The sequence below is a fragment of the Artemia sp. Qi Xiang Cuo genome, chromosome 17 (genome assembly GCF_049724085.1).
Source record: "Artemia sp. Qi Xiang Cuo chromosome 17, ASM4972408v1, whole genome shotgun sequence".
Taxonomy (NCBI): domain Eukaryota; kingdom Metazoa; phylum Arthropoda; class Branchiopoda; order Anostraca; family Artemiidae; genus Artemia; species Artemia sp. Qi Xiang Cuo.
The window spans coordinates 18,976,203-19,120,381 of record NC_142810.1 but is presented as its reverse complement, the minus strand read 5'-3'; the positions used below and the strand labels follow the sequence as shown (position 1 = coordinate 19,120,381).

The following is a 144,179-nucleotide window of genomic DNA, read 5'->3' as shown; positions in this document are numbered from 1 at the left end:
CCAATGTCGCATAATATTCCTGACTAGTGGCACCCTCTGGTACCCCTCATTATCACTTGATCGTTTTCTGACGTTTGAATATTCCCATACATACTTTTTTTTGAACTTTGGGAACACACCATTTCATTGTTAGAACGTGATCCCCATATAGTAAACCACGACACCGTGGCGCACTAAGGCTGGCACTAGGCGCTCTTTGGCACCTCTCATCATTCCTAAGGAATTTTTCAGATATTTTAAATAAAATACTTGGCACACACACAGAGAGAACACACACACACAGAGACGACACAAACACAGAGACAACACACACACAAAGACGATTCAAACAAAGACACGAAACACACAAAGAGGTGACACACACATAAAGATGGCGAACTTTAAATTTTATTGGCTCGTGTTTTCGGAAGCCACCCCTAACGTGATGCCCCTCTTGGCAATTCCCGACCTGTGTCGCTCTATGACTGGCCTATGGCATCCCTCTGGAGCGTATTATCATATGTAAAACATTCTCAGATATTTTCACGATAAAAATAAATAGCGGAATTGCTTTGTTTCCGCCACACGCACACACGGACACAAAAAACAAACACTCACACATACACACACACAAACACGCAAACACAAAAGAAACGCACGCACAGAGACACACACAAACGAAACACAAACACACACACAAAAACATACACACACACTCATTTTTTTCTTGAAATGTAACACTTGGAATATTTTCATGGCGTTGTGGCTTGTCACTGCTACACTTTGTTGATCTTTTAAGGTTCAGTTAAGGATTTTTTCGTTGAAATGTAACGCTTGGAATATTCTTGTAGCGTCTTGGCTTGTCACTGTGCATTCTGTTGATCTTATAAGGTTCACTTTTGATTTTTTTCATGAAATGAAAGACTTGGAATATTTTCGTATTGTTGTGGCTTGTCACTGCGACACTATGTTGATCTTTTAAGGTTCACTTTGGAAATTTTTTTCACTGAAGTGTAAGACTTGGAATATTTTCGTAGTAGAACACCATATCACTAAATCACTCTGTTGATCTTTCAAGGCTCATTTTGAAATTTTTTCGTTGGAATGAGAGACTTGGAATATTTTCATAGTTTTATGTCATGATTTACTTTGTCACTACTACACTCTGTTGACGTTTAAATGCTTACATTGGAATTTTTCATTGAAGTGTAAGACTTAGAATATTCTTGTAGTAGTTTACCATATCACTGCTACACTCAGTTGATGTTTCAAAGTTCATTTTGGATTCTTTTTTTTCATTGAAATGTAAGACTTGGAATATTTTTTGTAGTGTTATGTTGTGATTTACATTATCACTGTTACACTCTGTTGATGTTTGAAAGTTCATTTTGGAATTTTTTCCTTGAAATGTAACACGTGGAATATTTTCATGGTGTCGTGGCTTGTCACTGCCACACTTTGTTGATGTTTTAAGATTCAATTCAGGATTTTTTCGTTGAGATGTAAATCTTGGAATATCCTTTTAGTGTTGTTGCTTGTCACTGCTATCATCTATCGATCTTTTCAGGTCCAGTTTGGAAATTTTTTCAATGAAATTTAAGACTTGGAATATTTTAGTAGTAGCTTACCCTATTACCACTTCACTCTGTTGACGTTTCAATATATTTTGGGAATTTTTTGTTCAAATGAGAGACTTGGAATATTTTCATAGTGTTATGTTATAATTTACCTTGTCACTACTATACTCTGTTGACGTTTAAATGTTCACTTTGGAATATTTTTATTGAAGTGTAAGACTTGGAATATTCTTCTAGTAGTTGATAATATCACTGACGTTTCAAAGTTCATTTTGGATTTTTTTTTTCATTGAAATGTAAGACTTAGAATATTTTTGTAGTGTTATGTTGTGATCTACATTATCACTGTTACACTCTGTTGATGTTTCAAAGTTCATTTTGGAATTTTTTCTTTGAAATGAGAGACTTGGAGTATTTTCATAGTGTTATGTTATGATTTACCTTGGTACTGCTACACTCGGTTGATCTTTTAAGGTTCACTTTGGAATTTTTTCATTGAAGTGTAAGACTTGGAATATTTTTGTAGTAAGGTTTCTTTACGTTAGGTTTCTCTACGTTTAGGTTTCTCTACGTTTAAGTTAGGTTCATTTAACTTAGGTTGTCATGAGCGTTCATGATAACCTAAGTTAAATGAACCTAACCTAACTCTTCGACTATTAAATAACTCTCTTTTGACTATTAAAACTGAGCTCGAACTTTCAATATCCAATCAAATGAGCCCTCTCTGAAGTTTATACGACCATCCTTTTTATATGAACAACAAATACCCCAGGGCATAATTTACAACGCCTGCCCCCGGGCCCTGCGGGGTTGTGACGACACCTGAGTATTTGTTATCTGACTTTTGAGCAATTTTTAACTTAATGGCTATTTAAAAATTTTTATTGGATGCATTTGGGGAAAAGGAGCCGTGGGGAATATTTTCCCTCCATATTCTTTTGACTCTAAGAAACTGAACTAGAATTTTCAATTTCCAATCAAATGAGCCATCTCTGAGTTTTTTACAAGCATCCCTTCAATAAGAACCATATATTCCCCCAGGGCAAAATTTAAATCACCTGCCTTCGGGCCCTGGGGGGCTCTGTTGACCCCTGAGTTTTTGTTTTATGGTCTTTTAACTATATAAAAGAAACTATCTGAACGTTCTTATCGGATGGGTATGAGGCTTTGTCAACATCGGAGTTTGTTGTTATCAGAACTTTGAACTATTTTTAACAAAATGTCTATCTCAAAATTGTAATCTGATGCATTTAGGGCGTGGAGGAGGGGGGGGGGGGGGCTAGGTGTCCTCCAATCTCTTTTAGCTCTTATAAAGTGAACTAGAACTTTCAATTTCCAATCAAATGATCCCTCTTTGAAGTTAATGCGAGCATCCCTTCCATAAGCCCCATATATGCCCCAGCGCACAACTTACGACGCCTGCTCCCGAGCCCTGGTGGGTTGTGTCGACAGCGGAATTTTTGTTATATGATCTTTGAACTATTTTTAACTAAATAGAAATCTTAAAACCTTTATTGGATGCATTTGGGAAAAAAGGGTTTGGGGGGAAGCTGGACTCCCTCCAATATCTTTTGACGCTAAAAAAGTGAACTAGAACTTTCAATTTCAAATCAAAAGAGCCCTTACTGAAGTTTATACGAGCATTCCTTCCATAAGAACCATATGTGCCCCCAGGGCATAGCTTATAACCCTTGCCCCTGAAGACTTAGGGGGGAGTGTCCTGCTCAAACATATAATTTCCAGAACTTTCAACTACGTTGAACAAAATTGCTACATCAAAATTTTGATTGGATGTGTTTGGGGAGACGGTTGTCGTGGAAAGGGTATTAGTTGCCTTAGAATTACTTTCGACTATTAAAAAGGGAAGTAGCCATTTAAATTCTCAATCGAATGAGCCCTTTCTGAAGTTTCTACGACAACGTTGTCTATAAAAAACCTTATATGCCCCCAGGGTATAACTTACAACCTTTGCCCTGAGGGCTGTAGGGTAGTTGTCATCCTCAAAGACCTAATTTCCAGAACTTAAAACTACGTTTAATTAAATGGATATTTCCAAATTTTGATTGGATGTGTTTGGGGAAAAGGTGGGCGTGAGAGGGGGCTTAGTTGCCCTCCAATCACATTCGACTACTAAAAAGGGCACTAGCCTTTGAGTTTTCTATCGAATGAGCCTTTTTTAAAGTTTCTACGACAACACCTTCTATAAAAACCTTATATGCCCCCAGGGCTTAACTTAAAACCCTTGCCCTGAGGGTTGTGGGGGAGTGTCCTCCACAAAAACATATTTTCTACCTGGAAATCAATTACGCTGAACAAAATGGCTATCTCAATATTTTTATTGGATGTATTTGGGGGACTGATGGGCGTGGGGGGGGGAGGCTAGTTGCCCTCCAATCACTTTCGACTATTAAAAAGGACACTAGCCCTTTAATCGAATGATCGTTTTTTGAAGTTTCTACGACAACGCCTTCTATAAAAACTTTGTATGCCCCCAGGGCATAAGTTAAAACCCTTGCTCTGAGGGTTGTGAAAACATGTTTTCTATCTGGAAATCAACTGCGCTGAACAAAATGACTATCTCAAAATTTTGTGGGGATGTGTTTGGGGGAATGATGGGCGGGGGGGGGGGGGCTAGTTGCCCTCCAATCGCTTTCGACTATTAAAAAGGGCACTAGAACTCTCGATTTCCAATCGAATGAGCCCCCTTTGAAGTTTCTACGACGACCCCTTCCATAAGAAGTGCCTCTGGGAAAAAATAATTTGCAAATAAATAATAATACAAAATTGGAGCCGAATGTCCTTTACTATAGGCAACGCTATAGCGTTGCCTCTGATATGCAGCGTGTGCAGCAGTTTGCATATCAATGAATAAAGAATAGTGGAAGTCTAGTGACAGGCTGTATCCAGATATAAGCGTAATTTCCCGTCTGCGGACAGGTTTGAGACTACTTTTTGTTTAGATGCCAAATAATTGCGATTTCAAAGGTCAAATTTTTTCAAGAGTTATACCGTTACTTCTAGGTACTTTGAGGTCCTCTTGAAGGGACATAAATACTACTTTAAGTAGTTCTTTCTTATAAAGAGTAACATAGAAGCCAGATAGACAGTTAACTAACTTCAGAAGACGTTGCTGCTTTCGTCTTTTCCTTTTGTGTGTGGCCGCATGTATGACTTTTGGCTTCTTAATTAACGTCGGTATGTATATGTGTAGTTAGAATCAAAAGTAGCGCAATAGCGCTGCCTAAGTAAAAAGCGATGTGGGCAGAATGTATTGTTGTTTTTTTTCTTTTTTTTTTTAGACCAGACCACTTTGTACAGAAGGAGTTGTCGAAGAAACTTTGAAAGAGGCTCATTCTATTGGAAACTGAATGGGCCAGTGCTTTTTTTAACAGTCAAAAGTGATTGGAGGGAACCAGCCCCCTCCCACCCCCAAACCTGCAATTTCTTCAAACGCAACCAATCAATATTTTGAGATAGCCATTTTGTTTAGCGTAGTTGAAATCTACAGAAATTATGTCCCCCCCCCAGAGTTCTCACAGCAACGAATATAAGCTATGCCCTGGGGGCATTTAAGGTTTTTTAGAGAGGTGGTTTTAAAGGTTCTTATAGATGGTTTTTATATTAAGGTGGTCTTATAGACATCGGAGGTGGTTAATAGGACTGGTAATCAGAAGTTCTAGTGCTCTTTTTTAAATTCAAATTGATCAGAGGGCAGCTACCCCCCCCCCTCCAGTGTTTTTTTCAGACCAGGGCACTTCGTATAGAAGGACTTGCCGTAGAAACATCGAAAGGGGCTTATTCGATTGGAAATTGCAACGTCTAGTGCCTGTTTTAACAGTTAAAAGTGATTGGAGGGCAACCATATCTCTCCGCCCCCCCACCGTACGCCCATCATTTCTCCAAATATATCCAGTTAAAATTTTGAGATAGTCATTTTGCTCACTGTAGTTGAATGGCCCAGTAATTATATCTTTGAAAATGACAACCACCCCCCACCCCCACCCCCAGCCCTTCAGGGCAAGGGACGAAAGTTAAGCCCCCGGGATAGTAAGGCTTATATGGAGAGGCTGGTCGTATAAACTTCAAAGGAGGCTCATTGGATCGAATATCACAAGTTCTATTGTCCTTTTTAAGAGTCACTGATGAACGAATGGACGTCTTGATTTGACTACCGTTTAGGGTCAAAAGGGTTTCTTTCATCTCAGCCGTTTGCATGTTGCTTTTTTTTCGCTAGACTTATTTTAATGCCAGTCGAGAGTGCCTAGTCTGCCACGTCACTGATCATAGCCTGGACTTTCACAACAAACTCAGCAAGCATGTCCACGTCGTTGCCATAGTCAAGATCCGTGACGGACAAGGCAGAGCTCACTGGAACACCCTTGCACTTGTCCAGAACCTTGAGGATCCAATCAATGACAAAGTTGAACAAAGTTGCTCAGAGGGTGCAGTCCTAACGTACACCCTTCTCAGCCTTCTAACCTAACTCTTTGACTATTAAATAACTCTCTTTTGACTATTAAAAACTGAGCTCGAACTTTCAATATCCAATCAAATGAGACCTCTCTGAATTTTATACGAGCATCCCTTTCATACAAACAACAAATACCCCAGGGCATAACTTACAATGACTGCCCCTGGGCCCTGGGGGGTTGTGACGACACCTGAGTATTTGTTATCTGACTTTTGAGCAAATTTTAACTTAATGGCTATTTCAAAATTTTTATTGGATGCATTTGGGTAAAAGGTGCCGTGGGGGATATTTGCCCTCAATACTCTTTTGACTCTAAAAAACTAAACTAGAACTTTCAATTTCCAATCAAGTGAGCCATCTCTGAGTTTTTTACGAGCATCCCTTCAATAAGAACCATATAATCCCCCAGGGCATAACTTAAAACACCCCCCACTCTCAGCCCTCAGGGCAAGGGACGTAAGTTAAGCCCCCGGGGCAGTAAGGTTTATATGGAGAGGCTGATCGTACAAACTTCAAAGGAGGCTCATTGGATCGAATATCACCTGTTCTATTGTCCTTTTTGAGAGTAACTGATGAACGAATGGACGTCTTGATTTGACTACCGTTTAGGGTCAAAAGGGTTTCTTCCATCTCTGCCGTTTGCGTGTTTTTTTTTCGCTAGACATATTTTAATGCCAGTCGAGAGTGCCTAGTCTGCCACGTCACTGATTTTAGCCTGGACTTTCACAACAAACTCAGTAAGCATGTCCACGTCGTCGCCATAGTCAAGATCCGTGACGGAGAAGGCAGAACTCACTGCAACACCTTTGCACTTGTTCAGAACCTTGAGGATCCAATCAATGACATAGTTGAACAAAGTTGCTCAGAGGGTGCAGTCTTAACGTACACCCTTCTCAGCCGAGAGCAAGTCTGAAAGCCCACCATGAACTCTGACTCGAGTCTTTGTTCCAGCATAGCAAACTCTGAGTAGACTGATGATCTTCTCAGGTACACCATGCTCTCTTATTGCTTCTCATAGTGCATCATGGTGGACCAAATCAAAAGCAGTGAAGAAGTCTAATAAGATTTGGATTGATTCCTTCTGGTGATTAAACCAGTGTTCAAGGATCTGTCGAAGGCTAAAGATCCGGTCACATCAGCCTATGCCCGGTCTGAATCATTACTAGGTTGGGTCGTGTTCAGCGGCTTCTGACCTCTCTAAATCTTTTTAAAAAGTATTATTGCGAGCAGCTTGGCTGCAATAGTGATAAATAATATCCCTCGGTAATTTTTAAAATCCATTGGGACATCTTTTTTAAAGATAAGGATAATTATAGAGGTCTTTCACTCATCGGAGATGTAATCATTATCCTAAAATTTCATTATCAAACTATGAAGCTCGTCCACCATCGGCTTGGAAAGAGCTTTCAGCATCTTGGCAGAAATATCATCTATTCTTGGGCTTTTATGGGTTTTCAGTACTTTGATAATCTTGGTTGCTTCATACTTGGAGGGTGGGTCCGTACATACATTTTTTTACGTATTTGTCTGGTGGGTTCTGGGGGGCTGTAGGTGGTTGATTTTGGTTATTAGTACCTCCTTATCTCAGTAGCTCCTGGAAATGTATTTGCCGTCTTCCAATACGGCGAGTACCCGCTATTTCACTATCATTCATTCAGTGAACATTTAGCTTGAAAACGGATAATAAGGAACTGGTTTCTTCAACTAAACGGATTTTTTTTTTAAAATAAATAAAGGGTTTATTCATAAACCAAAACTAACAAAATCCAGAAGCTAAGCTTGTAAAGGAGATCACTACCCCAACTAGGCCTAAAAAAAAAAAAAAAAAATTAAAATACAGGTCAGGGATAATATTTGAGAATAGCCATCAAGCAGTGCAAATATAAATAAATAGGACATCCGATATTTAGGGGCGATTAAGCTGCAATTGAGGTGGGGAAAGAAAAGTAAGCAGAATAGGGGTGGAGAGTTGTTAGCAAGAGCCATGGTACCCGCTGGGCTTGCCTCTTAAATTGCGAAGACAGGGTAGACAGCCTTCAACGCTTCACTTACTTCTCTCACAAGGAAACCACCAAAAAATATTGAATGAATTAAAACGATTACTGGCACTTTTACTTAATTTCTAAAGTGTTTACCATTCTTTTTGGATTAGGAAGCTGTTTATTTTGCCCGGAGGGGATGAAGAAAATTTGCGTTACTGTCCGGTCCTGATTTTTGTCCAGCAGAACGTTGAGAAAGAAATTGATGATGAGATGATTAAGAAGTTTGGTGTGGAGTTTTTTGACTTTGATGATATCGTAAAGTTGAACAAATGGCTTGGATCCAAGCTATATACAGAATCCTTATTTCAGAAGCAAACTGGATCGAAACTGTCACTGGGCCATCTAGGTGATATTCTGGACTTTATCAAAAATGGCAATACAGACGATTTCGATGTCCAAGTATTTGTTATTCTAAGCCCCAATGAAGTGCCATCGACACCACCCAAAGCTTATTCTGCTCTTTTTTCGAGAGTTTATGCGCTGCTTGCCTAGTTAAAGGAAATTTCCAACCAGTTCGAGGTTATTCCAACCATTCCCCGCCACTACCACAGTCTGGATCCAATCCATCGAAACTAGTCGATAGCCACACTACTATGTTTGTCTCTAAATTGTCATCGTCTATTAGTCATCCGACAAGCCGTAAGGACTTTATCGACCAACTAAGTGGTCATGATTTGATTGCTTGTGTTCGGCCGCTGGGAGATAAATTTTTTGTCAATACTGAGAAATTTGTAGCCTCTGATTTCTGTGATTTTATTAAGTCTGCTGTTTTGGTTGCTGGCACGAAGATTTTGCAGATTTTCGGAATAGTAAAAGGAGTCCGGCTGTCATTTAGTACTAGTGAATTCAAAATGCACCCAGGAGTTGAGGACGCAAGTCGATTTGGGTCGATATTTTCAGCGTTTATGACTTTATAGGTGTACCACGTTGTTGCTTTAAGTGCAAGTCTCAACACCACGCTCTAAACGAAAGCAACAGTCAAGTGGAAAAATTTGCACGCTGTGCTGGCAATCACTCTTCTTCGAAAGATGCACCCTGTACTAACAGCCCTAATTTTGTAAACTGCGGCGGGTCACACACTTCATATAGTCTATTGTGTTCAGTGCTCAAGTCTTGTATTGCGGCCGGTGTGAAAAAATGATGTTGAAAAAGTTCTAGATTATTTCGTACAATATAAACGGAACGCGTAGGAAAGAGCACATCATTGACGAACTTTCGTACAAAATACGATATCGTCTGTCTTCAAGAGCATCTTTTATCAACAGCTAATACTAATCTGATGAAACGGAGTTGGAATCACGTTGCGTTTGTGAATGATGCACGGTCTACGTTTGGAAGACCTTCCGGTCTTCCGGTCTAACATCAGCAGGGCTTAAAACCCCTATGCCTTCCCAAGGCCAAAACATAATTTGCACTTTACTGAAAAAATATAGATGTTTTTATTTTTATAACTTTAATAAATCCAATAGTATTAACAATTTGATAACTAAATATCAGTATATGTATATTAAATTGACAATGCACATTCATTTGTACTTTTTTCGGTATAGTGCAAATTATCAGAATCAGAATCATTAATTACATAAAAGCTTTCGTAGTCAGGGTTTAAATCCCGACTAAATCGCGCTATTATTTACAAAGTGAACAAAGACACAAAAAAAATTATTACACATGTCACTTATTGTAGACAGAAACATAAAAAGGCACAAACGAATGGCTGAAGCGATTAGTGCGACACTTGGGCTGGGCTAGCTTTGTTGCTTTTGATCTTGTAGTTACTTTTTTTGTCAGCATTGAGGGTAATACATTTCTGTGTTTATCACTTGTCAGAAGAAACTGGCCAAATTTACAGATAAGTTGAAAACGGCGGTCGTGGAGTAACGGCAAATTTAGTTGAGACAGTGCTGATTCGTAATCGGTGTACTGATCAGACAGTATGGCCTTCACCACTCTTTTCTGGACTGATTCGAGTACTTCGCTCATATAGGCAGTGCTCTGAACTTGTGGACCCCATACAGGGCACGCATACTCTAATATCGGGCGAATATATGTCAGGTAGGCTGTTTTCAATTGCAGCACTGAAAAACCAAATCTTCGCATCAGCAATAGGGTACGCATGGCACAGTTTGCCTTTTTCATTACCCCTTGGACGTGGAAGCTTAACAAACAGTCAATGTTGAACGTAACACCGAGAATATCCACCGACTATACACTTTGGCATGGTGGAGGGGGGAACTGGAAATTCCTGTAGAGAGGGTTAAATTGAAGACTGTTGGTCTTCGTTTCATTGATTTGGAGGCTGTTTTCAGAACACTGGTCTCTAAAGTTGTCAATAAATGATTCACTGAACTGGGGAACGGTTTGAGACTTCACAATGAGGTATTTTAAGAGGGTGGAAAGGTCATATACGAATTTGAACCGTTCGTCAAAATCGGCAAGGACGAAGTTGATCACTGCCAAGAACAACAATGCAGCGAGTTTAGTGCCTTGTAGGGCACCACACGTAAGCTCAGACCATTCTGAATCAGTATCACCCGGGTAGAAACCATATACACTCTGTAGTCGGTCGCGTAAGAAATCTATTATTAATAAGAGAATATGTCTAAGCTCCCATAACCTTCAGATTGTTCACTGCAGTATAATGGCGTATCAAGTCGAAGGCTTTTCTTAGTCGGCTAGGAGGATATCTACAATTGTGCCTCCTTGGTCAAGCCATTCAACAATAAGGTGATACAGACGCACAAGATAAACAGTTGTACTACTACCTTTCAAGCACCCGTATTGGTATGGATCAAGAGAGCCCTGGACTTGTGACATAAGTTCACGATATATAAATGATTCCGCTACCTTAGAGAGGTTCGGAATTATCGAAATTGGGCGGAATCGATCGCAAGATTTCGGGTTTTTCACTTTTGGAATGACGCGCACATAAGCTCTCTTCCAAACACTGGGGAACACTTGTTTACGAAAACACTGGTTAATAATAGAGCTGAGTGGCTTTGCAAGAAAGATGGAAAATTCGCGTAACAACTTGACAGGGAGTTCACCAGGGTAAGACGCACAGTTTACTTTCAGTTTCTGAAGTTCCTTAAAGACGGCATATTCAGATACTTCACATATCTCATCAGTCCCGGTGTCAGCAATGATACTCTCAATTTCTGAGTTTGTGATTGATGGGTATGTGGTGCATATGCCGGTGAAAAAATTGTTCACTTCAGTAGCTGATGTCAGTGTGCCGTCATCTTTGAGTAGTCTCAGGTCCTTTGGCGTTGATTTCCCTGCAAGGGTTTTGACCGATGTACCATGAGTAAGATGTGATGTATTTGAAATACCAAAATAAAGTTCCTTTCTAAAGATAATTCCGATTCCTTATAATTAAGCTAAATCTAGTCGCAAAAATGAAAAGTCCTTAATCAGCAAAAATAGAAATTGCATTTCTAGCTTCAGTCAGACAATGGCGCTAGTCATTCAAATTTCGCTAAGATAATTGTAGCAAAAAAAATGCAATGCATAACACTTCCAAGGAAGTTTAAAAGGCAAAAAACTGTGTGAACTCCTGAATCATCTGAAAAATCTTTAAGAGATTATTGGACGAGGATTCGCGTCCTTGGGGCACGTGAGCCAATGGCAGGCAGTCCCTAGACCGCAGGACGAAAGAACTGCGTGTGGGAGTGGGGTAAATGTGTTTTTTAATTTTAATATGAATTCAGACCTGAAACGATGAGTACCGCAAATAATCTCGGTCACCATTATTGTCATTGAAGTGACCCGTTGCTGTACAACTAAGCATTGCTGAAGGATTTGCTCAAACAATAGCCTTCTAAAAAGATATTGATGTCAGTTCTTCATTATGCTTATATTCTTTGCCAAGCATTAACTGAAATCTACGGAGGCAAGCTTGGAAATCCTGCACCTAATGACCTTATTCGAAAAGTGAATATGAGGCACCAATGTTGACTTGCAATTACGGAAAAATCCTGAGACTAAGAACCTCTGCATTTCAGCCGTTAAACCCGGAGCCACATGAGAACGTCTAAGCCAAGAAATAGGGAAGACATCAGAAAACTAGTAGGTATAGAGGTCTCCACTAGTCCTTGTTATGTCTTATTCCCTCATCGTAGTATCGTTTGCGTAAAACCGTGTGGTTATGACGCTGCAACATGCGTTTCTTATACAGCACGGACTTGCGTGAACAATGCAGGCATGAAAAATATTGTAAAAGTAGACCTCAAACTTAATAATGTAGGGTAAATTATGTTTATTTAATATCGATATTTTCGTTATCAAAACAAATTTGAAGAAATTTCTGTTTTAGATTTTCATTGTGAGTGCTAATATTAATGTATTTATTTAATTCTGTCTCATAGCTAAGAAATTATAACCCAATTAATTCGTGAATTATTGTATGTGTATTTACTTCAAAGAACATGTGATTCTGCCGCGTTGTTTTTATTACAGGAAAGTAAATGGACACTTTGGTCATTGAGTATTACAATAAGCTGCCCAGTACAGATACGACCCAGTAACATCTATTTTATCATATCTCAACCAACGAAGAGTACTCACCATAACTCCAGGCAAGTTTCATCCCAACTTCGTCTACGAAAACAACAGTTACCTTCGATCGTCGTTTCTTCGACTATGAACCATATTATGTATCAGGTAACACTATATTTGAACCTCAGTATCAAGTGCTTTAACGAACTATATAATCACATAAACGCTAAGAAACCCATCGGTCAGTACAAGATATAATTACGTAGATATCGCCTTTGATACTCACTATGGACCCCATAATAATTTGACAGTATAGTGATGATATTTGAAGCTAAACGATATTTAACGATATTTAAAGTTAAACGACACTTAAAGACATTTGAAGATATTTGAAGACGAAATTAAAGACAATTTGAAGTTTAATTCTGAGAACTCCATCGATCAGCACACGATAGACGATATTTGAAGTTAAATGATACTTAAAGACATTTGAAGATAGTTGAAGCAGAAATTAACGACAATTTGAACTTTGACTCTGAGAACACCATCGAGCAGTACAAGATAAACAATACTTAACGATATTTGAAGTTAAATGATAGTTGAAGAGGTTCGAAGTTGAATTTAAAGACAATATATTAAGAGAGTCACTATAGTAGGACGACAACCCGTTTCAAAAGGCACAAATGAACAATTTTACGCGAGAATACATTCTCTATGTGCCTCTAAAATCCTAAAAATTATATGCTGAGAAGAAAAACGCCAACACCTGTAGTGGGAAGAATCATTTCCCAGTTGACTATTAGAACGATATTTAACGGTCATTTCCCAGTTGACTATTAAGGAAAACTTACCGTGTAAAGACAACTAGACTCAAACTGTTCCATGAAGAAACCATAACGTAAGTGCTTCAAAACTTTTGCCAGGACAAAAGGAGTGAAGGACAGTAATTTACAACAGAAGGGTGTAGTACACTAAGGACACGAAAGGTGATGAATAGATGTGAAGCTACATGTGTTACTTCCTAATAACTTTGACAATTCAAAAATCTCAATAGTGAAAGTGTTTTAATGTCATCAGTGAATATGTTGAACCAAATATTGCATGTTATAAATCATTCATGTATGTACCACAAGTAGAATTAGGTTTAATATTATAATTTTATTAAATTAACGTTTTTTATATTTTATTTGTTACTTCATATAGACAAAAAAAAAAAAACAAATTTAAAATTATAATTTTCCCAACCTTATTGTAAAATTAAAATTAAAAAGTGTTAGATATAGAAAAAAAAAAAAAAAAAAAAAAATCTTTAGTAAAGTAGCTAACCTATAACCAAAAAAAATATAAGTCCGGTAGACTAATTTTGGATAGGGATTTAGAATAAAACAATAAAAATAATTGAAAATTTTAAAAACTCCTAATGGGCAGTAACTAATGACGGGGCGTCATTATTTCATGGGAAGGGTGATATGTACCATGAGTAAGATGTGATGTATTTGAAATACCGAAATAAAGTTCCTTTCTAAAGATAATTCCGATTCCTTATAATTAAGCTAAATCTAGTCGCAAAAATGAAAAGTCCTTAATCAGCAAAAAGAGAAATTGCATTTCTAGCTTCAGTCAGACAACGGCGCTAGTCGTTCGAATTTCGCTAAGATAATTGTAGCCAAAAAAATGCAATGCATAAAATTTCCAAGGAAGTTTAAAAGGCAAAAAACTGTGTGAACTCCTGAATTATCTGAAAAATCTTTAAGAGATTATTGGACGAGGATTCACGTCCTGGGGGCACGTGAGCCAATGGCAGGCAGTCCCTAGACCGCAGGACGAAAGAACTGCGTTTGGGAGTGGGGTAAATGTGTTTTTTAATTTTAATATGAATTCAGACCTGAAACGATGAGTACCGCAAATAATTTCGGTCACCATTATTGTCATTGAAGTGACCCGTTGCTGTACAACTAAGCATGTAAGTTAAATAAATCTATTGTCTTTTTATATGTGTTTGTTTCTCTTATATGTCTGAGTCTAGTCCGATAATAGATAATTAGTTCGCCAGTCTCCAAGGTAAATGCTCCCAAAGGAATCTGATCTCCAGATAGCTCAAGAGAGAAGAAGCCACATTGGTATGTCTACATATTCAATTTTCTCTCATTAATTGAGAGCGGCGCCAGCCTAGTTGACACAATCTCCAGCGCTATAAGTGGCGCTATAGGAGAAATTTCTATCGCCACGAGCAAACCTTTTCTATTACCACAAATATTTCTTCAATGGTACACCGAGGAGTGCCATTTGTGAGGGTCAGTGTGCAGTAATGGCGTTATTTTCTCTTTTACATACTGTCTTTGGGCTAGTCTGTTTAAATTCACAATTCTGTTACGCAAACTGGCTGCAGCCGCTTGATATCCAGCTTTGTGGAGACTACAGCGAGTTTTTATCATCTGCTTGAGTTCGCGGGTGATCCATGGTTTGTCAGTGTCACAAACCGTAATAACTTTTATTGGAAAAAAATCATGGAACTTTTCCAACAGAAGGCTGTTCAGTTTGCTGACTTTGACATTAATGTCGGCCTCTGCACAAATGTCGTCAAAATCGTAAGTACCAATCCAGCGACCGAATTGAGCTATTGAAGACATTGTGATGGGCCGAATTGTGCTTTTTGTTCGTTTCGGTCGTGGGATACTTGCTTGTGCTTCCCAGAAAATTATAAAATGGTCAGAATTCTGAAGGGGACCTATAGATCGGGGAGCGTTATAAAGATCTGCCAAGTTCGTAAAGATCATGTCAAGAGTACTGCCACTTTGGTGAGTCGGAATGTTCACTACTTGTTGCATATCCAAAACGCTTGAGACCCACTGACGACTGGTCTGATTGAAATCGCCAGCAATCACAAACGCAGGGGAAGTGTACTTGTGGCGCATTCTGTCGACGAACACTTGTATGTGCTCAATAAGTTCTTTTCTGTTCCCAGTGCTTTCTGGATAGTACACTGACGCAACTATTAAGCAGGAGAATCTTCGTGACAGATACGCCGGTCTGCACTCCACCCACACAATCTCATGGCTCGAATCATTGGGGCTACTTAACAGTTTTGATGGTAGGTCGTCACGTAGATAAAGTCCTACGCCACCTCCGCGACGGTCAATGCCTCGGTCACGTCGAGTGTTGAGGTAGTTTCTGTAACCTTTAATCCGTGCAGTTTCCTCAGTAATGTCCCAACACTCGTTGATAATTGCAATGGGTACGTTATTCTGCTTAATTAACACCTTCAGCTCGTCCATTTTATTGTTCAAAGATCGAGCGTTACACATTAGCATATTCGGAAGTTTGTATTTTGCTGAGAATCACTCCGGACGCAAATTTGGAGGAGTCGGTTCCGAAGCACTGCAGTTAACATTCTCTATAAACCAGGGAACAAGTAGGGGTGGAGTATCGTGAGGAGGAGCGCAACGGATTACGACTAGGTTACTCGTCCTCGTCGGCCGGTCCTTTGTCTTTCTCCTGCGGGAGATATGCACCGGGATTCTCATTTGGCGTTTCTTTTTTCCTCCTCGTTTGCCACGGTGGGTTCACTTATTCAAGCAGTCCGATAAGCGAGAGCACTCTGGTGGCTCTAAGTAGCGAGCTATCTCAGTGCGCACTGGTGGTTTCTTTTAGAGTCCAAATAGCCACAAGTTACAAAAGGTAGATGGTGCCACTGATAAATCCGGTGATTGAATCTTCAATAGGGCCGGTTTTTCGTATTTAATTTGCATGATGATTGCACTAAGCAAAGTCAGGAACAGCAAGTCTTTGGTTACTTTCACTATCACAGCAGGAATCCGGATAAAAATAGCACTGGACTAGCTAAACTAAGAAGTCGGAGGCAGCTTTTTCAAAGCGCTCTCACCGCCATCTACATCAAGGAAACATTAGGGAAACCTCAGGAGTAAGAGATCACCAGGAGCAAGGGAAGCATCGAGACTTACTCGCCTGGTCCCAGCAATTTAAGGTTAATTAACTGGCAGGTACAAATACGGCGCTTTCGGCAGATTTTCTCTTCTCTTCTGCTTGATCCCAAGCAATCCATGCAGTCCCCGGGACTTCACTAATTCAGAAGAAACAGAAACATATACACACGCCGATTTTAACCTTTTTTTTCGCCCGAAAACCAAACTCACAAACAAGAATGGCAACGCTGCGCGGCCAAAAATCACGCAATCAGCGCGTGCGCATCCAAAAGACACACCTGGTTCCTAGTATATGGCTCCTCTTAACTGGAAAAAAAATATTCACTTACTTGGAAAGTCACAATTATAAATCTGGTTTCAAAAAATATCCCAAAAAAATATCCAAATCTTATTCAAAACTAGTGAAATGACAGAATATATTTTCCTTAGTTATTACACCCATGGTTGCCAGTCAATACTATGTTCTGGGCTTGGGAAGGCATGGGGGTTTTGAGCCCTACTCATGTTAATATCTGCTCGTTTTGAGTTTGACTCGGCTCTTTATTGTAATTTCTGTTCGTTTTGGGTTTCATTTATTTATCGATGCTGATTTGTGGTAGTTTCACGCTTGGTAGATTATTTGATATATTTTTGCTCATTTTTGGTTTAATGGAGTTCTTTAGTTTTCTCTGAAAAACTTATTTTGTGGAAAATTTTTTTTAATTAATTTCTGTTCGTTTTATGTTAACACAGTCTTTTCAGGGAAAAAGAAAATAATTCTTTCAATCTTTTCGTTTGTATAAGACTTTATAGTATGGCCTGCTATTTGTATGCTGGAGTAAAATTTTCAGCAATTTTTAACAGCATACGCCCTTTTAAAAATCTGGACACAAAAAGTAGTGTTTAATTTAGTTTCATACCTACTCTAGTTGACCTGAAAAAGAAAACTTGATACCATTCGCAAAAAAAAAAATCTGTTTACTTTCTTTGATAGCCTGGATACACTTACGCTATTTTGATTTGGTTGAATTTTAAGAGAAGAAGCAGCCCCGAAAGCTTGAAGATAATACCCTCAGTCGTTCTTGGGATAATGCTGAGATGCCTTATTGGGAATTAGCATTAACACAGTGCATTTTGATTTAATATTAAGGCAACATTTAGTTTTTAAACATAATGGGAAAATGGAAGGGTGGGCGTGGGAGGAGGACTAGTTGCCCCCCAATCACTTTCGACTCTTAAAAAGCGCATTAGCCCTCTCTATTTTCAATCGAATGAGCCCTTTTCGAAGTTCCTATGAAAACTCCTTCGATACGAAATGCCCTGGTAAAAAAAAAAAAAAAAAAAAAAAAAAAAAAAATCAGAATAATAATAAGACATTGTACCCCCATCGATCTTTACTATGAAAATGTCAAGCCTTCCAATTATTTTCGACTATTAAAAAGGGGAACTAGACCTTTCAATTTCCAATCGAATGAGCCCTCTTTGAGTTTCTACAACAACGCTTTCTATAAACACCTTATATGCCCCCACGGCATAAATTGCAACGAACAAATAAACTTTCAAAAATATCCCCATTTAAAATTTTATTTGTTCGTCTTAGAAGGGCAGTGGGGTCTAAGAAAACAACACCTAATTTAAAGGTGTTATGTCGAAAATACGTCTTATATATGGGGAAATGAGACCAACCCAGTAAACATCTATAAACTCAACATTGGTTTGCAATTAGAAGACACGGGAGGCTTTACCACTTTCACTGAAAATTTTTTTTTTACATTTGGGCAAGATTAAAGAAGAAATTTTACATCAAGAAAAATTCCCGTTTGAAAGTTTATTTGTTCGTCTTAGAACGGCAGTGTGGTCTAAGAAAACAACACCTAATTTAAAGGTGTTATGTCGAAAATAAATTACAACCCTTGCCCTGAGGGCTGTGAGGGGGTTGTCATCCTCAAAGACCTAATTTCGAGAACTTTCAGCTACGTTAAACAAAATGGATATCTCAAAATTTGATTCTTTGCACCGGGGCTGTGAGGAGGGGGAACGTCCTCGGGAGGTATAGTTACTTGATGTTTTGAATAATCTGAACAAAATTGTTATTTTTAAAATTTTTATTAGTGTTGAGGTGAAGTAGCATATAAATTTGAAAGGAGGAACCTGGTTGCCCTCTAATCACTCTCCAACACCCCTCTCAAAATTTAAGAGAGAAATTCATTTTTAATTAAGACCAATATTCACAAAAAATTATATCATACAGACCTACCACGTGAAAATCTATACAGATTTGTTTGTGGCAGGACTCAATATTTTACTCACTTACTACATATATATTGAAAGAAAAAAAAGAAAAAAGAAATGAAAAATGCAATCATATAAATAAATAAGAAATAAACCTCATGGGAACCGTGAACCAATATTTACACAAGATAGAATTTCTAATTAATACCGTTAGCCGTTCATAGATGCCGCTGATGTGCTCTTTTGACAACCAACATTCATCTAGTGTGTTTTGATTTTGTTTTGATTTTAATTTGACCACTGCAGGGGTCTGTCAGCCCCATAGGCATAGTTATTTAACCTTTAGACTATTTTGAACATGATAGTTATTCCAAAACTTGATCAAATATTGCAAGAGAGGACAGTTAGAAACAGTATGGGAGGATAGCCGGCAGCACTTCAATTACTTTTCAACATGTCCTGAAAGTTTCAAGTACATTTTTAATTTTCAAATTCAGCTGTTATTAAGATACTGTAAATCCCTAATTTTCTATAAACTGGATGCACATAGTGCCTTATGAGTTAGTCTAATATACCCCTTAACTGTCCCCAAATTTTTACCTTTCGGATACACCCAGAATCAAACACTTTTCTTTTTCCTAAAAATTAATTTAAAAAAAAAACTCCAAAAAAAAATTTTTTGAAAAGAAAAGTAAAGGCCATATTAAACTTAAAATCAGCGGATTTTTTTTTTCTGTACTTGAATCAATTGACTTGTGAATGTTGAATATATGTTAATCAAATCCTGACAAGAATTCCGATACCTGGCTTTAAATAGGTCAATGGTCCAAATTGGATTCCCAATCTTTAGTGCCCAAATAAGGGTGTTCCGTCTGTATCGCAGAATAAATTATGTATCCTCAGCAGTTATATATGCTTTACTGTAGAATAAATTGTGTATATTCAGTAGTTATATATAGCACATTACTAATAATTTTCGTTCCTTCTAAGTTTTAATGTTGCTTCTTACTTTCAGTTGAAAAAAAAACTTTCTTTTAGTTAATTTCTGCTCCCCCTCCATGGAAAATTACTCAATAGAAAGAACCTCCCATGTAAGCACCAAGGCCGTACCCAGGATTTTTTTTTCGGAGGGGGTTTAAATAAAAAATGTTTTTTTTTTTTTTTTGGGGGGGGGGGGGTACACAAAAAAACTAAAAAAACGCATACAAAATTTGTTTTTGTCCATTTTTATTACGTTTCTACGAGTCAGACAAACATTTCGGGGGGGGGGGGGTCAAACCGCTTACTCCCCTGGATACGGCCTTGGTAAGCATCCTGGCCAGATCCCCCCCCTCCCCCCCCCCAAAAAAAAATATTAATATTTTACAGTAGCCAATATTATATGTCAGCAATGGACAAAGTTCATAGCTTGCAGCCCTTCCCCCGGGAGCTGTGGGGGGTCAAGTCATCCTCAAAGGCACTAGAAAATTTCAAATGAGCCTTCTCCCGATCTTCTAGGATCACTGGTTTGATTCAATCACCCCTGGAAGGAAATAAAACAACATATAAACACGCATCCGTGATCTTGCTTCTGGCAAACAATTCAAAATTCCACATTTTTGTATATAGGAGCTTGAAACCTCTACACAGAGTTTTCTGATATGCTGAATTTCATGGTGTGATTTTCATTAAGATTACTTGATTTTTTTAGGGGCGTTTCTCCGTTTTTAAAATTAGGATGATTTTCTTAGACTCGTAACTTTTGATGGGTAACACTAAACTTCATGAATTTTATATATTGTGAATAAGCATCAAAATTCGATTCTTTTGATGTATCTATTATTATCAAGACTCTGTTTCTTTCAGTTTCGGTTAGCATTGAGCCGCATCGCTTTTTACTTATAGTTCGTTCCCGTGAACTGTTTGAGCAAACTGTAAAGAATCGCGTTCGTTATTCATTTACCGATGACACAGACCTTTAGTCCAGAGTCCATTTCTTTTCCTTTCATGAAAAAAGGTTAGGAAATTTGGGGCAAAGTAGTTGATCCCAACCTTTTCTTTTCTTTCCTACTACTAGAAGCAAGGATATTACTGGAGATCAAATTAAATAGCCTCTTAATTCGAAAAAAGCAGTTTTTTATTCGACATCCAATCCCCTCTCGGTAAACTAATTATCCAGGTCCTTGAACTTCTTTCGCCAATAAGAACAGTAAAAGAGATCTTCAGTATTTGAACGAGTCATCAGTTTTAAAGATTTTGAACTCTTGATTTGAGTATCGGTGTCAGCTGATTTTTACAAAAAGTAAAGATAAAAGAGAACGGAAAAAAAGATCTTTTTAACAAATCTTGTCACAATTCTTGAAGTTTGGCCGCTATATTCCAAGGGCCGTTGGATTAGACTGAGAAATATCTTTTAAGAACTTAAAACCTTAGCAAAAAGACCAAAGGATGAGATAGGGACCCCGTTAAACGGAATAGTTCCTGTTCGTATCAAGTTTCAATGTTAACCCTTACTTTCAGTTTGAGAAACTTTTTTTTTATCTAATTACTAAAAAAAAAATACTCCAAGCTTTTACGTCTCTGGCCGCTAACGGTCCTGCTGAATAGGGCTCACCACTCGTGCTTCGTGTTTTTTTTTCTGTATTTCAGTAGTTAACTGTATTTGCTTCTTTTTGCTTGTGTCATTTTTTCTTTCTTTTGTACTCTGTCAAAGGGTTTTAATCCTCGTTGTTTTTGTTGGGTAAAAATAAAAAAAAAAACTATTTTTTTTTAAACTGAAAGTAAGGAGCGACATTAAAACTTAAAACGAACAGAAATTATTCCGTATATGAAAGGGGCTGTCCCCTCCTCAACGCCTCGCTCTTTACGCTAAAGTTTGACTCTGTCTCACAACTTTATTTTTTAAAACAATATCAAACTTTAGCGTAAAGAGCGAGGCGTTGAGGAGGCGACAGCCCCTTTCATATACGGAATAATTTCTGTTCGTTTTAAGTTTTAGTGTCGCTCCTTACTTTTATTTAAAAAAACAGTTTTTTTTATTTAACTTCTGATCGTTTTTGAATTAATGCAGCTTTGATTTTAGCTCACCGTACATGAATAATTAAAACGAAATTTGTTTATTAATTTCACTTTTTTTTGGCTGAATGGCTTTCTCGAAATTTTGTTCTGACTAATATTACGAATTAACTTACGTAACGAACTTCTATATTCGTATATTTGTATTATGTATATTAGGGAGTTCGCCCCCTAGTCAATACCTCACTCTTTCCACCAAAGCTGAAATTTTGTTCCGATTATTTAAGAATAACCCTTAATCACAAAGGCCGTTAATTAGAATAAATAGCTCTGATGAAAGCACAGACAAAACTTTAGCGTAAAGAGCAAGTTAATGACTAGGGGTAAAGACAATCATATGCGTAATAATTTCTGTTCGTTTTAAGTTTTGATGTTGTTCCTTACTTTCAGAAATCTGGAAATCTGAATCTGGCGCCCCCTTCATAGCGATTTACCTTCTCCTATGAAAACTTCCTCCATGGAAAGATCCACCCACATAACACCCGGCCCCCCCCCCCCTAAACACTAGAAAAAATCCCCCTGAAAACTTCTGTATACTACCCAAAAACCAATACTATATGTAAACATTGGGCAGAGTTCAAAACATGCAGACCTCCCCCGAGGACTGTGGGGTATTAAGTCATCCTCAAAGACATAGTTATTGTATTTTTCCACCATGCTGAACAAAATGACTATCTCAAAATTTTTATCGGGTGACTTTGGGAAAAAACTTGGCGTGGGAGGAGGCCTAGTCGCCCTCCATTTTTTTGGTCACTTAAAAAGAGTACTAGAACTTTTAATTTTCGTTCGAATGAGCCCTCTCGCGATATTCTAGGACCACTAGGTCGATACGATCACCCCTGGAAAAAAATAGCAAAAACAAATAAACACGGATCCGTGGTCTTCCTTATGGGAGCTTGAAACTTCTATAATAGGGTTCTCTGATACTCTGAATCTGATGGTGTGATTTTCATTAAAGTTCTACGATTTTTAGGGGGTGTTTCCCCCTTTTTTCGAAAATAAGGCAAATTTTCTCAGGCTCGTAACTTTTGATGGGTGAGACTAAACTTGATGAAACTTATATGTTTGAAATCAGCATAAAAATCTGATTCTTTTGATGTAGCTATTGGTTCAATGTATCGAGTGGTTAGAGTTTCGGTTACTATTGAGCCGAGTCACTCCTTACTTACAGTCCGTTACCACGAACTGTCTGACAAACAAATTGATCAACTAAGTTAAAACGATTCTTAGATTCACTCTGCGTTCCATATTGCTTGTTGCAATTGATTTTGACTGACAGCCAATGAAAACTAGTCTATGTAAAGGAGGATGGTTATGATTGGCTATCAGTGAAAAAAATCAATTGCAGGATGGAATCAGTTATGTTGGATGTGAGGCTAGTAAATTAGCCTACTTTGTGGATAATAAGTTCTATTCAGGGACGTCGTTTCGGGGGGCAGTTTAGGGAAAAAATTATTATATAGCACATGCCCCTTGACTATCCGGATATGAACCCCTCGTGCCCCCCCCCTAATAAAATTCTGGAGCTAAGCCCCTGTTTTTTTTAGATACATCAATGCACTGGTGACAAGCCACCCCAGTGGTGACCTTAAAGAAACCACCCATGGGAGCTGCGACCATGGGATTGAGCAGCGCTTGTATTAGACGATGTAACACTTGTCAAAACTCTTGTTTCTCGTTTTCAAAAATAGAATTTTTTATAACACTGAATCAAAACTAAAGTTCAAACCTAGTGTATTCAAGTACCTCTAATCTAAGAGAACCCTACAAAAAATAAAAGAAAAAAAAAGCTGTAAATCTTTTACATCATTTAAACAGTTTGAACGGCTTTGGTGGAAAATAAATATAAGCAAGACGTGCACCCCCCCCCCCCCAAAAAAAAGTACTACGGTATGTATCATTTGATAGAAATATCCATGCAGCACATTAAATATGTCCAGGTTTCTATATATACCAACCTTATGCTGAGGAAATTTCCCCCACCCCTCATTTTTTTACAGATATAGAAATGACTATAAAATTGTATGGGGTGCTTTGGAATTTCGAAACTAAGAGCAAAAAACGGGGGGGGGGGGAGTTGTTCAATTTTTCCAGGGGATTTATTTTAACGCTTCATTTAAATAAACGGATATGCTTCACGTTGCATTTCATGCAACGTGAACTATGAACTATATCCATCAACATTCATGAAGGAGGAGCAATGGGCTTTTTTCTAGGCAGGAGATTGAGGGGGGAGGGGAAGATGCTGCAAAGAGTGTGCTTTAATGTACAAATATCCTAGCTTATGCGCAATTACAGAATTACTTTTGGGGAGTGGACGGAGGCAGAAACCGATATTTCTCCTCTCTTGATTCCCGGGAATTGTGTTAATTTATAGCTTCATTACTGGTATGATGGGGAATGGGTAGCACTGCCCCTCCGATTGCGACAGTCTTTTCTATACAACATAGACTATCAAAATCACATGACTACTGACACAGAAGTGGAAAAGGTGAGGTAGGGTAACATCACCCATGCCAGGAAATGACTGGGGTGGGGGTTACAATTACCATTGCCTCTCTAATACATGCATCAAAATCACAGAGCACTATTGTAGAAGTCCCAATGACCTCAGCTGCGTAGAATATCAAAGTGAAGCAGAATTCCTGTCTATGTGAACAGTAATATCCTTCTCCGTCTAACTAAAATTATTTTTAGTAAAAAAATTTATTAAGAACTTATTCAACAAAACTACTGATCATCACATTATTAACTAAATATTCAAATATTTTCCAAAATCCTAATTACAATCCAACATTTTCATTCTTACACAGAAAAAAGTTTAAAGAGGGGCGCCAGCAATTACTTTAAAATTACTGTAAAATTTAACAACAAAAAATCAGAGGTTTGCGGGGCTGATAGCCCATATCATATCTTTGTTAGGCCTTGGAATGATTTGAAAACCGATCAGGTCTTAAAAAATGTATAAAAATACTTTTAGCCAAAAGTAAGGAGAAATATTAAAATTTAAAACGGACAGAAATTATTCTGTACATGGGAAGAATTTCCTCTCCTCAACCCCTTGCTCTTTAAGCTAAAGTTTAACTTTTTGTCCCAATACTTTAAGAGCGACTGCTGAAGTTGATTTGGAATAAAAACAATTTTAAAGCACTAAAAACTTTAGCGTAACGAGCAAAGGAGCAACCCCTGATATACCGAATAGTTTATGCTCATTTTAAGTTTTAACGTTGCCTCTTAATTTCAGTGAAAAAAAAACTTGTTTCTTTGAACTTACAATCAACGGAAAGCGATCACCTTGTACGATGTGTCATGGCTGCTGCATATGCAGTAACCGTGACACATGGTTGTCTACTACTCACAACTCATTCTAGTGCCAAGCCGTCTGAGGCCACCACAGCTACCCACGCTCCTCTTTCATCCCAATATATTCAAAGCCTCCCTCTTTGCACCCTCTCAAGAAGTCTTCATTTTCATAAAATCTTTCCTTACAACTTCTCCCCAGCCCAATCGGGGACGACCTGCTGTTCATTTGGCCCTATACAGTTGGCCGACAAGAGCAATCTGTGGCAATCTATCATCCTTCATCCGCAGATTGCCCTTGCCATTTCAACCATTTTCTCATTATAGGCCTACAAAGCGGGATTGAACCACACTTTTCGTAGAGCCTACTGTTTGAAATACGGTCAGTCAGCCGGGTACCCAAAACTACAAGTAGGCAATTTCGCTGGAAAATAACTAACAAATCTTCCTCTGTTTTTCGGAACGCCCACGCTTCAAAACCATAGTTGAGCGCTGACATCCCCTCAGCTTCCAAAAATCTAATCTTGGTTCGCAGACTTTCCTTCCTATTTGTTTAAACTTTTTTTCGACTGGGAAAAAATACCCTTGACCATTCTACTTTTAACATCTTCACTGCACCAACCGTCTTTAACAATTATTAAATTAAAAAACAAGTTTTTTCAACTGAAAATATGGAGCAACATTAAAATTTAAAGCAAACAGAAATAATTACGTATATGAGGGAGGTTGCTCATCCTCAACACCTCGCTGTTAACGCTTAAGTTCTTAGTACTGTTAAAAAAAAGCTTCTTATTGTTCTAATTGAACGAACATAGTGTTTGAGGAGTCGCTCTTGAAGATTTGGGACATAATTCAAACATTAACGTAAAGAGCAATATGTTCAGGAGGAACAACCCCTCTCATATATGTAATAATTTTTGCTCGCTTTACGTTTTAATGTTGCTCCTTACTTTCAGTTGAAAAAATTGTTCTTTTAATTCAATTTTTGATCGTTTTTCAAATAATGCCGTGAAATCTGAATAAACTTACACGAAAAATGTCTCCTCCTCACGTTTTTATTCTCTAGACAATTCAATCTTGGTGAAAATTTACGCTGGACAATTAACCTTGAAATCTCCACGCGTAAAATTGAGTCGTCAAAGAGAAAGCATAATTTCCCTCCCCATGGCAAATTATCCCCGTTGAAAGTCCCACCAGCAGAAAATTCCCCCTTCCCTAACCGAATAGTGTATGCATACTTTCCAATAACGAATACTATACGTAGACAACGGGCAAATTTTTTAACTTAACAGCCTTTTCCCAGGGGTTGTGGGAGGTCATGATATCAGTAGTATCTATATACACAGTCCTAATTACACATGGAATTACACAAGCCTGAGGCAAGAATATACAGTGCAGTTTCACGACTACAAGAATATACAGTGCAGTTTGACGTGCACATTGCAAAAAGCGACCAATCCTTTTATATTACATACCTATAAAGTGATCAAACAGGTTTTGAAACTATAATTGAGATTGTATAACGCAACCAGACTGGTTTTTGAGGCAATACCCGTTTTTTAGGGCCAATCAGAGAGAGCGGAGGTTACTCCATATACGATAACTTGATTGGTAATTGGATTCGAATAAAATGAGTTATTTTCGTTGTAATTCATATTAGTAATAGAACTGAATTCAGAGAGAATAGTTTATTTGAGAAGATATTACTAGTGAAAACGAGTGGAGCATTTACACTATTGGAGGTTGATGGTGGAGCCGGCAACAGCAAAGATATACCAGTACAACACAGGGCTGTGGAAATAACAGGAGGCTGTAGACTATGACTTGAATGGGATGATATTTATGATAGATCTGTAACATCATTGAGCAAATTTGAAATAGAGGAGCAATTATTTTTTGCTGAGAAACTGAATATTTTGCATATAAATAGGCTTCAGGCAGCATTAGATGCACTAGTGAAATATATTGATGAAAACAAATTGAATCAGTGATTATTATTGTTGTAATTATGCTCAATAAAACTGTTTCTAAATCAAAGATATTTTTCTTTCTATAGTAGGCTAGCGTGTATTTTAAGAGTAGAAAAAAAATTCTGGTTAGTCTGAAGTTGGTTGTGAGAGTGTTAGGACTCTAAAAAATGGATAGATTTGAGAAAGAGCGAATCATGGGGAATCTTGTGTTTATGGAAAAACGTTTGATTCTAGATGATGATTTTCTAGAGCTGTCTATTCAAAGGAAGATGTTTTCTCAGGGAATGCTTGTTGATATAATGAAAACTGATTCTCCGTCATTAGACTATGGCATGAAGCTTTTACATCGTGGACCAACGGCTTTTACACAATTTATTGACATATTAATCACGACATAGCAAAATGATATTGTGGATATGCTTTTAAACACTAGTTTATAAATTTAGGACTTTTTTCTCATGAGAAAGATGGGGTTCAAGGATGATTTACTCCTCTCTCTCTCTATCTCACTCAATTTGTTGTTGCTTGCATATATTTATTGCAGTGGTAGGAGCGCCAAACTATGAAAAAATGTTTTCTGCACGCGCGTTCTTCATATACAAATTGGGCAGCCGACTATAGTTCGAGACCCGCACAATGATTCGCGAGTTTGATAAAAAGTGTAGATCATGCAACCCGGGTAAATTGCATAGAGAATATGCTGTACAAATTAAAGGTTGTAATTCCTGTCTTGAAGAGGTGTGTGACTCTCATCCTAGAGGGCACCTATGCTCCATTTGCCACTATGATAAATGTAATCAGTGAGAGAATACATATCCTGGTATGACTGGAAAGAATCCTAAGCGTGATTTTAGTTTACTGCTACGAGATTGGTATCGTCGTGGTTTTAGATTTTTCTGGGAGGAGGAACCGGGTCAGCGATTCAACTGTTGGAACAACAAAAGAGTTTCTACGTCATCGTTGTGAAGACAATGGCTACTGTGATTATAAGCCCACTGTTTTTTATTTGGCTATGATGGAATGTGATTCGCCACTTGAGGACACTGTTTGTGACATTGCTTCAAATAGGCAAATTGAAACATGTGAATTCTATAAAATGAATGAAAATAGTGTCATTGAATATACAAAGAGAAATGACAAGAGTGAAGTTACACTCTACTGTAGAAACGGCGACCCTGACATTGCAGCACATCAGGATCAGTATACTGTGAATTCAGATAATCTACCCGAATTCGTTGTTCTCGATAAATCCCTATGAATAGTAGACTATGAAATCTAAAGAGTAGAAAAGTTGTTTTTATAATTTACATACATTATTTTTATCAATAAACAATTTAACATACATTTTTAGAAAATTTTATTATTAGGGCACTAAAATAAATATTAAAAAAACTTGTAATTATATTTTACACTAGAAGGTCGTTCAATCGAGGTAAGTCAAGATAGATGTCGAAAAACTGCTTGTAGATATTGCCACGACATCGGAACATGAAAAAGAATAAAGTATGAAAGCCACATGTCTTATTCGTTAAATTCTGTACTCTCCTCTGATTTTGAATAATAGTTTCCCCACTGCTCTTAATAAAGTTGCTGATGTATGGAGTGTAGAATTTATATGAAAGGCCAAGAGGATCAAAAAATTCAACATTCTTCGCTGTTTGAAAGATGCATAACCAATGACATGTCTTCAAAGTCAATGGACTTCTATTAACAATGATTAGGGTATTGTTAACACTTGGAACTTTTTCAAAGGAGCCCGATGATATATAATAAAACTTTTCTTGGGACATGTATGGATCCCTATTAAATATGTTGATTATTTGGTTTGTGTTCATGGTGCTAGGTCTAGTAGAACACTGCCGTCGGTTGTGATTTCCCAATAGGTTTCAAATTGACTCAATGATATTAGCGTGATACTCTCAGTCAAAGCATCGGAAAATGTGCACTCTAAACGTACATTCCCTGTTCGTACTATGCTCATATCTCGGGCCCCCAACAGGTACAAAACAAATACACCCTGAGTTTTTGAAAACATTAAAACGGTTAGTCTATTTTCAAATAATTGGGAGTCATCACCTACGGATTGCATGGTAAACTCATACCGAGTTCTATAGGATTTTTTTGTCAAATCATAGAGTGTACAGTGAAATACCATTCACTTTGCACACAATGCTAGATAGACCAAAAAAATTAAAATCATATGGGGATTCAGTCCAGGATCCAACGGCACTGCCACTCTTCACAAAGGTCAAAGCCAATTTTGATGGGATTTATCCATTGATAAATGATGAATCAGTATAACTACGAGAGCCAGTGGTAATGTGACGTTGATTGGTGATCGTAGGGGGGACAAGAAGTTTAATGCTGTTACCATTGGCTCTGAGCTCTTTCCACTGCCAATGCAACAGAGCTCATAACCTGTTGTTTTCGGACGTCGGACGTGGAGAATTGCCGATGTGATAATGACATTTGCATCGGGTGCTGCGGGAAGTGTTTTTCTCAAATTGAAATTTGGCGGGGCCAGTTGCAACTTTATGTCAATCTTGACATTGGGGGGTAACCATTGGGATATATTGAATAACTCATGATTTAATTTTCCAACTAAATGATACTCCTGGGTCACTGCAGTAGTCAACTCGCCGTCAGTATCAACACCTCATCGATATTCATAACCCAGTGACTGTCCTCTCAACTCCTTATATGCCTTTGGTTTCATCATCATAAATTGTATGTAGCTTGCATAGTTGGATAAATTATTGCTAGTGCTCACCAATGTTCCATTAATAAACACATTAATTTGTTTGAACAGGTTTTGTAGAATACAGTTTTCGTAGGAGAGTCCATCGGCAGCAGTTGGAGTTGTATGATCTGACTTTTTCTTCACTGCTACATTTAAATCAATAAGTTTTGATGACAAATCAATGAAATAGTCTTCATTGGAAAATATTTGAAAGTATATATTTTACGAGAGGGGTAGCTGAGGGTGGAAATGTTCATTGAAGTCATACTTGACACTGGCTTCAAAATTTTCCACATTGAATAGATTCAATGAAGAACTGATTGATGGATGTAATTCCTTGTGGGGGTAATTCGTCATCTTAAGAGAAGAAATCCTTCTTTGATCAAGCAATCCTTTTCTTCTTCCTCTTGTTTCTCTCCCTTGTTTTATTCCTCAAAGTCCTTGTTGATGTCCGTCGCTTCCCACCTGGTTAGAGACTGATGAGTGAATGACGCGCATGCATCCTTTTCAATCCCTTCCCATTTTTCTGAGATTTTAATTGCTCACCAACGGCTCTTACTGAAGATCTAATATTTTCCTTAACACTCTCCTTGAAATTCTTACCCGACCCCCCGTCTTGTAGAGTTGAGGCAGCAAAATTTGATGCCGTAGGTAAAAAATATTTTCTGGCGAGGGGTAGTGCAAAACGATATAACCTAGCCAACCAGATACCAAAAACATAGTCATTCATTTTAATAAGCCCTTCGTAATAGTTCAACCCATGACCTATTTGACGTGGACTCAGAGAACCAACATAGCAATTGATATCGGGACAGGCAAATGGAATTCTTCTATTGTTCATTTTAGGAGGTGGGGTTGTTGATGACGGGTCGAAAATGACAGGTAATCACTGCTAAACCTTTTGTTATTGCTAGATGTTCAACCAATTCGCTTCTTAGTGTTAAGTGACGGAGTTTCAAATTCGAAGTTTTTACAGGAACCTACTGAAGATGCTTTATATTATAGTGGTTAACAAGTTCATGAGTTGTTTTTCGTTCAAGAACACGTAGGAGGGGGATATTTGAACACCCAAATCTCAATGTTTCCACAAAGGATCCATACAGAAATATGCAAGAGTCTGAGGCGACACCGGGTTGATAATCAGCAAAAATAACTTAATCCATCCCGTAAACAGCGCCAGCGTTTTTCCCATTGATCATATTCTGTTTAAAGCCAAGAACGTCTCTCAGATTATCATTGAGATGAATTATTTCAGTGTCAACAGATGAGGTAATGTAAATCCTATCGTGTTCCATTGAATAATGAAAATTAAATGTACCATTCCTACGATATGAGATTTTTCTATTGATTGTACGACACGAATCTGTCATACTATCACATTCAATATATTTCAATTTGACATGTGGATATTCGCTAGATTTAAGTGCTTCAACCCATTCTTACTCGAAAAAGAGTGACCAATCGAATGGTATAACTTTTATATCATACATACGATCCTTTCTCAGGAAGTCATAGGTATTTTTGAGAATACAGTCGACAAAAGCCACTTTATACTTTCCATCATCGAATTTGATGGCGGGGGAGAGTTTCGTCCAAAAATCACTCGTTTTATTCAAGTCATTGTAGAGAGGATCGGAAACGTAGGACATAAATGTTACATAGAAATCATTGGGCATTGTCAATATCTTCAACACCGATCCAAGAATCCAAGTCAGAGTTATGTTCTAACCAACGAACAAGTAACTTTTTCTTCCCCTTGCGAATACGAGTACTTAATATCTTTTCAATTTGATAGATTTCACTATTATTTTTAACTTTTTGTAGTTCATAGTTATAAAAGCCGCCAAGAACCTCTTCATCTTTGGTATCGCGCAAACGATAAGTTATGGGTTTAGTGTCTAGGATTTTTGTCACTTTAAAAACTTCTGTGGACCACAAGTAATTCCCCTTTTCAAAAACATTAGTTGTTTTATTAACTCGAAAAGTATCACCAACACTGAATTTTTTATTGACAATCGTTTCATTGGAATATTGTTTAAGAAAGGTGTCAATTGTATCATGATCAGAATGATGAACTTTCTTTGGGGTTGAGTTTGACAATGATCGATCAGGTCGTTGATTATAAATCAAAATGAATTTATCTAAATCATGAATAAAAGCAGATGTATTTTTCAATGTGCAATATCTTGAAATTAGAAATCGAATAGTTCTTATCAATCGTTCGGCCAATGCAGCCTTTATAGGACTATGACTATGATCGAACAGTGTATTATATTTCACTATTACTTTTGCAACATGGGGATTAACAAATTCACTACCGCGATCCGTTTCAATTTTTGTATACGAATCCTGTTCGAGAATACTTTCTATAGCCTGAGCAACTTCAACACCTCTCTTTGACCGCAATGGAATTGCATATGCATAACGACTATAAACACTGATTGCAAGTAGAATGTACTTGTACGGTGTATTGTGACGTCTTTGAATCTCATCTATAGTTAAGAGATCTGCTTGCATTATATGCAATTGGAAAAGGCTTTAGTTTTTCGATAATGATTAGCACGAAGCCTACGATTTCTATGCAGAGTGTAACTTGACTCATTTTGTAGATAGACTTGTACAATTTTAATTTGAACCCGAGTGACTTTGGAAAGACTGGTGGGGGGACTTAAACTTACCGCTTCACCAATATTTTCATAAGCACTTTTCAGAACTTCAACCATTTTGAATGTAAACACTTAGTGTAACGTCCGCTACCCTTTTGTATACTAGACTAGCATCAGGCACTAAGTGCCTGATGGGGATGATGGCGACATTGACTTGATACGTTTTCGCTTTTGTCTAGCTATCAATGGTGTGCTCCTCATTGTCAAAACAATGTTTCCACTAGGTGTGCTAGTATTTTCCAAGATCGATTTAAAATATTCTTCTTCTTCTTCTTCATGAGCATATTTTAATGGTGTTGAGGCTGCATGTTCATTTCATTTTTTAAAAAATTTTCTATTGCTAATAAGGCTTTTGGGGAAGTTTAATGTATTTAGAAAGTTGTATAGATGAGCGTCAAATGATAATAGTCCTTTACGATTTGTAACCATATCATAGATTAAATCAAATAGATTATAACTCTTGCCCTGAATTATAATCCCCTTCCCAGTGCTATCAACTTGAATATGATCTTGACCACTTTCCATGAGATATGTTATGAGTCGTTTAATTTGTTCAAGATATGAGTGCGGCATTAGATTTCCAATTTTAAACACAATTGAATCCAATTCCTCCATCTTCAATTGTGTTCCAGCAGCAGCAGCAGCAGCAGCAGCAGCAGAATCCTGAGGAGATGGTTCTTTTTTTTTATCAATACCACTGGCCTTCGCACGATAGGGCTTATGTTTGTCCACTCGGCGAAGTGCATCTTGAAGTAAAAGCAGTTTTTTATCATCCTCAATATTCTTGTTGTCAATGAATTTACTCAGATTGTTCTCAAAGTTTTCCACGGGTGAGAGAGCGAGTTCTATTGGAGTCAATTTATAGGGTTTTGCCATTCTGTAGAGAAAACTGTTTACAAGTCCTGCAATTATTGGCAGCAAAAGTGTGAAAAAGCTACCGCCCGCCTGAAGAAGACGTTTCCTTTTAAATTCTTTCCTTTGTTTTTAGAGGCCAATGTACGTACAATGGAACTATTTTGCTTTGCCTGTTGCTTAACTACTTCTGGCAGTTGAACATTGCCCTCGGTCAAATTTAAACAAAGTTCGGATGTTAGATTAAGTAAATCATTGTCAACACCATGTTTGAGTATAGCTTTCCTAAGGGGGGGTTTTGAAGTGCTTAGAATGGAAAATAGATGTCTATTTTCATGTAGTTTCCTCAGTGTCATGATGGCAACTAATAGCCTTTTTTACTGTTCACGGGAAGATATACTGTAATTTTGTTGTCAAAAATATCTGTGGCTACACGCAGATCCTCGGGTGTATTTTGATTAAGATCCAATAGGATATACCCATAGGGTTTATTAGTTGCCTGATTGCATGCTGAGAGCAGAAATTTAGAGGCGCCGGGGTATATTTGTTTATTGAAAGTTACTAGCGAGCTAGAATAACGAACAACTCTTTAGATGATATAAGTAGAATGTATCTATGCAATTTGCTTCGTTTATGTTCCTTCCTGTGCTATTTGGGGAGATTACGTTCCTTGGCACCCTTCCAGAGCATATATCTATGGAATTTGGGGAGATTATGTTCCTTCCTGTGCTATTTGGGGAGATTACGTTCCTTGGCACCTTTCCAGAGCATGTATCTATGGAATTTGGGGAGATTATGTTACTTCCTGTGCTATTTGGGGAGATTACGTTCCTTGGCACCTTTCCAGAGCATGTATCTATGGAATTTGGGGAGATTATGTTACTTCCTGTGCTATTTGGGTGGATTACATTCCTTGGCACCTTTCCAGAGCATGTATCTATGTAATTTGGGGAGATTATGTTCCTTCCTGTGCTATTTGGGGACGCTAAGTTCCTTTCAATGCTATTTGGGGACACTATGTTCCTTCCAATGCTATTTGGGGACACTATGTTGCTTCCTGTGCTATTTGCTTACTTTACGTTCCTTGACGCCTTTCCAGAGCAGTACGAGCGGGGATTCCCCACTGGTTCCTGAAATATGGCTTGTTACACAAGTTTGCTTCAACTCCACGTTTTCAACCAGACTGGTTTTTGAGATAACACCCATAAAGTGAGCAGTACGAGCGGGGATTCCCCACTGGTTCCTGCACATTGCAAAAAGCGAGATGTTTATTATAAATTTGGAACAATATCAATCTATTGAAATGGTTAACGATAACAAACATGTTTTCAACCAGATGGGTCTTTTTGAGACAACACCCATTTTTTAGGACCAATCAGAGACAGTGGAGATTACTCCATATACGATAACTCGACTGGTGGTTGGTTACAAATAAAAGGAGTGATTTTTTATTTGTCCTTGAGATTTTGTATAAAAGGCTCATACCTTACGATTAAATTTTCATAATGATTTAACGTACCATGGATAATACATTAAATATTATTGACATTGAAGTTATGGATACATCTATTTACAATGTAAGTTCAGTTTACTAAATTTCTTAATTTATTACCAAATAAAATCATTTTACCACTCCACTAGTAAATTCAAATTCAGGGGCATAGCCCCCTCCCCCCAACAATACAAACCCAACAATATGATGATTATAGTCGCTAGAAGACGTAAAATACGCTCCTAATCCTCTAAAACATAATCCCCCTCCCCTCCTCTGTTTACGAGTTTAATTAATTAGATTTAGTTCTTTTCGTTAGAAATGTCCTTTTTTCCCATTGTCAAAAATCTTTTTTCGGTCTAAAACCACCTGTGTTTATAATTACAAAAAGGGTCTTTTTTGGAATCAGACTTCAAACGCGTCTTATCTGAATTATGAAAACAAAAGGTTGGTGATTAAGACGGGCTTTGTGTAATTCTAGCCAGAAACTCAGAATTGATATACAGTCAAATCGTATTCAAAATATTTTCTTGGAAAGAAATTTAAGTTTTGGATATCTATGGATATTCATTGAGTTATATCATTAGGGAAGTTGCTAATTAAAGAATAGTAGATTAAACTCAGAATTGATATACAGCCAAATCGTATTCAAAATATTTTCTTGGGAAGAAATTAAAGTTTTGTGTTATTTTGGATTTTAGCTCGCATTTAACAAACTTAGTCGTACTTAATTGAAACTGTGCATAAATATCTTAATTTTTAGTCTAATTGCGTGGCTACTAAAGGAACAATGAGCATTTTTTTCTGTTTTTTTTTGTGCTTTCGCAAGAAAATATATCGCCTTTAACGAACTTGGCCGTAGTTAGTTGAAAGTGTCCATAAATATCTTAATTTTTAGTCTAATTGTGTGGCTACTAAAGGAACAATGAGCATTTCTTGTGCTTTCGCAAGAAAATAGTTCGCCTTTAACGAGCTTACCCGTAGTTAGTTGAAGGTGAGCATACATATCTTCATTTTTTTTTCTGTAGAAAGGGGACACCTTTTTTTCTTACTAAATTTTTCTTCTTTTTTTAAGGAGGAGGATTCCTACAATTACTCTCCCCCTGAAAAGAGAACAAAGGCTAATGGCGTTAATTCAATGCAACAAGTGGGGACAGCTGGCCCATCGGGAGCCACCCACATCCCTCACAGACCGGCGCTGCCTGCCCAAGACCGACCCATGCCAGCCTCTATGCAGCCGGGTAGAAAGCTAAAAAGAGAGTGGATGATTGCTCATAACGTTACTGCTACACAAGATTGTGAGGTCACCCCCTATCAAACATTGCCGGGGCCGTCACGACCAATGCAAGGTGAGAATGATGTGGTCCCTACAGCCCTCAACATGCAAGCTGCAAATCTAAATGTGAGTTTTCAAATATTATTTCTTGATAATGTTTCTTTTCCCCAAGTCAATTTGAAGGACTGAGAATTGTACCACTAGACACAATTCTAGGTTCTAATTTGCATAATAAAGGCTTCGATAAGAGATGCGAGACTGAACGGTTTCAATTTTATCATTTGCTCCGGAAAATCTTGAAAATAACAGACTACACATTGAAAATAGGCTATTTTTAGGAGATGTCATGATTTTCACTATTTTATTGTGTGTGTGTGTGTGTGAGCGGTGCATGCGCTGCTTATTTTTCGGTCTACTCGATAATTCATTGAGATAGTATAATGAATATTGCAAATTCAATAACGACGTAATGATTTTCACTATTTTGTTATGTGTTTGTGTGTGTGTGAGCGTTGCATGCGCTGCTTATTTTTCTTTCTACTCGATAGTTCATTGGGATAGTATAATGAATATTGCAAACTCAATAACGACGTAATGATTTTCACTATTTTGTTGTGTGTTTGTGTGTGAGTGCGTGTGTGTGTGTGTGTGTTTGTGTGTGTGTGTGTGTGTGTGTGTGTGTGTGTGTGTGTGTATGTGTGTATGTGTGTGTGTATGTGTGTGTGTGTGTGTATTTTTGTTTCTTTCTGTGTTTGTGTATGTGTGTTTGTTTTTTTGTGTGTGTGTGTTTTTGTGTTTGTTTGTGTGTTTTATTTTTTTTTTTTTTTTTTTTGTTTTTTTGTGTTTTTTTGTGTTTGTTTGTGTGTGTGCGTGTGTGTATGTGTGTGTGTGTTTGTGTGTGTGTGTATGTGTGGGTTTATATCTATTTGTTTATGTGTGTGTGTGTGTGTGTGTGTGTGTGTGTGTGTGTGTGTGTGTGTGTGTGTGTGTGTGTGTGTGTGTGTGTGTGTGTGTGTGTGTGTGTGTGTGTGTGTGTGTGTGTGTGTGTGTGTGTGTGTGTGTGTGTGTGTGTGTGTGTGTGTGTGTGTGTGTGTGTGTGTGTGTGTGTGTGTGTGTGTGTGTGTGTGTGTGTGTGTGTGTGTGTGTGTGTGTGTGTGTGTGTGTGTGTGTGTGTGTGTGTGTGTGTGTGTGTGTGTGTGTGTGTGTGTGTGTGTGTGTGTGTGTGTGTGTGTGTGTGTGTGTGTGTGTGTGTGTGTGTGTGTGTGTGTGTGTGTGTGTGTGTGTGTGTGTGTGTGTGTGTGTGTGCGGTGCATGCGCTGCTTATTTTTCTGTCTACTCGATAATTCATTGAGATAGTATATTGAACAATGCAAATTCAATAACAACGCAATGATTTTCAATATTTTGTTGTGTATTTGTGTGTGTCTGTGTATTTTTGTTTGTGAGTGGTGCATGCGATGCTTATTTTTCTGTCTACTAAATAATTATTATTATAGAATAATAATCAATGCAAGTTCAATAATCACGTCATGGTTTTCACTCCTTTGTTGTGTGTTTGTGTGTGACTGTGTGTGTGTGTGTGTGTGTGTGTTTTTGTGTGTGAATAATGCAAATTCAATAACGACGTAATGATTTTCACTATTTTGTTGTGTGTGTGTGTGTGACTGTGTGTGTGTGTGTGTGTGTTTGTGTGTGTGTGTGTTTGTGTGTGCGTGTGTGTGAGCAGTGCATGCGCTGCTTATTTTTCTGTCTACTTTATAATTCATTGAGATAGAATAATAAATATTGCAAATTCAATAACGACGTAATGATTTTCACTATTTTGTTGTGTGTTTGTGTGTGACTGTTTGTGTGTGTGAACGTATGTGCGTGTCTGTGTGTGTATGTGTCCGTGTGTGTGTATGTGCGTGTGTGTGTGTGTGTGTGTGTGTGTGTATGTGTTTGTGTGTGTGTTTGTGTGTTTGTTTTTGTGTGTGTGTTTATATGTGTGTGTGTGTGTGTGTGTGTGTGTGTGTGTGTGTGTGTGTGTGTGTGTGTGTGTGTGTGTGTGTGTGTGTGTGTGTGTGTGTGTGTGTGTGTGTGTGTGTGTGTGTGAGTGTGTGTGTGTTTGTGTGTGTGTGTGAACGTGTTTGCTTGTGTGCGTGTGCGCGTGTGCGCATGTGTGTGTATGTATGTGTGTGTGTGTGTGCTATTAACAAAATCTGTAATTTATTATGCACCTGTTTTATAAATAATACTATAAGAAAAAATTTGTAATTTATTATGCATTTGTTTGATAAATACGAATCCAATTAAGAAAAAAAAATTGGTTGATAAATCCAACTAAGAAAAAAATAAATAGTGTGCTATAATTGTGGTAAAACTTTCCTCAAAGAAAAAAAACTCAATCCATTCATTTTAGTTTCAGGGGGAAGCTAGAAAACAACTGCCATCCCCTGGCCCAGGACTTCAGAATATCATTGGTAATTGTCCCCTCTCGCCGGATCATGTTAGTGAAGGTACGTCATTTAGTATCCCCCTGGATTTTCAATTTACAACTGAAGAAATGGAAAGCCTTATGCAAATTGTTGGACCTCATGTTTCCGGGGACATTTTTGACGATGACTTTACTATTAGTAATTTGGATCCTGTGCAAATAGGTGCCGGACATGAAAATAGCGTCGCGTCCCCGGAACTACCTGACTTTTATTTGTTAGGGTCTGCTCTAGGTCACTTGCAAACACATAGGGTAGATTTTAATCCTCCCGAGGAAAACCTGGTTGACGGGGGTGTCATTTTAACAGACCCTGTAAATGTTCTTCATACCTACATCGACCAAATTCGAGCACTTATTGAGATTCAAATTCAGAATTAGGGGGGAGGGGCCAAGGGGGGATTAAAGCATCAGTCAAACAAAAAGTTTATTTACAAAAAGGGAAATCTGGGGACAGTTTTTATTTTCATTTTTCCACTGGCAATCAAACTTTTTACCCTGGTCTAAATGAATTTGAGGGTAACTTTTTCAATTGGGTTAATAAATTAATATCAACTTTGGACATATTTAACAAGAGGGGAAGTCGGTCCACAATTTTATACATTGAACACATGGATCTGAATCTCAGTAGATTTAAAAAAGCTTTATTTTAAGAGGAGGGCAGGGTAGAAAAATAAGATGCCACCCAGATTTGTCGGCTACAGGGGGGGTTCAGGGTTTCGGTTTTGACAAGGGGCTGCAATGCTTTAAATATTCATTTTTAGCAGCAGCCCATTAAACATTAAAAAAAGAGTCACTAGTGAAATATCCCGACGGCCTTGCACGTAACGGTGGAGAGAATTTCCCTAAAGTAATTTTTATTGTTTAGAGGGAAAATATCCGGTGTCCTTAAAAGAAATAACCATATTTTAAAAAGCAAACGAAAATCCTGGATTGGGAGTGGTTGTTCTCCAGTATGACACAGAATTTGTAAATGGGGGAAAGAAACCAAATAAAAAAGGAATTTTATATTCAGTTAGGACACCATCGGTAGATAATGTTAAAAATTGGGTTTGGGTTATTTATGAGCCTCCCAAAGACGTAAATTCCTATGGTCATTTTTTCCCCGTTACGGCAATAAGTCAATTCTTATCCCAAGGCACGAAGAAAGGGGAACGTCACTATTGCCCCATGTGCCTTTCCTCATTTAAATCTAAACGAACATTCACGGATCACATGAGATACTGCAAAACTCATGGCAATCAAAGAATAGAAATGCCGGCAGAAGGCAAAGATACTTTACAATTTAAAAACTTCCAAAAATTCCCTGCTACAGGTTGATAAAGTATGTTTGGATTGTGAATCAAGACTGGTGAAGGTATCAGACCCATCAAGGTCAAATATAGTCAAGGAACACAAACTAGATGCGTGTTCCTATGCGTATGCCCGTCGCGATTCCAACAATAAAATGCGACTGGAAGAGTTTTTTTTACTATGGATGAGGAGCGTAGCATGGAGAAGTTATTGGTGTCTTTAATAAAAACAGCGAACGGTGCTTTTTCACGATTGCGTCACACCAACTACTCAATGTCATTATCAAATCAGGAGCAACCGGCATTAGAAAAGGGGACAATTTGTTGGGTTTGTTGGGGTGCTCTTGCCCCAAAAGACGCGGTCCAGGATCACAATCATTTTATTGACCCCAATTCAACGTGGAAAAGTAACTTTCGAGGGTGGGCTCACAATTCATGTAATTTAGAAATTAAACAGCAGCTCTTTCTTCCGGTTTTTATGCATAATTATAACTGAGATCTGAATTATGTGCTATCACCAATGGCAATTCTTCAAAGAAATGGAACAGTGGATGATGCATGGGTGATAGACAGCTTTTCTTACAAAATCATTCCTAAATAGTCAGAAAATTTGCTTGTTTTGGAATTTATGTGGAGATATGTCGAAGACGACATTGATACACGAATAAAATTCGCTTTTTAGATTCCTACAGTTTTTTCCCTAAATCATTGAGCGAATTAATTCAAGTGCAGAAAAACGATGACGGCTGCAACGCTTTCCCCCTTCTCAAGCAACATTTTCAAATGATTTATATGATTTGTTGAGGGTCAAGGGCATCTATCCTTATGTTTATTATTGTTCCATGTCGAGATTTGCCGAGGAAACTATTCCATCGATCGAATCGTTTTACGACAGTCTACACGACCGTAGGTGCACCCCAGATGAATACAGTTTTGCTAAAAAAGTGTGGGCAGATAGAGGGTGTAAAAATTGGTTTGACTACTGCAAGCTGTATTTGTCGAGTGATGTGTTAACTTTGTTAGACATTATGTGTAAAAATACGGACAAAATATATGGGGAATTTAATCTTGATTAAGGATACTATTTTTCATCCCCTCATCTGGTAATGGACCTCATCCTAAAAATTAGCGGGGAAAAAATCGGGCTGATCACCGACATTGATCAGCACCTGTTCATCGAGAGGTCAATGAGGGGTGGATACGTTTTTCACGGGGATCGTATCTTTGAAACTGATCCAACTGGAGAGAAGACGGGGACAAAATCAGATGCAGTTTTCCTTGATATGAATTCTCTCTACCCCTCGGCCATGTCCCATTATGAGACAACTTGCGATGACTATAAATGGCTCAATGACCCTCAAGCTCCCCATTTCCCCAACATTGACAGTGTTGAGGAGAATGGGCCGGTTGGATGTTTTTTTAAAATTGATGGGGAGATACCAGTTGAGCTTCACGATTCAGTAGGATTTTGTTTTTCCATGCATCAATAGACCTGTGACTAGGGACTCTTTGCGCTCCGCAATAGACGTTTAGTCGAGGTGGACGGATTGCATTGGTCACCTTCAAAACAAAAACTTATTGCTGACCTTCTGCCAAAAAAAAATATTGTTGTACATCATGTGGCTTTAAAATGGATGTGCAACAACGGTTTCAACGTCACAAAGGTTCATAAAGCCCTCCAGTTTAGTCAAAAACCTTATCTGAAAACGTTTGTTGACAATTTTGTCAAGAAACGTTCTGAAGCGCAGACGAAAGCCGAAAAAGAAATTTATAAGCTCATTTGTAATTTGAATTTTGGTAAAATTTGCGAGAGTGTTCGCAATAGGAATCGTTGTGACGCCGTGACCGAGCCCAAACAATGTGCTCGAATTATTGCCGATCCAAATTACACTTCCTATACAATCATTGCCCCGGACATGGTACTATTGAATAGAAAAAAAGAAGCATTGTATTAAATAAAACATTGCTGCAGGCAGTGCGATCTTGGAGATCTCTAAAAAGCTCATGTTGGAATTCTACTACAATGTGGCTAGGATACAATGGCCGGAGAAGGGGCAAGTAGAGGTCTGCTACGGGGACACAGATTCTCTACTGCTAAAAGTAAAATCCCCAAACCTACTTGATGATTTGCCGCACGGTGAAATCATCAGCTCGTGGATGGACTATACAAATTGGAGTGGGCTTTAACCAGAGCTAGTGAAACGTCGGGCGCAAAATCAACTTTTATTTTGAAAATCAGAAACGGGAAGCGACATGATTTCCCGTGGTATGTTTGCAAGTCCGAAGGTTTACTTTATACAGACACACGACGAGGAAATCAAAAAACGTTGCAAAGGAGTACCCACGCGCTATGTGGATAAGAATTTCGACATGGACATCTACAGGAATTGTATCGTTGAAAATACAATTCCACGAGCGAAATTGCTGGCAATTCGTTCACTCAACTACGGGAACTTCACTGTAAATATAGAAAAAATTACCATGAGTACCATTTCCGACAAGGTCTATGTTTGTCAAGACGGTGTGACTACCCTCTCCCTGCGACACTATTTAACTTCCGACCGAGCCGAATGTGTTAGCCATAGGGAAAGTCTCGGTTTGAGTAAAGTCCAATAAATTTCCCAAAACCTTGAGGGGGGGGGGGGGTTCACGAGGGAGGGGGGGGGCTCGCGGCCCGGGGGGGCGCCCAACCGGCCGCCAGTGGGGCGCGCCGCCACTACCAAAGTTATCTTTTTTTACTTACAGCAGATTTTTTTTGCTTTTGTAAATATACATGTTGCATTCAAATTAAAAAAAGTGATATTATTCAAAGTGTATTTATCACTAAATGTTGTATTTATAAATAAAGTATATTTATTAAAGTGCTTTTTTAAATAAATGTTTTTTTATTATAAATTAAAAAAAAGTGTATTTTTCTTTGTTTTCTGTAAAGTGCTGTTTATAATACAAGAAATTTGATTCTTTATTGATTATGTTCTCATTATTATTCTTGACCGCACTAGTAGTAATAGGGAAGTTATTTAGTCATTAGACAACTATAGTCTACAGTTAGTTGTCCAGGTGAACTGTTGAAGGGAACATGTGTCAATTTAAAACACCATTCAGATCGTTTCTGTGTGGCCCGTCAATGTCAGGCAAAACAACACTCTTAACTAAAATAATTTAAAATTGTGATAAAGTGTTTGTGGAAAAGCCGAAAAAAATCTACTATTGTTACAGTATTTGGCAGGAGTCATACGGTAAACTAAAAGAAATTGGCACAGCGGTATTGGTGCAGCTACAAATTATACAGGGACTTGATGTCTCAGCATTATTGAACAAAACTCTTGGCTGATTTTCGACGAACTGGCTGAATATATTGAACAATGGTCCCAGGAAATGCTGCAATTGTTCACCGTTCGCTCTCATCATGAACAGATTTCCATTACTCCGTTTCTACACAATCTCTTTGATCAGAGCAAATGTATGCGAACACTTGCATTTAACTGCACCTACTATATCATCTACAGGGTTGTTCGTGATTCTAGCTCGCTAATAACTCTCAATAAACAAATATATCCAGGCGCCCCCAAATTTTTGCTCTCAGCGGAAAATCAGGCAACTACTAACCACTAAGGCTACATCCTTTTGGAGCTTAATCAAAATAAACCCAAGGATCTGCGTGCAATCACATATATTTTCGACAGCGAAATTACAGTATATTTTCACGTGAACACTAAAAAAGGGTATTAGTTGCTATCATGGCACTGAAGAAACTACATGAAAATAGACATTTATTTTCAGTTCTAAGCACGTCAAAACCGCCACTTAGGAAAGCCATACTCAAACATTGTATTGACAATGATTTCATTAATCTAATATCCGAACTTTGTTTAAATTTGACTGAGGGCAATGTTCAACTGCCAGAAGTAGTTAAGCAACAGGCAAAGCAACATCGTTCCATTGTACGTGCATTGGCCTTTAAAAACAAAGGAAAGAATTTTAAAAGGAAACTACTTCTTCAGGCAGGCGGTAGCTTTTTCACACTTTTACTGCCAATAATTGCAGGACTTGTAAACAGTTTTCTCTAGAGAGAATGGCAAAACCCTATAAATTGACTCCAATAGAACTCTCTCTCTCACCCATGGGACACTTTGAGGACAATCTGAGTAAATTCATTGACAACGAGAATATTGAGGATGATAAAAAACTGCTTTTACTTCAAGATACACTTCGCCGAGTGGACAAACATAAGCCCTATCATGCGAAGGCCAGTGGTATTGATCACAAAAAAGAATCATCTCCTCAGGATTCTGCTGCTGCTGGAACACAATTAAAGAAGGAGAAATTGTATTCAATTGTGTCTAAATTTGGAAATCTAATGCCCCACTCATATCGTGAACAAATTAAACGACTCCTAACTTATCTCATGGAAAGTGGTCAAGATCATATTCAAGTTGATAGCAATGGGAAAGGGATTATAATTCAGGGCAAGAGCTATAATCTACTTGATTTAATCTATGATATGTTTACAAATCGTAAAGGACTATTATCATTTGACTCTCATCTATAGAACTTTCTAAAAAAATTCTAAAAAATTCTAAAAAAATTATATGAACATGCATCAACAACACAATTAAAATATGAACATGAAGAAGAAGAAGAAGATTTTAAATCAATTTTGGAAAATACTAGCACACCTAGTGGAAACTTGACAATAAGGAGGAGCAGTACACCACTGATAGCTAGACAAACGCGAAGACCTATCAAGTAAATATCACCACCATCACCAACCAGTGTTATCTACCATGGTAATAAACGCTTCATAGTGTATTTGCACTTAAAATTAATCAATTTCAGAATCAGGCTTATTAATATAAGGATGCAGGAAGAAGTTTAAGTTCCTCCGCCACTCTGTCCCAAGCCACTGATGTTCGTACTTAAGGTATACAAGACTATCTACAAAATGAATCAAGTTACACTCCGCATAGAAATCAATAATTTGATTCAAGTGACATCTATGTAAACTATATTTAATGGCAATCTCGCTCGCATCACTCTACATTTAATGGTAACCTCACGTCACTTATGTGCTAGGCTGTGGCATCATTTGCTTATCCAAGATAAAGTTCACATATCATTACAAAGTAACATCACAACAAATTCCCGGCTAATGCCTGATATACAAGATCAGTCCTAAAACCACCTTATTTAGGTAAATCTTCGGTTTTCTTGATTAGTTTGTTAACTGAAAAATGAACATACAACTCAGTGCATCTTTTACCGCTCTTTCAAAACATACTAACTGCTACTATCACAAATATACCCAAATCCCCACTTCTTTATAGGGCTAGATATTGCCCTCGGAAAACTTCGCTGACTTTTTTAAGCATTCTTTTAAAAAATTACATTATTTGGCATTATGAATTAATTGTTGATGAGAGATTATTGGAAATAAAAACCTTGCAAACCAACAAAAAAGCAAAGCTTCGCATGTACTTTTAGTGTACATTAAGCTCTAATAGAGGGAGGTGGTGGCTGAAAACATATTAGGGCCGTTTTTTCACTAATAAATGTGCTACGATACTGAATATTTATTAAGAAAAAGCTTAAAAGTGAAATATTTGAAAAAAGATATTACATCTTTTTTCGTTTTTTTGCAAAAGTCTTTCATCATTCTGCTCTGATCAGTGGTCTGAGAACAATGATGAGTAGATCATCAAAGTTCTCTCATCATTGTTCTATACTTTAGAACAGTGGCGGTCTTCACACTTTTTGCTAACATCAGTGAGTTGTAAGGTCTTAGAACAAAGATGAGTTAAAAAGCGATAATCTTTGCAGAAAGATGTAAGCTCTTAGATGTAAGATCTTAGTGCTAAAAAGCGGGCCTATTTAATGCTACCAATTAGAATACTCGACAGAGTGTTAAATATGTGTCAAATTGTATAGTGTCTTTTGGATAGTAAATTATTGAAGATTGGCACAAATTTATTCTTTTTGGGCGTATCTATATTTATTGCCCATTCAATGGTGTAGACAGGTTTCCAGTACCCAGGGACAATATTAGTGTTTTCTCCTCTTTCTTAAAGTTCTAAGTTGGTATATATTTTTTTAAGACAACCTAATACCATAATTAAACATGAATCATAGAGACTTAAAACAATGAATGTTACAATATTATGTGTTAACCTCCTATATCTGCTAAATTCATTTCTTAACACAGACCTTAGACATTCACTTCCATATATTTTTCCTGTTGTTTATCGGATCATAACATAAGTGACTTGAGGTTACCATTAAATGTAGAGTGATGCGAGCGAAATTGCCATTAATTATAGTTTACATAGATGTCACTTGAATCAAATTATTGAGTGTTATTTTTAAATTCCTAACAAAACTGAAAAATGAGTAGAATAAACTCAGGGGAACCTGTAATTTTGACTGGGAATTCTCACAAGGAGCTAGCAGAAAAAGTTGTCACGTAGGTCCACTGAAGATTGGAAATTTTTCAACATTGTTTCCACCAATTTTGCTTCTAACAAGAGTGACAGACTAGGATATCACCTCCATCAGTCCCCATAGCCTGGCATTGGCTAGTTGCAGACTATGCTATAGACTTAGTGGATAGTAGTTCTAAATTCGGATTGTAGATTAGATAGTAAAAATTTTATTATATTTTCCATGCAATTATCTTTTCGATTGTAATATTCCCAGCACTTAGCTAGGCTATAATTGTAGGCTATCTTAGATTCCCCTCTCCAAGGGATATGATTTAGCTTTAGGCTTTAAACAAAATTTGGTAAAATTCTACTTTAGCTACTTTTGACTATCTTGGAAAGGGGTTAGGTTAAGAAAATGAAACTTTCAGGGATGGGCCTACAGGCTAAAGTATGTCCTGGGAAGGTATTTTGAAGTATCCACCTCCACTCCTTCTCCCTCTAGAGGGTCCTGACCTTTGATGTAGGCTACTTTAAAAATCTATGAGTTATTAAAATAAAACTTTGCAAAATAGATTTACTGCTTAAAGGAAGTACAGCGAAATTGTTTTTAACTGAAAAATTTTGTTCAATCCCAATTTATAGCGTTTCAAAGATATGCAAATACATTTACTAAATTTTGGAAATAAACTAGGACTATTTATATGTCTTAAAATTCTGCTCAAATAACTGAAATTGCATTTTCACAGCTAAAGCCAGAGAAAAAGAAACTGATAACTGAAAATTAAGGTAAAATGTTGTTTTGTCAAAATTTCAATGGGTATAGACCTGTCATGTAGGCAAATTTCATGACCCTCTAGAGGGAGAAGGAGTGGAAGTAGGTACTTCAAAATACCTTCCCGGGACATACTTTAGCCTGTAGACCCATCCCTGAAAGTTTCATTTTCCTAACCTAACCCCTTTCCAAGATAGCCAAAAGTAGCTAAAGTAGAATTTTACCCAAAATTTTGTTAATTTTCTTTGTTGTTTTTCTTATTTAAGTTATGAACCAAGTGCTGATTTTAATATCCTAGATGAGATTTTTTATAGGCCTATTATCTTTGAAAAAAGCCTAGGGCAGTTAAGGTAGCATTGGTTAATGGAATTTCCAGGAATGTTTTCAGAGCATGGGTACCCATAAGCTGAATTCTAAGGGGGAGGGGCTTACCTGATCTAATCAGCACTTACAATATTGTATAATAAAAATGACAAAACAAAAATAGCCTATAATTATTCAGCCAGTGGGGGGGGGGGGGTATAGGAGCCATGAGCCTAAATTATGTCCAAGGCAGGGCTTTGAAGCATCTACCTAGAATCTACACCCCTCCAAAGGACTGTGACCTTTGATGACCATGGGCAAACTTTGTGTTAAACAATGAAACTAGTAGGGTCTAGCCTAATTTGCAAAAGTATACCTTTTATTGGTACCCTGCTAGTCTGCAATTAGGGCATAGAAGCATGACAAGGAAGCATGTTAAGAAAAGAATTCTTAGTTCATAATAGCCTCTGCATAAAAATTGTATTTAATACTATTTGAGGATACTTTCACTATGCTTACCCCCTAATTTGCAACATGGATTTTGCCATAATTCACTCTGTGTAACTGTTTTGACCTGTGTACCAATAAATTCAATCAATTCTGATGAAAACAAGAAGCACATGGAAAATAAATAATTTGCAAAGTACATTAGAACTGCCTTCAAAATCAGAAAGAGACCATGGAGTCATTATTGACTCTCAGATTAAGTTTCATAACCACACAAATAAAATAGCTTTGAAGGCCTCTTAACTCACTGGTCTCATTAGGCAGAGCTTCAAGCATCTTGACCAGCATACCTTTGTAAAGCTGTACAAAGGGTTAGTAAGATCTAATATTGAGTATGGAAATGTCATATGGGGGCCTCACTATAAAACAGACTCAGCCGAGATAGAAAAAGTTCAAAGATGAGCCACAAAGCTTCTTCCAGGCTTCAAAGAGATGAGTTATGAAGAGAGGTTACAGAAACTGCAACTCACAACACTCAAGTACAGAAGAAAAAGAGGAGACCAAATCGAGATATACAAAATGAAAAACAAGCTGGAAAAACTCAGCTTTGAAAATTACTTTCAGCTCCCCAAAACCCAGACTACACAAGGTCACTGGGTAAAAGTGTTCAAATCCCATGCCCTAAATAAATCAAGAACCAATTTCTGGAGTGTAAGAACTGTAGACGACTGGAACAGTCTCCAAGAAAGTTTTGTGAAAGCAGACACCCTAAATGCATTCAAAAATGGACTCAACCAATTCTGGAAAGAATACATTTTATGTATCTTTTGACAGTACTGGGTTGTCTAGTGGAGTCAACTATTAATGTTTCCCTGTAATGATATTTATTTTTTTTTTTTTTATTCACTGATTAATCAATTATTATATGCAATATGTTATTTTATATATTTATTTGATTTGTGTATCATAATAATTTTTAGCCATGGATAAATGGCTCAACTTATATAAGAATGATACTGATGCAGATAGTAATGCCACAAACTCTGCTCAGGCAGGAAAAAGTATTGAAAAAAAGCATCTAATGTATGTAAAAGAATTGCTAAAAATAAAATGCTGTTCACCATTAGAGAAGATCTTGTATTGCCAGCTGCTATTTTTAGAAAAATGGTAGAAATACTAGATGAAAGTAAATATGTCAATGATGTTCAAGAAATTTCTTTGTCAAATGAAATTGTCTCAAATAGAATTTTTGATATTAATAAGAACCAACTAGTGTAACTTTTTACAAGAAATAAAGAAAGCCCAAAATTTTCAATTCAGTTGAACAAAACAACTGATATTACTAAATTGGCTCAGTTGTTAGTATATGTCAGGTACATTTATAAAGATTCATGGAAGAAGAATTGTCATTTAATTATCCTATGAAAGACCATATTACAGGGAAATACATAATTATATTGTAAAGTTGACAAAATTTTAATACTGAAGTTTTTGAAAGAAAAATTGCTTTTAGATATGCACAGATGGTGTAAGAGCAATGACAGGCAGAAATATTGGTTTAAATTCATTTTTTCAAGCTGCTCATTATGATCATATAACTTTTACTCACTGCCTTATTCTCCAAGAACCCTTGCAGCAAGAAGCTTTTGCTGCAATTTAACAATGTGCTTCAGGATGCTGTTAAGATTATAAATTCTATTAAGAGCCATGCCCTTAAAAGCCATTTATTTTCAAATCTCTGTAAGGATACAGATTCCAGCTACATAACTTTACTTTTACATTGAAAAGTAAAATGACTGTGAAGAGGTTGAAATTTAAGAATATTATTGTTATGAAACAACAGAATTGAAATATTTTTAACCAAGCGAAAATGTTTCAAACTGACTTATGACTATCCAAGTTGGGTTATTTGTCAGATATCTTTGCAAAATTAAAGAATCTCAACTTGTCTCTCCAAAAAGAATGCAATATTTTTACTCCAAATGATAAAATTGAAAGTTTTATAAAAGAAAACATCAATATTTGGTAAATTATGATAGAAAAAAAAATCATTTGAAATGTTTTCCAGTGTTCCATTTTATTGCAAAAATTATTGTAGATTACATAAATGCACTAGAAACACAATTCTGTACATATTTTATATTAAATATTGATTTTAAAAAGGTAGCTTGGATTCAAAAGCTGTTTTAGATTGACTTAAGTGAGATTCTTAACTCTTTTAAATGTTTTCACTTTTATAACTTTAAGAAATAAAAAATCTATTACGATTTTAAGGAATAAATATCAACATATGTATAATAAACAGACAATGCACATTCATTGGAATTTTTTCAGTAAAGTACAAATTATATTCTTGCTTTTAGAAAGCATATGGATTTTGAACCCTACTCATATTAATTTCTGTTTTTTTTGGGTTTCATTTATTTATTGATACTGATTTGTGGTAGTTGTATGCTTGGTAGACTATTTGATTCTATTTTGTTCATTTTTGGTTTAATGGAGTTCTTTACTTTTTTTTGAAAAACTTATTTTGAGGAAAGAGATTTTTTAATTCTGAAATTTTTAATTCTGAAAAATGGAGGAAGATTTGCTAGATGGTTTCCAGAGAAATTACCTATAGATTGTTTGGGTATCTTAATTACCGATTGTATTTCAAACAGTAGACTATACGAAAAGTTTGGTTTGATCCCGCTTTCTAGGGCTATAATTTGGGAAAGGTTGAGATGGCTAGGGCACGTTTTGTGGATGAAAGATGACAGATCGTCCTTTTTGGCCAATCGTCTAGAGCTAAACGGAAAGCAGGTCATCCGCGGTTGTGGCGGGAGGATGTTGTAAAAAAAAATTTAGAGGAAATTGGAACTTCTTGGGAGGGTGTAAGGAGGAAGTTTTTGAATAGATTGGAACTGAGGAAGAGCATAAGTAGCTATGTTTGCCTCATGTGGCTTGATGCTGCAGTGAGTTGTTGGTAGCAGCAGTATCAGGTAACAAACTGATGTTTATAGAATGGTTACTTCACAACCCATTGCTTGAATACTTGTATATTAGGCAATCCTGCTGCTTCTGATTGGAGACTATTCCACTTTTCAGTAAGTACCATATGTTATATTGGAAAAATGTCAAGTAGAGTGTAATCCACTTAGTTTTTGTGGATTTATGTTTATACTTTTCCTTGTATGTCTTTTATAAAACCTTTCCATAAGAGATTATTATAGTTACTGTTATTATAATAGTAACAGTATCTATCTTGTGCAATACTTTCTGCACTTTAATGCTAATGGATTTTAAATTTGATAGAGCTTTTTCTTATATATTTTTTTTTTTATTATTATTATTATTTCTGACCTATCAATCTGGTAAAAGTTAGCTAGACTAATTTTTAAGTACTTTAAATCATTTAAGTGAAATTGATTCCAGGCGTCTTGGTTTGAAGCTTGGTGCAGCCTCTGTGTATCACAAAACAAATAGAGAAACCATGGTTGATATAGCTGATTCAGTAAGAGGAAAAGATGTCTACATTATACAAACGGGAACAAAGTAAGTTGCACATTTATACAAAAAAAAAAAGAAATCGTATGCACTTTTGGAATAAAAAAGGGTATGCATTGGTATACTGATGTGCCTCCTATACCCAACTCAGGTATATTTATGTCTGAAAACCATGATTCTCAAAGATTATTCCTCTGGTTGTTTCAAAATTATGAAGCTTTTAGGGCAGTATTACATCTTTGTCAATGTTGTCACATTGAATCATGAAAAAAAAAAAATCAGAAAAACTTAATTAGTTACATTTGATAACACTCTTTGTCAAACATCAAAGGTCTGTTGTTTGATCTCAGCTTGGTAATATGGAATCCAGAGTTCAAACTTAGCTGTAGCAATACACTGCAGGGCAGACACAAGGGCCTTAGTAGTCAAGAAGCATTGTTAATCCAATACATACTCGTACATACCAAATGAGAACTATATCATCAAAGGAAATCTATATATTCTTAAACTATTTGGTGCCATATGGTTTGAGCTTATTATTAAGTAAGTAGTAAGTAATCAGATTAACAACGCTTCTCGACTACTAAGGTCCCTGTGTTGGCCCTGGAGTGTGTTGCTACAGCAAGGTTCGGTCTCTGTGTCCCGTATTACCATGCTAACGTCAAATCTACTGCGCCACCACAGGATTAAGAATTCTCTCCGACTGGGAATTGAACCCCAGTCTCCCACGTGACAGGAAGGTATTCTAACTATTGTAGCATTAGAGACTTACATCTTCTGCTTTAGATTTGGCACCCACTACTCCCGAAATATTCATACAAAGTTTTTTTTTTTCATAAAAAAACTGAATTTCAGATTTGTTCTAATTTCAAAAAACATATGTTGCAAACTTCCACTTACTCAATTTAAATATGGTAATCAGAATTTATTTTCACTGTCTCCGGTAATTTAAAAAAGCCGCAATGAAGGAAAAAAACTTTCAACTCACAATGGTTCGATTAGCTTCATCCTCTTCTTGTATTCCGTGACATTAGTGTCATTGTTAATTAATAAAGACACATGAAAAACTATAAGGAGTGAATATGTGTTTAATTACACACTACCCTTTTAAACAGGGCTCTAAGGTAAAAAACTAGCAATTTCAGAGACATGCCTTTGAAGGTTGAAGGAGTTGGATACAAACATGCTAAAATTATGAAAGTTATAGGCATCCGAATTTACCAACTTCATGGATTTACCAAGCAAAACCAGAAACTTAGCAAAATCCACTAACCAAGGACACGCATGCTCTAGCCTTTGGGTATGAATGTTTATGCCTAGAGTTTTCTAAACTAAAGAGAAAAACAAAGGTATGACCTGTGGGCTTGAATGACCATACAAATATTTTCGTTGGCTTGAAATATGTTTCAGCTATTTTATTGTATAAATTTTAAAGGGTAGAGTAAAAAAGAGTTAGTAAGTATATTGAGTCATTATAGGATTACCAAGATTTGACCTGTTGATAACTAGTGAACATGTCCTATAGAATCTGGATGCGTCTATCTGATCACTTTGTAGATTGTATTTTGGGCAAGTCCCAAATAGACATTTTTAATACCTTTTTCTTTTTTTTTCTTTTTAGAAGTACTAGTATTTCCATTGTAAATCACACTTTTTGAATTTGTTATAGTTTTGTCACATAAACGGGAGATATTTTGTTTCATTATTATTGTTTTGGGACACAAATTAGCTCATATAGCCAAAAAATTATTTTAAAAACTTTAAACAATAAATCTAAGGCTTATAGTCCAGGAAGGGAACGGTTTGACCAGGAACAAATTGCAAGAGAAAAGTTTCTTTGACTACCTGACTCAAAAAAAGGTGCTGATTCCAAATATGCAAAGTTTTCTCATCTATCTGTTTCACAAGTTTTTTGAGGTTGAGGTTGATTTTGTACGCCTATATATGTTTCATATATAGGCGTACAAAAACAAAATTGATATCTAGAATAGTGTAACAGGTCACAGTGCTTACGAAAATCACTTTTATTGGAACGTAAAATTAAAACTTAGGTTTTTTGAGGTTGAGGTTGATTTTAAGAGGGTGAAATTTGTGCTTCCATATAAAGGAGTACTACAACAAATCTTATGTCTAGAAGAGGTTATTAGATCACGGTGATTATGAAAATCACCTCTAGCCTATATGAACGTAAAACTAAAAATTAGGTTTTTTGAGGTTGAGGTTGATTTTGAGGAGGTGAATTCGGTTTTACATATAAAGGCGTAGAGCAACAAAATTGATGTCTAAAATAGGGTAGTAAATCACGATGATTATGAAAATCACCTTTATTTGACTGTAAAGTTAAAACTTTCATTTAAATATTCCATTAGTGTTAAACCACACTTAATCTGAAAGAAACCAGTCTTAAAATGTAGAATGACAACCTTGACCCAGTTTGATGTTTTAACTAACGATTAAAACATTCTTGACTTTTTCAGTTATATAATATACAAATGTGATAAAAAAAATCGACATATCAATCTTCACATATCTTCGTTATCTTCCAGATCATCAGCTCTGAGAAACTCAGTTGGAACACAGTTAGCACAACTTGTTCCCTTGGAAGGTCCATAGGCCCAGGTGCATTTCATGCCATTTGTTTTGTAAGTGGATCACATATTTGAGCAGTCGGTTTTGCAGTTACAGTGAAAACTGCAAGGAGAGAGTTGAGGACAGCAGGGAGTTCACCAAAATAGGGCAATGTAGTCCATTCTGAATTACCCAACCGAACTGGGTATCCGTTGATTTTGAATTAAAGTTATCAAGTATTTTGCAGTAGGTTGCATCAAGACATGGCTAATTGTAGACAGAGAAAAGCCAAGACAGATAGTCCAAGTATTTGAGAGAATTAAAGTTATCAAGTATTTTGCAGTAGGTTGCATAGGTTGCGTCAAGACATGGCTAATTGTAGACAGAGAAAAGCAAAGACAGATAGTCTAAGTATTTGAGAGGCAAATGCTTTCCATGATCTAAGTTGCAAATAAACTCGAAATGAGTGGAAGCTGCAAGCATCACTGGTGGAGGGAGAACTTTAGACTAAACATACGAAGCAGTTACTGTAACTTTCTCCATGAATTTGAGATGACGTAACTGACTGAGGGTTGAAATTGACCTTGGCACTTATATAAAAGCATCATTGCTTTCTCCCCAGCTGCTGAAATCTTGTGCTTGGTGGATAGTGGGTCCATAAAAACTTTAGCGGATTCGTTAAACCCATTATTTTCTATCAGAAGCTGTAGTCCCGCTGACTTCCCAATGCCATAGATATGAGAAGTTGAATCGCACCCAAGGAAGGCGTGGCCATACAGGATTGTGCTGCATATACGAGATCCAAGTTTGAGTTTTACTGCATTTATATCCCAAATTCTATTCTTTGATATTCCAGTCCGATCTCAGATTAAAAGTAGATCGCTTGGCTACCTGTCTGTACGTTGTAATACAAGAGTATGAGCAGATCTGTTATGTCTCCAACCTGAAGAGTAGGCTTAAAAGAATCAGATGGAACTGCAGTTAGAAAAATGAGAAGCTCAGCGTCACCTTCTGCCAGGTATACCTGACACCCAGCTTTGGTCAGGTTCTCACTGGTCATGGCTATGATTGCCTGCTTATTCTTGAAGTTGCTTAAGAACACTTCTTTCTTTGTAGAACAGACCATATTCCTGTTAAAATTGATCTGTGGTTACGATCGTGACCCTTTCCGTCTCGAATGGGTGATGTCTTTGATTAAAGGTGCTTGGTTGTATCCGTCGAAACCCACCGACGTCCTTTGCAACCCGTATTTCCGTGCAACGTAGTCAACGTACTTCTGGCAGATACTATCATAAGTTGAGCTACTGTTCCAAGGAATTCGCTGAAGCAATGCCCCACTATCGAGAACTATATGCTTGTCACTGAAATCTTTGACAAAGTCTTCAGTTTGTGGCTGTTGCTCTAAAACTAGCCGCCACATCGCATCAGTAAGGACAGGCTTATCGGTAAATCGTGGAAGTCCGTTTACTTCAAAAAATGACGGAGGTGGCGAGCACAATTCATACTCAAAGTATGACTCCAAATTATCGTCGCTACTTCCAGCAATTGTCATCAACTGCTGAAACAGCAGTGCTGGATCAACGGGAACTGACTGTTCATTAATAACTGGTGCAGCTTTATGAACAAGCGTAACGGCCACCGACTTTTTCTTGAATATGTACGTTTTGACGTTTTCCCCTGTTTTCATCAGACGTAACTTTCATCAGGCGTAATTTTCACAAGACGTACGTCTTGACGTTTTCCCCTGTTTTCATCAGACATATCAGGGGTATTCTCAGCAAGAAAGCAAACAAGCTTGCTAGTGCCATGGTTGTCGCGTTCAATCCTCCACTCTGTAACTTCTTTGTGCTGTTCGCTTGTCTCGTATTGGACCTTAGCAAAATTTTGTATCGACAAATTAATTGCATAGCTTTAGAAATTAATTATCATCAAGCATTTTCAAAAGTGCCGTTTTACCAACTTCGACGAACGAGAATTAAAAGTCACCGCCGCGCAAGGGCCTTGCCCACTCGGACTACAAGGTCCCTAAAATAGAATCCATTACACCGGGTGTCCAAAGCGCTTTATCAGATTTTTTTTATACCAAAATGTTTTATTGCATATCAGCAAAAATTCCTGCAGTTTTTACTCTGACCTTACTACGCTGTAATCTGCCATCACAAATAAAAACCCCGACTTCTTACCTTTTTTGAAAATAATGAAACAGCAGAACTTTACCGTCAGCCAAACAACTCTCACTGACTGAACGTAACTTTGACCTGTTACCCATCAATCGACTGGCCAGATAAGGCGAAACATGCGGGAACAGGTTTTACCACTGTAGTGATCGATTTAGAATCGCCCGAAGGATTTTTACATGCTGGGATTGTGAGGTCCCGTCAGTCGCGAAAGGGTTATGAAACTCATGGAATATTTAGATGAAAGTTCTTATTTTAAATTCAAATAAAGTTGATTTTCATAATCACGATGGTCTAGTATCCTATTTTAGACATTAATTTTGTTGTTGACCGCCTTTATATGAAAACACGAATTTTACATCCACACAATCAATCTCAACTCAAGAAAAAACATAAATTTTAGTTTTATATTAAAATAAAAGTGATTTTCATAATCACCATGATCTAGTACCCAATTCTAGACATCATTTTTGTTGTTGTACGCCTCTGTATGGAAAAACGAGTGGATGATAGTTGTCATTCTACATTTTAAGATTAAGCGTGTTATCTTAAAATGTAATCTTAAATTACATTTTAAGATTAAGTTTCCTCCAGATTAAGCGTGGTTTATGACTTGTGGACTATTTAAGTGGAAGCTTTAATTTTACGTTCAAATAAAGGTGGTTTTCATAAGAACCGTGATCTAGTACACTATTCTAGACATAAATTTTGTTGCTGTGCGCCTTTATATGTAAAAACGAATTCACCTCCTCAAAATCAACCTCAATCTTAAAAAACCTAATTTTTAGCTTTACGTTTATATAGGCTAAAGGTCATCTTCTTCATCATCGCGGTCTAATACCCTATTCCAAACAAAAAATACCTTGAGGTACTTCTTTATATGGAAACACAAATTACAACTTCTTAAAATCAACATCTACCTCATAAAACCTAAGTTTTAATTTTACGTTCAAATAAAAGTGATTTTCGTAAGCACTGTGACCTGTTACGATATTCTTGACATCAATTTTGTTGTTGTATGCCTATATATGAAACACGAAATTCACCCCCACAAAATCAACCTCAAAAAATATATTTGTGAAACAGGTAGATGAGCAAACTTAGCATATTTGGAATCAGCACATTTTTTTCAGTCGGGTAGTAAAAGAATCATTTCTCTCGCAATTTTTTCCCGGTTAGGCCCTTTTTTCATACACTTCCTCGACTATTATAGTGATATACAGAAGCGTTACTAGTTAAAATAACTGTAGAAAATGGCGGGGAAGGAATTTTACAGACCGATTGGAAATTTTTAGGCACTTGCTCAAAAGAGAGAATAAACATTGTGTCGTATTAATTCAAGTCGGTAAAGCCACTGTGCTAATCGACAAATATTGAAATCTGGCTTGATCTCGCAAGTATTTCCTCTGCTTTGACTAACGTTACGTGCTTTCATCAGTTTACCTTTTTAGCTCACAAATTTAGTTTCTAAAATCATTGATCTTGGTGCCAGGCCAAGAAAAATAAAACTTATATATATATATATATATATATATATATATATATATATATATATATATATATATATATATATATATATATATATATATATATATATATATATATATATATATATATATATATATATATATATATATATATATATATATATATATATATATATATATATATATATATATATATATATATATATATATATATATATATATATATATATATATATATATATATATATATATATATAAATTGTTGCATTTTTAAGGTCTTTTGGGAATCCCTCTCCCCAAAAAATCCTGGATACGGCTCTACATATCCCAGATTTGTGAAATACATACTGAAAGTGTTTTGGTTTGGAAGTCTGCATTACAATATCAGTTCATATTTTAATAAGCTAGGTCAGAAATGTTTAAAAGCACTGTTAGTGTTAAGATTTGAATTAACCAAACTGTTAATAAAACCGCTTGTATCGTCCGATATGTAATAATGTATGTTTTGAAAAATACTTTCTGTTTGGTAATTCCATTTAAGCCTTAAATATCATTTAAGCATCTCAAATGCTCAAAATCTTTTTTTTATGGATTTCTAATCGAAAAATATGGAATTAGATTGGAAAGGTTTTTCAGAATATATTGACGAACTTTGGCTTTTAATTGGAATACAACCAGGTTTTCTTTAGTAAATACGTTCTTTTTATCTTTTATGGCGCGAAGCTTCCTACCGACCCCTAAGGACGAATTAAAAAATGTTATGTTTAAAATTCTTTGTTCCTTTAAGGAAAATTTAAAACGAAAATCCGTTCGTACACTATGGATTTTATCTTTTTACCTAATGTCTGAATGAACCATAACTGGGTCCCCCAGGCAACACGATGGCTGTTTTTAAGCGTAGTGAGCAAAGCAGGCGCAGGCTGGCGACCTAAGAGAGAAGCTGGCTTCGCTTTCCATCGATCTTTGCGACTATTCGAAAGCTGCCACAGCAATATCCAAGGGCTGGTGAGAATTAGCTAGACTTGGGAAGCAAATTGACGTTAATAGTAAAAAGTGCTTCAGACTTATAACTGAGACACAGTTACTAAGGACACTTAATTGAGATAAGTTGATTATGGCGATGGAAGCGTGGCCAATTTTCAAATAATTTGCAGTCGATATTGACGATAGTTTTAGACAGTCTTCTAAGCCAGCTTTGCTTTCCATTGGATAATCGGAACTGGTATTTTTTCGCCGTTAGGGCAAAATTTATCGCAAATACTGCTCTTTAGACAAATACATCATTTTCTTCATTAAAACAAGTTGTCAATTTTATGGCATGTAATGAAAATTATCCGTCCCAGTGGAAATCAGGAGAAACTCTTATAAGCTGACCAGGATGGACAACAATAAGTCTTAAAGCCTCTTATCAAGAAAGCTAACTCCTTTATTAATCCTTTTCGTCATAACTAATTAATACTCATGGGACGTCCTCCTGATTATGTGACAAGAAATATTAAAACATGTTTTAAAAGTATTTAAATTTTGTTGAAAGCTTTTACTAATTTGGATCCTTATTGGGAGGGTATGGAATAGAAAGAAGATGATTTAGACTCTTACACAGTGGTAAGGCCGAACATGTTTTCAGTTAATCTTTAATCCAAATTGTGAGGTTATGGAATAGACAGAAGATGAATCAGATTTTTATACAGTTTAAGGGCGAACATGCTTTCAGTTAGCGCTTAATCCTAGTTGTGGGGGTATGGAATAGAAAGAAGATCAATCAGATTTTTATACAGTGGCTAGGCCGAACATGTTTTCAGTTAATCTTTAATCCAAATTGTGAGGTTATGGAATAGACAGAAGATGAATCAGATTTTTATACAGTTTAAGGGCGAACATGCTTTCAGTTAGCGCTTAATCCTAGTTGTGGGGGTATGGAATAGAAAGAAGATCAATCAGATTTTTATACAGTGGCTAGGCCGAACATGTTTTCAGTTAATCTTTAATCCAAATTGTGAGGTTATGGAATAGACAGAAGATGAATCAGATTTTTATACAGTTTAAGGGCGAACATGCTTTCAGTTAGCGCTTAATCCTAGTTGTGGGGGTATGGAATAGAAAGAAGATCAATCAGATTTTTATACAGTGGCTAGGCCGAACATGTTTTCAGTTAATCTTTAATCCAAATTGTGAGGTTATGGAATAGACAGAAGATGAATCAGATTTTTATACAGTTTAAGGGCGAACATGCTTTCAGTTAGCGCTTAATCCTAGTTGTGGGGGTATGGAATAGAAAGAAGATCAATCAGATTTTTATACAGTGGCTAGGCCGAACATGTTTTCAGTTAATCTTTAATCCAAATTGTGAGGTTATGGAATGGACAGAAGATGAATCAGATTTTTATACAGTTTAAGGGCGAACATGCTTTCAGTTAGCGCTTAATGCATATCAAATAAAAAAAAACAAGTGTTTTTAACTGAAAGTAAGGAGCGACATTAAAACTTAAAACGAACAGAAATTATTCCGTATATGAAAGGGGCTGTCCCCTCCTCAACCCCTTGCTGTTTGCGCTACAGTTTGACTCTTTCTAACAACTTTAGTTTTTAAAACAGTAAAATACTTTAGTGTAAAGAGCGAGACCTTGAGGAGGGGACAGCCCCTTTCATATACGGAATAATTTCTGTTCGTTTTAAGTTTTAATGTCGCTCCTCAATTTCAGTTAAAAACTCTTTTTTTTAATTTCTGAATGTTGTTGAATTAGCGCAGCTTTAATTTTGGCTCACCATACAGGAATAATTAAAACGAAATTTGTATATTAATTTTACTTTTTTTTTTTTTGGCTAAATGGCTTACTCGAAATTTTGTTCTGACGTAACTTAGGAATTAACTTACGTAACGAACTTCTATATTCGTATGTTTTTACTACGTATATTAGGGAGTTCACCCTCCTAGTCAGTGCCTCGCTCTTAACGCTAAAGTTCGAATTTTGTTCGAATCACAAACTCCTGAATCACAAAGACCGGTTAATTAGAATAGATAGCTCTTTTGAAAGTAATAAAAAAAACTTTAGCGCAAGAGGGAGGTATTGACTAGGGGGTGAACCCCTCACATATGTAATACTTTCTGTTCGTTTTAAGATTAAATGTTGCTTCTTACTTTCAGTTGAAAAAAACTTGTTTTTTTATAGAATTTCTGATCGTTCTTTAAGTAATGATGGGAAATCCGGTGCCCCTTCATAGAAAAAACCCCTCCCCCGAGAAAACATCCTCCATGGAAATATCCCCCCCCCGTAACCCCCTACTCCGACCCTCCCTCACCAGAAAAAATCCCTCCTGAAAATGTCTGCATACTTCCCAATAACCAATACTATATGTAAACAATGGGCAAAGTTCATAACTTGTAGCCCTTCCCCCGGAACTCTGGGGGATTAAGTCATTCTCAAAGACATAATTATTAGATTTTCGACTATGCTGAACAAAATGGCTAACTCAAAATTTTGATTGGGTGACTTTGGGGAAAAATGAGCGTGGGAGGGGGCCAAGTTGCCCTCCAATTTTTTTGGTCACTTAAAAAGGGCACTAGAACTTTTAATTTCCGTTCGAATGAACCCCCTTAAGATATTTTAGAACTACTGGATCGATACAATCACCCCTGGGAAAAAACAAATAAACACGCATCCGTGATCTTTCTTCGGACAAAAAATACAAAATTCCACATTTTCAAACAGTTCGTGGTAACGAACTGTAAGTAAGGAGTGACCCGGCTCAATGGTAACCGAAACTCTAGAAAACGGGTTATTGATACCAATAGATACATCAAAAGAATCAGTTTTCAATGCTGAATTCAAATATATAATTTTCATCAAGTTTAGTTCTACCCATCAAAAGCTAAGCGCCTCAGAAAATTTGGCTGATTTTCAAAAAAAGGGGGAAAGACCCCCTAAGATTTATAGAATGTTAATGAAAATCACACCATCATATTCAGTGTATCAGAGAACCCAACTGTAGAGGTTTCAAGCTCCTATCTACAAAAATGTGTATTTTTGCATTTTTTGCCAGAAGAAAGATCACGGATGCGTGTTTATTTGTTTGTTTGTTTGTTTGTTTGTTTGTTTGTTTGTTTTTTGTTTTTTTTTCCCAGGGGTGATCGTATCGACCCAGTGGTCCTAGAATATCGTGGGACGGCTCATTGAATGTAAATTAAGAGTTCTATTGCCATTTTTAAGTGACCAAAAAAAAATAGAGGGCAACAAGGCCCCCTCCCGCACTTATTGTTTTACCAAAGTCACCCGATTAAAATTTTGAGATAGCCATTTTGTTCAACATGGTCGAAAATATGATAAATATGTCTTTTAGGATGACTTAATCACCCGAAGTTCCCAGAAGGAGGGCTAAAAGTTATGAACTTTACCCAATGTTAACATATAGTATTTGTTATTCAGAAGTATACAGAAGTTTTCAGGAGGTTTTTTTTCTGGTAGTGGGAGGGAAGGGTGGGTCGGTGGGTATGTTGGAGGATCTGTTAATCAAGGAAGTTTTCATGGGGTAAGGTAAATTGCCATGAAGGGGGCGCCGGAATTGCAATCATTATTTTTTTGTTATTGGGAATTATAACAAAATTTTAACTAAGTATGTTTTCTGGAGGGGGGGGGGGCTAGATGAGGGGGTTACTATGGAGAATATTTTCGTGGAGGATGTTTCTTTGGGGTAAGGGACATTTCTATGAAGGGGGCGCCGGATTTCCAAGCATTATTTAAGAAACGATCAGAAATTAAATAAAAAAAAACAAGTTTTTTCAACTGAAATGTAAGAAGGAATATTAGAACTTAAAACGAACAGAAATTATAACGCATGTGAGGGGTTCTCCCCCAAGTCAGTACCTCGCTCTTTACGCTACAGTTTTTTTTTAGTGCTTTCAAAAGAGCTATCTATTCTAATTAAACGGCCTTTGTGATTCAAGGGTTTCTTAATCAAATTTTTTTTTAACTTTTAACTTAAAGTACGTGGTATTGACTAAGGGGAGAACCCCTTCATATAAGTAATAACATATACGTAATAAAAAAAACAATAAAAAAACAAGCGATACGGCTCAATAGTAATCGAAACTTTTAAAAACGAAATTTTGATGTCAATAAATGTATCAAAAGAATGTGTTTATAATGCTGATCCTAAATATATAAATTTTATTAAGTTTAGTATTACTCATCAAAGGCTACGAGCCTGAGAAAATTTACTCGATTTTTTAAAGAGGGGGAAACATCCCCTACAAGTGAAAGAATTTTAATGAAAATCACACCGTCAGATTCAGCGTATCAGAAAACCCTATTACATAGGTTTCAAGCTCATATCTGCAAAAATCTGCAACTTTGTATTTTTTGCCAGAAGAAAAATATACGAATATAGAAGTTAGTTACGTAAGTTAATTTGTAAAGACATCCATTTAGCAAAAGAAAAGTAAAATTTTTATACAAATAAAAGCTGCATTAACTAAAAAACGATCAGAAATTAAATAAAAAAAACAGGTTTTTTAAACTGAAAGTAAGGAGCGACATTAAAACTTAAAATGAACAGAAATTATTCCTTATATGAAAGGGGCTGTCCCTTCGTCAACACCTCGCTCTTTACGCTAAATTTTGACTCTGTCACACAACTGTATGTTTTAAAACAAAAAAAAAATTTTAGCGTAAAGAGCAAAGCGTTGAGGAGGGGACAGCCCCTTTCATATACGGAATAATTTCTGTTCGTTTTAAGTTTTAATGTCGCTCCTTACTTTCAGTTTAAAAAACTTGTTTTTTTTATTTAATTGCAGATAGAAGCTTGAAACTTCTATAGCATGGTTCTATGACTTTTAGGGGTTGTTTACCCCTTTTCTCGAAAATAAGGTAAATTTTCTCAGGCGCGTAACTTTTGATGGGTAAGACTAAACTTGGTAAAAGTTATATATTTGAAATCAGCATAAAAATATAATTCTTTTGATGTATCTATTGGTATCAACATTCTATTTTTTAGAGTGTCTGTTATTATGGAGCCGGGTCGCTCTTTACTTGCACTTCGTCACCACATACTAGTTGATAGTGAAGGTATGTAATAGAAAGAAGAGGAATCAGATTTTGTGTGTGTGTGTACTATGTCACCAATGAAATATTATTACTTGGAATTTTTCTCTTGAAAATTATTCTACATATTAAAATTTAAATAAAAATATTAATGATAGTAAAATAATTAAACAAATACATTCTTTAGAGAAATAAAATAACTATATTCAGATATCTACAATGAGTTTGTTGACCGTTGGCGCTAAATGCAATTCTTGTCCTATGCAGTGACAGGTCTAGATCCACCCCGGGGAGCCTTGAATGGGGGTTTGGTTTTTTTTCGAACCAGGTTGATTTAAGCATTGTATTGAAGTTATTCATAAAAAAGTATCGAATCGAACAAACACACGGAAATACCCGTCGTAAAAAAAAAAAAAAATCTAAGACCACATTGGCTAAACATAATGTAACTCAAGTGTGGAACAAGTAAATGAGGAGCAATTCCATCCAATTCAAACCCGGAAATGATGCAAATGTTTTGACCAAGGTCTCCTGTTAGCCATCCTCAGTGCGAACAGAAGAAAAACATAAAATATAATCACATAACCGGTAACACTTTTTATCATCTATTTTACGTTAATATCTTTCGTGAGGGCTAGTGTCCAGTTAAAAAGGTGGTACTTTGGTGTAAAATAATAATTAAAGTAGCACAATGCGTCAAAAAAAAAAAAAAATAATAATGCAACATATTAATAAAAAGAAAATTATAAACTATACATTAAGCCAAGAGAATGACAGAAAAGTTCAGTTGTCGTTCAAAGGAGAGTTGAACTTTTTAGCAATGGTAAAAAAATATCTCTACAAGTTTAAATATCGTAATTGAAGATGTGAAATGTAAAAAATAGAATGAAAATAAGAAAATAAACTACATGGTTACCGAAGCGCATCCAGGATTTTCGTTCGGGGGGGGGGGGTTACTAATTTTTTTTAGGGAGGGGGGTTACATACAAAACCTCAAAAGACGCATACAAAATGTGTTTATGTTCATTTTTATTACGTTTTTACGAGTCAAACAAACATTTCAGGGGGGGGGGTTCAAACCGGGTACCCCCCTCCCTGGATACGGCCTTGCATGGTTACTTAAGTAAAGACGACTTGTCATAGATTTAGATAAAAATAAAGATTCTGTTGCTTCTGCATTGTAAACGAATTTCCAACTATAGTCGGTCAAATAAGATGACTAATCAACTAACATCAAATGATCTAAGGATATTCGTCTTGGTTTTCTGCTTAATGACTTACCAGGGATTTCTCAATCGTTGGAATTGTTGATTCTACCCTTGTAATCATTTTTGTAAATTTTGTCCCCTTACAATGTCCCTTACAAAATCCCCTTACAGTTGTCTTTGTAATGGCTATCTCCTAAGATTTATACTTGCGTGAAATTCATTCTGAAAAGGATATAAGAGACTGTGAAATATAACAATAAGAAAATTTAGTGTTTCTCTTTTTACTTTGTGTGTAGATTTTTTTTTTGCTGAAAACTTGAAATTGTTTGTAAACGTGCTGATCACCCATGCTTCAGCTCTTTTTTTAATCGAACAGAATTCACTTATCCCAAAATAGTCTCCAATATCAACTGTTTTCCTTAATTCGTGAATCAGTAACTTGTAATACGTTGAACAGTCTTAGCACTTTGTTTTATTCTGTAAAAACCTGATCAGCCTAAGATAACCTGTGCTGCAGTTTGGGTAAGTTGGCCATTCTCGCTGATTTACTTACGGTCCCGATGAGTATAAACTTGTTCGTGACCAAAGGACTATTTTAATTGACCATTTATAGACCATTTTGTATTCTTATGTGAAATAGATTAAATTACGGAATGACAACATGGACCGGCTTTAATAGCTTATCTGATGCCATAATTCATGCTTAAAAATTAATTAATATTCATGGGACATCTTTTTAATTGTGTGAGAAAAATATTATGACGTACAAATTAAATGCCCTGGTCTTTTGGCAATATCTTGAAAGTCGATTATTTTGTTCTTTATAACAAAACTAACAACAGAATCTATTATCAAGGGTGGATCTAGAGCAATTTTTTTTTTTGGGGGGGGGGATGTGACAAGGGTGCCAATGAACAAAATCTTGGGGGGAGGGGCAATGTGACAAAGGTGCCAATCATTGACCAATTGACAACTTAATTCTAAAAAAAAAAGAGTGAAAAAAGAAGAAGAAAATCAGGGAAAGAGGGTGCTAGAATTTTTTTTGGGGGGGGAGGGGACTGGGGTCCCCCCGGCACCCTGGATCTGCCAGTGTCTCTATCACACAACTAGCATAGAAAACTATAGCGTATACTATTTTGTGAGGACTGCAGAAAAAAAAATATTTTGCTTCTTTCCGCTAAACCCAGCATATATTTTATAAGTAAATAAAAGGATTCCAAAGTCTTAAATTCTTGTTAGTCAAGTTAGTTATGTGTATGTTAATTAGTTCCTCAATCGACTACATTAGCATGTCCCTAAATCCCTTTGAATTTTGACGTTTGCGATTAATATAATGATTTGGAACTTCTAAACTTCAATGCCTTTATTTGTCAAGAGCCTAACCATGAGTTTTTTAAACGGGGAGGGGGGCAAAATAGGTTGATCTGATAAATTTGCCTTAGGAGCAAGTTTAATTAACGCAAACTTGCGTTAATTACGTAAATTAAACTACTTTAGACTACGTTAGTAGAGATGACCCTAAAGGTCCGATCAGGGCTCCTTATATGGGCATAGAGTCATTAGGGAGAATGATTGCGTAATGGGGTCAATGACCTCTTTCTCCAGGTGTGTTTTTGGCACGCCCTCAGCGAAGGTCAATGTTGTTATTGTTTCCGAGGCCAAATGCCAAGGTCAATGTTGTTGTTGTTTTGAACAGAGTAATTAGAGAGAACACGTGGTTAATGGGGTCAATGTTGTTGTCGTTCGAGGCAAAGTTAATGACATTTCCTTCCTGTTCGAGGCAGATGTTATGATCCGGAAATAGTATTTGTTGTTGTTATTCGAGCCAGATGTTATGAGGTTCCGGGAAACAGTTAATTAATGTCTGACAGATGACGTCAAGTTAATTAATGTCCTTGCATTTCCAAAGAGAATTGTCACCGAGAAACACTTAGATCACACATGATGTCATGATTGATTGATTGACACGAAAGGGGAATTAATTTATTGTTCTATAGAGAATTGATTCACGAAAGGGGAATTAATTTGGAGTTCTAACAAGAGAATCGTTTCCGAGGCAGATGTTTTGATCTTAGCGCGCGAAAAGGTTTCCAAATAATTTGAAATGCATTAGAGCAGAGATGCCAAACAAAAGGATCATGCTGAAATTCCGTTTGGGGGGTAATTTTGGCGAAACCGTTTTAGCTATTTTATGGAATTATTTCGGCGAAACACTTAGAGACATTATAAAATATGATTTTTGAAGAGATTTTGGAGGAGGTTTTGAGTGTGGTCGTTATAATACACAAGTTTCAATTGAACAGTGTTGTGAGGTCCTCTACCCCAACCCCAAAGGGCCCCGAGTGCTCTACCCCACCCCCAAAGGCTTCCGATCCCCCTACCCCAACCCCCAAGGAAGCCCCCGGGCCGCAAAGGGTCTCCGGGCTTCCAAAGGACCCCCCGAACCCCCCAAGGCCCTCCGCCGGCCTCCACATTCCGCCCCGGCGCCCAACGGGCCCCCCGGACCCCCAAGGGCCCCTCCCCGCCCCCCAAGGCCCTCCCCCGGGCCGCAAAGGTCCCCCCGACCCCCCAAGGCCCGCACCGGACTCCCAGGGCTCCCAAAGGACCAATCGGCACTCAAGGGCCCCCCCGACCCCCAAAGGCCCTTCCCGAGCCCCCAAAGGCCCTCTCCCTCCATCTCCTCCCTCCTCCTCTTCCCCCTCCCCCTCCCCTCCTCCTCCTCCCCTCCTCCTCCTCCCTCCCTCCTCGTCCTCCTCCCCTCCTCCCCTCCCCTTCCCTCCCCTATTTCTTATACTTTTTTTTGCGCACTGAGACACATAACGACCCCTCCCCCCGACCCCTCCCCCTCCAAAGGTCTGATTTTTCAAAGTTCATTTTGAATTTCTTTCGTTGAAATGCGAGAGTTGGAATATTTCAGTAGTGTTTCGTTGTGGTTTACATTGTCACAGTTACATTTTTCTTAATTTTTCAAAGTTCATTTTGAATTTCTTTCGTTGAAATGCAAGAGTTGGAATATTTCAGTAGTGTTTCGTTGTGGTTTACCTTGTCACAGTTACATTTTCTTAATTTTTCAAAGTTCATTTTGAATTTCTTCCATTGAAATGTAAGAGTTGGAATATTTCAGTAGTGTTTGGTTGTGGTTTACCTTGTCACATTTACATTTTCTTGATTTTTCAAAGTTCTTTTGAATTTCTTTCGTTTAAATGCAAGAGTTGGAATATTTCAGCAGTGTTTGGTTGTGGTTTACCTTGTCACACTTAGATTTTCTTTATTTTTCTATGTTCATTTTGAATTTTTTTCTTTGAAATGAAAGAGTTGGAATATTTCAGTAGTGTTTGGTTGTGGTTTACCGTGTCACAGTTACATTTTCTTGATTTTTCAAAGTTCATTTTGAATTTCTTTCATTGAAATGTAAGAGTTGGAATATTTCAGGAGTGTTTGGTTGTGGTTTACCTAGTCACATTTACATTTTCTTTATTTTTCAAAGTTAATTTGAATTTCTTTCGTTGAAATGCAAGATTTGGATTATTTCAGTAGTGTTTGGTTGTGGTTTACCTTATCACACTTACATTTTCTTGATTTATCAAAGTTCATTTTGAATTTCTTTCGTTGAAATGCATGAGTTGGAATATTTCAGTAGTGTTTGGTTGTGGTTTACCTTGTCAGAGTTACATTTTCTTAATTTTGCAAAGTTCATTTTGGATTTATTTCTTTGAAATGAAAGAGTTGGATTATTTCAGTAGTATTTCGTTGTGGTTTACCTTGTCAAAGTTACATTTTCTTGATTTTTCAAAGTTGATTTTGAATTTCTTTCTTTGAAATGCAAGAGTTGGAATATTTCAGTAGTGTTTGGTTGTGGTTCACCTTGTCACAGTTACATTTTCCTGATTTTTCAAAGTTCATTTTGAATTTCTTTCGTTGAAATGCAAGAGTTGGAATATTTCAGTAGTGTTTGGATGTGGTTCACCTTGTCACATTTACATTTTCTTGAATTTTCAAAGTTCATTTAGAATTTCTTTAGTTGAAATGCAAGAGTTGGAATATTTCAGTAGTGTTTGGTTGTGGTTTACCTTGTCACACTTACATGTTCTTGATATTTCAAAGTTCATTTTGAATTTCTTTCGTTGATATGCAAGAGTTGGAATATTTTAGTAGTGTTTGGTTGTGGTTTACCATGTCACAGTTACATTTTCTTAATTTTTCAAAGTTCATTTTGAATTTCCTTCGTTGAAATGCAAGAGTTGGAATATTCCACTAGTGTTTGGTAGTTGTTTACCTTGTCACAGTTACATTTTCTTGATTTTTCAAAGTTCATTTTGAATTTCTTTCGTTGAAATGCAAGAGTTGGAATATTTGAGTAGTGTTTGGTTGTGGCTTACCTTGTCACAGTTACATTTTCTTGATTTTTCAATGTTAATATTGAATTTATTTCGTTGAAATGCAAGAGTTGGAATATTTCAGTAGTGTTTGGTTGTGGTTTAACTAGTCAGAGTTACATTTTCTTGATTTTTCAAAGTTCATTTTGAACTTCTTTCGTTGAAATGCAAGAGTTGGAATATTTCAGTAGTGTTTGGTTTTGGTTTACCTTGTCACACTTACATTTTCTTGATTTTTCAAAGTTCATTTTGAATTTCTTTCGTTGAAATGCAAGAGTTGGAATATTTTAGTAGTGTTTGGTTGTGGTTTACCTTGTCACAGTTACATTTTCTTGATTTGTCAAAGTTCATTTTGAATTTCTTTCATTGAAATGTAAGAGTTGGAATATTTAAGTAGTGTTTGGTTGTGGTTTACCTAGTCACATTTACATTTTCTTGATTTTTCAAAGTTCATTTTAATTTATTTAGTTGAAATGCAAGAGTTGGAATATTTCAGTAGTGTTTGGTTGTGGTTTACCTTGTCAAACTTACATTTTATTGATTTTTCAAAGTTCATTTTGAATTTCTTTTGTTGAAATGCAAGAGTTGGAATATTTTAGTAGTATTTGGTTGTGGTTTACATTGTCACAGTTACATTTTCTTAATTTTTCAAAGTTGATTTTGAATTTCTTTCGTTGAAATGCAAGAGTTGGAATATTTCAGGAGTGTTTCGTTGTGGTTTACCTTGTAAGAGTTACATTTTCTTGATTTTTCAATGTTTATTTTGAATTTCCTTCGTTGAAATGCAAGAGTTGGAATATTTCAGTAGTGTTTGGTTGTGGTTCACCTTGTCACAGTTACATTTTCCTGATTTTTCAATGTTCATTTTGAGTTTCTTTCGTTGAAATGCAAGAGTTGGAATATTTCAGTAGTGTTTGGTTGTGGTTTACCTAGTAACAGATACATTATCTTGAAAATTCAAAGTTCATATTGAATTTCTTTCGTTGAAATGCAAGAGTTGGAATATTTCATTAGTGTTTGGTTGGGGTTTACCTTGTCACACTTACATTTTCTTGATTTTTCAAAGTTCATTTTGAATTTCTATTGTTGAAATGCAAGTTGGAATATTTTAGTAGTGTTTGGTTGTGGTTTACCATGTCACAGTTACATTTTCTTTATTTTTCAAAGTTCATTTTGAATTTCTTTCGTTGAAATGCAAGAGTTGGAATATTACACTAGTGTTTGGTAGTGGTTTACCTTGTCACAGTTACATTTTCTTGATTTTTCAAAGTTCATTTTGAATTTCTTTCGTTGAAAGGCAAGAGTTGGAATATTTCAGTAGTGTTTGGTTGTGGTTTACCTTGTCAGAGTTACATTTTCTTGATTTTTCAAAGTTCATTTTGAATTTCCTTCGTTGAAATGTAAGAGTTGGAATATTTCAGTAGTGTTTGGTTGTGGTTTACCTAGTCAGAGTTACATTTTCATGATTTTTCAAAGATCATTTTGAATTTATTTCGTTTAAATGCAAGATCTGGAATATTTCAGTAGTGTTTGGTTGTGGTTTACCTAGTCACAGTTACATTTTCATGATTTTTCAAAGTTCATTTTGAATTTCTTTCATTGAAATGCAAGAGCTGGAATATTTCAGTAGTGTGTGGTTGTGGTTTACCGTGTCACAGTCACATTTTCTTGATTTTTCAAAGTTCATTTTGAATTTCTTTCATTGAAATGCAAGAGCTGGAATATTTCAGTAGTGTTTGGTTGTGGTTTACCGTGTCACAGTAACATTTTCTTGATTTTTCAAAGTTCATTTAGAATTTCTTTCTTTGAAATGCAAGAGATGGAATATTTCAGTAGTGTTTGGTTGTGGTTTACCTTGTCACAGTTACATTTTCCTGATTTTTCAAAGTTCTTTTTGATTTTCTTTCATTGAAATGCAAGAGTTGGAATATTTTAGTAGTGTTTGGTTGTGGTTTACCTTGTCACACTTACATTCTCATGAAAGTTCATTTGAATTTCTTTCATTGTAATGCAAGAGTTGGAATATTTCAGTTGTGTTTCGTTGTGGTTTACCTTGTCACAGTTACATTTTCTTAATTTTTCAAAGTTCATTTTGAATTTCTTTCGTTGAAATGCAAGAGTTGGAATATTTCAGTAGTGTTTGGTTATGGTTTACCTTGTCACAGTTACATTTCCTGATTTTTCAAAGTTCATTTTGAATTTTTTTTCGTTGAAATGCAAGAGTTGGAATATTTCACTAGTGTTTCGTTGTGGTTTACCTTGTCAAAGTTACATTTTCCTGATTTTTCAAAGTTCATTTGAATTTCTTTCGTTGAAATTCAAGAGTTGGAATATTTCAGTAGTGTTTCGTTATGGTTTATCTTGTCACAGTTACATTTTCTTGATTTTTCAAAGTTCATTTTGAATTAATTTAGTTGAAATCCAAGAGTTGGAATATTTCAGTAGTGTTTGGTTGTGGTTTACCTTGTCACAGTTACATTTTCTTGATTTTTTAAAGTTCATTTTGAATTTCTTTCGTTGAAATGCAAGAGTTGGAATATTTCAGTAGTGTTTCGTTGTAGTTTACCTTGTCACAGTTACATTTTCTTGATCTTTCAAAGTTCATTTGAATTTCTTTCATTTAAATGTAAGAGTTGGAATATTTCAGTAGTGTTTGGTTGTGGTTTACCTTGTCACAGTTACATTTTCTTGATTTTTCAAAGTTCATCTGAATTTCTTTCATGGAAATGTAAGAGTTGGAATATTTCAGGAGTGTTTGGTTGTGGTTTACCTTGTCACAGTTACATTTTCTTGATTTTTCAAAGATCATTTTGAATTTCTTTCGTTGAAATGAAAGAGTTGGAATATTTTAGTAGTGTTTGGTTGTGGTTTACCTTGTCACACTTACATTTTCTTGATTTTTCAAAGTTCATTTTGAATTTCCTTCTTTGAAATGCAAGAGTTGGAATATTTTAGTAGTGTTTGGTTGTGGTTTACCTTGTCAGAGTTACATTTTCTTGATTTTTCAAAGTTCATTTTGAATTTTTTCGTTGAAATGTAAGAGTTGGAATATTTCAGTAGTGTTTGGTTGTGGTTTACCTTGTCAGAGTTACATTTTCTTGATTTTTCAAAGTTCATTTTGAATTTTTTAGTTGAAATGCAAGAGTTGGAATATTTCAGTAGTGTGGTTGTGGTTTACCGTGTCAGAGTTACATTTTCTTGATTTTTCAAAGTTCATTTTGAATTTCTTTCATTGAAATGTAAGAGTTGGAATATTTCAGTAGTGTTTGGTTGTGGTTTACCTTGTCACAGTTACATTTTCTTAATTTTTCAAAGTTCATTTGAATTTATTTCGTTTAAATTCAAGAGTTGGAATATTTAAGTAGTGTTTGCTTGTGGTTTACCTAGTCACAGTTACATTTTCTTGATTTTTCAAAGTTCATTTTGAATTTCTTTTGTTGAAATGCAAGAGTTGGAATATTTTAGTAGTGTTTGGTTGTGGTTTACCTTGTCACACTTACATTTTCTTAATTTTTCAAAGTTCATTTTGAATTTCATTCTTTGAAATGCAAGAGTTGGAATATTTCACTAATGTTTGGTAGTGGTTTACCTTGTCACAGTTACATTTTCTTAATTTTTCAAAGTTCATTTTGAATTTCTTTAGTTGAAATGCAAGAGTTGGAATATTTCACTAGTGTTTGGTTGTGGTTTACCTTGTCAGAGTTACATTTTCTTGATTTTTCAATGTTCATTTTGAATTTCCTTCGTTGAAATGCAAGAGTTGGAATATTTCAGTAGTGTTTCGTTGTGGTTTACCTTGTCACAGTTACATTTTCTCGATTTTTCAAAGTTCATTTTGAATTTCTTTCGTTGAAATGCAAGAGTTGGAATATTTCGGTTGTGTTTGGTTGTGGTTTACCTTGTCACAGTTACATTTTCTTGATTTTTCAAAGTTCATTTTGAATTTCTTTCGTTGAAATGCAAGAGCTGGAATATTTCAGTAGTGTTTGGTTGTGGTTTACCGTGTCACAGTCACATTTTCTTTATTTTTCAAAGTTCATTTTGAATTTTTTCGTTGAAATGCAAGAGTTGGAATATTTCAGTAGAGTTTGGTTGTGGTTTACCTTGTCACAGTTACATTTTCCTGATTTTTCAAAGTTCATTTTGAATTTCTTTCTTTGAAATGCAAGAGTTGGAATATTTCAGTAGTGTTTTGCCGTGGTTTACCTTGTCACAGTTACATTTTCTTGATTTTTCAAAGTTTATTTTGAATTTCTTTCATTGAAATGCAAGATTCGGAATATTTCAGTAGTGTTTTGTTGTGGTTTACCTTGTCAGAGTTACATTCTCTCGATTTTTCAAAGTTCATTTTGAATTTATTTTGTTGAAATGCAAGAGTTGGAATATTTCAGTAGTGTTTGGTTGTGGTTCACCTTGTCACAGTTACATTTTCTTGATTTTTCAAAGTTCATTTTGAACTTCTTTCGTTGAAATGCAAGAGTTGGAATATTTCAGTAGAGTTTGGTTGTGGTTTACCTTTGTCATGGTTACATTTTCTAAATTTTTCAAAGTTCATTTCGAATTTCTTTTGTTGAAATGCAAGAGTTGGAATATTTCAGTAGTGTTTGCTTGTGGTTTACCTTGTCACAGTTACACTTTCTTGATTTTTCAAAGTTCATCTGAATTTCTTTCCTTGAAATGTAAGAGTTGGAATATTTCAGTAGTGTTTGGCTGTGGTTTACCTTATCACAGTTACATTTTCTTGATTTCTCAAAGTTTATTTTGAATTTCTTTCATTGAAATGCAAGAGTTGGAATATTTCATTAGTGTTTGGTTGTGGTTTACCTTGTCACAGTTACATTTTATTTATTTTTCAAAGTTCATTTTGAATTTCTTTCATTGAAATGCAAGAGTTGGAATATTTAAGTAGTATTTGTTTGTGGTTTACCTTGTCACAGTTACATTTTCTTAATTTTTCAAAGTTCATTTTGAATTTTTTTTCGTTGAAATGCAAGAGTTGGAATATTTCACTAGTGTTTCGTTGTGGTTTACCTTGTCAAAGTTACATTTTCCTGATTTTTCAAAGTTCATTTGAATTTCTTTCGTTGAAATGCAAGAGTTGGAATATTTCAGTAGTGTTTCGTTATGGTTTACCTTGTCACAGTTACACACAGTTACACAGCACGCGCGCGTACGTAGGCTAACCTAGTCTAACCTAAATTAACCTAACCTAACATAATCTAACCTAACCTAACCATACACCTAACTTTTTGTCCGTCTCTAATCTAATCTAACCTAAGTGATGCTTACGTAGTTAAATATTTAAATATGATGAAAATACGTTCCTAGAAATTTTGAGTTTGGAGGGGTGGGAGGATTTCAAGGAAAGAAATTCAGATGAACTTTGAAAAATCAAGAAAATGTAACTGTGACAAGGTAAACCACTAGCAAACACTACTGAAATATTCCAACTCTTGCATTTCAACAAAAGAAATTCAAAATGAACTTTGAAAAATCAAGAAAGTGTAACTGTGACAAGGTAAGCCACAACCAAACACTACTGGAATATTCCAACTCTTGCTTTTCAACGAAAGAAATTCAATATGAACTTTGAAAAATCAAGAAAATGTAAGTGTGACATGGTAAACCACATCCAAACACTACTGAAATATTCCAACTCTTGCATTTCAACGAAAGAAATTCAATATGAACTTTGAAAAATCAAGAAAATGTAACTGTGACAATGTAAACCACAACCAAACACTACTGAAATATTCCAACTCTTGCATTTCAACGAAAGAAATTCAAAAAGATCTTTGAAAAATCAAGAAAATGTAACTGTCAAAAGTTCAACCACAACCAAACACTTCTGAAATATTCCAACTCTTGCATTTCAACGAAAGAAATTCAAAATGAACTTTGAAAAATCATGAAAATGTAACTGTGACAAGGTAAACCACAACGAAACACTAATGAAATATTCCAACTCTTGCATTTCAATGAAAGAAATTCAAAATGAACTTTGAAAAATCAAGAAAATGTAACTGTGACAAGGTAAACCACAACCAAACACTACTGAAATATTCCAACTCTTGCATTTCAACGAAAGAAATTCAAAATAAACTTTGATAAATCAAGAAAATGTAACTGTGATAAGGTAAACCACAGCCAAACACTACTGAAATATTCCAACTCTTACATTTCAAGGAAAGAAATTCAGATGAACTTTGAAAAATCAAGAAATTGTAACTGTGACAAGGTAAACCACAAGCAAACACTACTGAAATATTCCAACTCTTGCATTTCAACAAAAGAAATTCAAAATGAACTTTGAAAAATTTAGAAAATGTAACCATGACAAAGGTAAACCACAACCAAACTCTACTGAAATATTCCAACTCTTGCATTTCAACGAAAGAAGTTCAACATGAACTTTGAAAAATCAAGAAAATGTAACTGTGACAAGGTGAACCACAACCAAACAGTACTGAAATATTCCAACTCTTGCATTTCAACGAAAGAAATTCAAAATGAACTTTGAAAAATCAAGAGAATGTAACTCTGACAAGGTAAACCATAACCAAACACTACTGAAATATTCCTACTCTTGCATTTCAACGAAAAAAATTCAAAATAAATATTGAAAAATCAAGAAAATGTAACTGTGACAAGGTAAACCACAGCCAAACACTACTGAAATCTTCCAACTCTTGCATTTCAATGAAATAAATTCTAAATTAACTTTGAAAAATCAGGAAAATGTAACTGTGACAAGGTAAACCACAACCAAACTCTACTGAAATATTCCAACTCTTGCATTTCAACGAAAAAAATTCAAAATGAACTTTGAAAAATCAAGAAAATGTGACTGTGACACGGTAAACCACAACCAAACACTACTGAAATATTCCAGCTCTTGCATGTCAACGAAAGAAATTCAAAATGAACTTTGAAAAATCAAGAAAATGTAACTGTGACAAGGTAAACCACAACCAAGCACTACCAAAATATTCCAACTCTTGCATTTCAACGAAAGAAATTCAAAATGAACTTTGAAAAATCGAGAAAATGTAACTGTGACAAGGTAAACCACAACGAAACACAACTGAAATATTCCAACTCTTGCATTTCAACGAAGGAAATTCAAAATGAACTTTGAAAAATCAAGAAAATGTAACTCTGACAAGGTAAACCACTACCAAACACTACTGAAATATTCCAACTCTTGCATTTCAACGAAATAAATTCAAAATGAACTTTGAAAAATTAAGAAAATGTAACTGTGACAAGGTAAACCACTACCAAACACTAGTGAAATATTCCAACTCTTGCATTTCAAAGAAGGAAATTCAAAATGAACTTTGAAAAATTAAGAAAATGTAACTGTGACAAGGTAAACCACAACCAAACACTACTAAAATGGTCAAACTCTTGCATTTCAACAATATAAATTCAAAATGAACTTTTAAAAATCAATAAAATGTAACTGTGACAAGTTAAACCAGAACAAAACCCTACTAAAATATTCAAACTCTTTAATTACAACGACATAATTACAAATGAACTTTGAAATATCAAGAAAATGTACCTGTGACAAGGTAAACCACAACCAAGCACTACTGAAATATTCCAACTCTTGCATTTCAATGAATGAAATTCAAAATGAAATTTGAAAAATAAAGAAAATGTAACTGTGACACGGTAAACCACAACCAAACACTACTGAAATATTCCAACTCTTGCATTTCAACGAAAAAATTCAAAATGAACTTTGAAAAATCAAGAAAATGTAACTCTGTCAAGGTAAACCACAACCAAACACTACTGAAATATTCCAACTCTTACATTTCAACGAAAAAATTCAAAATGAACTTTGAAAAATCAAGAAAATGTAACTGTGACAAGGTAAACCACAACCAAACACTACTAAAATATTCCAACTCTTGCATTTCAACGAAGGAAATTCAAAATGAACTTTGAAAAATTAAGAAAATGTAACTGTGACAAGGTAAACCACAACCAAACACTACTAAAATATTCCAACTCTTTCATTTAAACGAAATAAATTCAAAATGATCTTTGAAAAATCAAGAAAATGTAACTGTGACAAGGTAAACCACAACCAAACACTACTGAAATATTCCAACTCTTACATTTCAAGGAAAGAAATTCAAATGAACTTTGAAAAATCAAGAAAATGTAACTGTGACTAGGTAAACCACGACCAAACACTACTGAAATATTCCAACTCTTACATTTCAATGAAATAAATTCAAATGAACTTTGAAAGATCAAGAAAATGTAACTGTGACAAGGTAAACTATAACCAAACACTACTGAAATATTCCAACTCTTGCATTTCAACGAAAGAAATTAAAAATGAACTTTAAAAAATCAGGAAAATGTAACTGTGACAAGGTAAACCACAACCAAACACTACTGAAATATTCCAACTCTTACATTTCAATGAAAGAAATTCAAATGAACTTTGAAAGATCAAGAAAATGTAACTGTGACAAGGTAAACCACAACGAAACACTACTGAAATATTCCAACTCTTGCATTTCAACGAAAGAAATTCAAATGAACTTTGAAAAATTAAGAAAATGTAACTGTGACAAGGTAAACCACAACCAAACACTACTGAAATATTCCAACTCTTTGATTTAAACTAAAGTAATTCAAAATTAACTTTGAAAAATCAAGAAAATGTAACTGTGACAAGATAAACCACAACGAAACACTACTGAAATATTCCAACTCTTGCATTTCAACGAAAGAAATTCAAATGAACTTTGAAAAATCATGAAAATGTAACTTTGACAAGGTAAACCACAACGAAACACTAGTGAAATATTCCAACTCTTGCATTTCAAAGAAAAAAAATTCAAAATGAACTTTGTAAAATCAGGAAAATGTAACTGTGACAAGGTAAACCGTAACCAAACACTACTGAAATATTCCAACTCTTGCATTTCAACTAAAGAAATTCAAAATGAACTTTGAAAAATTAAGAAAATGTAACTGTGACAAGGTAAACCACAACGAAACACAACTGAAATATTCCAACTCTTGCATTTCAATGAAAGAAATTCAAATGAACTTTCATGAGAATGTAAGTGTGACAAGGTAAACCACAACCAAACACTACTAAAATATTCCAACTCTTGCATTTCAATGAAAGAAAATCAAAAAGAACTTTGAAAAATAAGGAAAATGTAACTGTGACAAGGTAAACCACAACCAAACACTACTGAAATATTCCAACTCTTGCATTTCAACGAAAGAAATTCGAAATGAACTTTGAAAAATCAAGAAAATGTGACTGTGACCCGGTAAACCACAACCAAACACTACTGAAATATTCCAGCTCTTGCATTTCAATGAAAGAAATTCAAAATGAACTTTGAAAAATCAAGAAAATGTGACTGTGACACGGTAAACCACAACCACACACTACTGAAATATTCCAGCTCTTGCATTTCAATGAAAGAAATTCAAAATGAACTTTGAAAAATCAAGAAAATGTAACTGTGACTAGGTAAACCACAACCAAACACTACTGAAATATTCCAACTCTTGCATTTCAACGAAAGAAATTCAAAATGATCTTTGAAAAATGAAGAAAATGTAACTGTGACAAGGTAAACCACAACCAAACACTACTGAAATATTCCAATTCTTGCATTTCAACGAAGGAAATTCAAAATGAACTTTGAAAAATCAAGAAAATGTAACTCTGACAAGGTAAACCACAACCAAAAACTACTGAAATATTCCAACTCTTGCATTTCAACGAAAGAAATTCAAAATGAACTTTGAAAAATCAAGAAAATGTAACTGTGACAAGGTAAACCACTACCAAACACTAGTGTAATATTCCAACTCTTGCATTTCAACGAAGGAAATTCAAAATTAACTTTGAAAAATTAAGAAAATGTAACTGTGACATGGTAAACCACAACCAAACACTACTAAAATATTCCAACTCTTGCATTTCAACGAAAGAAATTCAAAATGAACTTTGAAAAATCAAGAAAATGTAACTGTGACAAGGTAAACCACAACCAACCACTACTGAAAGATTCCAACTCAAGCATTACAAAGAAATATATTCATTTAGAAAATTGAAATTTTATGTTTATGGAACTGTGACTAGGTAATTCATAACCAAACACTACTGAAATATTCCAACTCTTACATTTCAGCGAAAGAAATTCAAAATGAACTTTGAAAAATCAAGAAAATGTAACTGTGACAAGGTAAACCACAACCAAACACTGCTGAAATATTCCAACTCTTGCATTTCAACGAAGGAAATTCAAAATAAAGTTTGAAAAATCTAGAAAATGTAACTCTGACAAGGTAAACCACAACAAAACACTACTGAAATATTCCAACTCTTGCATTTCAACGAAGGAAATTCAAAATGAACTTTGAAAAATTATGAAAATGTAACTGTGACAAGGTAAACAACAACCAAATACTACTAAAATATTCCAACTCTTTCATTTCAACGAAAGAAATTCAAAATGAACTTAGAAAAATCAAGAAAATGTAAATGTGACAAGGTAAACCACAACCAAACACTACTGAAATATTCCAACTCTTGCATTTCAACCAAAGAAATTCAAATGAACTTTGAAAAATCAAGAAAATGTAAATGTGACTAGGTAAACCACAACCAAACACTATTGAAATATTCCAACTCTTACATTTCAATGAAAGAAATTCAAAATGAACTTTGAAAAATCAAGAAAATGTAACTGTGACAAGGTAAACCACAACCAAACACTACTAAAATATTCCAACTCTTGCATTTCAACGAAAGAAATTCAAAATGAATTTTCTTAATTTTTCAAAGTTCATTTTGAATTTCTTTCGTTGAAATGCAAGAGTTGGAATATTTCAGTAGTGTTTCGTTGTGGTTTACCTTGTCACAGTTACATTTTCTTGATTTTTCAAAGTTCATTTGAATTTCTTTCATTGAAATGTAAGAGTTGGAATATTTCAGTAGTGTTTGGTTGTGGTTTACCTTGTCACAGTTACATTTTCTTGATTTTTCAAAGTTCATCTGAATTTCTTTCATGGAAATGTAAGAGTTGGAATATTTCAGTAGTGTTTGGTTGTGGTTTACCTTGTCACAGTTACATTTTCTTGATTTTTCAAAGATAATTTTGAATTTCTTTCGTTGAAATGCAAGAGTTGGAATATTTTAGTAGTGTTTGGTTGTGGTTTACCTTGTCACACTTACATTTTCTTAATTTTTCAAAGTTCATTTTGAATTTCCTTCGTTGAAATGCAAGAGTTGGAATATTTTAGTAGTGTTTGGTTGTGGTTTACCTTGTCAGAGTTACATTTTCTTGATTTTTCAAAGTTTATTTTTAATTTTTTCGTTGAAATGCAAGAGTTGGAATATTTCAGTAGTGTTTGGTTGTGGTTTACCTTGTCAAAGTTACATTTTCTTGATTTTTCAAAGTTAATTTTGAATTTTTTCGTTGAAATGCAAGAGTTGGAATATTTCAGTAGTGTTTGGTTTTGGTTTACCTTGTCAGAGTTACATTTTCTTGATTTTTCAAAGTTCATTTTGAATTTCTTTCATTGAAATGTAAGAGTTGGAATATTTCAGTAGTGTTTGGTTGTGGTTTACCTAGTCACAGTTACATTTTCTTGATTTTTCAAAGTTCATTTGAATTTCTTTCGTTGAAATGCAAGAGTTGGAATATTTCAGTAGTGTTTGCTTGTGGTTTACCTAGTCACAGTTACATTTTCTTGATTTTTCAAAGTTCATTTTGAATTTCTTTAGTTGAAATGCAAGAGTTGGAATATTTCAGTAGTGTTTGGTTGTGGTTTACCTTGTCACACTTACATTTTCTTAATTTTTCAAACTTCATTTTGAATTTCCTTCTTTGAAATGCAAGAGTTGGAATATTTCACTAGTGTTTGGTAGTGGTTTACCTTGTCACAGTTACATTTTCTTGATTTTTCAAAGTTCATTTTGAATTTCTTTCGTTGAAATGTAAGAGTTGGAATATTTCAGTAGTGTTTGGTTGTGGTTAACCTTGTCAGAGTTACATTTTCTTGATTTTTCAAAGTTCATTTTGAATTTTTTAGTTGAAATGCAAGAGTTGGAATATTTCAGTAGTGTTTGGTTGTGGTTTACCTAGTCAGAGTTACATTTTCTTGATTTTTCAAAGTTCATTTTGAATTTCTTTCATTGAAATGTAAGAGTTGGAATATTTCAGTAGTGTTTGGTTGTGGTTTACCTAGTCACAGTTACATTTTCTTGATTTTTCAAAGTTCATTTGAATTTCTTTCGTTGAAATTCAAGAGTTGGAATATTTCAGTAGTGTTTGCTTGTGGTTTACCTAGTCACAGTTACATTTTCTTGATTTTTCAAAGTTCATTTTGAATTTCTTTCGTTGAAATGCAAGAGTTGGAATATTTTAGTAGTGTTTGGTTGTGGTTTACCTTGTCACACTTACATTTTCTTCATTTTTCAAAGTTCATTTTGAATTTCATTCTTTGAAATGCAAGAGTTGGAATATTTCACTAGTGTTTGGTAGTGGTTTACCTTGTCACAGTTACATTTTCTTAATTTTTCAAAGTTCATTTTGAATTTCTTTCGTTGAAATGAAAGAGTTGGAATATTTCAGTAGTGTTTGGTTGTGGCTTACCTTGTCAGAGTTACATTTTCTTGATTTTTCAAAGTTTATTTTTAATTTCTGTCATTGAAATGTAAGAGTTGGAATATTTCAGTAGTGTTTGGTTGTGGTTTACCTAGTCACAGTTACATTTTCTTGATTTTTCAAAGTTCATTTGAATTTCTTTCGTTGAAATGCAAGAGTTGGAATATTTCAGTAGTGTTTGGTTGTGGTTTACCTAGTCACAGTTACATTTTCTTGATTTTTCAAAGTTCATTTGAATTTCTTTCGTTGAAATGCAAGAGTTGGAATATTTTAGTAGTGTTTGGTTGTGGTTTACCTTGTCACAGTTACATTTTCTTAATTTTTCAAAGTTCATTTTGAATTTCCTTCTTGAAATGCAAGAGTTGGAATATTTCACTAGTGTTTGGTAGTGGTTTACCTTGTCACAGTTACATTTTCTTAATTTTTCAAAGTTCATTTTGAATTTCTTTCGTTGAAATGCAAGAGTTTGAATATTTCAGTTGTTTTTCGTTGTGGTTTACCTTGTCACAGTTGCATTTTCTTGATTTTTCAAAGTTCATTTTGAACTTCTTTCGTTGAAATGCAAGAGTTGGAATATTTCAGTAGTGTTTGGTTGCGGTTTACCTTGTCACACTTACATTTTCTTAATTTTTCAAACTTCATTTTGAATTTCCTTCTTTGAAATGCAAGAGTTGGAATATTTCACTAGTGTTTGGTAGTGGTTTACCATGTCACACTTACATTTTCTTGATTTTTCAAAGTTCATTTGAATTTCATTCCTTGCAATGTAATAGTTGGAATTTTTCAGTTGTGTTTGCTTGTGGTTTACCTTGTCATATTTAAATTTTCTTTATTTTCCAAATTTCATATGAGTTTATTTAGTTGTAATGTAAGAGTTGGAATATTTCAGAAGTGTTTGGTCGTGGTTTACCTTGTCACAGTTACATTTTCTTGATTTTTCAAAGTTCATTTTAATTTATTTCATTGAAATGTAAGAGTTGGAATATTTCAGTAGTGTTTGGTTGTGGTTTACCTTGTCACACTTACATTTTCTTGATTTTTCAAAGTTCATTTTGAATTTCTTTCGTTGAAATGCAAGAGACCAAACACTACCAAACACTACTGAAATATTCCAACTCTTGCATTTCAACGAAAGAAATTCAAAATGAACTTTGAAAAATTAAGAAAATGTAACTGTGACAAGGTAAACCACTACCAAACACTAGTGAAATATTCCAACTCTTGCATTTCAAAGAAGGAAATTCAAAATGAAGTTTGAAAAATTAAGAAAATGTAAGTGTGACAAGGTAAACCGCAACCAAACACTACTGAAATATTCCAACTCTTGCATTTCAACGAAAGAAATTCAAATGAACTTTGAAAAATCAAGAAAATGTAACTGTGACTAGGTAAACCACAACCAAACACTACTGAAATATTCCAACTCTTGAATTTCAACGAAATAAATTCAAATGAACTTTGAAAAATCAAGAAAATGTAACTGTGACTAGGTAAACCACAACCAAACACTACTGAAATATTCCAACTCTTACATTTCAACGACAGAAATTCAAAATGAACTTTGAAAAATCAAGAAAATGTAACTCTGACAAGGTAAACCACAACCAAACACTACTGAAATATTCCAACTCTTGCATTTCAACGAAAAAATTCAAAATGAACTTTGAAAAATCAAGAAAATGTAACTCTGACAAGGTTAACCACAACCAAACACTACTGAAATATTCCAACTCTTACATTTCAACGAAAAAATTCAAAATGAACTTTGAAAAATCAAGAAAATGTAACTGTGACAAGGTAAACCACAACCAAACACTACTAAAATATTCCAACTCTTGCATTTCAAAGAAGGAAATTCAAAATGAACTTTGAAAAATTAAGAAAATGTAAGTGTGACAAGGTAAACCACAACCAAACACTACTAAAATATTCCAACTCTTGCATTTCAACGAAAGAAATTCAAAATGATCTTTGAAAAATCAGGAAAATGTAACTGTGACAAGGTAAACCACAACCAAACACTACTGAAATATTCCAACTCTTACATTTCCATGAAAGAAATTCAGATGAACTTTGAAAAATCAAGAAAATGTAACTGTGACTAGGTAAACCACAACCAAACACTACTGAAATATTCCAACTCTTACATTTCAATGAAAGAAACTCAAATGAACTTTGAAAAATCAAGAAAATGTAACTGTGACAAGGTAAACCACAACGAAACACAACTGAAATATTCCAACTCTTGCATTTCAACGAAATAAATTCAAAATCAACTTTGAAAAATTATGAAATTTTAGCAGTTACAAGGTGAACCAATACAAAAAACAACTTAAAAAGTCCAACTCGTGGATTTCAAAGAAAGTAATTCAAAATGAACTTTGAAAAATCAATAAAATGTAACTGTGACAAGATAAACCATAACGAAACACTACTGAAATATTCCAACTCTTGCATTTCAACGAAAGAAATTCAAATGAACTTTGAAAAATCAGGAAAATGTAACTTTGACAAGGTAAACCACAACGAAACACTAGTGAAATATTCCAACTCTTGCATTTCAACGAAAAAAAATTCAAAATGAACTTTGTAAAATCAGGAAAATGTAACTGTGACAAGGTAAACCATAACCAAACACTACTGAAATATTCCAACTCTTGCATTTCAACGAAAGAAATTCAAAATGAACTTTGAAAAATTAAGAAAATGTAACTGTGACAAGGTAAACCACAACGAAACACAACTGAAATATTCCAACTCTTGCATTTCAATGAAAGAAATTCAAATGAACTTTCATGAGAATGTAAGTGTGACAAGGTAAACCACAACCAAACACTACTAAAATATTCCAACTCTTGCATTTCAATGAAAGAAAATCAAAAAGAACTTTGAAAAATCAGGAAAATGTAACTGTGACAAGGTAAACCACAACCAAACACTACTGAAATATTCCAACTCTTGCATTTCAACGAAAGAAATTCGAAATGAACTTTGAAAAATCACGAAAATGTGACTGTGACACGGTAAACCACAACCAAACACTACTGAAATATTCCAGCTCTTGCATTTCAATGAAAGAAATTCAAAATGAACTTTGAAAAATCAAGAAAATGTGACTGTGACACGGTAAACCACAACCACACACTACTGAAATATTCCAGCTCTTGCATTTCAATGAAAGAAATTCAAAATGAACTTTGAAAAATCATGAAAATGTAACTGTGACTAGGTAAACCACAACCAAACACTACTGAAATATTCCAGCTCTTGCATTTAAACGAAAGAAATTCAAAATGAACTTTGAAAAGTCAAGAAAATGTAACTGTGACAAGGTAAACCACAACCAAACACTACTGAAATATTCCAACTCTTGCATTTCAACGAAGGAAATTCAAAATGAACTTTGAAAAATCAAGACAATGTAACATTGTCAAGGTAAACCACAACCAAACACTACTGAAATATTCCAACTCTTGCATTTCAACGAAAGAAATTCAAAATGAACATTGAAAAATCAAGAAAATGTAACTGTGACAAGGTAAACCACAACCAAACACTAGTGGAATATTCCAACTCTTGCATTTTAAGGAATGAAATTCAAAATGAAATTTGAAAAATAATGAAAATGTAACTGTGACATGGTAAACCACAACCAAACACTACTAAAATATTCCAACTCTTGCATATCAACGAAAGAAATTCAAAATGAACTTTGAAAAATCAAGAAAATGTAACTGTGACAATGTAAACCACAACCAAACACTTCTGAAATATTCCAACAATTTCTTTACAAGTAAAGAAATACTAAAGTAAAATTGTAAATAATATATTAAGTAACTTTTACAATGTAAACAATAACAAAACACTACTGAAATATTACAGCTCTTACTTTTCAGCGATAGAAATTCAAAATTAACTTTGAAAAATCAATAAAATGTTACTTTGACAAGGTAAACCACAACCAAACACTGCTGAAATATTCCAACTCTTGCATTTCAACGAAGGAAATTCAAATGAAGTTTGAAAAATCTAGAAAATGTAACTCTGACAAGGTAAACCACAACCAAACACTAATGAAATATTCCAACTCTTGCATTTCAACGAAAGAAATTCAAAATGAACTTTGCAAAATTAATAAAATGTAACTGTGACAAGGTAAACCACAACCAAATACTACTAAAATATTCCAACTCTTGGATTTCAACAAAAGAAATTCAAAATGAACTTTGAAAAATCAAGAAAGTGTAAATGTGACAAGGTAAAACGCAACCAAACAGTACTTAAATATTCAAAATCTTTAATTTAAACTAAAGAAATTCAAATGAACTTTGAAAAATCAAGAAAATGTAAATGTGACAAGGTAAACCACAACCAAACACTACTGAAATATTCCAACTCTTACATTTCAATGAAAGAAATTCAAAATGAACTTTGAAAAATCAAGAAAATGTAACTGTTACAAGGTAAACCACAACCAAACACTACTAAAATATTCCAACTCTTGAATTTCAAAAAAAAAAATTCAAAAGGAACTTTTAAAAATAAAGAACATATAAGTGTGACAATGTAAACAACAACCAAACACAACTGAAATATTCCAACTCTTGCATTTCAACGAAAGAAATTCAAATGAACTTTGTAAAAACAAGAAAATGTAAATGTGACAAGGTAAAACACAACCCAACACTACTGAAATATTCCAACTCTTGCATTTCAACGAAAGAAATTCAAAATGAACTTTTAAAAATCAAGAAAATGTAACTGTGACTAGGTAAACCACAACCAAACACAACTGAAATATTCCAACTCTTTCATTTCAAAGAAAGAAATTCAAAATGAACTTTGAAAAATTAAGAAAAATGTAACTGTGACAATGTAAACCACAACGAAACACTACTGAAATATTCCAACTCTCGCATTTCAACGAAAGAAATTCAAAATGAACTTTGAAAAATCAGACCTTTGGAGGGGGAGGGGTCGGGGGGAGGGGGTCGTTATGTGTCTCAGTGCGCAAAAAAAAGTATAAGAAATAGGGGAGGGAAGGGGAGGGGAGGAGGGGAGGAGGACGAGGAGGGAGGGAGGAGGAGGGGAGGAGGAGGAGGAGGGGAGGGGAGGAGGGGATGGGAGGAGGAGGAGGGAGGAGAGGGAGGGAGAGGGCCTTGGGGGGCTCGGGAAGGGCCTTTGGGGGTCTGGGGGGCCCTTGAGTGCCGATTGGTCCGTTGGGAGCCCTGGGAGCCCGGTGAGGGCCTTTGGGGGTCCGGGGGACCTTTGAGGACCGGGGAGGGCCTTTGGGGTCCGGGAGGGGCCCTTTGGGGTCCGGTGGGCCAGTTAGGAGCCTGGGGGGCATTTGGGGACAGGATGATGGCCTTTGGGGGTCCGGGGGTCCTTTGGAAGCCCAGAGAACCTTTGAGAACCGGGGGCTTCCTTCGGGGTTGGGGTAGGGGGATCGGAACCCTTTGGGGTTGGGGTAGAGCAATCGGGGCCCTTTGGGTTAGGGTAGAGGACCTCACAACACTGTTCAATTGAAACTTGTGTATTATAACGACCACACTCAAAACCTCCTCCAAAATCTCTTCAAAAATCATATTTTATAATGTCTCTAAGTGTTTCGCCGAAATAATTCCATAAAATAGCTAAAACGATTTCGCCAAAATTACCCCCCAAACGGAATTTAGCATGTTCCTTTTGTTTGGCATCTCTGCGCTAATGCATTTCAAATTATTTGGAAACCTTTTCGCGCGCTAAGATCAAAACATCTGCCTCGGAAACGATTCTCTTGTTAGAACTCCAAATTAATTCCCCTTTCGTGAATCAATTCTCTATAGAACAATAAATTAATTCCCCTTTCGTGTCAATCAATCAATCATGACATCATGTGTGATCTAAGTGTTTCTCGGTGACAATTCTCTTTGGAAATGCAAGGACATTAATTAACTTGACGTCATCTGTCAGACATTAATTAACTGTTTCCGGGAACCACATAACATCTGGCTCGAATAACAATAACAAATACTATTTCTGGATCATAACATCTGCCTCGAACAGGAAGGAAATGTCATTAACTTTGCCTCGAACGACAACAACATTGACCCCATTAACCACGTGTTCTCTCTAATTACTCTGTTCAAAACAACAACAACATTGACCTTGGCATTTGGCCTCGGAAACAATAACAACATTGACCTTCGCTGAGGGCGTGCCAAAAACACACCTGGAGAAAGAGGTCATTGACCCGATTACGCAATCATTCTCACTAATGACTCTATGCCCATATAAGGAGCCCTGATCGGACCTTTAGGGTCATCTCTACTTACGTTAGGGGGGTGCGTGCCCCCCCCCATGGATCCGCCACTGTTATTTATTGCAAAAGGTTGCCAAAATCAATCTTTTGCAAACAATATACAATGAAGATAATTACTTAGTAATTACTTATCATGAGACATAATTTAACGACACATTTTGAAGCATTAAATATTTTGGCCTCTTGACTAGTTTTATAAAGCCTATCATACAGTTCGTGGTAACGAACTGTAAGTAAGGAGCGACCTGGCTCAATGGTAACCGAAACTCTAAAAAATGGAATTTTGATACCAATAGATGGTATCAAACAATCAAGTTTAGTGTTACCCATCAAAAGTTTCGAGCCTGAAAAAATTACCTTATTTTCGAAAAAAGGGGGAAACACCCGTAAGAGTAATAGAATCTTAATGAAAATCACGCCATCAGATTCAGCGTATCAGGTAACCCTACTTAGAGTCCTGCAAAAATGTGGAATTCTGTATTTTTTGCCAGAAGAAAGATCACGGATGAATGTTTTTTCTTTGTTTTTTTTTCCTGTTTTTCCCAGGGGTGATCGTATCTACCCAGTGGTTCGCGAGAAGGCTCATTTGAATGGAAATTAAAAGTTCTAGTGGCATTTTTAAGTGACCAAAAAATTGGAGGGCGACTAGGCCCCCTCCCACGCTCGTTTTTTCTCAAAGCCACCAGATCAAAATTTTGAGATAACCAGTTTGCTCAGCATAGTCGAAAAATCTAATATGTATGTCTTTGAGGACGACTTAATCCCCCACAGTCCCCAGGGGAAGGGCTGCAAGCTATGAACTTAGCCCATTGTTTGCATATGGTATTGGTTATTGGGAAGTATACAAACGTTTTCGGGGGGGGGATTTTTTCCAGTGGGGTAGGGGGAGGGGCTACGTGGGAGGATCTTTACATGGGGGAAGAGAATTTCCATGAAGGGGGCGCTGGATTTTCCAGCATTGTTTAAAAAGCAATCGGAAATTAAATAAAAAAAACATGGTTTTTCAACCGAAAGTAAGTAGCAACATAAAACTTAAAACGAACAGAAAATATTACGTATATAAGGGGTTTGCCTCTCCTCAATAGCTCGCTCTTACGCTAACGTTTTTTGTAACCTCTAAAAGAGGTTATTATTCTAATTAAACAGCCTTTGTGATTCAGGAGTCATTGTTAAATAGCTTAAACAAAAATCAAACTTATGTTATTATAAGCTTATTATTAGTTTAAAAAAAGTAAAATTAATATGCAAATTTTGTTTTAATTATTCATGTACGGTGAACCAAATTCAAAACCTGTATTAATTCAAAAACATTCAGAAATTAAATAAAAAAAACGAGGTTTTTTAAACTGAAAGTAAGGAGCGACGTTAAAACTTAAAATGAACAGAAATTATTCCGTATATGAAAGGGGATGTTCCTCCTCAACGTCTCGCTCTGTACGCTAAAGTTTGACTCATTCTCACGACTCTACTTTTCAAGACAATAAAAAACTTTAGCGTAAAGAGCGAGGCGTTGAGGAGGCGACAGCCTCTTTCATATACGGAATAATTTCTTTTCGTTTTAAGTTTCAATGTCGCTTCTTACTCTCATTTCAAAAAGACTTGTTTTTTTTTTATTTAATTCACAAAAAGGTACGTATTATCTTATTTAATACAAATAAGATTTAAATTACCTCCTTTGACGTATTAAATTCCGAAAAAAGGTTGTTTTTTCATAAAAGTTAAAAGCGACGTTGAATATAAAAAGAACATATATTTAATCTAAATATAAGGGACCGATGACCCCATTAACTACTTCCGTAATGTGAATTCGCGCGAAACATCTGAATTTTAGATGCCAGTTGAGGCGCAAAACCCCTTGTCCTGCCACAAGTTCAAGCTTAAGTTTACGGAATGGGATGTAAAAGTTTAAAGGACATAGTTTTCAGACTTCAGACTTCCCTATCTTGACATTTGTACACTCTTTATGCTCGAACGATACAGTTTTATCCTTTAGGGAGATAGAGTTTTCCATCTTCAAATAAATAAAAGCTGAATATTATTTCCAATGGAATTTTTTTCCTTGGAATTTTTTTGTGAATTTTTTTCACATAAAAGTAAAATGCGACACTGTAAATTTTAAAAGAGCATAAATTTACTCTGAAATATAAGGGACCGATGACCCCATTAACTCCTCAGGTAATGTGAATTTGCACGAAACGTCTGAATTTTAGATGCCAGTTGTGGCGCAGAACCCCTCGTCCTGCCACAAGTTCAAGCTAAAGTTTACGGAATGGGATGTAAAACTTTAAAGTGTATAATTTTCAGACTTCAATCTCTTGACATTTGTACACTCTGTATGCTCGAACGATACAGTTCTATTCTTTAGAAAGAGAGAGTTTTCCATCTATTCAAATGAATAAAAACTGAATATTATTTCCAATGGAATTTTTTTCCTTGGAATTTTTTTGTGAATTTTTTTCACGTAAAAGTAAAAAGCGACACTAAATTTTAAAAGAGCTTAAATTTACTCTGAAATGTAAGGGACCAATGAGACCCCATTAACTCCTCAGGTAATGTGAATTCGCACGAAACGTCAGAATTTTAGATGCCAGTTGTGGCGCAAAACCCCTCGTCCTGCCACAAGTTCAAGCTAAAGTTTACGGAATGGGATGTAAAACTTTAAAGTGTATAATTTTTAGACTTCAATCTCTTGACATTTGTACACTCTGTATGCTCGAACGATACAGTTATATTCTTTAGGGAGAGAGAGTTTTCCATCTATTCAAATTAATAGAAACGGAATATTATTTCCAATGGAATTTTTTTGCTTGGAATTTTTTTGTTAATTTTTTTCACGTAAAAGTAAAAAGCGACACTGTAAATTTTAAAGAGCTTAAATTTACTCTGAAATATAAGGGACCAATGACCCCATTAACTCCTCAGGTAATGTGAATTCGCACGAAATGTCTGAATTTTTGATGCCAGTTGAGGCGCAAAACCCCTCGTCCTGCTACAAGTTCAAGCTAAAGTTTACGGAATGGGATGTAAAACTTTAAAGTGTATAATTTTCAGACTTCAATCTCTTGACATTTGTACACTCTGTATGCTCGAACGATACAGTTCTATTCCCTAGTGAGAGAGAGTTTTCCATCTATTCAAATGAATAAAAACGTAATTTTATTTCTAATGTAATTTTTTCCTTGTAATTTTTTACACTTAAATTAAAAAAGCGACACTGTAAATTTGAAAAGAGCATAAATTTACTCTGAAATATAAGGGACCGATGACCCCATTAACTCCTCAGGTAATGTGAATTCGCACGCAATGTCTGAATTTTAGATGCCAGTTGAGGCGCAAAACCCCTCGTCCTACCACAAGTTCAAGCTAAAGTTTACGGACTGGGATGTAAAACTTTAGTGTATAATTTTCAGACTTCAATCTTTTGACATTTGTACACTCTTTATGCTCGAACGATACAGTTTTATTCTTTAGGGAGAGAGAGTTTTCCATCTATTCAAATAAATAAAAACTTAATATTTTTTCCAATGGATTTTTTTTCTTTGGAATTTTTTTGTGAATTTTTTTCATGTAAAAGTAAAAAAGCGACACTGTAAATTTAAAAAAAGCATAAATTTACTCTGAAATGTAAGGGACCGATGACCCCATTAACTCCTCAGGTAATGTGAATTTGCACGAAACGTCTGAATTTTAGATGCCAGTTGAGGCGCAAAACCCCTCGTCCTGCCACAAGTTCAAGCTAAAGTTTACGGAATGGGATGTAAAACTTTAAAGTGTATAATTTTCAGACTTCGATCTCTTGACATTTGTACACTCTTTATGCTCGAACGATACAGTTTTATTCTTTAGGGAGAGAGAGTTTTCCATCTATTCAAATAAATAAAAACTGAATATTATTTCCAATGGAATTTTTTTCCTTGGAATTTTTTTGTGAATTTTTTTCACGTAAAAGTAAAAAGCGACACTGTAAATTTTAAAAGAGCTTAAATTTACTCTGAAATACAAGGGACCAATGACCCCATTAATTCCTCAGGTAATGTGAATTTGCACGAAACGTCTGAATTTTAGATGCCAGTTGTGGCGCAAAACCCCTCGTCCTGCCACAAGTTCAAGCTAAAGTTTACGGAATGGGATGTAGAACTTTAAAGTGTATAATTTTCAGACTTCAATCTCTTGACATTTGTACACTCTGTATGCTCGAACGATACAGTTCTATTCTTTAGGGAGAGAGAGTTTTCCATATATTCAAATAAATAGAAACGGAATATTATTTTCAATGGAAATTTTTTGCTTGGAATTTTTTTGTTACTTTTTTTCACGTAAAAGTAAAAAGCGACACTAAATTTTAAAGAGCTTAAATTTACTCTGAAGTGCAAGGGACCGATGAGACCCCATTAATTCCTCAGGTAATGTGAATTCGCACGAAACGTCTGAATTTTAGATGCCAGTTGTGACGCAAAACCCCTCGTCCTGCCACAAGTTCTAGCTAAAGTTTACGGAATGGGATGTAAAACTTTAAAGTGTATAATTTTCAGACTTCAATCTCTTGACATTTGTACACTCTGTATGCTCGAACGATACAGTTCTATTCTTTAGGGAGAGAGAGTGTTCCATCTATTCAAATGAATAAAAACTGAATATTATTTCCAATGGAATTTTTTTCCTTGGAATTTCTTTGTTAATTTTTTTCACGTAAAAAGCGACACTGTAAATTTTAAAAGAGCTTAAATTTACTCTGAAATATAAGGGACCAATGACCCCATTAACTCCTCAGGTAATGTGAATTCGCACGAAACGTCTGAATTTTAGATGCCAGTTGTGGCGCAAAACCCCTCGTCCTGCCACAAGTTCAAGCTAAGGTTTACGGAATGGGATGTAAAACTTTAAAGTGTATAATTTTCAGACTTCAATCTCTTGACATTTGTACACTCTGTATGCTCGAACGATACAGTTCTATTCTTTAGGGAGAGAGAGTTTTTCATCTATTCAAATGAATAAAAACTGAATATTATTTCCAATGGAAATTTTTTCCTTGGAAATTTTTTGTGAATTTTTTTCACGTAAAAGTAAAAAGCGACACTGTAAATTTTAAAAGAGCTTAAATTTACTCTGAAATTTGAGGGACCAATGACCCCATTAACTCCTCAGGTAATGTGAATTCGCACGAAACGTCTGAATTTTAGATGCCAGTTGTGGCGCAAAACCCCTCGTCCTGCCACAAGTTCAAGCTAAGGTTTACGGAATGGGATGTAAAACTTTAAAGTGTATAATTTTCAGACTTCAATCTCTTGACATTTGTACACTCTGTATGCTCGAACGATACAGTTCTATTCTTTAGGGAGAGAGAGTTTTTCATCTATTCAAATGAATAAAAACTGAATATTATTTCCAATGGAAATTTTTTCCTTGGAAATTTTTTGTGAATTTTTTTCACGTAAAAGTAAAAAGCGACACTGTAAATTTTAAAAGAGCTTAAATTTACTCTGAAATTTGAGGGACCAATGACCCCATTAACTCCTCAGGTAATGTGAATTCGCACGAAACGTCTGAATTTTAGATGCCAGTTGTAGCGCAAAACCCCTCGTCCTGCCACAAGTTCAAGCTAAAGTTTACGGAATGGGATGTAAAACTTTGAAGTGTATAATTTTCAGACTTCAGTCTCTTGACATTTGTACACTCTGTATGCTCGAACGATACAGTTCTATTCTTTAGGGAGAGAAAGTTTTCCATCTATTCAAATGAATAAAAACTGAATATTATTTCCAATGGAATTTTTTACGTGGAATTTTTTTTTTGAATTTTCTCACATAAAAGTAAAAAGCGACACTGTAAATTTTAAAAGAGCTTAAATTTACTCTGAAATATAAGGGACCGATGACCCCATTAACTCCTCAGGTAATGTGAATTCGCACGAAACGTCTGAATTTTAGATGCCAGTTGAGGCGCAAAACCCCTCGTCCTGCCACAAGTTCAAGCTAAAGTTTACGGAATGGGATGTAAAACTTTGAAGTGTATAATTTTCAGACTTCAATCTCTTGACATGTTTACACTCTGTATGCTCGAACGATACAGTTCTATTCTATAGGGAGAGAGAGTTTTCCATCTATTCAAATGAATAAAAACTGAATATTTTTTCTAACGGAATTTTTTCCGTGGAATTTTTTTCACGTTAAAGTAAAAAGCGACACTGTAAATTTGAAAAGAGCATAAATTTACTCTGAAATATAAGGGACCGATGACCCCATTAACTCCTCAGGTAATGTGAATTCGCACGCAATGTCTGAATTTTAGATGCCAGTTGAGGCGTAAAACCCCTCGTCCTACCACAAGTTCAAGCTAAAGTTTACGGAATGAGATGTAAAACTTTAGTGTATAATTTTCAGACTTCAATCTCTTGACATTTGTACACTCTTTATGCTCGAACGATACATTTTTATTCTTTAGGGAGAGAGAGTTTTCCATCTATTAAAATAAATAAAAACTTAATATTATTTCAATTGTATTTTTTTTCCTTGTATTTTTTTTGTGAATTTTTTTCACGTAAAAGTAAAAAGCGACACTGTAAATTTTAAAAGAGCATAAATTTTGCTCTGAAATATAAGGGACCGATGACCCCATTAACTCCTCAGGTAATGTGAATTCGCACGAAACGTCTGAATTTTAGATGCCAGTTGTGGCGCAAAACCCCTCGTCCTGCCACAAGTTCAAGCTAAAGTTTACGGAATGGGATGTAAAACTTTAAAGTGTATAATTTTCAGACTTCAATCTCTTGACATTTGTACACTCTGTATGCTCGAACGATACAGTTCTATTCTATAGGGAGAGAGAGTTTTCCATCTATTCAAATGAATAAAAACGGAATATTTTTTCAATTGTAATTTTTTTCCTTGTAATTTTTTTCACGTTAAAGTAAAAAGCGACACTATAAATTTGAAAAGAGCATAAATTTACTCTGAAATATAAGGGACCGATGACCCCATTAACTCCTCAGGTAATGTGAATTCGCACGCAATGTCTGAATTTTAGATGCCAGTTGATGCGCAAAACCCCTCGTCCTACCACAAGTTCAAGCTAAAGTTTACGGAATGGGATGTAAAACTTTAGTGTATAATTTTCAGACTTCAATCTCTTGACATTTGTACATTCGTTATGCTCGAACGATACAGTTTTATTCTTTAGGGAGAGAGAGTTTTCCATCCATTCAAATAAATAAATACTGAATATTATTTCCATTGTAATTTTTTTCATTTTAATTTTTTTGTTTTTTTTTTTCAGGTAAAAGTAAATAAGCGACACTGTAAATTTTAAAAGAGCATAAATTTACTCTGAAATATAAGGGACCGATGACCCCATTAACTCCTCAGGTAATGTGAATTTGCACGAAACGTCTGAATTTTAGATGCCAGTTGTGGCGCAAAACCCCTCGTCCTGCCACAAGTTCAAGCTAAAGTTTACGGAATGGGATGTAAAACTTTAAAGTGTATAATTTTCAGACTTCAATCTCTTGACATTTGTACACTCTTTATGCTCGAACGATACAGTTTTATTCTTTAGGGAGAGAGAGTTTTCAATCTATTCAAATAAATAAAAACTGATTATTATTTCAAATGGAATTTTTTTCCTTGGATTTTTTTGTGAATTTTTTTCACGTAAAAGTAAAAAGCGACACTGTAAATTTTAAAAGAGCATAAATTTACTCTGAAATATAAGGGACCGATGACCCCATTAACTCCTCAGGTAATGTGAATTCGCACGAAACGTCTGAATTTTAGATGCCAGTTGTGGCGCAAAACCCCTCGTCCTGCCACAAGTTCAAGCTAAAGTTTACGGAATGGGATGTAAAACTTTAAAGTGTATAATTTTCAGACTTCAATCTCTTGACATTTGTACACTCTGTATGCTCGAACGATACGGTTCTATTCTTTAGGGAGAGAGAGTTTTCCATCTATTCAAATAAATAAAAACTTAATATTATTTCCATTGTATTTTTTTTCTTCGTAATTTTTTTGTGAATTTTTTTCATGTAAAAGTAAAAAAGCGACACTGTAAATTTTAAAAGAGCATAAATTTACTCTGACATATAAGGGACCGATGACCCCATTAACTCCTCTGGTAATGTGAATTCGCACGCAATGTCTGAATATTAGATGCCAGTTGAGGCGCAAAACCCCTCGTCCTACCACAAGTTCAAGCTAAAGTTTACGGAATGGGATGTAAAACTTTAGTGTATAATTTTCAGACTTCAATCTCCAGACATTTGTACACTCTTTATGCTCGAACGATACAGTTTTATTCTTTAGGGAGAGAGAGTTTTCCATCAATTCAAATAAATAAAAACTGAATATTATTTCAAATGTAATTTTTTTCCTTGGAATTTTTTTGTGAATTTTTTTCAATTAAATGTGAAAAAGCGACACTGTAAATTTTAAAAGAGCATAAATTTACTCTGAAATATAAGGGACCGATGACCCCATTAACTCCTTAGGTAATGTGAATTTGCACGAAACGTCTGAATTTTAGATGCCAGATGAGGCGCAAAACCCCTCGTCCGGCCACAAGTTCAAGCTAAAGTTTACGGAATGGGATGTAAAACTTTAAAGTGAATAATTTTCAGACTTCAATCTCTTGACATTTGTACACTCTTTATGCTCGAACGATACAGTTTTATTCTTTAGGGAGAGAGAGTTTTCCATCTACTCAAATAAATAAATGCTGAATATTATTTCCATTGGAATTTTTTTCCTTGTAATTTTTTTTTGATTTTTTTTCACGTAAAAGTAAAAAGCGACACTGTAAATTTTAAAAAAGCTTAAATTTACTCTGAAATATAAGGGACCGATGACCCCATTAACTCCTCAGGTAATGTGAATTCGCACGATACGTCTGAATTTTAGATGCCAGTTGTGGCGCAAAACCCCTCGTCCTGCCACAAGTTTAAGCTAAAGTTTACGGAATGGGATGTAAAACTTTAAAGTGTATAATTTTCAAACTTCAATCTCTTGACATTTGTACACTCTTTATGCTCGAACGATACAGTTTTATTCTTTTGGGAGAGAGATTTTTCAATCTATTAAAATAAATAAAAACTGAGTATTATTTCCAATGGATTTTTTTTGTGAATTTTTTTCACGTAAAAGTAAAAAGCGACACTGTAAATTTTAAAAGAGCATAAATTTACTCTGAAATATAAGGGACCGATGACCCCATTAACTCAGGTAATGTGAATTCGCACGAAACGTCTGAATTTTAGATGCCAGTTGTGGCGCAAATCCCCTCGTCCTGCCACAAGTTCAAGCTAAAGTTTACGGAATGGGATGTAAAACTTTAAAGTGTATAATTTTCAGACTTCAATCTCTTGACATGTGTACACTCTGTATGCTCGAACGATACAGTTCTATTCTTTAGGGAGAGAGAGTTTTCCATCTATTCAAATGAATAAAAACGGAATATTTTTTCCAATGAAATTTTTTTCCTTGTAATTTTTTTCACGTTAAAGTAAAAAGCGACACTATAAATTTGAAAAGAGCATAAATTTACTCTGAAATATAAGGGACCGATGACCCCATTAACTCCTCAGGTAATGTGAATTCGCACGCAATGTCTGAATTTTAGATGCCAGTTGAGGTGCAAAACCCCTCGTCCTACCACAAGTTGAAGCTAAAGTTTACGGAATGGGATGTAAAACTTTAGTGTATAATTTTCAGACTTCAATCTCTTGACATTTGTACACTCTTTGTGCTCGAACGATACAGTTTTATTCTTTAGGGAGAGATAGTTTTCCATCTATTAAAATAAATAAAAACTTAATATTATTTCAAATTTAATTTTTTTCCTTTGAATTTTTTTGTGAATTTTTTTCACTTAAATTTAAAAAAGCGACACTGTAAATTTTAAAAGAGCACAAATTTACTCTGAAATATAAGGGACCGAATACCCCATTAACTCCTCAGGTAATGTGAATTTGCACGAAACGTCTGAATTTTAGATGCCAGTTGTGGCGCAAAACCCCTCGTCCTGCCACAAGTTCAAGCTAAAGTTTACGGAATGGGATGTAAAACTTTAAAGTGAATAATTTTCAGACTTCAATCTCTTGACATTTGTACACTCTTTATGCTCGAACGATACAGTTTTATTCTTTAGGGAGAGAGAGTTTTCCATCTACTCAAATAAATAAATGCTGAATATTATTTCCAATGGAATTTTTTTCATTGTATTTTTTTTTTGATTTTTTTTCACTTAAAAGTAAAAAGCGACACTGTAAATTTGAAAAAAGCATAAATTTACTCTGAAATATAAGGGACCGATGACCCCATTAACTCCTCAGGTAATGTGAATTCGCACGAAACGTCTGAATTTTAGATGCCAGTTGTGGCGCAAAACCCCTCGTCCTGCCACAAGTTTAAGCTAAAGTTTACGGAATGGGATGTAAAACTTTAAAGTGTATAATTTTCAAACTTCAATCTCTTGACATTTGTACACTCTTTATGCTCGAACGATACAGTTTTATTCTTTAGGGAGAGAGAGTTTTCAATCTATTCAAATAAATAAAAACTGAGTATTATTTCCAATGGAATTTTTTTTTTAATTTTTTTCACTTAAAATTAAAAAGCGACACTGTAAATTTTAAAAGAGCATAAATTTACTCTGAAATATAAGGGACCGATGACCCCATTAACTCAGGTAATGTGAATTCGCACGAAACGTCTGAATTTTAGATGCCAGTTGTGGCGCAAAACCCCTCGTCCTGCCACAAGTTCAAGCTAAAGTTTACGGAATGGGATGTAAAACTTTAAAGTGTATAATTTTCAGACTTCAATCTCTTGACATGTGTACACTCTGTATGCTCGAACGATACAGTTCTATTCTTTAGGGAGAGAGAGTTTTCCATCTATTCAAATTAATAAAAACGTAATATTATTTCAAATGTAATTTTTTTCCTTTTAATTTTTTTAACTTAAAATTAAAAAGCGACACTGTAAATTTGAAAAGAGCATAAATTTACTCTGAAATATAAGGGACCGATGACCCCATTAACTCCTCAGGTAATGTGAATTCGCACGCAATGTCTGAATTTTAGATGCCAGTTGAGGTGCAAAACCCCTCGTCCTACCACAAGTTGAAGCTAAAGTTTACGGAATGGGATGTAAAACTTTAGTGTATAATTTTCAGACTTCAATCTCTTGACATTTGTACACTCTTTGTGCTCGAACGATACAGTTTTATTCTTTAGGGAGAGAGAGTTTTCCATCTATTCAAATAAATAAAAACTTAATATTATTTCCAATGGAATTTTTTTCCTTTGATTTTTTTTGTGATTTTTTTTCACGTAAAAGTAAAAAAGCGACACTGTAAATTTTAAAAGAGCACAAATTTACTCTGAAATATAAGGGACCGAATACCCCATTAACTCCTCAGGTAATGTGAATTTGCACGAAACGTCTGAATTTTAGATGCCAGTTGTGGCGCAAAACCCCTCGTCCTGCCACAAGTTCAAGCTAAAGTTTACGGAATGGGATGTAAAACTTTAAAGTGAATAATTTTCAGACTTCAATCTCTTGACATTTGTACACTCTTTATGCTCGAACGATACAGTTTTATTCTTTAGGAAGAGAGAGTTTTCCATCTACTCAAATAAATAAAAGCTTAATATTATTTCAATTGTAATTTTTTTCCTTGTATTTTTTTTGTTAATTTTTTTCACTAAAAATTAAAAAGCGACACTGTAAATTTGAAAAGAGCATAAATTTACTCTGAAATATAAGGGACCGATGACCCCATTAACTCCTCAGGTAATGTGAATTCGCACGAAACGTCTGAATTTTAGATGCCAGTTGTGGCGCAAAACCCCTCGTCCTGCCACAAGTTCAAGCTAAAGTTTACGGAATGGGATGTAAAACTTTAAAGTGTATAATTTTCAGACTTCAATCTCTTGACATTTGTACACTCTGTATGCTCGAACGATACAGTTCTATTCTATAGGGAGGGAGAGTTTTCCATCTATTCAAATGAATAAAAACGGAATATTATTTCCAATGAAATTTTTTTCCTTTGAATTTTTTCACTTTAAAGTAAAAAGCGACACTATAAATTTGAAAAGAGCATAAATTTACTCTGAAATATAAGCGACCGATGACCCCATTAACTCCTCAGGTAATGTGAATTCGCACGCAATGTCTGAATTTTAGATGCCAGTTGAGGCGCAAAACCCCTCGTCCTACCACAAGTTCAAGCTAAAGTTTACGGACTGGGATGTAAAACTTTAGTGTATAATTTTCAGACTTCAATCTCTTGACATTTGTACACTCTTTATGCTCGAACGATACATTTTTATTCTTTAGGGAGAGAGAGTTTTCCATCTATTAAAATAAATAAAAACTTAATATTATTTCCATTGGAATTTTTTTCCTTGGAATTTTTTTGTTATTTTTTTTTACGTAAAAGTAAAAAAGCGACACTGTAAATTTTAAAAGAGCATAAATTTACTCTGAAATATAAGGGACCGAATACCCCATTAACTCCTCAGGTAATGTGAATTTGCACGAAACGTCTGAATTTTAGATGCCAGTTGAGGCGCAAAACCCCTCGTCCTGCCACAAGTTCAAGCTAAAGTTTACGGAATGGGATGTAAAACTTTAAAGTGTATAATTTTCAGACTTCGATCTCTTGACATTTGTACACTCTGTATGCTCGAACGATACAGTTATATTCTTTAGGGAGAGAGAGTTTCTGTCTATTCAAATGAATAAAAACTGAATATTATTTTCAATGGATTTTTTTTCCTTGGAATTTTTTTTTGAATTTTTTTCACGTAAAAGTAAAAAGCGACACTGTAAATTTTAAAAGAGCTTAAATTTACTCTGAAGTATAAGGGACCAATGACCCCATTAACTCCTCTGGTTATGTGAATTCGCACGAAACGTCTGAATTTTAGATGCCAGTTGAGGCGCAAAACCCCTCGTCCTGCCACAAGTTCAAGCTAAAGTTTACGGAATGGGATGTAAAACTTTAAAGTGTATAATTTTCAGACTTCAAGCTCTTGACATTTGTACACTCTGTATGCTCGAACGATACAGTTCTATTCTTTAGGGAGAGAAAGTTTTCCATCTATTCAAATGAATAAAAACTGAATATTATTTCCAATGGAATTTTTTTATTTGGAATTTTTTGGTGTATTTTTTTCACGTAAAAGTAAAAATGCGACACTGTAAATTTTAAAAGAGCATAAATTTACTCTGACATATAAGGGACCGATGACCCGATTAACTCCTCAGGTAATGTGAATTCGCACGCAATGTCTGAATATTAGATGCCAGTTGAGGCGCAAAACCCCTCGTCCTACCACAAGTTCAAGCTAAAGTTTACGGACTGGGATGTAAAACTTTAGTGTATAATTTTCAGACTTCAATCTCTTGACATTTGTACACTCTTTATGCTCGAACGATACAGTTTTATTCTTTAGGGAGAGAGAGTTTTCCATCCATTCAAATAAATAAAAACTGAATATTATTTCCAATGTAATTTTTTTCATTAAATTTTTTTTGTGAATTTTTTTCACTTAAATGTGAAAAAGCGACACTGTAAATTTTAAAAGAGCATAAATTTACTCTGAAATATAAGGGACCGATGACCCCATTAACTCCTTAGGTAATGTGAATTTGCACGAAACGTCTGAATTTTAGATGCCAGTTGAGGCGCAAAACCCCTCGTCCTGCCACAAGTTCAAGCTAAAGTTTACGGAATGGGATGTAAAACTTTAAAGTGAATAATTTTCAGACTTCAATCTCTTGACATTTGTACACTCTTTATGCTCGAACGATACAGTTTTATTCTTTAGGAAGAGAGAGTTTTCCATCTATTCAAATAAATAAAAACTGAATATTATTTCCAATGGAATTTTTTTCCTTGGAATTTTTTTGTGAATTTTTTTCACGTAAAAGTAAAAAGTGACACTGTAAATTTGAAAAGAGCATAAATTTACTCTGAAATATAAGGGACCGATGACCCCATTAACTCCTCAGGTAATGTGAATTCGCACGAAACGTCTGAATTTTAGATGCCAGTTGTGGCGCAAAACCCCTCGTCCTGCCACAAGTTCAAGCTAAAGTTTACGGAATGGGATGTAAAACTTTAAAGTGTATAATTTTCAGACTTCAATCTTTTGACATTTGTACATTCGTTGTGCTCGAACGATACATTTTTATTCTTTAGGGAGAGAGAGTTTTCAATCCATTCAAATAAATAAATACTGAATATTATTTCAAATGGAATTTTTTTCATTTGAATTTTTTTGTGAATTTTTTTCAATTAAAAGTAAAAAGCGACAGTGTAAATTTTAAAAGAGCATAAATTTACTCTGAAATATAAGGGACCGATGACCCCATTAACTCCTCAGGTAATGTGAATTCGCACGAAATGTCTGAATTTTAGATGGCAGTTGTGGCGCAAAACCCCTCGTCCTGCCACAAGTTCAAGCTAAAGTTTACGGAATGGGATGTAAAACTTTAAAGTGTATAATTTTCAGACTTCAATCTCTTGACATTTGTACACTCTGTATGCTCGAACGATACGGTTTTATTCTTTAGGGAGAGAGAGTTTTCCATCTATTCAAATAAATAAAAACTGAATATTATTTCCAATGGAATTTTTTTCCTCTGAATTTTTTTGTGAATTTTTTTCATGTAAAAGTAAAAAAGCGACACTGTAAATTTTAAAAGAGCATAAATTTACTCTGACATATAAGGGACCGATGACCCCATTAACTCCTCTGGTAATGTGAATTTGCACGCAATGTCTGAATATTAGATGCCAGTTGAGGCGCAAAACCCCTCGTCCTACCACAAGTTCAAGCTAAAGTTTACGGACTGGGATGTAAAACTTTAGTGTATAATTTTCAGACTTCAATCTCTTGACATTTGTACATTCGTTATGCTCGAACGATACATTTTTATTCTTTAGGGAGAGAGAGTTTTCCATCTATTCAAATAAATAAATACTGAATATTATTTCCAATGGAATTTTTTTCCTTGAAATTTTTTTTGTGAATTTTTTTCACGTAAATGTGAAAAAGCGACACTGTAAATTTTAAAAGAGCATAAATTTACTCTGAAATATAAGGGACTGATGACCCCATTAACTCCTTAGGTAATGTGAATTTGCACGAAACGTCTGAATTTTAGATGCCAGTTGAGGCGCAAAACCCCTCGTCCTGCCACAAGTTCAAGCTAAAGTTTACGGAATGGGATGTAAAACTTTAAAGTGAATAATTTTCAGACTTCAATCTCTTGACATTTGTACACTCTTTATGCTCGAACGATACAGTTTTATTCTTTAGGGAGAGAGAGTTTTCCATCTACTCAAATAAATAAAAGCTGAATATTATTTCCAATGGAATTTTTTTCCTTGGAATTTTTTTGTGAATTTTTTTCAAGTAAAAGTAAAAAGCGACACTGTAAATTTGAAAAGAGCATAAATTTACTCTGAAATATAAGGGACCGATGACCCCATTAACTCCTCAGGTAATGTGAATTCGCACGAAACGTCTGAATTTTAGATGCCAGTTGTGGCGCAAAACCCCTCGTCCTGCCACAAGTTCAAGCTAAAGTTTACGGAATGGGATGTAAAACTTTAAAGTGTATAATTTTCAGACTTCAATCTCTTGACATTTGTACACTCTTTATGCTCGAACGATACAGTTTTATTCTTTAGGGAGAGAGAGTTTTACATCTATACAAATAAATAAAAAATGATTATTTTTTCAATTGTATTTTTTTTCCTTGTATTTTTTTTGTTAATTTTTTTCACTAAAATTTAAAAAGCGACACTGTAAATTTTAAAAGAGCATAAATTTACTCTGAAATATAAGGGACCGATGACCCCATTAACTCCTCAGGTAATGTGAATTCGCACGAAATGTCTGAATTTTAGATGGCAGTTGTGGCGCAAAACCCCTCGTCCTGCCACAAGTTCAAGCTAAAGTTTACGGAATGGGATGTAAAACTTTAAAGTGTATAATTTTCAGACTTCAATCTCTTGACATGTGTACACTCTGTATGCTCGAACGATACAGTTCTATTCTTTAGGTAGAGAGATTTTTCAATCTATTAAAATTAATAAAAACTGAATATTATTTCCAATGAAATTTTTTTCGTTGGATTTTTTTTCACGAAAAAGTAAAACGCGACACTGTAAATTTGAAAAGAGCATAAATTTACTCTGAAATATAAGCGACCGATGACCCCATTAACTCCTCAGGTAATGTGAATTCGCACGCAATGTCTGATTTTTAGATGCCAGTTGAGGCGCAAAATCCCTCGTCCTACCACAAGTTGAAGCTAAAGTTTACGGTATGGGATGTAAAACTTTAGTGTATAATTTTCAGACTTCATTCTCTTGACATTTGTACACTCTTTGTGCTCGAACGATACAGTTTTATTCTTTAGGGAGAGAGAGTTTTCCATCTATTCAAATAAATAAAAACTGAATATTATTTCCAATGGAATTTTTTTCTTTGAAATTTTTTTTTAATTTTTTTGTGAATTTTTTTCACGTAAAAGTAAAAAAGCGACACTGTAAATTTTAAAAGAGCATAAATTTACTCTGAAATATAAGGGACCGAATACCCCATTAACTCCTCAGGTAATGTGAATTTGCACGAAACGTCTGAATTTTAGATGCCAGTTGTGGCGCAAAACCCCTCGTCCTGCCACAAGTTCAAGCTAAAGTTTACGGAATGGCATGTAAAACTTTAAAGTGAATAATTTTCAGACTTCAATCTCTTGACATTTGTACACTCTTTATGCTCGAACGATACAGTTTTATTCTTTAGGAAGAGAGAGTTTTCCATATAATAAAATAAATAAAAACTTAATATTATTTCCATTGTATTTTTTTTCCTTGTAATTTTTTTGTTAATTTTTTTCACGTAAAAGTAAAAAGCGACACTGTAAATTTGAAAAGAGCATAAATTTACTCTGAAATATAAGGGACCGATGACCCCATTAACTCCTCAGGTAATGTGAATTCGCACGAAACGTCTGAATTTTAGATGCCAGTTGTGGCGCAAAACGCCTCGTCCTGCTACAAGTTCAAGCTAAAGTTTACGGAATGGGATGTAAAACTTTAAAGTGTTTAATTTTCAGACTTCAATCTCTTGACATTTGTACACTCTTTGTGCTCGAACGATACAGTTTTATTCTTTAGGGAGAGAGAGTTTTCAATCTATTCAAATAAATAAAAACTGAATATTATTTCCAATGGAATTTTTTTCCTTCGAATTTTTTTGTGAATTTTTTTCAAGTAAAAGTAAAAAGCGACAGTGTAAATTTTAAAAGAGCTTAAATTTACTCTGAAATATAAGGGACCGATGACCCCATTAACTCCTCAGGTAATGTGAATTTGCAGGAAACGTCTGAATTTTAGATGCCAGTTGTGGCGCAAAACCCCTCGTCCTGCCACAAGTTCAAGCTAAAGTTTACGGAATGGGATGTAAAACTTTAAAGTGTATAATTTTCAGACTTCAATCTCTTGACATTTTTACACTCTGTATGCTCGAACGATACAGTTCTATTCTTTAGGGAGGGAGAGTTTTCCATCTATTCAAATGAATAAAAACGGAATATTATTTCCAATGGAATTTTTTTCCTTTGAATTTTTTCACGTAAAAGTAAAAAGCGACACTGTAAATTTGAAAAGAGCATAAATTTACTCTGAAATATAAGGGACCGATGACCCCATTAACTCCTCAGGTAATGTGAATTCGCACGCAATATCTGAATTTTAGATGCCAGTTGAGGCGCAAAACCCCTCGTCCTACCACAAGTTCAAGCTAAAGTTTACGGAATGGGATGTAAAACTTTAGTGTATAATTTTAGTGTATAGGGAGAGAGAGTTTTCCATCTATTCAAATGAATAAAAACTGAATATTATTTCCAATGGAATTTTTTTCCTTGGAATAGATTTGTGAATTTTTTTCACGTAAAAGTAAAAAGCGACACTGTAAATTTTAAAAGAGCTTAAATTTACTCTGAAATATAAGGGACCAATGACCCCATTAACTCCTCAGGTAATGTGAATTCGCACGAAATTTTAAATGCCAGTTGTGGCGCAAAACCCCTCGTCCTGCCACAAGTTCAAGCTAAAGTTTACGGAATGGGATGTAAAACTTTAAAGTGTATAATTTTCAGACTTCAATCTCTTGACATTTGTACACTCTGTATGCTCGAACGATACAGTTCTATTCTTTAGGGAGAGAGAGTGTTCCATCTATTCAAATTAATAAAAACTGAATATTATTTCCAATGTAATTTTTTTCCTTTAAATTTTTTGTGACTTTTTTTCACGTAAAAGTAAAAAGCGACACTGTAAATTTTAAAAGAGCTTAAATTTACTCTGAAATATAAGGGACCGATGACCCCATTAACTCCTCAGGTAATGTGAATTCGCAGGAAACGTCTGAATTTTAGATGCCAGTTGAGGCGCAAAACCCCTCGTCCTGCCACAAGTTCAAGCTAAAGTTTACGGACTGGGATGTAAAACTTTAAAGTGTATAATTTTCAGACTTCAATCTCTTGACATTTGTACACTCTGTATGCTCGAACGATACAGTTCTATTCTTTAGGGAGAGAGTTTTCCATCTATTAAAATGAATAAAAACGGAATATTATTTCCAATGGAATTTTTTTCCTTGGAATTTTTTTCACTTAAAATTAAAAAGCGACACTGTAAATTTGAAAAGAGCATAAATTTACTCTGAAATATAAGGGACCGATGACCCCATTAACTCCTCAGGTAATGTGAATTCGCACGCAATGTCTGAATTTTAGATGCCAGTTGAGGCGCAAAACCCCTCGTCCTACCACAAGTTCAAGCTAAAGTTTACGGACTGGGATGTAAAACTTTAGTGTATAATTTTCAGACTTCAATCTCTTGACATTTGTACACTCTTTATGCTCGAACGATACAGTTTTATTCTTTAGGGAGAGAGAGTTTTCCATCTATTCAAATAAATAAAAACTGAATATTATTTCCATTGTAATTTTTTTCCTTGTATTTTTTTTGTGAATTTTTTTCACGTAAAAGTAAAAAGCGACACTGTAAATTTTAAAAGAGCTTAAATTTACTCTGAAATATAAGGGACCAATGACCCCATTAACTCCTCAGGTAATGTGAATTCGCACGAAACGTCTGAATTTTAGATGCCAGTTGTGGCGCAAAACCCCTCGTCCTGCCACAAGTTCAAGCTAAAGTTTACGGAATGGGATGTAAAACTTTAGAGTGTATAATTTTCAGACTTCAATCTCTTGACATTTGTACACTCTTTATGCTCAAACGATACAGTTTTATCCTTTAGGGAGAGAGAGTTTTTCATTTATTCAAATAAATAGAAACTGAATATTATTTCCAATGGAATTTTTCCCTTGGAAATTTTGTTTGTTAATTTTTTTTCACGTAAAAGTAAAAAGCGACGCTGTAATTCGAAAAGAACATAAATTTACTCTTAAATATAAGGGACTGATGACCCCATTAACTCCTCACCTAATGTGAATTTGCACGAAACATCTGAATTTGAGATGCCAGTTGAGGTGGAAAACCCCTGTCCTGGTGCAAATTCACGTAATGTGATGTGAAACCGTAAAGCGTTTGTTCTAAGAATTTGATCTCATGACATATTTGGTCTCTTAAAGCTTCCACCTGTTCAAACAAATTAAAAAAAAATATATCTAGGATATACAGGTACGTGAACATTTGGGGGGGGAGGGGGCTGGATCGTATCCTTCAAAATATCGAGATTTTAAAGATTTTTTTAAATGATTTATAATTCCGTATAATTAGAATATTTTTGGCGTTTACAACCTTTACCTTCATCTGAAACACCCCCAACATCCAAAAAGAGTCCAGCATAAGTGTGTGGCCTACGTGCTACTGGTATAAATATTTATTTCTATTTTTTTTTATTTTTTTTTTGCAGGGATGTCAACAACAATATTATGGAACTGTTGATTATGGCATATGCTTGCAAGACATCATCTGCCAGGAGTATCGTTGGAGTTATCCCTTATTTGCCGTACAGTAAGCAGTGTAAGCTTGGTCGTTTGGGTTTCCTGTTCTTTGGAATTTGGTACCCTTATTAACCTCATTGTTTAAAAGAAATGTACTTAGAATCAAATAAATGGTTGTCAAAAAATGTGTTAATAAAAAAAAATGGACTTAGAATTAGAAACAAAGAACCACCTTCAAGCAAAAAAAAACAACAAAACAACAAAAACGACTAATTCCTACTTTAAATAATTTTCGTCGAAATTTTTCGCCAAAAAACATGTATCCGTGACATAGAAATAGGTCTCATTCTCTCATATATTGATGTATAGAATAAAATAAAATTAATATAGATAAAAATAAATATATAATAAAAAATAAATATAAAATAAATATAAAAAAAATAAATATAAAATAAAAATAAATAGAGAATAAAATTTTAGAAACTATAAAGAAAAAGCGCAAAGAAGAGTGGTACAATCACGGTAGAATAACGCACCACTACCAATTGGCACAGCGTGATTCGTATGAAGCAAAAATTTTAAATTAAGAATTATGATATATCTGAATCAGATATTGGTCTTATTGATATTTTTTTTGCCAGATTCAGGTCGAAATTTTTGTTTAGCAAAAAAATGGCACTGTGCTCTTTCGTGGCAACAACATTGATTTTTCAATTCAAAAGGACACTAGGGCTCTAAATTACCTTTCCAATGAAGCCCTAGGATATCAAATGATATGCTAGAAATTCCTTTAGAATAGTTGACCACTACACTCTGGGTTTCCGTTGAATTTTAGGGTACCTTGCCCCTTTTTAAGACTTGTTTCGTTTTTTTTTCAAAATTGAGCCATTTTCTTATTCTAAAAGTCCTGATAAGTAATTGTAATCTTATTACATTTTACATATTCGAAAATATCATAAAGATTAGATTTTTTTTTTATGTATATGCTGTAATTAAACTTCTCTTTCTTCAGTTACTACTGTCAACATTTACATTTTTACTTTTTTTTCATGGATAGTTTTATGAATTTTTAAAGCAAAATCTAAAAATCTGTGTTTTTGATTTGAGATAAAAAACGAATTATAATGTGCATGGGTGGGGAGATGGCTATCTTCCAATCGCCATTGGTCCTTAAAGAAAACAGTAAAACTTTAAATTTTATCAAATGAGCCCCTTTCCAAGTTCTTTATTGCTATTCCTTCTATGCGAAGAGACAGGGGGAAAATAATAGAATTAAAAAACATAGGAGACAACTCTCTCTTTATATTGGCTCTGACAGAATACTTGGGATTTTTTTTATAATTCATAGGCTCTTAAGCTTATGTTAATGAATTAATTGGTTAGTCGATCTCTTAATTAAACTTTACCCTAATTTCATAATCGAAAAGATAAAATTAACCTAATCTGAAATTCTTATGACAGTGCCAGTCCCCGGACCGTCCATCCAGTGGACCGTCCTTGTAGCTTAGGTGTGGTGGACTTGCATGCAATTTTTACGTATACATTGATACATGTGTATTTCAGAGCCAATAAAGCTGCATACAAATACAAAAGAATCAGATAAATGAACAAAAAGGAATGTAACACGTTGAGGATGTTGCAAGAAGGTTTATTTCTAGATTTTAAAATTTGAAGCCTTATGGTCCCATCAACCCCATCTTCCTCCCTAACGAGAAGAAACAGTATGTATGCACAAGCTTGCTTCAGGGAATCGATGATGTATACTTAATTTTTTAAATAAACCCAGTGTTACTTATGTATTGGATTAACGACGCTTCTTGACTACTAAGGTCCTTCCGTCGGCCCTGAAGTATGTTGCTGCTGCTGAGTTTGGACTCTGGGTACCCGCATTACCAAGTTGAGATCAGACCCACCGCACCACCACCACTACATCTACACTGCATCACCACAGAACAGAGTAAAGAGTAAAATAGCTTATATTGAACTACGAATAAAGAAGATATTCACGCCATCTTCTAGGACAGTGATTTTTCTACTTCCAACCTCCTTGAATTGACACTATGTAGCTGCAAGGTTGGCTTCATTTGATTTAGTAACCAATTGTTGGTGTTCAAAGTTTTGTACCAGTGGAAAAGTCTCATACAAAGACAAAAGAATCAGACGTAGTTTAAGAAAAACTTCATGTTTACGGGCCTCTAAACTTTTAAAAATAAAATTACCTTAGTCGCTATGTATCCAGTATAGGTTTAAAATAAAATGTTAATATAATAACTGTAAATAAAACAACGTCAAAATTTCAGAATGAAACACATGAATATAAAGTAGAATGATTGAAAATTGAAGAAAAACAAATTATTTAAGTGTAAGACAGACCAAAAATCAGTCATTTTTGTCACAATAATATACAGTATTATTATGAACATATTGACGTTGACATAACTTGCCGTCTGTTCAAATTAAAAACATGCAAAAAGTATAAAAAAGAACAGCAAAATATTGGACACTGAAATTACGAATACGAATAAATAAGGAAAAATTGTTGGGATCACTCGTAGCTGAAGCTGCGAAAGGGGTCACAACCCAACATTTTTGTTGGGATTTTACCAATTTAATTATTTTTGCCACCAATGAACATAATTTCTAATTTTTGAATCGGTATAAATAATTGTATTTACAGTCTAGATCAAGGTAGATATCACTTCAATATTTTTTCCCTCGGTAGTCGATATTTTTTGGTTTTAGTTGTAATACATTTTTTTTTTCATGTCAAATCTACGGGAGGGGGGGGACTATTCAGTCTTTCATTACATATTAATGGCAAAATGATGTTGTCTATCATGTTTTGAACAACAGAGAATAAAATAAAATAATGAATTTCCTAGGGGTTTACCGAATTACAGAAATCTTCGGTAATTTCGAAGACTACATTGCCTTTCCATGACGATTAATAACAGTTCAAATAGGGATAAATTTCTTTTATTAGAACGTGAAAACAAAAGATTAAATATATAATGGATATTTTGATCACATATACAGTGATCGAAATATCGAGTATAGTTTTGATAGCTTTTTTTACCGTCTAATAAAAGGACTTATCCCTATTCCAACTGTTACTTAGGGTTCAAAATCAATAGGGCAGATCCGATTACGTGCAGAAATAGACATAATATGTTTAGATTATAGACAGGCTATTCTGCTAAATGTCTTGTGTGTAGACTAATTCTGTTTCACTGTAGGTAGATATTGCTTTAGTAGTTAGTTTTTTTTTTTTTTTTTTTTTTTTTTTTTTTTTTTTTTTTTTTTTAGACCTTAGTAAGTGTTTTTCTGTTTGTTCGAATCATATTGGAGATACATTGTCCACATGATGTTAACAGTCTGTCAACTTTGTAATGCTAATTCAAACGCAGGTTCAAGCTCTTCTCTGATGTCGACTATTAAAGACAGGGTTGTCACGCAAGGTGCTAAAGTACTATTTATGCTGTTTTTGTATGACTTCGTGGTACATTTATATGAAGGCTATGGTAATTCTCCTTTGTGGAGATTAAGTTCTTGAATGTATATTACTGGTGGAGAACCTGATTTTAACTTAATCCAGGACTTTTTGGGTAGATGTGATTTATTGTACATGCGGTGGTGGTATCGAAAGTTTTACATAGATGACAGCTCTGATGTATCAATATTCTGGATATCTCTATTTCTTTCGGGGATCCTCTATTTCTATTCTTCTTTTTATCTCGTCTGTTTGTCATAAACTAATTATACTGAATCCATGGTTTCTTTGTCTATAATTTTAAATATTTTCCGTTGCCGTTTAATCTTGTCTTTTAACATTTTTATATTCTTTTCTAACCACAGCTCTTTAGAATATAGCACGAAACAGTCGATCTTTAATTGTTCCATGGTTTATATCTTATCAAAAGCCCGTTTAACTTTTTAATAAGGTTTGCTGTCAAATTTTTATTATTTCTTATTATTCTTTTTTCATCTTTACTTTATTTTTATCTTTGCCTGTATTTTTCCATTTTCTATGATTTATTATTTTCATCTATTTATTAATTCCTTCTTTGTTTCCTATATTAATTTTATTCTTTGTTTCCATTGCAAAATAAGGAAATGATCAAATATTGTACTAAACTCTTGTGCTTTTATATTTTATAATTTTTCTGTCTTTATTTTATTGTTATGTTTACCTGTATTTTTCCATCTTTATGATTGATTATTTTCATATATTTATTCACTCTTTCTCTGTTTCCTTTTGTTATACGGCATAATAAGAAAATGATGAAATACTGAGAATACGATAGTTTCCAAGAGTTAGGCATCGAAATTATATTAGTGGCATGTTGTTGCTTGTTACAGAAAAAGTGTGTTAATATGTAAACGTCAGATAATTGTCATTGCCTTAAATTTAAGCTTTTGTGAGTTTAACATACATATCCATTATGTACCAGTTACCGGGCAGTAAAAATATGCTTTTGACTGTAAATGATTATACGTTAAGTTAATTTTAAGAAAAACATTCAAGAAAGAACATTCATTTCCAAGTTAATTTATTGGGTAAATACAAATCTACAGCTTTTGCGTTTGAAATTCCATCTCTTAATTTATAGTTGCTTCAATGTAGATGTCACTAGTTTACCAGAATTTTCGGATCCCTAAAATTGGCTCTGCTTGGCAGTACGGGGCCCAGGTATCGCTCCCCAAGGCAAGACAGGCTTGCTACTTGTCCTCGTAAAAAATCTCAGCAAATGAAACGTCATTTTCGCGTCCTATGCGCCAGCTATGGCCCAGGAGGATTTTAATCTTTCTTTTCTTTTTCCAAATTGCAATTCAGTATTTTTCTTAAGAGTAGATGGCACTTTTGGCACTTATTTCATTTCATGACAGAAGGATGTTAAATTCTGAAATTATGGAAATCAAACATATTTCTATAGCTCCTCTGTAAATCAAAAAGACAACAAAAGACGTTTTGTTACGTATAATACTAATAAAATAGTTCCCTCTTGACAGTAACCTGGTCTGTCAAAAGTAAATATTGCATTGTTTCGATTTGTTCAGCGAAATTTTTCTACTGATAGACTTTCAGTGTCGACATTTTTGGGGGATGGGCCTATGACCCTATATGACCCTAGATTTTGAAAAATATATTTTATCTCCCAGTGAATTTCCATGAATTGACCCTATTGCAGAGTTTATGAACTTATAATAAAAAAGCTTTACTAACTAATATTATTATTACTATAATTATATTTAAGGCAAAATGAGGAAGCGTGGATGTATTGTGTCTAAGCTTGTGGCGAAGATGATGTGTAGATCCGGGTTGACTCACGTGATTACAATGGATTTGCATCAAAAAGAGATTCAGGGATTTTTCGATTGTCCCGTCGATAATTTACGAGCTTCGCCTTTTTTGCTTCAATATATACAGGAAAACGTAAGTTTTTTTATATTTTAATTATTTAAGATGCTTCTTATATAGAAACATTGCTTGATAGAAATTGCTTATGAATTTTTAAAAAATTCGTAATTTTAAAATATATTTAAATTTTTTTCCAATATATTGAGGGATTTTTGATTGTCTGGTGGATCATTTACGTGCTTCGCGTAATTGCTTCAATATATACAGGAAAACGTAAGTTTTTTTTTTTAATTTAAATACTTAAGATGCTTCTTATATAGAAACATTGCTTGATAAAATTGCTTATGAATTTTTAAAAAATTTAGTAATTTTAAAATTTATAATAAAATTTTTTCAATATATTCAAGGATTGATCGATTGTCTGGTCGACAGTTTACGAGCTTCGCGTTTTTGCTTCAATATATACAGGGAAACGTATGTTTTTTTTTTTTAAATTCAATATTTGGAAATTTTGTTACACCGGAAAATTGCTTGATAAAAAAAAATTATAGATTGTGAATATTTTGATAATCTTAAAATATATATATGTATATATATATATATATATATATATATATATATATATATATATATATATATATATATATATATATATATATTATATATATATATATATATATATATATATATATATATATATATATATATATATATATATATATATATATATATATTTTAATAGATTCAGGGATTTTTCGAGTGTTTGGTTGATAATATTCGAGCTTCATTGCTTAATAAAATTTGTTTTAGAGATTTTTAGGATTTCAATTATTTTAAAAATAGATTTCTTAAAATTTCAATAGATGGAAAATTTAGTTCAGATTGACCGTTGACGCACAAAAAAAAATAAGTTTTGAACTGTAAGTTTTGTGAATATTTTAGCATTAATTCATTACGCCACAGGCTTCCTTTTTCTCCCTCCCACTTTCTATCAATTCTCGTTTTCTTCTGTCTGTATCGCTTAAGAAGACAACATCTGAAATTATTTGATAGACTAGTTTTGTTGCGAATATATTTACATTCATTTTTTCTTTGTTATAAATAATATGATTTTTCACTGAAAAACGGCTATTACAAGATCAAATGGGCCGAATTCGTACTTTAGCGTAAATAAACAAAAAACGAAATAAACAACATACAAATAAAAAATGGTTGGTCGGGGAAAACAAAATAAAAAAAAAATATGAAAAATTCAATGTCAATCAGTAAAAATGTCAAAAATAGCATAAACTCGTAAAATTAAAAGGTCAACGTCAATCAGTAAAAATGTCAAACAATTTAAAACTCGTAAAATTAAAAAGGGAATAAAATAATTAAAACACAAGTACAATTTAGTTCTGCTACCAAGAAATAGAAAGCTCAAAATTTGCGAAACGAACATTAAATAATTATAAAGTAAAAAGAGAGTGACGGGGGGAGGGTGAGGAAATTCACTGATTTAATATATAAACTATGCACGGGATGAAAGTTGGGTCAGGTTAGGTTTTTTTTTTCAAAAACCTAATTCAACGGAGATACCAGGATGCCAAACAGGACAGGTATACTCGAGAGTTAGGTGTACAAATGAGAGGAAAATCCTCAAACAATGCGATTTAAGATATTTATATTTTTAAGGAGTTTAAGGAGGGAAAAGGCGGCATTTGTGCATTTAAGATATCATTAATCTGGCAATCCCATTTTAATTCGCTTGAGATGGTAACACTCAGTAATTTCATAGTATTAACTGACATTTCAGGGGGGATGGGACAGTAGAAAGCAGGGGGAGTATTAAGGAAATTAATTAAAATTAATTGAAATTAATTCTAAGAAATTAATTGCTAAAACCGTTGACTTTAAAGGGTTGACTCTCATATCATTAGTAACAGCTTCATCAGATATCAATTCCAATGTGTCCATTGGGCTACTTTTTAAATTTTTGAAACATGTCTCTAAGACAGTTAAATCATCAACGAAATTCCATCTATCCGAGAAATCGACACCAAGGTTGTTTATCATTGCAAGTAATAAAATTGGGCTAAGAGGGTTCCCTGGGGGACACCATTATAAATTGGGAGGGGATCAGAATATACATTAAGGTTTGTGACGACTTGTGTTCTATTAGTAAAGAAAGACTTAATTATTGTAATTAAATAGGGGTCAACTTGAAAGTCGTTGGATTAGTTTTACTACCAATGTATTGTGGTTAATTAAATCAAAAGCTTTTTGCAAGTCCACTGCGATAACGTTGAGCCAGGTTTTGGCTTTTTCAAGTGTGTCATATATTGTGTCCATAAGGTGAACTAGATAGTGGATGGAAGATGTATAGCGTAAGTTTCCGAATTGCTTTTTGTCAACATTTGCGATCATCTTTACTTTCAACCACTCAGCTATAAAGCTTTCATATAACTTGGAAAAAATAGGAGTAAGAGTAATGAGTCTGACACCATCAAAATCTTGCTTAAAGATTTTGCGTTATGTTCATTATGTTGTTGTTATGTCGTTCTGTATTCTTATGTATTCTATGTACTATCATAAGCCAAGATTTGTGAAATATCCTACCGGGGTATTTATTATAAAATAGTCAGTCTTTTTTTTAACTCATTTTATACGGTATGAAATGATTTGACGACTTACAGTTTTACATGATTTAAATAATTTGTTCTTTATATACACATTTATGTGGTTTTACTTTATTTATTAACACTATTCCTTAAACTTCGTTTGACTTGGAAGGGTATAACCAGTAAGAGATCGGTTTTAATCGCAATCAACCTAATTCCTGTTTTAGCAAACTAAACACAAAGCAGATACCCACAAATAGAACAACAAAACATACCTTTGTCTGGTTGATTGCAAGTCAGTATTCAGCTCTTCTTTGAAAGATCAAAATTCTTCTAGGTTGTTTTTTCGGTTGGCGAGTGAAATGAACTAACAATCAAATCGATAACTCCTACAGTGCTTGGTGCTAGCGTAGTGGAAGCAGCAGTGCCTCTCAGCCAGAAAGATCTAGGTTCAGTCCCGCGCGGTGCAAGGGAATAATAATAAACATTGCGCTATTTTTTATTAGTATTAGTTATCGTAGAAGAGTGGTAATGGGGTTTTCCTTCAGAATTGGAGGACTTCAGTTCAACCCGATCTGCGTTAACAATGGGGAAGACGAAGAGGTGGAGAAATTTTACTAAAAGAAGCATTTACTGACGCAAGGACCTTAGAAGTCAATAAGCGTCGTTAATCCGAAACAATGCAATACAATACTTTCCACAGTAACAATAACAGCCTAACTTAACAACCTATTCAGATTAAATTTACCAGACTCAAATTGTAACAGCCTAGTTACAGTTTCATCTTAACCACAATCCAACCTAACCATCTGTTCAAGATAACCTGACCAGACTCAACTCGTAACACCCTAACCTCAGTAACAACCTAACAGTCTATTCAGGTCAACCTGACCAGACTCAACAGTAACAACCTAGCAATCTATTCAGGTCAACTTGACCAGGCTCAACTCGTAACACCCTAACCACAGTAACAACCTAACAATCTATTCAGGTCAACCTGACCAGACTCAACTCGTAAAACCTTAACCGCAGTAGCAACCTCACAATCTATTCAGGTCAACCTGACCAGGCTCGAACTGAACGAGCATCGGGTAAAAAACATAAAAAGAAAACAAATTTGATGCTTGTTTGTCTTTGAAAATGTCAGTTTTCTTTTCCTGTCAAAACGTTTGTTATAAGCAATGAAAGAACATAGTTACCTCATAACTTTGATCGGGGAGGGATAATTGTATCTCACTTTTTTATTAACATTAAAATGGTTTGCACTTTTTGAGGTTTTTAGACGGTCAGGGGGGGGGGCATTTCGCTCATTTAAGCATATAATTACTTGTGTATTTCCAATCTCGTTAAAGTATTTTTTTTATTCTTCTTTTTTTTTCTGCGCTCCAACTCAGAAAAAAGCTTTAAAGTTTTCGCAAAACTTTTTGCTATTGCGATAGCAAATTTGTTTCTATCTCCACTGTTGATGATTAAGGATTTTCCACAATAGAGACAAAACGGTGTGCGTTTTGTTCTAAGCTCTTTTTCTAATTTCGCAAGAGTTCATTCTCGTCATTACAAACTAATTTGTAGTTTAATCTGAATAAAAATTACTATTTTTAAAGTAGTGCTGTATTGGCAAATGTTTGTCGCTTGACCACTTTTTCGAAACTCCCTTTTCTAAGTTTAGGTTACTCTGGCCTTTGGTTTGTTTGTTACTAGACTGTAACTGCAACGTTAAAATTATCTGGAAAACGTTCTGAACAACCCATAACAAAGTTAGTACTTGGTGATACTTTACAAGAGTTGAGAAGATTTAGTCTGAATTAAAATGAGAACACATCCCGCAGGCATAATGTTCATCCAATGTCTATTAGTTATATTTTGTGAAGCATCATGTAACAGGGTTGCCACTGCAGTCAGTTCTTAAAGTGCTACAATTGCCCAAATTTGCGTGCTATACAGCGATTTTCGGTGCTAGAGTAGAAAAATGACTCTAATAGAGCTTAAATACCGCTTTCGTGCTGTTTTAGCACTATTTTAGCAACCCTGAGCACGTGCCACAGTACTACATATATTGAAATAGTGCTAAAATAGTGCTTTCATGCTACATGCGGCAACCCTGGCATTTAATGATAATCATGATAATTAATGATCTCTAACGTCATGACTCTAACGTTCTACCTGTTACAGATTCCTAATTTCAAGAGTGCAGTTATAGTGGCCAAAGACCCAGCATCAGCTAAAAAGGCCACATCTTATGCAGAGCGTCTTCGTCTTGGAATTGCTGTCATCCACGGAGAGCAGAAAGATTCTGAGAGTGATTTGGTAGATGGCAGGTCAGATGCTTTTCCAAAATTTAAATAATAGACCAGTTTAGGGCTTTGTTCGCGTCCATTCGGAAAAAAATATCTCACACAACGGGAAAAATGTTAACCATTAATTTAAATTTAGAAAACTTTTATTCACAGAAAGACACATTCTGGAGGTTGCAAGTCAGATTTAAAAATATAATAATGGAATTATTATGAGTAGATTTGATTGAATTATTCCTAGTACTTCCTCAAACCCATGAGAATTTGTAAAATTTTTAAAGGGAAATAAAGTCAACTAATTATTGAATAATTAACAAATAATTGTTAACATTAACACCATTAATAAATAAATAAAACCCAAAACGAACAGAAATTACAATAAATAATCGAGTCAAACTCAAAACGAGGAGAAACTAAGTGGAGTAGGGCTGAAGCCCCCCGTGCTTTCTAAAGACCAGAACATAATTTCCAATTAACTAAATACAATCCCTATTTCGAGCTGCATTTTTCTATTTATCATAATATCGAAAGAAAATCCCCATCTTACCAATATTACTGAAAAAAAAACGAATGTGGATGGACAATTTAATATATATATATATATATATATATATATATATATATATATATATATATATATATATATATATATATATATATATATATATATATATATATATATATATATATATATATATATATATATATATATATATATATATATATATATATATATATATATTAATCATGCCCTTGGGGTCGCAAGTTTTGTGCTACTGTACTGAATATGGTTTAACCATGTTAAATAGGCTCTTATGATTGTTAGTTTATATAACACATTTTATCATAATATATAATGTAGTTGTAAGACCCAAGACTTTCAATTCTATAGAGGTTAGAACTCATACTATCTGGTTATTTTAATTTGTAAAAATGTTACTCTAATTTTAGAAATAGTCCACCGCCTGGTAACTCAAGACAAAGAATTACGGAGGCGGGTGTTGGAATGCCATTTCTAACGGCGAAAGAAAAGCCGCCAATCAATGTTGTTGGAGACGTGGCAGGAAGGATTGCCATTATGGTGGTACGAGATTTTATTTCTATTTATTGCTGTGTTTTTTTTATTTTTACTTTGTTCACTTTTTTCATTTACCTATTTAAATTGTTCGTGAACATAAGAAAAAAGCATGAAGGTAAAAATCATGTATAAAATCTTTGTCTTTCAAAATGATTTCGAAGTTTAATTTTAATGGCTAATCTGTTATTAGAAAATAAAAGCAATATTCATGTTGCTTTTGCTTGTAGAAGATTCAGAGGTACCAATATAGTTTCTCCACAGGCTATGTAAACTTGTATACTTATTCAAGATCTTTTCGTGCTACTTCCTTATTATGCAGTTATATTGCAATAATGCAGCTTAATCCATTGTCTACTGATTCTCTTATGAAATGTCCTCTTATGAAATAAAATGTGATATAGCTTTTCATCTGAGAAGAATTTTTTGGATATCTAGCAAAGGAAAATAGGTGTAGATAGATATACATATAGATATATTTCTCACAAAAGCCCCATGGGCCATGGATATTACAAATACAACAAAACACATAAAACATGATAAGTTCAAACACTTTTGAAAATAACACTACGATAGAAAACCCTCTCCATGTCTCATCCCAACACTCACAAAACTGTACTTCCCAACCAAATTTCCAAAATTTTTAAGATCCACTTTGTAACTACTTCCTATTTTATTTTCTAAACAACGTCTATGAATTACATCCCTCCCAAGACAAGTGACAAGTGAAGTAACACATCGGACAAGTGAAGGGACCACTTCATACCTTAACCTTCTCTAAATACTTTCTTCTCCCCCCCAAGCGGCATAAAATTCCCGCTTACTGATAAAACCCATTTTAAAGTATCATTTTGGTGGCCAAATTTTAGATATATTTCTTCTCCCCAGGCTTCTTAATTTTTCTATATATTCCAAGGTATTGTGACTTAACCTTGTCTTCTTGCCAAAACTGGATCTCCTAATCTTGTAGCACTTTTTCTACAGTTTTTGCAATCAATCCTGTTTTCACCCCAGGTCCAATGCCATCATTTCACCAGCCTGATAGCCCACAATTGTCTAGTATACTCTTTAACTTATACAAGCCAAGAATCCTTTCTTTTATCCAGTAACACTTCATTAAAAGCATTTTTTGTTAACCGATAATCTGGCCTAGCAATATTTTTTTCCAAATAACCTACCATGCGTACTAACCGTTTATTTCTTAAGCTAGAAAGACCCAGGTCACCCTTTATAACAATGCTATTAAACTTTTCATCTAACCCTATTAATCTTTTAAAATAAAGAAGCTGTATCCTCTCCATTTCCAATATATATCCTTCTAGAATCCTCAATACACATCGGACTTTCCGATGTTGAATTCCGAAAATTAAGAATCGACCTCTGATGACAAGTACTTTTTGTAGATGTTTAAGAAATACTTACGTTAAAATGTTTTCCACTAATGTCAATGAAATGCCTAGGTCACGTTCTTATTAAGGATGATCCGAGAGTTGCAAAACTATTTTTCATTCGGCCTCAATCTTCGACCTACATCGGACTGGTCGAATCACAAATATCGAATTCTCAAAATTGACTGATTAGCCTCCGATAACAAGTACTTTCCGCCAATGTTGATGAAATCCTTATTTCCCGTCCTAAGTAAGATGGATCCGAGAATTGTGAGATTTCCCATAATTTTTTGAAAACCAAACTATTATGTTTATGCTCCCTGTACAAGTTTTTGGTATGTTGCATTTCTTCAGTCCTATGGTTTTGATGGTTCAATGTAAGAAGTGTCACAAATATGCTTTTGTTGGCAGGGAACATAAACGTTAAGATAACGACCGAAGAGTATGGGTAGTTTAGAAGAGTAAGAACTGGCACTCATGTCGACAAAAAAAAACCTCAAGCCATTTAGCGCTTGGCGGCACTTGGTATTTTTTTCCATTGTCATAATAAAAATAATTAATTTAATTTGTTTAGAAGGTAGGATCATTTTTGTAATAAATATCTCATCTCAATTCCTGACAGAAACACGATTAGTGAGTTAGAAAAAGTGCCAAGTGTCACCAACCGCTAGATGGCGTTGATGGTCTTTTTGCGGAGATTAGTGCCAGTTTCCAGTCTTATAAGTTACCCATGTAGTTTCATAACTACATTAATAAAACAGAATAAAAAAATACCTGTTGGTTAGATAAAAAAACAGGTTTCACCAAGTAATAGGAACGAACGACACTAAAACATAAAAAAAAAACACAGAAATTATTGTTTATACGAGGGATGCTGCCCTCTACCCAATACCTTGCTCTTTACTGTAAGGTTTTGTTAGTGTTTTATTTTTGACGTAACAAATATGGTCAGTGTTGCAAGTGACATGTTTACCGGTTGTCTTTCAAGACCTTTGAACTGAAATATCTGTTGTTCAAATCAAATGTATGGGCCTTCTCTTTGAGCGTTCGGTCTTAAAGAATTCGGGGTAAAAGTGAAAGTTCAGCATAAAAATCAGGGATGTTCAGGAGGGAGCAGCTCCCTCCCCCCCCCCCCTGCATTCTCGTATAGAAAATAATCTACATGTTTTAGGTTTTAATGTCGCTCTTTATTTGAGAAAAAAATATTATTATTCTTAATTTTTAATAGCATACCCAGTGTCACCTTAAATATGAGACGGGCCTCCTCAACTCTCTCCTCGACCGCCTCCTCAACCCCCATTTTTTAGATCAGGGCTTCTTAAAGTTTTTTTTTCATTCTTGATCCTATTTATGATTGTGAGTTTCCTGGCGACCCCATATAAAAGAAAGATAAAAAAAAGATTTGATGATTTATTTATTAGCTAACAATATACGTACACATAAGAAAATATATAGTTTTAGAATTCGTTTAGAAACATACAGAAATTTAAAATAAAAACTTTCACATAAAGTTGTAAAATGTATTTTTTATAATTACTAAAATTATATGCCTTAATGTTCATCAAAATTGCATTTTAGCAATAACATAGACAAAAGGGAATTCTGACCGTCTCCGTCTTAGTTCGTTCGTATATATTTGAAGGCAGTCGTTGAGTGATAAGTATTAGATTGAAATTAAAAATTAAATGAGATGGATGTGCCAGTTTTTTGTTGCATAAAAATAAAATATCGATGGAATGTGTGTCACTGCTGTGCGCAAGACCTCTTCAACGTTTTTCAGCGATGAACGATATTGGGCTTTAATAAGTGTTAAAGCTGATAAATAACTTAATATAAATATGTTATGTTGAAGGGAAGAAGAACATCTAACGCCATATCAGATTATGGGAAGTTCAGCTCTTTTCCCTATCCAGAATTCAGTCAAGGACTTTTTTGTAAATTATAGTTTTACGTTTGAGTCACTCAAAAGCTCAATAAAATTCCTCTTGAGCTTTAAGTGGCAGGTGGCCAATCTAACTTAAGCCAATCCAAAATGGCTTTTGAATCCAAGCTACCTTTTTGAAATCAATATTTAATATAAAATATATACGGAACTGTGTTTTGTTTTTGCAATAAAGTTTTACAATGATTTCTCTTGATTGTAAAATTGTCGGGAGTCAAAACATTTTGGATGATTTTTTTTGTACCCTGCTTTTTCAAATGTTGATATTTTAAATAAAACTTTCAATTTTATCATTTGAAGTAAATATATCGCAGTTTTTTTCTTGACAAGACTGGTTGAGATGGTTTAATTTTGCAAAGATATCTGACAAATAACAAAGTTTGGATAGCTATAAGTCATTTTGGAAAAAAAAAACCAGCAAGTTCTCATCTTTTTCGGTTAAAAATCTTTCAATTTCAACCTTGAATGACAACAACAATCTTCTTAAACTCTGACCTCTTGATAACCATCTTACTTCTTCATGTAATGATAAAGCTGTGTATCTAGAATCTTTATCTTTACACAAATTTGAAAATAAGTGGCTGTTTAGGGCACGGCTCCTAATAAAAAAATTAAAAAAACATGTTTTTTTGAGCTGAATGTAGAGAGCAACATTAAAGCTCAAAGCTTTTTTATTAAACTTTTTTTTAGCACTGAGGACGGCTTAGCGGAGGTTCTTACGGAAATATATGCGTTGTTTTGTTACTCTTGTTCACTGACTAAAAATATATAATCATGTCCTTATTTATTTTGTCCCACTGTTTCATCATTATTTAATCTTTGTTTTTATTTTTCATATAATGCCCGTGTCACTGTTTAATTTTTACTAAACTATCCAGCAATTTATTAGGACTTGATTTTTAATTAATTAAGTTATCAGTAATTATTTTGAAAGTTTCTTTAGTTAATAATTATTTAATCAATTAAACTATTAATTAAATTATCAGCCGTTTTGTAGGACGATATGATTGATGACGTAAATTCGTTTGTCGCTGCAGCTGAGGCTCTGAAGGAAAGAGGAGCCTATAGAATATACGTTCTTGCTTGCCACGGATTACTTTCTTTGGATGCTCCCAGACTCATTGAAGAATCTTGCATTGACGAGGTAATTTGATTTAATTCACCCTATGTCACAATCGAGCATAATGTGAACACTTTTTATGTGTCGACAATGCATCATCTATTTCTTCAACTACTGTATACAATTTGATAAAAATCCAACGCTGTTCCCAAATCTAATAATTGCTACCACCTAGTTGCGTCCAAATCGTATAATTTCTAAATATACAAACAAACCGTATCTTATCTGGTAATCTCTTTTATTATTGTTATTTAGTATTATTTGGTATTACGAAGCAACAGTTGATAAAATATAGGTACAGAAAAATATTGTGACTCTGTGAGCTCAGCCAGAGTCGATCCAGCTATGAATGGGTACCTGGAGGACTCTGGGGAAGATAAGCAGGAAGGGTGTGCGAAAGCACAGGATGGCTGGCCCCTTACCCCCCGTTGCACCTTGAAGGTCTAGTGCCGTCATACTTACTGACATAAGAATTGTAGAAATCAAGAAAACGAAAAAATTTTTATATAAATCCTGGGGCAACATTTTTATAGAAAGATATTGTTTCCTGGACGTCTCTTTAATTTTATTTATTAACAACGTTATATTGATAGACGAGAGTCTAGAATCGAACTCTAGTAATTCAAAAGGCGCTATTTGACATAATTCCTCAAACGTGTGGTAACATTTTTAATGTTAAGGTGATAGACAAGAGTTTAGAATCGAACTCTAGTAATTCAAAAAACGCTTTTTGCCGTTATTTGTTGAGTCGGCATTTATATCGCAGCCTCTCAAACATGGTTTGACATCGATCGTTTGGGTTGATTGAGATGTTCCATTTCATTGTTTTCTAATTTTGATCCTCTAGATCTTGAGTATAGGCAAAAAAATAGACTAAATCTGGATTTTAGAGCAGATCAAAATCAAGAGTAAGAGGAAAAATATATACCAAAGAGTATGGGCAACTTCTAAGAGTGGAAACTGGCGCTAGTGTAAAAAAAAAAAATCACCACGCCATCTAGCCAGGGTTGCCGCTCCTGGGGATTTATCACTATTTCTAGTGATTTTATGTTCCCTAAACAAAAAAATCACTAAAACCGCACATAAATTACTAGATTGTTGAAGAAAATCACTATATCAACAAAAAACTTACTAAACTCTAGTGGTTTATTTCCTCACCCGGTGGCAACCCTGCCCGTAGCGTTTGGAGTTTTTGATGTTTTTTTTCAATATAATTGTTTTATTCAGAAACTGAAATCAGATACTTATTGGTTCATTAGTTCACCAATTACGCTAAATACAAACAAGACCATATCCAGGGGGGGGGGGGGTAGAAGGTTTGACCCCCCCCTAAATCTTTGTCTGACTCGTAAAAACGTAACAAAAATGAAAAAAAAAAATTTTGATGTTTTTTTTGAAATTTTTTAAACCCCCCCCCCCAAAAAAAAAAAAAAAACTGGATACTACCCTGAATACAAATAACAAAAGGTAGTCTAATGAGGATTTTTTTTTAAGACGGTAAAATTTAGATGAAACCAAATGAACTGTTCATCTCTTCTCTAGCAGTCTTCAACAAAACAAATAAATAAATACAAAATTAAACTTGCATTAAAATGTGTGAAAACTAAATCCAAAACCAGCAATAAACCAGTCCAAACATCATGACTTAAAGTGACTTCAGCTGAAAAAAAGACAATATGAAACAAGGCAGTTCATTCAGATAAAACACAAATTAGGAGCAAGTTTTTAATGCGAGTCTTTTTTTTTTGTCAGCTAGCCTTATAGGTTTCCTATAGCCTTATAGGAAAAAAAGACAATATGAAACAAGGCAGTTCAATCAGATAAAACACAAATTAGGAGCAAGTTTTTAATGCGAGTCTTTTTTCTTTTGTCAGCTAGCCTTATAGGTTTCCTATAGCCTTATAGGAAAAAAAGAAAATATGAAACAAGGCAGTTCATTCAGATAAAACACAAATTAGTAGCAAGTTTTTAATGCGAGTCTTTTTCTTTTGTCAGCTAGCCTTATAGGTTTCCTATAGCCTTATAGGAAAAAAAGACAATATGAAACAAGGCAGTTCATTCAGATAAAACACAAATTAGGAGCAAGTTTTTAATGCGAGTCTTTTTCTTTTGTCAGCTAGCCTTATAGGTTTCCTATAGCCTTATAGGAAAAAAAGACAATATGAAACAAGGCAGTTCATTCAGATAAAACACAAATTAGGAGCAAGTTTTTAATGCGAGTCTTTTTCTTTTGTCAGCTAGCCTTATAGGTTTTTTTCATGCAGGTTAATTGGAATTAATTATTGGGTTTGAATAAGAGCATATTAGACCATATTTAATTAAATATGTGTGTACACTCGAGCAATTTGTTTAATACCCAAACCATTACTAAAGGGTAGCATCTTCAAAAAGTGTTGAATGGCTAGGGTTTTCGAAAATATGGTTGCTCATAGCCTAAATAAGAACAGTTAGAAATGCAATCGTAATTAGAGGCCTTGTTACACTATCCTTAAGTTGTTGTAGAAGTTTTTTTGTCATTTACAGTAAATATTCTGATTTTGCCTTATTCTTACACTGAAAAATGATGAATATAAAAAAAAATTAATTGAAACTCGTTTTAAAATGGACTAAAAAGCAAGAAATATTTTTTTCTTGAGAATTTATGAATATAAATGCGAAACGGGCTGGATTTAGCATAATATAGATATGAAATTGATCTGAGTTGTAAATGCATTAATAAAGAAAACAAATTAAAGCAGGAACGTAAGTAGGATAGTCTTTTCAGGGTAGCTAATAATAATAATAATTTTTTTCATAATTTGAATAAGAAGTGCTCGGGAATTCGGGAAAATTTATTTTTTCGGGGGGAGAGGAATATATTCTTGAGAAAAAATCGTTTTCAACTTTTTGGTCCATTTGGAAAATGAGTTTAGAAAACTTGTGTTATTTTTGGCTTTTCACGTCTTCAGATTTCAATGTCATAAGTTGTATTTATTCGTATTTCTATTTCCTTTATTGCATCGTCGTTGCAAGGTATCTTTCCTGTAAGCTTGGCTATTTATAAAATGTAATATCTAAGATTTGAGCTTAAGTTACTTCGAGCACTGGCTAAAGTTTCGACTTGGCTACCAAGTGTTGTAATTTTGACAAAAAACAAATAAAAAAGCAGGCGCGTTTTGGAAAGCGAGTTTTTTAAAATGCCAAGAAGTTTCTACCGCTAGATGGTGTTTGTGGGTATTTTATCGACACTAGTGCCCAAGAGTGCATCCAGGATTTTGGTTTGGGGGGGGGGGGGTACTAATTTTCGAATCGGTTTTCGACTAATTTTTACTAAGGTTTTACTAATTTTCGACTCGGTCAAAAATTTCGGGGGGGCGGGTTCAAACCGGGTAATCCCCCCCTGTATACGGCCTTGCTAGTGCCAGTTTCCACTCTTGCAAGTTACCCGTACTCTTTCGTCTTTACCTCCGAGGTTTTTATCAGTGGAGGAAGATAATAAGATTTATTTTCAGCTACTAGTGAAAAAAATCTCGCTGTACTTAGCCACCTGAGGCATACACAGCTACAAATACCTCCCCTCTATTTCAATCTATTCAGTGCCTACATTTTTACTGCCTTCGCGTTCCTATTTCCTTTGAACCCCCTCCTTTAATGCTGAGGCTCTGAAGGACATATGGTGTTATCTCACGATTCATTGTTTATTTGTTTTAAATTATTTATTTTCGCAAATTCTATTTGTTTTATAAACAAGGAAGACCTTCTCCCTCTTAGAGAGGGATAATCAGAATTTGTTTATTAGAGACAAAAATGGTTTGAATTATTTATAAATGATTAGCCATTCAGGTTCAGGAGTCTTCCATAAAACAAGCAAAAGACAAAAACATTAAAAGAATTATAAAAAAAATTAACATAAACTCATACATACAGGTTTATATTGTTGTTAAAATCCTAATAAACGTGTAAATACCTAAATAGAATTATCTAAGGGGAGGAGGGTGATCAAAACATGTAATTTTACATTCAAAAAGCGGGGGGGGGGGAAGACCTGACCTGGAGAGGAACTAATGACAATAAAAGATATAACACATACCAGGTCAATATTTGCAAAGAAGATTAAGTATGAGCTGTTTTCTGATGCCTATCAAATAGTATTAAATAAAATTGCATAATGGGAACAAATGATATGTTCACATAATGTCATGATATGTTCGCATAATATAAAAGTAAAGGTATAATTATCACGGACATGTACTATGGTACGTGTCCGGACGGAGCGGGGGGGGGGCAAATCTTTCGGGATGTCAGGATTGTTACTATTGCTTTCATAATGTCTTATAATTTTACGTGATTCAAATATTTATTATTTTTTGCAATTGAGTCCCCCTCCCCCCCCCCTCCCCCACAAAAAAAGATCAAGCACAAGGAAAAGTGTAAATGCGTTATTGTTGGCACTGACACAGACGATTGTGCAATACTATTATACACCAAATATTACCTAAGAGAAGAGTACTTATTTATTTTATAAAGCTTATTTGATATTATCGGTGTACAATTTAATGGCGGTTTGCAGGAATTAAACTGGGACAATTTAAAAGCTGTTATTTTAATTTTGCGCCCAGCTAAAATTCACAGCTCAGGACACTCTACTTTACATTTTTAAGGCCCGTTCACAATGAGATTTTATTAATACCGTTATTTTGTTAGCACTAATTTCTGCCAAATAGAATTTTTCAGCTAATCAGAAAATTCCTGAAAAAATCTTGATTGGCTCAAATTAGTGCTAGCTAATCCTCTACATTAGGAAAATTTTATTGCGAGTAGGCTTTTACTCACTCTCTATTGGTTGGTCCGGTCCGCTTGCTGTACTTATTTAGTTTTGGAGATGCCTAAATGTCGTTGATTTTCAAAAAGCATCAAAAACGGTGTTATATCTCTTTTCAACTTGTTTTCTTCTACTTTTTGACTTTTTTGTGCTTGTCACCAAGTTCGTATCCAAGGGGAGGGGGGGGGGGGTTCAGGGTCTGAATCCCCAAAATTTTGTCCGATTCATAAAGACGTAACAAAAATGCATTTAAACAAATTTTGATGCGTTTTTAAACTTTTTACACCCCCCCCCCAAAAAAAAAATCCCCCAATGAACGAAAATTCTGGATATGCCCTCATTTATCTCATAGTTTTTTTTTTAATTTGTAAACCATTTTAACCACTTCCGAGGTTCCGATTACCTCCAAATTTATCAGTATATGCACTGCCAATGACAGTGCAATAACACAATATTTAAATTCCCTCTTCTTGTATGCTTCCACATCCCCCAATAGAACATAAACGGTTGATTGGGGACAGCAAAAAGTATAAAACAATCACTATTGCGCAAGACCTGATTGCTCAGGGGTGAGCATACATGCCTGTAGCGTGTGGTAACTTTGGTTCGAATCTTAGATAAGACAAATTTTTATCTTATGGAAGACTAAAGACTTTTTTAGTCTTAGAGAAGACTAAAAAGTCGAAAATAATATATATAATTACTTTTATTAACTCGTTTTCAAAATGGACTAAATAGTAGAAATTTTTTCTCGAAAATAACTGAAAAAAGAGGGGCGCAAAACATATTTTTTATTTTAATTTTTAATTTTTTCATCGTTTTCCTCAATTCACCATCTTTGTCATTTATGCATTTGTAACTCACATCAATTTTATACAAAAACCATATCTATTTTACACTCCTCGATTTCACTTACATTCATAAATTCTCAAGAAAAAATTTTCTACTTTTTAGTCCATTTTGAAAATAAGTTAAAAAAAATCAGTTTATATTTATTATTTACGCATAGAAATAAATAGGTATAAAATCAAGGTTTTGACAGAAATCGTGAAACCTCGTTGTATCGTTTTATGTTATAATTCTTATTATATACTCGGAGTGTCTTATACAAACCCGAGTATCAGGCTTCTCTGTATTCTTTGTCGAGTGCCTCTTTACTATTATAAGTAAAACTCCTTAACTAGGAAAATTTTTTCTCCTTATTTGTGATGTCTAAAAAATGATTTATATGCAAATAACTGGTGACTAAAAAAATTGTACCACTTTTAGCTCCCAAGTTCTTCTTTCCCTTTCCGGCACTAGCCATTCATTGCTAAAACATCGTAGTAACACCTTTCGTGTGGCGTAATAGAATAGTAATTCTATTACTTCGAAATAGTAATTTAGTGTCTTAGTTTGACAATTTTTTTACCGCCTCAAAAATTTAGTCTCAATGAAGCTCTGTGTTTGAAAATTTTGAATTTTATTTCGGAGTATATCTTCTTTTTCATTTTTTTTTTCTTATTCTGAAGTTGGTTAGTGATTTTCTATTATATATTGTGTGCCGTCATTTACATACTGTTTTCGCTTCACTCTGCCACCACAGGGTAGGCGTCTAATGCAAAGAGTATGGGTAACTTGGAGAGTGGGAACTGGCACTAGTGTCAGCAAAAAAGTTTTCGACGCCATCTAGCTTTTGGTGACGCTTCACATTTTTCACTGTAATAATAAGAATAATTAATTTAATTCGTGTAATTGGTAAAATTAGAGTATTAATAAGTATTTGATCTCAGTTTCTGACTGATAAATGATTACAGAACTTTTAAATTGCCAAGTGTCTCCATGCGCTAGTTGGTGTTGATACTTTTTTTTTGTTGACACTAGAGCCAGTTCAAATTTATAAGTTACCCAAACTCTGTGGTCTGATGCTTAAAATTCTGTGCATATCCAGACTCGAGGGTAGGTCATACACTACTACTATCACTATTATTTCAGATAATTTTTCGCAGCTCTATGTTACCTAGGGTGCGGCACAGTGCTGCAGTTATTATGTACCTTTTTTAGTGCTGCGCTTATTATTTACGTTTTTTTAGTGCTGCGTTATTGTTGTGCTTATTTTGATTCCTTCCTTTTTTAGGTGGTTGTGACTAATACAGTACCCCATGATATGCAGAAGCTGCAGTGTCATAAAATCAAAACCGTTGATATTGCCCCATTAATTGCTGAGGCCATTCGAAGAATTCATAACAAGGAGTCTATGTCATATCTTTTCGCTAATGTTACTTTGGAAGACTAAGCTATATTGTATATTAAGGCGTTCTAGATCGGTTGTGACAATTCAAAAGGTGTTTTGTTTCTAAAAGGGCGAGAAGGGGATATGAGGTATTTTTGAAAAAAGTGAATTTTTAAGTATATCAATTACCAATGAGCACAGCATAAATATTAAACAGTAGCGAAAATTTGATTCAGAAATGGGATACATCACAGCATTCCGAAAGGTAAGTTTCCCTTTGCGTCACAGCAATAGCTTCAGATGCTACTTGGCATCACAACATAAATATTAAAAAAAATTGTCCATTGCGCGAATACGAAGGCGGAGTCATGAGGAAAGGTGTGTGACTGATATGTCCCAAAAATATTTAATGAAGAGTATAGGAATTTTCACTACTGTTTGACATTTATGCTGTGCCATGAAATACTGGAAATTGAATTGAAACAGCTTTGGGAACTAGTAGAGTTTCTGCTTGACGATTGTGTCACTTAACGCCTTTTGAATTGTTATAGTTATGTGACTGTTTATTGGTGATAGGTATCCACGGAGGGATATTTCTTTATAGGGGATGGCCATTCAAAAAAAAATCCTCTTCACAGTTCTGAATGATATATTTTACCCTTATTTGGGTGGTTGAAAATGTTGGAATAATTTCAACTATTCAAGTATACCCCCCAAGGGGACAAGATATGTATTCTTCAGACCCATATGACGAAATGTCGGTCTTGTATCCTTGAAGGATACTAATAGTGGAAAACAATCCCTTTAATCTTCTTTATGCAAGGGATAAAAAGCTAAAAAAAAAATTGTTCATTCCATATTTAAGCCATAAAGCGTGTCATATTTTATAATTTGTAATGATTGGAATGGGGGGTACTTTTGACAACAAGAATAACAATCAGAGGTTAGGTAGTCTAGTCTCTTTGTCCTTAAGATTCAATAATTCATAAAAATATTATAAAAAAAGACAAAATCCCGCCGACTCCCCCCCCCCCCCAAAAAAAGTTCCCTCAAAATTGTTCATAAAAATGGAAAAGAGAATGAACCTTTGGAAGAATTTATTAGTAAATCTTTGTTCCAAAAATCCTTGGTGCGTCCCTGCTGGTTGAAGGGAGGAGAAATTGTGCTATTGGATTAGCACATTAGAGGAGGGATTATCCTGCATATTGACAATTATTATGTGTTACGTCCTGTTGTTCTTTACTTGTACCGAAGTGTTAGATTTTTGACACTATAGTTTTTAGTGAATGCACTCAGTATTATAAAAACGAAAATATAATGCTTGATAAAAAATCTTTGTAGTTTTCCATATTTTGTCATAGTTGAATGTCAAATTTCATACTTGAAAGTCAAGTTTTGGAAATAGTTGAAAAAAAGGAAGTAAAGTATTGCAACATTTATAGCGCCAGTATAGCACCACAAGAAGGCAACATGTTTAAACGAAAATACCAAAAAAGGGAATTTGTCAATGAACATACTAGAATTTTTTTTCCGAAATATAAAAGGGCAAATGCCCCCTCCCCCCCCCCCCGCAATGACGCTCACTGAATGGACTTAAGTTTCATTTCAGTGCAAGACATGTTTTTGGGTGAGTATAGTATATTCATATACTTTGATTGTACCAACAAACTTACCCGGATGTCAAGCGTCAGTAATACCTTGACCAAAAAGGGACACTCATCTGAAAATAAGGGTTAACATTGAATGATTTCTAGATTTTGTTTTATTGTTACTAGTGGAGAACTTGTGTTTAATCACTCTTTCAGTGTCTGGTGCCCGAAAAAGAGTTTATCCCGAGATCTTGGGATTTCAGTCCTGAACTTACGAAAAGTTTAAATTTTAATCATTACCCTTAAAAATCGTGTTAAGTACCTATTTAATATTTTGGAATTTATTTCAAAACTCCGGATTCTCTAAGTAAATCCTTGGATATTTTCCTACTCAAGGCGACAGCTCTGATTTAAATCTACCATGGATTTCAAGTGGAGGGAGGGGTTTTGCACACTAGACCCCTTCCACCTAAATGTATACTTGTTTTGATGTTTTCATTGAAAAAAAAATGAAGAAACAACGAAATTATCACCCTCCCTAGATTTTGAAAAATAACCCCCCCCCCCCTTTATTTTTGTGAATTAATTGTACCGCAATTTACAAATAACTACAAATTCAAATGCGGCATCTTGTATCTAGGAACTCTTTGTTGCGTGAATTTTTCTGTATCTTACCTTAAAATTACCTCAAAATTACTTAAGGTAAGATGCAGAAAACATCCTCATTTTTAATATAAAAAGGGCAGAGGAGCGTTCTCTGTGCCTAAAAATTTTAAGCCTGCACTGAATGGCCGTCAAATGGTGTCCCTGGTTCTAGGCCTACGTATTTTAGGTGGGGTATAGTTTTCTGTACTGTACCTTAAAATTATCTAAATTGCAGTTGGAGTAAATTAAGGGGTCCTATCAAAACGTAATTAGATAGCTCTCTGGTTGCTACAGAAAACTAATAAATTGGCTACTAAATCACTTGAATCAGTATATGTTAAATCAAATGTTTACATCAAAGTTGATCATGGTAATGCGCTGGCATTTTCAAAGTAGCAATCTTGCGTTATATAATTGTTAAGTGTCCGTAGCACCAAGCCAATCCTGTGGGGAGAAATAACGGGAAGCTGGAGGCAGTACTTCTTCAAAGTCCTTTTACAATCAAAGGTAGATGGTTTCCAGTCATCATAAGAGGATGCCCTGTTTTGTTTAGGAGCTGTGGGATCGAGTTGAAACCTTCAGGAAAACTTGTGTTTTTGGGAGGGGTTAAAAGGCCTTACAATTTTGTGTTTGGGAAAAAGAAGTAAAATTTTTTCTTCTAGTCCTTGCGAGAAAATATACCCTATTTTATTTTTTTTATACCTATCGTCCGTTAGGCTCTTTTGTCTAGTACCCCTTTGACATATCCTGAATTATAAATGATTCCTTTTTAATTCATTTTATTTCAATTTAATATTGGGTGTTACTCAAGATTTTTTACTCTTTTCATTAAATTTAAATTTATTTATTAGCTGAGACATTTTAGCAATTGCTGAAGGCATGACTCTAGAAATCTATGATTTTCTTTCAAAGCCAAACAATACTACATGGCTCTGACCTTGTTCATTGTTTTCAGCCTTTACCGGAAAGCTACTATACTTGTAGTTGCCAAATGTTATCTATATAATATCTATCTAATAATATATAATATCTATATAATAATATCCACGAATATCTACATAATAGATAAATCTATTATAGCCAAAAAAAGAGCGATTCTCTATTGCTCACTTAATTCTGGGTTTGTATACCTTGAAAGCTCCGTTGTTTTGAGCGCTAGATCTAAGATAGGAGAAAACACATGAAATTACTACTAAAGCTTGCTTTATTTGAGGAAGCAAGGTGCAAATCTAAGTTTTCCGAAAAATGTCACCTAACGCCTTTTGAGTTACCACAGGTGCTGCTTCTGATTGGCTACTCTACCCTTAGCCGTCTTTGTCGAGTGGTTAGCGGGCTAGATTTGGAATCCTTTGTCCGAAGGGAGGGGGTTCGATTTCCTAGTTTCGCCGATTATTTGGTTTGGAACGGGGGTCAGTGGCGTGACTGTAAGCTCAGCCAGAGTCGACATAACTCTAAATGGGTACCTGGGTAAGGTAGGCAGAAGGGTGTGCGAAAGCACAGGATGGCTGTCCCTCAATCTTCCATTGCACTTCCTGGCTGAAGGGCCATTAAGCAGAAATCAGCACCGCCGGTTTGGACTATAGAGTCTAGTGCCATTGTACAGCCCATTGTAGACTATTGGTGTATTCACAAGTCTTTCACTAAAACACTGAATAAGCATTTTGTTTTAAACATCCTATATTATTTAAGAATCATCTATTATCTATAATAGAATTATCTATAATAGATATCTATAATATGTATTATCATAATATAGATATCTATAATAAATATTATAGAATTAAAGATAGTTGAATAAGCCACCCTCTTTAGCCACTCTTAGATTTGCTTAATACCCGTAAATATGCGAATTAATTTAAGGAATTTACCGTAGATAGGGAATTAGAAGAAAAGGAGCTTTTTGCAGAGATTTTTCTCTTTTCTCTTTTTCTCTTTTCTCTTTTTCTCTTTTTCTCTTTTCAATCAAGAATATTTTTCTTGATTGCGAGAAGTGCATATAATTTTTGCAGTGCAGAGAAGTGATAAAATGATAGAGAAGTGCATTCTATTTCTGCTATTTAAGACCCTCTATCATTTTCCAATAGAAAATTTGGTTTGCTCTCAAAGAATAAGCATTATATTTTAAGTTTCATCTGTTTTTGACACTTAGTTGTCGTTTTGATTTTCCGATTTTAAAAGTAGTTCATATGCACTTTGTCCTGACTAAATGCTAATCACTCTAATTTTGATAGATTGTTTTTATTCTATTGACAAGGGGGGGGGGGGGGTACAAGAAAAGCTTCACAAGACGAATTAAAAACTGATTTAAATGCATTTTGTTGATTTTTCATGAGTTGGGAACAATTTTGGGGAGTTTAAAACCCGGTAACCGCTCCCTCCCTTCCCCCTCCCCGATTACGGAATTGCTATTGAAGTATTTATTATTAAGGAAACTTGAAAAAAAACATAGTCCCAAATTTAATGTATTTTTTTGTTGTGTGTGTGTTCTGTTTCCAAATTTGATGTTTTAAAAAGTACATACAGAGTTCCTGGATTTGACAATTGCTTTGACTAAAGTATTCAAGCTTCTATATTGTTCCTATTATACCTTAAGAAAAAATCCTCTTTTTTATGACTTTGTCTGACTTAATTTATCTTTATGACTTATTGCTTAGGGCTAAAATTGTAATTTTAGTAGATCTTTTTTATTGTATTATTAAGTAAATTCTGTCATTCAGTAAATTAAAAAAAAGGTAACTACCATTTTAATGTCATATTGTATTTTCATTTCAACTTCCAAATTTGATGTATCTGAAATATAGATTCCCGGTGCGTTCCATAACCCATTTATCATTAATGTAATTAATTTGTACCAAAGAGTATAATTAATACAATTTAGGCAATTAACGAAACAATTATTTAAATATAAAATATATCAAAACATTATATACATACATATATATATATATATATATATATATATATATATATATATATATATATATATATATATATAGGGAAGGATCTAAGATTTTTTTTTTGGGGGGGAGGGGCGCAAAATAGGTTGATCCAACAAAATTGAGTTATAAGCAAATTTGATTAACTCAAACGTGCGTTAATTAATAAAATTGCACTACTTTAGGGGGCGAACCCCCCTGGATCCGCCAGTATATATATATATATATATATATATATATATATATATATATATATATATATATATATATATATATATATATATATATATATATATATATATATATATATATATATATATATATATGTATATATACAGGGGCGGATCCAGGATTTACTTTAGGGAGGCAGGGCATGATAGGTTGCTTCGATAAACTTGCGAACAAAGAAATACCCGCAATTTAAAGGGAACCTCGACAATTATGTGTCGTAGTGGAAATGGTCTTAAATTTAATCTCAAATCTAGTTAGGGTTAAAGTTCTAATAAATCTATTTAAATTACAATAATAAAAATATTGATAAAAAAATAGTTAAGTTATGAAAACCACTCCGCCATAAAAAATAAATAAAAAGCTGCTCACCATCTATAAAAAAAATATGATATTTAATATTTTTTGCATAATTTTTTGGGTTTGCACTTCAGACCACTATAGCGAGTGAGTTAAGCTTTTTATTGTAAAAAAAATGGTCTTGAACCATCTTTTGGGGTCATGCACTCTTTGTGACAATTTGTATAGGTCAAACCATTTAGCATGTCGCCTAACATTGTGGCATCCCTTAGTAACGATGATAGTAATGAAGAGTAGGAAGTGAGGATAAAGATACAACTTGCATATTCATAAAAGATATATTAAACATTAAATACTATTTTTTTTAGGGGTGTCACAAGAAAAACAGAACGAAGAGATAGAAATGCATAGAAGACATTTAAAACGAGGGTTTTGAGTATAGGCAATAAAGCATTAACCAATCACTGTTTCTTTTTAAAAATAGTATTTTAATAAACAGTGTCAACTTTGACGAAATCTCAAAAAATTACTAATCAAAATTTTACTTTCGTAATAATGTAGCTTGTCTTTCTACTTTTAAAATTTCATATATTTCGCTTAAATTATAGAATTCACAGTTTTATAAGATAAAGTCTATTTCTCTATTTCCACTCCCGCCATATCTATTTATTACACGGTCGATGTCTACCTCAATATTTTGGTGAACGTTTATAATGGCTAGTCTTGTCAGTTTAGAGCTCTTCGTTAGTATTTCCTCATCTATTCATCTTAATATATTCTAGCAAAGACCATTATTAGAATAATATGAACTCTAATTAAGATGCATGTAGGTATGAGCTTCAAACTAAGTAAATGAGTCGAAATACTCCTTAAAAAACAAATAATTATATGTTTGTTATTTTTGTATTTGATAGGTATAGATTGGTGATTTAGATCCTAAGGGTTTCAAGCTGTGCTATATTTCTAATAAAAAAAATTTAGTCTTGAGATTTTCAGATATTCAATTCAAACGTTTAAGTCTCTTTATATCTGTTGTGCACAGAAATAATTTTTTTTTTAATTTGACTCAGATTTAGCATTAAAAAAGAGAATTGTCCTGTAAAAATTTTGGTGTACAGGGAAGTAAGTCTGAAAGAACGGTAAGAAGCCATGTTCTGAAATAAGCATAAAAATCCTCTACGTTATATACAAAAGTATATACAATTTTAATGACAAATATATGCAACCCCTATACAAAAACTTAACTATTTTTGTGACTGGTTGGTATTGAGCAGGTGAGAAATTCTGAAGTCAATATTGTAGTTGCATTCCGTTTCCGGGGTTAACTCAAGTTGTGTAAACTTCCACTTTTTATCAACATTTTATTTGTAAACGTTTGAAAAAAAAAATCAATGCCATTCCACTGATTCAAACTGAGAATTCAGACAACCATCTATACCAGCTAGATAAAAAAAAACAAAACACATATTTATTTGTCTTCTTTTATAAACAAGTTTTTGAAAATCTATTCTAAAATGATTACTCCGACCTTTTAAGGAGTATTTAAACTCATATACTTAGTTTTAAGTATATACTTATACGAACCTTTATTAAAGTTCTGAAGAGTTTGGCCTTTATTTTAATGTTTTAGGATGAACAGAGGAGGTGATATTTCATATAATGCAGGGCTTTAATTAGATGAAAATGGTCAGTATAGAGGCCACCATTTGCTCACCAAAGTCCAAAACGTAAGTTAAAAATGTTTGCACTTCTCATACATTTACTTTCTATTATACAATTAATCTAAAAAATAACAATGTTGTAAAAACCACACCGCTTCGCCAAAAAAGCAAACCTTAAACACCAAAACAGACAAAAAAAGTAATGATATCTATCTCTTCGCCTCAGTGCCATAGCAAGACTCGAAAACAAATTTTTTACAGTAAAAAGAAGTTTAAATATTAAGTTTTTCAGCCCTGTTGTGACAGCACAATCCTGAAATATCATTTCGACAGCCTAAATAAATAAGGATTTTTAGTTTCCCCTCCTTAATTTTACGAAATGAAGATTTTTGCCTCCCAGTTGGCTTTTGTGGTAATACGGGCAGTTTCCATTGACAAACCTAAATTTAATTAAATACTTGTTGGTAGTATGCGTCATTAGTAAAATCTAACAGAGACCACACAAAGTAACTGAAACTTTGTTTCAAGCTTGTTTGCAAAGAGAAACAGTATTAATAATTAAAGACTTAATAAAAACTCAACTATTAAAAACCAATTGCAAAAGAAAAAAAATATTCGTCCCAACCCAAACCAGAGAAAGCGGTCCCAACCACCAATCCGCCAATACGTCAGGGGGGTGGGTACCCCTGGGTCCGCCACTGCATATACATATATATATTTAAAATAATATTTTTATACAGTCAAACAATAATATGTTATTATAATTGTATGTTATTATAGAATATTATATACAACATTTAAAGTATAAAAAATAAATATATTTAAAAATAATTTAAATATAACTGAAAAATTAATTATCGATATATCTGTTGTGCACAGAAATAATTTTTTTTTTAATTTGACTCAGATTTAGCATTAAGTAAGAGAATTGTCCTGTAAAAATTTTGTTTTATAAACAACTAATCGTGGAAATATGATTGGATGGCATGTATCAAAATAAGTATAAAAATCCTCAGCGGTATATATAGCAGTTTATACAATTTTAATGACAAATATATGCAACCCCTGTACAAAAACATAACTATATTTTGTGACTGGTTGGTACTGAGAAGCTGAGAAATTCTGAAGTAATAATGTAGTTGCATTCCGTTTCCGGGGTTAACTCAAGTTGTGTAAACTTCCACTTTTTATCAACATTTTATTTGTAAACGTTTGAAAAAAAAAATCAATGCCATTCCACTGATTCAAACTGAGAATTCAGACACCCATCTATACCAGCTAGATAAAAAAAAAAAACACATATTTATTTGTCTTCTTTTATAAACAAGTTTTTGAAAATCTATTCTCAAATGATTACTTCGACCTTTGAAGGAATCTTTAAACTCATATACTTAGTTTTAAGTATATACTTATACGAACCTTTATTAAAGTTCTGAAGAGTTTGGCCTTTATTTTCATGTTTTAGGATGAACAGAGGCGGTGATATGTCATATAATGCAGAGCTTTAATTAGATGAAAATGGTCAGTAAAGTGGCCACCATTTGCTCACCAAAATCCAAAACTTAAGTTAAAAATTTTACACTTCTCATACATTTATTTTCTATTATACAAATCCCCTAAAAAAACAATGTTGTAAAAACCACCCCGCTTCGCTAAAAAAGCAAACCTTAAACACCAAAACAGACAAAAAAAGTAATGATATCTATCTCTTCGCCTCAGTGCCATATCAAGACTCGAACACAAATTTTTTACAGTAAAAAGAAGCTTAAGTATTAAGTTTTTCAGCCCCGTTGTGACAGCACAATCCTGAAATATCATTTTGACAGCCTAAATAAATAAGGATTTTTAGTTTCCCCTCCTTAATTTTACGAAATGAAGATTTTTGCCTCCCAGTTGGCTTTTGTGGTAATACGGGCAGTTTCCATTGACAAACCTAAATTTAATTAAATACTTGTTGGTAGTATGCGTCATTAGTAAAATCTAACAGAGACCACACAAAGTAACTGAAACTTTGTTTCAAGCTTGTTTGCAAAGAGAAACAGTATTAATAATTAAAGACTTAATAAAAACTCAACTATTAAAAACCAATTGCAAAAGAAAAAAAATATTCGTCCCAACCCAAACCAGAGAAAGCGGTCCCAACCACCAATCCGCCAATACGTCAGGGGGGTGGGTACCCCTGGGTCCGCCACTGCATATACATATATATATTTAAAATAATATTTTTATACAGTCAAACAATAATATGTTATTATAATTGTATGTTATTATAGAATATTATATACAACATTTAAAGTATAAAAAATAAATATATTTAAAAATAATTTAAATATAACTGAAAAATTAATTATTTATTATTATCTTCACCCTAAAATGGCTCATAGCCACAGATGAGGCCTCTTATATGCTAATAATAAGCTAGAAGTGGTGACATTTTGTTTCTTTTTTAATTTAAACACAAAGGAGTAATTAATTTCTTTTATTATCTGACGCTGTAATAAGTCAGTAATAACAACTAATTAATTGTTAATAATGGTGCACTACGAAAAATGTGGTTCGATCCGACTTTCTAGGGCAATACTGAAAAAAGGATTTTGATGGGTAGCCCTCGTTTTACTTTTGCCCATCCATCTTGGGCAAAACAAAAAGCAAGTCGCCCGTGGATAGGGTGGAACGAGGTTATAAAGCAGTATATAAAAGAAATAAACTTTTTAGGAGGGGTAAAGAGTGAAGCTTTGAATGGGTTGGGGTGGAAGAGGGGTGTGTGCTGCTGTGTTGGCCTCAGGTGGTTTTTTGATGCAGAAAGTTATCCTCAGTAGTAGCAGTAGCATCATTAATGTTAACTGTCTTCTGGAACACACTGAGTTTTTGGGTTTTGCAATTGTTTTTGCTGAAGTATTTGAGCCCCTATATTGTTCCTATTATGGATTTCCAAAGAATTCTGTAATTTTACTGTGCAGCGTTTAAAATTAGTTATTTTTTTGTTTTGTGTTTTGTAGTTCAGACTATTTGCCCATTGTCAAAAAGTGGTGCCAAATAAATTTTATTCTGCAAACTATTGTGGGAATTTTGCTTTCAGAGGCCGAATTAATTATTTCTTAGAAAAACTATTAGGAAAAGTGACAAAGAAGATACATCAATTACTTGGTGGGAAAAAAAACATTTGTATATTTTTTGGAAGTTCCAAGGACAGTGAGTATGAATTGGTGCATTTTAGATTGAAGTTCTTACAACAGACTCCTAAGAATTATTTAGAATTTAATGTTCAAGAATATTTTATCATTTTGGGTTGTTAATGACAAATACCCGGATATTTGATCCTTCAGACTGGAATAAGAAAATTTATCCTAGGTAAAGGGAGGAAGAGAGTTTTAAAAATAAATGAAAACTTTCTAGCTATGATTTTTCAAAGCAAAATTCTTTAGACCTGTCTTATGGAATACCTCCCCCCCCCCCGCCCCACGATCTCTCTCCAGACATGGTATTAACCTTTGTTTTCTCATGAATTCATCAAGTGACAAAACTGGGCTAAAATCCCCAAGCCTAAAAGGAAACTAAAATTGGAGTTTACTAAGGATTCAATTAAGCGTTTCAGTAAACTGGTAAATTAAGCGTTTTTTGAAGCGTAAAAACAAAGAGTGTATTCACGGTGTGACAAAAAATTATTAGTATAGCAAGTAAGTAAGTAAGTAAGTTTATTTGTAACCCGCAATATAAAATAAATGCGGAGTAAAAAAAGATCCATAGAATCACTAATCTGGAAAAAAATAAATGAGGGGTCACTGGCACATATCTTCCTTGGAGTATTGGTTCTCAGATCCTTAGCGATGTGATCAAGTAGCAATAGAGGTTCTAAAAGTCCATAGTAAGAAAGAATCTTGGGATTTCTCTACCACGTTGGCAAATATAGCAGGAATTTACAATATTTAAAATAGCCTCTCCTTAGCTGAAGACTGTCTTTTTTTGTGCATTAGAGGCTGCAAATCGGAAAGAAGAAGAATTGTAGGAGAACAAAAACTATGGTAAAGTTTACATAAGCCTCGGCGGCTGTACCTCCCTCTATTAGCCGAAATTTTACCATATGAGAAGCGTATTAAACAGACATTATATGTTTCGTCCCTCATGAAAGCGAATTAAAAGCTAGGAGGATCAACATTTACTTTGTATTAAATTTGATACTTGTATGATATACCCACTACCGCTCAAGTTGTTCTTTCATTTACGCACTGTAAACTGGTTTCTTTCGCTAGTTTCTTTCACCTTAGCGTGAGAAAACACAAAGAAGTGACAGAATAGATGGGAAATATACGGTTTGGGCTATATATTTGCACGTTAGGGGGGTGGGGTATAGTATTTGGACAGTGTAAAGTTAGAAAAATTCTTACTTCATAATATACAGAAAGATTGTAGCTAATACATTTTGCATGCAGACCCGCTGTACTTTTACCCCATCCCCTCTAATGTGCAAATATATTGCCCAAATTTCTTTCTAAAGTATTATATTTTTATCATACTTCGGTATATTTTATTAGAATTAACCTAATTTCACTTCTTGAGTGGTAGTGGATATAACATATAAGTACCTTAAATTTCTATTTAATTTTTGTGAATACGAGCGTCGTTAGTGGATTAATTTCTGGACAATCGTCATAAAATCGGGGAAATTTTGAATGTTGGATGCGAAAAATATTGGGAAAAATTTAAAAGTTTCACAGGAAAAAAAACATTAGTTAACAAACCGTTCCAGGTTCACAGTTAATTCTTATTAAACTTTAAATAAATACAAATTAAATTACAACTTCCACCGGAAACACTCTCAGTATTTTGTGATTGGGTAGTTGTTTTCTTAAAACTCCTTGCGCTTCTAGATAATGTGTTTCATGTTTGCTTTATTTAGGAAACATAAAACACACCATCTAGAAGCGCAAGGAGTTTTAAGAAAACAACTACCCAATCACAAAACACCGAGTGTCGATAATTTTGTATTAATGTGTTTTAGCTTTAGCCTGTTTTCCATGGTTTCCTCTTTATTTGTTATTTAAATCCAGTTTAGCGCACTGTCAGCATATAAAGAGATGCTTAATACGGAATTACTCAGCAGAGATACGGCCCAGTCTCTATATGAGCTGAGGTCGTGTTTCAAAGGAAGGCAGATGCAACTAAGGATAATATCTTTATTCAGCCATTGCACGTTCAAAACAAATATTTAAAATATTAGCTCCCCTCTTCCGATCTGTTTGAGGACCCCATTATGAATGCTTTAAGCAAGGCCATATCCAGTGGGAGGGGTAGGGGGTGTTTGATCCCCACCCCCAAATGTTGGTCTGGCTCGTAAAAACGTAACAAAAATGGATATAAACGCATTTTTTATGTGTTTTTTTTAGTTTTTTTTTGCGTACCCCCCCCCCCCTAGAAAAATCCTGGATACCGTCCTGGCTTTAAGAACAGTCCGTTAAAATGTTAAAAAAAAATCCATGAAACTGTATGAAATTTTCAAAATATCAGACTCCTCCAAAAAATCTTATAGCATCCCTCGATAATCCTGATCCTTTTCATGATACTAGGCAATGTATATTATATGCAGTGCTCTTGAGAGTCAGGAGTGGGATCCAATGACTAATTGAGTTTTGCCCCCCCCCCCCTCCAGTCCCTCTTGCTTTGTATTTTGTAATAATTAAAACGATAGTAAAGTTTTAAATAAAATTAGTGATGGGTCCATTTCAGTTCAGAGTTTTTATTCACCAATAAAAACAAAATGGAAATATAATACCCTTATTCCCCTCGAAAGGCTCCATGGCCAGGGATACAAGGGGGATAATTTGTCAAGGATACATTTGAGGCCCAAACCCTTCCCCTCCTCTGCCAACCACTTTGCATATATACTTACTATACTTACTATACTATACTTACTATACTATACACTTATATACTTACTTGTGGTAAACACTA

The 144,179-nt window shown here is 34.6% G+C and overlaps 1 protein-coding gene across 2 annotated transcripts; it reads left to right on the top strand.

Annotated features, from left to right (window-relative positions):
- The first annotated feature begins 46,158 nt into the window (after positions 1-46,158).
- On the top strand, positions 46,159-136,019 carry LOC148941983 (phosphoribosyl pyrophosphate synthase-associated protein 2). 2 transcript variants are annotated; one of them, XM_089103574.1, is made up of 8 exons: positions 46,159-46,296; positions 51,192-51,311; positions 108,050-108,150; positions 113,336-113,514; positions 118,212-118,357; positions 119,285-119,417; positions 123,736-123,882; positions 130,776-136,019. In XM_089103574.1, exons 1-8 carry the CDS (start codon positions 46,220-46,222, stop codon positions 130,932-130,934), a joined length of 1,062 nt encoding a protein of 353 aa, XP_088959700.1. In that variant the 5' UTR covers positions 46,159-46,219; the 3' UTR covers positions 130,935-136,019. The 2 variants fall into 2 exon arrangements, with proteins under 2 accessions (XP_088959700.1, XP_088959699.1); XM_089103573.1 differs by having other exon boundaries at positions 108,050-108,159.
- The last annotated feature ends 8,160 nt before the right edge of the window (positions 136,020-144,179 follow it).

Excerpts from the sequence above, each read along its gene's own strand:
- LOC148941983 (XM_089103573.1), top strand. The coding sequence starts at position 46,220 with ATGAGTAGAATAAACTCAGGGGAACCTGTAATTTTGACTGGGAATTCT. Across the intron at positions 51,312-108,049 it reads ATTATACAAACGGGAACAAA|GGATGTCAACAACAATATTA; the intron begins GTAAGTTGCACA and ends TTTTTTTTGCAG. Across the intron at positions 123,883-130,775 it reads AAGAATCTTGCATTGACGAG|GTGGTTGTGACTAATACAGT; the intron begins GTAATTTGATTT and ends TTCCTTTTTTAG.